The sequence below is a fragment of the Phragmites australis genome, chromosome 20 (genome assembly GCF_958298935.1).
Source record: "Phragmites australis chromosome 20, lpPhrAust1.1, whole genome shotgun sequence".
NCBI lineage: Eukaryota > Viridiplantae > Streptophyta > Magnoliopsida > Poales > Poaceae > Phragmites > Phragmites australis.
This window is the reverse complement of record NC_084940.1, coordinates 12,158,717-12,288,642: the sequence shown is the minus strand read 5'-3', so window position 1 is coordinate 12,288,642 and position 129,926 is coordinate 12,158,717. Positions and strand designations below refer to the sequence as shown.

Below are 129,926 nucleotides of genomic sequence, written 5' to 3'. Positions count from 1 at the left end.
TAACACGAGATTAATAGTAGGAACTTTAATAGCTTTAGACTATCTCTAGCGTATCTTAAATTTTCATCTTTAAAAATACTGTTACAGTATCCCCTACAACTATTACAGTATTATTTATTTTTTTCATCTCCAGTAACTACCTATTTCCTAACACTACTGCTACAGTACTGACACGATAGGCTACACTCGTGCTACAGTATTTCCTCTGTGAACAGTAGTGTCACGATATGTTACACGCGTGCTACAGTATTTTCCTCTATGAACAGTACTGGTACCAAGTCAGCCTCCGTGAACAGTACTGACACGATATGCTAACCTACTGCTACATTATAAACAGTATGCTACAGTGTTGTGTACTGCTACTGTTCTCGGAAAAAATACAGCTGCATACACTCTCCCTCTCCACAACACTGTAGCAGTATTGTGCGATACTGTAGCACCGGATGGGTAGCTACTGGAGCTGATTTTCAGTGCTGCAGTATTGCGGGGTACTGTAGGGAACTGTAGCATTGAATGCCTTAAACATGTGTACTCATCCACTGGATCGGATGTCACATCATCTTTCATAGAGAACATGAGAACTCACAGTGCAGTGAATACGGCCGTTCTTATCAGCTCAGAAAGTCGTCATTCTGCATCGCTTAATAATACAGTTAATATATATTTGATGCCTATTTCTTACGGTTCAGCTTCACACTGATCCTTCTTTTTCTATCTATGATATCACGTGTTCCGGCCGTGCGTGCCGGGAGTCAAATTACGGTTGTGCCACTTATCCCCGTGAGAATCTTCTCTTACCTCTTGCCTCCCTCGCAGTTGTGCGACTCACGAAATGACGTGCCCCGCGCGCGCTGTGCTGTGCTGTCCGGCCTCCCGCCTCCGGCCACTTCACACTCACTCGCGCTCGCGCGCGCGGAGACACACGACTACGGCGACGTAGATGCCGCCGCCGTCGCTCTACGCCTCCGGCCGGCTCATCCCCTCCCGCCCAACACCCACGACGACGGCAAGTACCCCATTCTCCGTCTCTTCCGTCTGCTTGCTTGCGCTCATCTTTTTTGACTTTGAATGGAAGGAGAAGATAAATTGATTTTAGTTGATGTCTTTTTTAACTTTGCAGTTTTATTTCACATAGTTTTTAAATTAATTGTCTTTCTCTTGACAGGCTGCCCGCATTGCTTCATAGTCCCCTCTAGCAGAAAAAAGAGTGAGCAGATAAGAAATTGAGTTCATGATGAATGATGGACAAGCTGCGAAGCTGTAAGCATCAAAAGTTATTAGGAACAAAAAGAACATGCCAATGAAAAGAGATACTGCAAGATGATACAGTTTTGACACTAGAATTAGAAACGAATAACCAAATGCAACATTCAGATGGTAACGAAGTATCTTTGAATTACCTGAACAAATAAAAAATTGTGTAGAGTTCAGTCACAAACTTCACTGATTTACAGTCTAATTTTCTTTCCCTCAGCTAAAATCAGTGTTACCTGAACATGGATACGTGTGTCGGAATCTGACTCAGACTCGGGTGTCCGATTCGGCAAAGAAAATTTGGACACGCGAAATACAACTCGGAATCCGACAAGGGTGTTGGAATCCGACTCGAATTTGGAATGTCCGATTCAGCAAATAAATTTAATCATGGGTGTCCAGATAACACAGGCTAAAATGCTAAACCTTAAAATTGCTTGAATATACTTACGCCATTTTTTTTTATCAAACACTATGCACTTAGTTCAGTCACAAACTTTACTTGATTTACAGTCTAAATTTCTTTCCCTCAACTTTTAGTTTCAATTAAAATATAATTATGAAGCATCAGTGATTCAGTGTGATGCTGAGCAACATCAATCAAGGTACAAGCTTCACTTACAAGGAGAAGAAGCTGATAAAATCACCTAGCCACAATTCTGCAAACCACTTCATGGATACACCATACATCTTCATTTGAAATCCATTGAAACCCAACACGTTAGTAGCAACATAAGTACATAACCGTGCCGACGCCATCGCAGCTGCCCGCGCTGCCGCCCACATCGACGCCGCCCACGCAGCCGCCGGTGTCGACGCCGCCAGCGCAGCCGCTGCTGCCCTCCATACGATGTTGAGTGGAGTGTGGAGGTGGAGCAAGATCCAGACGTGGAGCATGGCGTGGGGAATCGGGAATGAGAGCCAAATGGCGAATGGGCTTGGGCCGTCAGATCGTGGGCAGGAATGGGAATCCGGAGTGGGAATCAGATATGAGATGTACTGATTGTATGCTGGGCCACATCTGCTCACATAGGTTTAATTTATTTGCTCATTATCTAATACACATATATACTAGTATATATACTAAAATTTAGGTGTACATATGTACACCCATGATCTTGAGTAGGCCTGCCCTGCTTTCTTCTAGAACATAGGATTTCTAATCTCTGACCTATGGCGTATTAGGGGACAAGTAACCTTTCATCGGGAACATGAGAGCTCAGTGTACAGTGAATATGGACGTTCTTATCAGCTCAAAAAGTCATCATTCTGCATTGTTTAGTACCACTATATTTAGAATATATTTGATTCCTTTTTCTTAGGCCAACCCCAGCAGTGAAGGTATCCAGTGCTACAGTTGCAGTGTCAAACAGTGACGCTACAGTGCTACGGAGAGAGTACGTGGTCTGTATTTTTGCAGACTACTGTAGCAGCACGTATCACTGTTCACAGAGGCATGTAGCGGATCCGAAAAGAGAAAAAGAGGAGCAGAAGGTAGGAAATGGGTAGCTACTGGAGATGAAAAAATAAAAGATGTTATAATAATAATAGAGGATATTATAATAATATTTTTAAAGATAAAAATTTAAAATAGCTGCTGTCATCTTCACACTGATCCTTCTTTTTCTATCTATCATATCACGTGTTCTGGCCGTGCGTGCCGGGAGTCAAATTACGGTCGTGCCACTTATCCCCGTGAGAATCTTCTCTTATCTCTTCTTGCCAGTTGCCTCCCTCGCGAGTCGCGAAACGACGTGCCCCGCGCGCGCTGCTGTGCTGTCCGGACTCCGGCCACTTCATACTCACTCGCGCGCGCGGAGACACACGACCACAGCGACGTAGATGCCGCCGTCGTCGCTCTACTCCTCCGGCCGGCTCATCCCCTCCCGCCCAACACCCACGACGACGGCAAGTCCCCCAATTCTCCATCTCTTCCGTCTGCTTGCTTGCGCTCATCTTTTCTCCTGCATGGTGCGTGCGCATGATGACAGGTGGGGAGATGGGCCCGGCCGTCGTGCTCGCTGTCCATGAACGGCTGCGCGCCCGGCGCTGGGGACCGCGGCGCGGTGTGCGTGCGCGAGGCTCGGGTGCTGCCGGCCGCGTCGGCGCCGCAGGACGCCGTAGGGCAGCTCAGGGCCGCCGTGGACGCGCTCAGGGCAGACGCGCCGCCGGCCGCGCCCTCCGGCATCATCCGCATCGAGGTAACATGCGTGTCCGTAGCACGGCGAAGTCGCCAGGATTGGCAGCCCAGTTCTTGATCGTGTTCGCAATCTTGCATTGCGCTGAGCGGATTGCAGGTGCCGATCCGGGAGAGATGGGACGCCGTCGAGTGGCTGCACGCCCAGAGCGCGCTGCCCCGCTGCTACTTCTCGGCGCGGGCGCCGTTGCCGGAGAGACCGACCCTCACCGGCAATGGTAACGGCGGTCTGAACGATCAATGGCATCAGCCGGTGAGCATCGCCGGCGTGGGCTCGGCGGTCTTCTTCCGCGGGACCGAGCCCTTCTCCCTCGCCGATTGGCGCGCAATCAAGAGGTAAATTCAATGCTCAAAGATGACGAGGTTCACTTCAAAGTGTACGGTAGCAATGGAGTTTTCAGATCATGGTGTATGGCCATCCTATTCCTATCTCCGAATCGGGTGGTGTCCGGTTGATACTGATGCCATCTTATTGTGTCTGGGATTTTGTATGCCCATGAAGATTTCTTTCAAGGGACTGTCCGCTGGTTCGCGCGTATGGCGCCATCCGTTTCGACGCGACGAGCGATACTTCAGTAGAATGGGAGGACTTCGGCTCATTTTACTTCATTGTTCCTCAAGTAAGTTGATCTGCAATCACCTGAACCTTCCAAACTAAGGGATGGAACGCAATGTACTGAATCATGTGAAGTGTGCCAACGCGCTGTAGGTTGAGTTCAATGAGCTTGAGGGGAGCTCGGTGGTTGCAACGACTATAGCCTGGGATGATTCGCTTTCCTGGACATGGCAAAACGCCGTGAACGAGCTCCAGTCAACGTTGCAGAAGGTGTCCATTTCTTGTTTGTCCAGTCTTTGTCATGTGCAACAGTGGAAGATAGTAACAGTTTGTACTTTGTGCAGATTTCACCTTGTTCTGTAAAAGTGGACAAGTCCAATCTACAAACAACCATCATGAGTCTCAATCATGTCCCAACCAAGGCATCTTGGGATCTTGCAGTTACTAATGCTCTTCAAATGATCAAAAGCAGGCAAAGAGAATTAGTGAAAGTAAAAATTTGTTAACCTTGCTCCCATGCCAAAAGAGAGAATAGAAAAGTATAATTGGCATGATGGGAAGGATCATTGATCATTCTGGTCCGGCAATAAAATCTGAAAATTTTGTCAAGTTTAGCACAACAAAACTATATTTTTACGGAATTAAATTACCATGGTTTATTTTTCCATTTTGTTCACTACATTGTTTTGAGCTTGCCAACAGAAAAAAGTTTGTAGTTACCAATGTTTTCTACAGGTTGTTCTAGCAAGGTGTAGCAGATACATCACTGATACCTGCATTGATCCTGTGGAACTGCTAGCTTGTTTGAAGGTATGCTTTTTTCCCTACCTCATATTGTTTTCAAATCACTTTTATTCCATTAGAAGATCATTCTTTGATTTGACTATACAGATTGAGGGCCAAAATGCATACCAATTCTGCATACAGCCACCGGATGCTCCTGCGTTTGTAGGAAATAGCGTATGTCACCTCTATTCTGGAAACTAAAATTTTTCATCACCGCGTACTTGATTTTTTAAAAATTTATTAGAAATACTTACAATTTATGTTGCGGAGACATTTTGTGTATCAATATTAATAATTGTTTTCTAACTAATGTTACTTTTATGCAAACATTCTGAATAGCCAGAGCAACTCTTTCACCGGAAATACTTGAACATTTCCAGTGAGGCTTTAGCTGGTACACGAGCAAGGGGGAAAACAAGGGCAGATGACTTTCAAATCGGTCTGGATCTGCTTCTAAGGTTCTTTTCCCTTCTTAGAACCCATAACTGTAACATTAACCTGTCTCTGAAGAAGTCATGGTGATATCAACACCTTGTATGAAAATTGAGCAAGAACTAACACAAAAATCTTCTTGCAGTAGCAAAGAGGATATTGAATTTACTATAGTGCGGGACAGCATAAAGAAAAAGCTGGAGGCAAGTTGAGTTCTACACCTAAATTTTACATTTTAGATACGGTGACCCCTGCAGTTTACTAAACCAGTTTCTGTAATCTGTTCTGCAGATGATCTGTGATGAGGTTGTTGTCCATCCCAGCAAGGCTCTTCGGAAACTTCCAAGAGTACAGCACTTGTCAGCCCAATTAGCTGCGAGAATACGGAACGAAGATGATGAGGTAATCTACAGCGGGCCCTTCTTTCTCGGTTCATTTGGATTTGTTTATCTGTGATTGTTGACTGAACCACTCTTCGGATATTGCAATCTTGATTATTTATGTTGGCATTGCAGTTTGACATTCTAAATACTCTTCATCCAAGTCCAGCTGTTTGTGGTTTGCCCACTGAAGAGGCGCGCCAATTTATACGAGATTATGGTATGTTTCAATTTATTCTGGCAACATTCTTAAATTCAAGTTAGCATATAGAATGTGCATTAACAGTCTATTGAATATGAAGTTTATTTTTAAATAAGGATAATGGAGTATTTATGCACAGTGATTTGCAAATGCTAACTTATGATGTCCTTTCAGAAATTTTTGATCGTGGAATGTACGCTGGACCTGTTGGTTGGTTTGGAGGAGCTGAAAGTGAGTTTGCTGTTGGGATTAGGTCAGCACTACTTGGAAAAGTAAGCAAAACTGTGAATGTGTTACAGTTGATGTATGCAATTGGCATCTTAGTTGATTTTTTCAAACTTGTCTTGTTTCGCATAGTTAGAAAACACTGTTTGTTCCAGGGTCACAGCACTCTAGTCTATGCCGGTGCTGGGATTGTTGAAGGTACAAATCCATCTTTTGAATGGGATGAGCTTGATCTCAAAGCTTCTCAGGTACTGTTTTGTCCAACTCATGACAAGCAGTGTGTTGAATGTTATTTGAAATGCTAACACGTTCAATTGTTGATTATTTTCAGTTTGCAAAGTTGTTGCGGTACCAAGAACAACAGATTTGCTACCAAGAGGCTAAAAATACAGGGACAGTCATTTGAACATAGAAGTAGTAAGTCACCATGAATTCAATAATCATCTAGCAAGTATTTGTAGTATACCACCTATTTCATTTGTATAGTAAACTATTGTGCAATTAACTAAGCTTAGAGAATGTTTTTTGAAACGAAAGCTTAGAGAATGTTTGAGCGTACTCCCCAAAACCCGGTTCTTGTCCTCTTTGGCTTGCATTTGATTCCTTTTTCCTTTTTCATGCAAAGCTTAATCCGTCGTAGGTGTCTCACCTTTTAAAGTATATCGCAAACAGTAATTGGATCACTAACTACTTTTTTATGTAGGAATTCGATCAAAATGTTATTAATTAATGCAGCACCTGAACGTCACTTTATTTATGGCACTAATCCTGCTGGTGTGCTGATTATCACAAGCATGTCCTTGAGTCTCAAGCTGTTCTTCTACACTCTTTTTGCAGGGACATTTTGATTTGATTTGAAGATTATACGATATGAAAGACTTTTTTTTTTGTTCTGTAGTCTTGAGATTGTTTACTCAAGTGCTTGCTCAGCAAACTGGATATTTCTGACAATCGAGTGCCTCCTGGAGATGCAACCATCAAATGCTTACTCAAGAAGATAGGCTATTAAAGTTTCGAGACGAAAAAAGATTCAAATAAAGCACGTCGGATAAGTATATGTACGATAATTGTAAGTTGTAACAGCTCATTTAGTGTAGCGAACACGTAAGGAGCATGGTGACAAAGTTGTCGGTTGCAGTCCAGCCCACCGGGGTTCAAACCCCGGTGTCACACCTCCTCCGTAAAAAGATCTCCAAAGAAGATCGGGCAAGAGGGCACTGTTAAAAAAACAGCTCATTTAGTGTAATTGTATATTAACATTATCCTCAATCCTCCAGTCCGTACAGGTGTTCAGTTGCAATATTATTGTAAGACCGAGAACGGTGACTAAAAGGGGAGTGAATATGCGTCTTAATAAATTTTTTTGATGGCTTTCTCCTATATTCACTCAACATACCTTAACAATGAATTTCAACAAAACTCAACAAAGAACACAGCGCAAACTCAATGCTGAAAATGTTGTTCATCCAGAAGTTTCGGGTGCAATCTGAAAGTAATTGAGAAACCAAGCTGAAATGTAACTTAGTTTGCTTGTGATGAGTGATTGACATTGGTATTGATTTGATTTGATGATCTCGGTTTTGCTTAAGCTTTGATATGCTGATTCTGGTGAATCCGGAACTTCCGGTCTGGACTCGAAACTTCCGGTTTCACGGGAAAACCGAAGCCGAGAGCCCTTGTTCGGATTGAACCTGGAACTTTTGAGTACCAGAACTTTCGGGTTGGACCGAAACTTCTAGGTATCCTGGATGAAGTCCGTTTATCCCGTGTTCACGATTCTTTTTGGGAATGTGATTTCAACTGAGAATTTTGATTTTAGACTAACTGGAGTTGGAGTTGAAAAAATGTGTTCAAACTTGAAATCTAAATATTTAACCTTTTTTTTTCACATTCCTGGAACCCACCCCGCCCTCCTTTTCTTAGAATTTGGGTTGGCTCATGTTACCCACCAACACATACAATTTCTTAATTTGGATACAAGTATATTTTCACCCAATATTTTTTATGTAACACGTGCATTGCACATGCTCGATTACTAGTCGTGCAAAAAGGCCTTATCTCTCCTAGGTATTTTTTAAAAAAAAAATGGACATCGCAAACAGTAACTGGATCAGTAAGTACATTTTTCTGTAGGAATTCGACTGCAAGTGTATACTTTGGAAGTCAGGACGGCATTAATTTGGAAAATTATTAGTTAATGCAGCACCTGATTGTCACTTTACAATTAAATAAACAGAACCGTTTTCTGATGATTCTGACATTTGAAACTACCTTTCTTCAAGCTATTTGTATTTATGACATTAATTTTGCTGGTATGTTGGTTACTACAAGCATTCCTTGCCTCTCAAGCTGTTCTTCTACACTCATTTTACAGGGATATTTTGATTTGATTTGAAAATCACAAGGTGAAAGGATATTTAATTTTCTTCTATAAACCTGAAAGGATATATTGTTTTGTACAAGTGCTTTCCCAGAAAGCGAGATATTTCTGATAATCGCGCGCATCTTCGAGATGCAACCATCAACTTGTTGAGTTAATCAAAAAATGATGATTAAAGTTCTGATACTAGAAAAAGTTTTTTTTTCAAAAGGATGGCACCAGAGATACCGATATTATTACAGAGGAAGAGATTTGATCCAGTTTATAAGGAAAATCAAATCCAAAATATTAACAACTGCAAAGTTATTAAGAGGCAACCGGCGAAAAACCCAACAACAGGAATGGCTCGACAACAAAAGCGAAACACAACAAGACACCAGCAAAACAACACATGCAGAGTCCGCCAACAAGTCGTCGTCGCACGATGCGCCCAAGCCGCTCTGACTAGAAAAAGTTTCAGATCAATCTATGTACAATAGTTTTGAGTTGTAACAACCCAGCTAGTTGAAGTGTATATAACTGTGTATAGACATTATCCTGAATCATCCAGTCGATACTGGTTGTTCAGCTTCTTATACAACTGTATTCATGAACATACACAAGTAACACAACTTTGTATGCACAAGCTCCAAACTCTGGCTGTACCTCGACATGCTGTTCATGCGTTGCTGACTCGGCTAGTCTCTCTTCTGGAGCACAGGCAGGCCATAGAACAGCAGAGCCAGCATCAGGAGGTATCCGACAACAACAAGAGCGACTAACCTCGCGTCGTCTCTAGCCAGATATGCTGAGAAGGCCGAGTGAATGGTGAGCACGGCGAAGGCCACCAGTCGGAGCCATGGCGCGCGATCAGGGTCGCCTGCAACAGAGGAGGAAGAAGCAGCAGCTCTTCTGGTATGGTTCTTGGGTTTCTTGGCCATGAATGATAAGATGTGAGTGTGACTACTGTTCTGGAGAGTGGTGGGGAAAGGTAGCTGATTTGCCAGGAAGTTTCCCTGAACAAGTAGCTTTCAGGGCTTCTCTTTCTCGCCACATCAGATTATCAAACTTTTGTTAATCTATGACGAAATCTTGACTCAATGCACACATAAAGTCTAGGGATCTGATACTAACCGGAGTCTTTGAAGGTGACTGTCTGTGAAATCCTTTTTTGTTTCTGAGATCACATTCTGTCAAACTGTTACTCTTCAAAACATATATCAGAAAGCAAACTCTTTAAATGTTTTTTAGATCACAGTCAATGTATTACTTCGTTTTCTATCTAATATATATTAATCAGTAGGTGTCGTGTCCAGCCCAGCAGGGCTACTTAGGGTGTGTTTGGTTGGAGGGTGAAGTTGTATGGGATATGGACATCCATATTTTTTTGAATAAATGATTTAATTTTCTGTTTGGTTGAGATGGATGGAATGAATCAGTTTTCTGTTTGGTTAGTGGGATTAGGTGGATAGAATGTGACAGTTTTCTGTTTGGTTGGTGGGATTAGTATGGATAAGATGATCTATTCATATTTATAGTACATCACATAAGAAGAATATTAGTGAATTTTTTCATATTTTTTTAATTTATTTGATGCATTAAAAATTGCTAAAAGTTACAAAAGTGGGCTTTTTTAGATAATTTTAGTTAAATATTGGTTCATATTTTTTGGATCAAACTAATTAAAACGGGTTGCTAGTGAGCTCTAGTTTGTTCAAAAAACGTTTAGAATTTTTGGATCACTTTTATACTTCAAAATAAAATCGTGAGTTAAATAAAAAAATCTTAACACGTATGTACACAGACGAGCACACGAGTCTGGCTGATTTGGCCGAACCGAGACATCCAGCATCTATGGGAATATTCCCTCATGCCTGGCCGCCTCATCCGCTCTCTTGTGCAATCAAATAGTAAGTGAACGTGGATGACCATATCTCGGATGGCTCCATCCAGCCATCCAAACGGACTCTTATTGGACAGTGCTATCTCCCGCCTGCTAGCAGAGAAGTATCGTTTCCTCCCAGATTGCCCAAACTTTCCTTTTTGGGAAGTTTTTTTTCACGTTTTTTCTTTTTTTGGAAGGTTTTTCAAAAAAACTTTTCTGGCTTAAAAGTTTTAAATTACCGAGAAAAAGTTAATAAAAAAGTTATCAAAAAAAAGTTATCGAGAAAAAAAAATTCTAGGAGTTACATGGGCCACACGTGATGCACGAGTTGAGCTGCTCGCGGACATGATCAGATAAGGAATTCTCCCATTTAGATGGTCAGAAATTACTGTTTACTAACTGTGTCACTGTAATATATCTATTGGTATGTTAGAATTCAAATTATTTGTTTAAAGAAAAATTTAGTAGAAGATAAATTAAGAGTCAGATTAAATTAGAACTACTTAGAGATAAGTTTAATAGAGATAAATTAGGAGTTAAAATAAATTAGAATTGTAATTCTCCTCTAAATATAAGGGCAGCTAGCACATCCTTATAATCAAGTTAAAAATAAGAATTAATCTAATCCCTCACCTAGCAGTCGATGCCGTCTGACTGTACTCTCAGTAGATGTTTATCTTCTAATGATTCAAGACAGTAAGGGCTGCCCTACTATTCTCTTAAAAAAATACTATTACTCTAGAAACTGCTCAAAGGCACCACAGATGAAACATAGCGTTCCAGAGCATGAACAGCTACATAGCTGATTCTATTCTCACAATTTCATAAGCAGAACTGCTAAATGTTTTCGGCTACAGATGGCTAAGGTACATGTGACTCGTAAGTAGGACACATCATTCTGGTCATGGAAAATTCTGCAAATGTCATCTCTATTGCAGAAGCGCGACGTGATCCAGGGACGCAACATGTATCCAAATACAAGGACTTTTTGGTGCATCTACCAAGGTTTCTCTATATTCTGATTAGGTGAAGTGAAACATGACATGTGGTTAGCGCTACTGTCACTTTGTAGCACCTTGTCCAGAGGGAGGATCACCATCAGGATGGGCATAATGCGCAGAAGTTTCTGCGTCCAGTAGGATTTGCCTCAGATGCTTGTCTTCCAGATGTTCCTGCAAACAATAAAGATGTGGAACAATCAGCCATTAGTTTCGCGAAAAACAAGCCAAAAAAGGGAATATAACCTACACTCAAAGGCCAGCGAAATGTAAAGTAATGTGATGACAGGAAGTGCATGTCAAGTCTGAATAAAGCCTGGTGCATGTTTAGCACAATTCGTTTTACGAACACCTTCCAATGATAATTACTTCCGTCAGAGAGATGAGTTTTTGGAACTCAACCCTTGAACATTCTGGTAACTTAGCTACTCCAAAAATATAGGACATCAGTAATTACAGTATGAACAATCAAATGCATAAACAAAATGGATACAGGTTGATTTTCATAAAGCATTTGAGTGCTAATGTTTTGACCCATGGCAGTAATTGGCTAGTGACTATCTGTAATAGAAAATACGAATTGTGCATATGGCTTACTGTGATGTAACCATCTGGTTTGGGGGATAAACAGCATCGGAATTTACACTGGGGTAATTAGGCGATGACCATTGTTCACTCTATTATTCTTTCAACATTGCAAGTATGCAAAATTTTGAACAGAGTTCTTTGGCAAAAGCAGGAAAGAACGTTGCTGCTTTAAGGTTCATCTATTTGTATATCTTGATAATATTATCCTTGTTTGCTAATAAATCAATTAATTAAACTCATGTTTATATAATCAATTCAATCCCCTGGACCCATTTGAGAACTCATACAAAAAGGTTGTTCCGATTTACAAAAAAAGGTTGTCATGATTATCAAGCATGGTAAACTTTGGTGGAAAATTGGTGGGCTTTTGGTTTAGTTACCAGCCTAGAAACCATTTCTTCAATTCACTGAACCACTTGGCACCACTAATTTGCTATAAAAAGTATTGTAGCACCCAACCACCAAGCAGGAACACGTCTGTCTCAAATTCTAAGTCAGTGTTGTGCCAGTTACAAAATTACAATTGGTAATCAGATAAAAACCGGTATGGTGGCCAGTCACCAAGCAGGACCACACTTTTAATTGTTTTTTCGAACCATACAATGCCGGTTACCTCTTGCAAACTGAGCGCTTAAGCATGCCGATGAAGTGCTTTGCCACACAATGAAACTAGTTTTAGCATGCTCTATTCTGCCAAGTGTTAAACTTTTTAAATCCAATGCAAGGGCAACAGAGAACAACAATCATGTTATCCTACATAGCTTGATCATCATCGTCCTCAGGAATGACACGGCAAGGGATAGCAGTATAGTACTGATCTTGGATTTGCAATGCGGCACATTCAACCACTCAACAGGCTCCATTCTTTTCTTTTCCATTGTCTTTTTTTGGAAAGAACCAGAAGATTACCAGCTTATATTGATAAGGAGTAGGAAGCCAAAGTGGCCATTACAAGCGCAAGCGACGGGAGATTGATTGAGATGGCACAACGCCGTGTCATCACTCCAAACAAGGAGAGTAGAGGTGATTACTCAGGAAATAAAAGAACAACCTAACGCTAACATGCTCCATTCTGGTGCTGCCTTCTGGTAAAGGAGCAACTCAACACCGCGGCAACCAAAAGTTCCATTGCAGAAATTGTTGGGGTTTGAGGGGGTTTTCCATTTAAAATTCGAATTTGAAAATGAAGTTAGATTTGAATTTGAGCAAATTCCATGAAAAAAAAAAGAGAAGGAGGAGGTCTCAAACCAATGGGCTGTTTTCAGGCCCGTGAGGCAGAGCAGCCCAGTCGGCTCGGCCATCCACCATAGCCTCACGGGAGGGTTCTAGAGAGGGGAGGCGCCGCCGGGCTCTTGGGAACTGAGGCTCGTCCGCCCTAGCCGGAGTCCGTTCGTGCTCCCGGCGATTTCGGATGGAGACAGCATACGCTCTCCCTTAGCTCGGGTGGATAAGAGCTGGGGTGGCTCCCTTTTTCCGGATCAATCTTTTTCGAGCTCTCTCTCTCTTCTCCTCCTGCTTACTCCTCTCCACCCTCCTCTCCGGCGATCCCTTTCGCCTGTTTCGTGGTTGCGCCCCATCGGCTCCGGTGAGGGTGCTCACGACGCGTTGGTGCACCTCCCATGGTCGTGTGCCCTATCGTCTTGCATCAGCTGGTCCTTGTGGGCTCGGTTGCGGTGCGGTGCGGTGGAGCTTGGCCTCAGGTACGGGGTGTGCATATGCCTTGGTCATGGCGGTGGTGACGCTGCTGTGGTGGAGATCTGTGTCGAGGTATGGGGTGTGCATATGCCTTGGCCGTGGCGGTGGTGACGCTGCTGTGGTGGAGATCTGTGTCGCATCTTCGTGCGCGTTTCTACATGTGGTCTTGCTGAGCGCATTCCGTGTGTGCGATGGTTGAGCCGTGTGTGCAGCTTTCCTGTGGAGCTTGCATCGCGTGCCTGCTCTGCTCGTGGTGACCATGCTCTGGCGTTGGTTGTCTCAGGCTGGTGTTCGACAACAACCTCTCTGGCCAGGAGCTGGACCTCTCTGTTGTAGTATTCCATGCTCCTCAGGTACTAGTTGCAATGTGCCTTGCAGCTAGTACAGCGGTATTGTATCTCCGAGAACACACCCTGTCGACCTCGGCATAAAGGGGGTGTCTCTGTTTTTTGAGATAGCGTTGCTGCTACGCGCCTTGCCTTCAGCTCCTTCGTTGGACAATAAGTCTGTTCCAACAGCTTCTTTTGTTTCCTATCTCGCATGCTATCTCTTGATCTAGGTTAGTACTGAAAAATTTGCATGCTAGTTGACGTGGGAGTGATGCTCTGTGATGGCAGCGGGCTAAGTATAATTCGTGTGACAGTTGTGCACATCTGCTAGGCTATAGTCACTAGTTTATCTGTTCTGTGTCTATCTTTGCGAGCTGTTGTTTCCATTTATCTCTCTGTTCAGCGGTTTTGCTCTGTCTTGGTGGATTCAGTGGTAAGGTACTTGTTGATAGACATAACAGTGTCTTGGTTAGCTCAATCTAACATTTTGTGGTGAAAGTTGTCACACTAATTAGTAAAACTTAGTAAGTGTTGGATGGCCGTTAAGTCGGTAACCCGCACTAAGAGCAATTCTATCATTTTAACACTTGTTGAGCTTATTCATGTGTTAATTCACCTTTTTATGTCGATTGCCTTATATGATATCCTTGTGAACATGAGTAGAATATGTTTTGTCATATTTGCTGTTGAAATGCTCATGTTAGTCCATGTGAGAATGGTTTTTGGCAATCATGTTCTTATTCATATGTTTAAATTTAAAATCAATTTAATCGGAATGTTGCTAAAATGTACTTTGAAACAACAGAAACTACATGACCAACGAGATCCACCAAACACCTTCCAAACCTTGCCACGAAATCCAAAGACTACCTTGAAGAAAACCAGTCTAAACTACAACATAACGGCGCAATCACGCATTCGCTTCTCTGCAACCATAATCTGTTGAAACCCCATTCGAGCGTCTCCGCATCCAAGATCCGTTTCCTTGCGACCAAACGATGGGAGCAAAACTGGGATCTTTACCGAGCACAGCAAGAGAAATTGGTGATCCTGCGGTCGGGTCGAATCGGAGCGACCAAGGGGAGCGAGGCGGAGGAGGGAGAGGCACGGCGAGGGTGAAGTACCTCGAGGCAAGCGCGGTACTTGTGCCAGTGGGCGGCGCAGTCGTCCCGCTGCCACTGCCCCTTGGCGAACTTCTCCGCGTACCACCGGTTGAAGCACTCGTGGTACGCCGCGCGCAGCTCCGAGCACGCTGACGCCGACATCGACGCGGCGGGCGCCGGGGATGGCGTCGAAGACGACGACTTGCTCCGGCCGAACACCATGCTTCCTGGCCCCTTCCCGCCGCCGCCGCTTTCCTCGAGCGTCGAGCCCCCTCTCGCTGTTTCTTTTCGTTTTTACCCGTGATCCTAGTAGCTAAGGCGTATTTCTATGTTACGTAAAACAACTGACAGCTGGTATGTTTATTTTCCGGGAAAAAAATCCGCACATATCTATATCTATATTTTTATATAAAGTACACAAGCTATGATCTTCATCATTCACCTAAGTTAATCATAGTCACAATATAAAATTAGATCATACTCCTCCTAAAAATATTTTTAATCTTTCCACCTACGAAACAAGGAATTAATCCCACTGTTGCTCACAAGATTAAAGGCATATTTATTTTAGCTTGTGATTTAAAAAAATAGATTGTAGATTTTAAAAATGTGGATTCTAAGAAGTTGAGGTTCAAAAGCTAATGATTATTTGGCATCCCAGATTTTAAGTGGGTTGAATATTTACTTTAGTTATCTAATATCATAATACATCTAGTTTTTCTGAGTAAATATTTATATCTATTTAACTATTTTTTATTTTTTATATTTGATTATAATTATATGATAACTGAGCTGTGTGGTGTGTATGTATTTAGCATCTAAGCCTACATAGCTGACAGAAAGGCTTTTCATTTCGTTTTTTCTTTTTTTGTCGTTTCCTCTGTTTTGCCATCTCTCCTATGAATCAATTTAACTATTCATAGCTCCGGCAATATCAGCATTATGCAAAGATACACTTGTCTGCGCACCTAAACAAAGGTATGTATGAAGCTGTTGCTTTGTTTCAACTCCTCTGGCTAATTTTCACACGGCCCCTGTTTATAGTTCAGAACAGCAGAAATCTGACGACGACCAGCATTCATCTCCTTTAATCCGAACCCAATCAATTCATTAACGATTCCACTCAATTTAAAGCAAGTTCATATAAAACCACAACCAGGTAAAATGATACAAACAGCGGTAGGTGCCAGATGGCAAGCCTTGTTGTAGCGCCATGATCACTCTTGAGTGACTTTGCCAGCCGGAGGACTTGCCGCGCCGGCTCATCGGACTCATGCGAGGGCGTCGGGGATGTGGCCGGTGGCGTCAAGGGCCATGGGGATGTGGGCGGCTCACCAATAGACTAGAGGTCGGGGAAAAGTAAAATAACGCTTTGTGGCATTATAATTCGCCCGCGGGGGCAGGAACTCGCGCCTGTTCCTGATAGCCTTCGATTTTTCTTTCTTGAAAAAAAAATTCTCTGCAACTTTCCATTTTGGAAATTTTGATAAACAAACTTTTATATAAAATTTTTGAAAAAAAAATAGCTCAAACTTTTAAGAAAAAAGTTATACACGACTTAGGCTCGTGGGCTACCATGGGCCGTCACGCGTGCTCGTGTGGACCAGCTCTATCACGTGCTAGCGCATGCCCGTGAATCAGATTTTTCGTATTATAATAGTATTAGTAGGTAATTACATAAGACTTATATGGACGCTTCTATTTTACTTCTAGTCATAATTAAAAAAATTGGTGAGAAGCAACTTATAAATTGTGACTAAAAATGGGGTTCGATTTTGTTTAGCTTCAGCTTTTAAAAACAGTTTTTTTAATTCAAAACTAAAATAAACATGTTCTAATTTTTATTATTTTTTTTATATCTAGACGTCTATTATTTATCTTATATCTTACATACCTTTATAGCCGAATTTCTTCTAAATTAATTTATAGGTATAAAATACATGTACAGTTACTTAGTAAGCGACGATACAAGCACCGATGCAAACATTCTGATCCGTTTGAGAAAATTCGTATCATGCAATGGATACGCCCTCTTTTGCAGAATAATTATCTGGTCAGTTTGAGAAAATTCCTAATTGACCGGACAGCTACTCTTGATTTGCAAAAAAGTTTAGACGGACTGATGTGACGATATATTCTTGATCGTGTGTCCTCTTGTGGCCAATCCTACCCATTGATTCCCTTGAGTTGTCCTTTTCTTCGGCCATGCATGCATTAGCAACATGTCAAATATGAGTACGTGTCCATAGAACCCAATTTAAATGCTGCAGATTGATTTTATTGCTTTTATAAAATAATTATTTGAAATGTCATTGCTCGCTTTGATTAGAAAGACTATGGAAAGAAAAAATATTATTGAAAATTTGAAGTTGGTGTAGGGAATAATAAATTCATTAAATTATACATACAAAATTATCTTAGTTTACCCTCTCCTCTCCCGTCAAAATTGGATATAAATTTTTACATATATGCAGTAAAGTACTTGGGAAAATATTCGGTAGGAACCCTTTTTTTTAAGAATCATGAAAACCCCTAACAAAACATGTTTCGAAGTTTTGAAAAATTCTGGAAAAAAACTCATGTGGTGGTGGTGACATACAAGCATATAACGTTTCTAGGCCAAACTCAACTTTGTGTATGAGATATAAAATTGATGAATGGCGAAGAAAGAACGAAGAGGAAGGGAAAAACAATATATTTTTATCTTTTCCTCCCTGAATTTTCAATTCCATATCTCACAAAGGAAGTCGAGTTTGGTCATGAGCTTTTATATGGTTGTATGTTGCCACCACTTCTACATACGTACTTTTTTTTAAGAATATTCCAAAACTCCTAAATATGTTTTTTGGGGATTTTTCACGATTCCGTAGTTTCCACAATTTTTTTAGCTAAAGCACCTATTGCACGGTGCACATAAAACTCAATGGACAAAACAAATGGTGTCCAGTAGGCAGTAGATGCTTATATGTAGTCTTGTGTGCTGGTATTAAAATAGTTGAGACCCAGTAGATGATTTTGTTTAGCCTTGTATACTTACTATCTCCGTTCTAAAATAGATATTATCTTAAATTACGTGTAATTAAATTTTAGACACTTTGACTACTAATATACATAAAATTATTAGGATTTGAAATATTAAAATGATAACAATGAATTTATCATGAAAAATATTTTAATATCATCTAATTTTTATCAACTTTAAAAAAAAATTATTAAAAATAATAATTAAACGTGCTTGTTAAAAATCGTATTGATATCTACACGATAAAGTAAAAAACGGAGACACTAGCATTAAAATAGTGAGACCGAGTAGATGCTTTTGTGTAGTCTCGTGCACAATTAGCACCGGTCATGCTCATTCACTGCTGGGCCGGCACTGACAGGAACGGCCTCATTCACTCTGTCATCACTACTGGCTGGCTGGCTGGCGGCTGGGCCCGTCTGCCCGTCCCGACAGGCTCCCGCTACGCGCCAGTGCGGCGGTTCGCACAGCCATCACTCCTCACCACACGCACGAGCCGGTGAGCCTGCCCGACGCGAATGCCGGCCTACCGTTTCCTTTCCTGCGGCCTCTTCTGCCTGACGCCTGGCCTGCTTCGTCCCGTTGCGTCTCCGGTCAACGTGGTGGGCGCCGGTCCGCGCGTTCGGTGGCGGGCGGGGCTACATATTTTAACGCCACAGGCTGCCCGCTCGCGCACGGCTCCGGCGGCAGTCGAGACCCGAGGCGAGACGAGGCGACACGAGCGAGCGAGGTGGCGCCGCCGGCTGCGCGGGTGCGTCCGCACGTCCATGGCTACAAGCGCGGCGGCGCGGGCCGTGCGGCTCCTGCTCCTTCTCGTCGTGGCTGTGGCGGCCACGGTGGCCGGCGATGATGGCAGCAGCGCTGAGGAGGAGCCACGGGGAGGCGCCGCCGCCGCCGTCGTCCGGTTCTCCTCGGAGGTAGGCTCTCAGTCTCTCACCCACTCGCCTCGCCTAGCATTTCCAGTGTCAGATGAGCCTGTTGCTCGCTGCACCAACCGAAGTTAAACCGGGCATGGCACTGCAAGCTTGTGTCGCGTGATAGAGGAATGTTTGCGTCATGTGCAGCAGTCGCACGGGGACGGTAGTTACACGCGATTGAGACTGATCGAAGTAGACTAGTGACACTGCCGGAGCTTTTTTCATGGGACCAGTGTCTCTGTGAGAAAAGTCTTCTTTCATCCAAACATCCTTATAAGATTCTAATTTATATTGTTATTTTCTAATTTAACAGTTGATACGTGTAATTAAAAGAAAGAGAGAGACACATGACATGCACAAGATAGAATCTTTCTATGAGATCAGATCTCGTAAAATTTCCTTCTGTGCCCTTGTCCCGTAAACTTTGCAGTTCTAAGAGAAATGAACTACTTTGTTGTCCGTCTTGTCTTTATGCCCTCTTGAAATTTCAGAGGATTTCTTAAGGATCTGTACCGATTCCTGTGAAATTTTTGCATTTTGAATATAGCCTTAATTGTTCCCGTGCTTCTCACCTCATTCGGTTGGGACGTAAGGATTATGTAGTAATTTCATTTCATAGATAAATAATGCAAATCATGCATGGCTCTTTTAGGAATCCTCGTTCCAAATAGGTGTTTACCGTCTCTAGCTCTGTTCATCGAGTTGTTATGATGTACATTAATCATTTCAGCATTAAACGTAACCTATTTGATTCAAAGATTGGATAAAGTTTATTCGCTAACACGCCATTACACTGCCTTTTTTTTTGGTAGACATGCCATTACACTACCATTATGAACAAAAAGACCATGGATGCCTAATAAAAATAAGAGACCCTCTGTTTGCCAAAAGATTGTGTGTGTTTTCGACGGACAATAGCCTTTGGATGCCCATCCAACCGTCCAGAGGCCAGAGCAAGCACACTATTGTTCATCTTTTTTCCTCCTCCCTCTCCAATAGAGACCGTGCTCCTTTCTCCTGGCCTTGTCAATGGCGCGCTTCTCTCCCCCCACCCCACCTGCCTCCTCAGTCCCTAGTAGCTCTCCCACCACCGCCTAGTAGCTCTCCCACCACCGCCTCGCCACGCTAACTCGATTTCATCAAGCGTTTCTTGTTAGCAATAAGTCTTGATTTGTATAGATTTTCAGCTAGCAAATTAGGGAGAATAATAGCTAATTAAAACAGTAATAACTGTAGCTATTAGCTGATTAATCTAGGGATTTTCAGCTAGTAGATTAGGGAGAATATTAGCCAATTAAAAGCAGTAATAGCTGTAGTTATTAGCTGATTGATCCAGGCTACATTGTAGTGGTCAGTAGTGTATAAATAGAGAAGAAAACAGAAAAGACAGCAAGCCATTGCAGCGCAAAAAATACAACTGCTAGTGTACGTGTGTCTTGGGTGAGTTCCTGAGCTACCTGTGAAGTTGTAGGCCTTTTAATTAGTATCAGTAGGGTGTCATGGCAGGTGAAGATGGCCCTTCTGCAGCTTCTACTCCTGTGGTACAGCGCGTGGTGAGAGATGTCGGAGGCGCGTACCCGCTGCTCACCAAGGACAACTATGACGAGTGGTCGGTGATAATGGAGGTGATGTTTGAAGCCTGCGGCCTCTGGTAGGCCGTGGACAAGGGCGGCGTGGACAGGGTCGACGACAGGTTGGCAATGAAGGCTATCTTTCGCGCAGTCCCATCGGAGATGGTCACCTCCCTAGCGAAGAAGACGGCAAAGGAGGCCTGGAACGCGATCAAGACGATGCACGTTGGCTCCGAGCGCACTCGCAAGGTGACTGCCCAGAAGGTGAGGAAGGACTACGAGGCGATCTCCTTCAGCGACGGCGAGTCAATCGACGACTTCGCCATGCGCCTCACTAGGATCGTCCACCAGCTGGAGGTACTCGGTGATCCGGTCGACGACACCAAGGTCGTGCCCAAGTACCTATAGGTTGTCCCGCTCAAGTTCGTGCAGATCACGCTCTCCATCGAGACGCTCCTCGACATCTCAACGCTGACGATCGAGAAGGTCACGGGACGGCTCAAGGCGACGGAGGACCACCTCGACCTGTACCAGGTGCTGCCATCGACATTTGATGGCAAGCTGCTGCTCACGGAGGAGCAGTGGCTTGCGTGCCAAAAGGAAAGGCGAGCTAGCGAGGGGGGTCGCGGTCTGCCAAAGGCAACGACAAGAATCGCCGCTCCCGTGGCTCGCGCAAGATTGCCGCCACCCCAAGTGAGGTCAGGCGTAGCTCATGCAGGAGGACGACTACGAGCCTGCGCTACTGATGGCGCAGGTCTACATGCTGAACGACGACACCGCGCCGGCGTCAACAACAATCCACCTCGATGAACTGCGAGTGCAGGCGTTCCTCGGCGAGGCGGACGTCGGTGAACTCCAGGAGGGCTAGTACCTCGACACCGGTGCCACTGGCCACATGACGGGCCGCAGCAACGTCTTCGCCAAACTTGATCACGCGGTATAGGGAACCGTACGGTTTGGCGACGGATTGCTCGTCGAGATCCACGGCTGCGGCACGGTGCTGTTCACCGAGAAGAATGGCGAGCACAAGGCGCTCTCCGACGTCTACTTCATCCCGCGCTTGAAGAACAACATCATCAGCGTCGGCCAACTCGATGAGTGTGGCTCGAAGGTGCTGATCGAGGATGGCGTGCTGCGCATCTAGGATCACCGGCGCCATCTCATCGCCAAGGTGAACCGCGGGCGGAACCAGATCTACATCCTATGCCTCAACGTCGCGCGCCCCATCTGTCTCGCGGTGCAGCACAACAACGACTCGTGGCGCTGGCACGCCCGCTACGGCCACATTAGCTTCGACGCACTGCACCAGCTTGGCCGCCAGGACATGGTGCGTGGTCTTCCGCGGCTAGAACACATGGATCAGCTCTGCGACACCTGCATCATGACGAAGCATCGTCGAGTCTTGTTCCCAGCCAAGGCGAAGTACCGCGCAGAGGGCATCCTAGACCTCGTCCACGACGACCTCTACTGAACCATCACGCCGGCGACGCCAGGCGGGCGCCGCTAGGGATGTCAACGGGGAAATTCCCCGCGGGGAATGGGTAACCATCCCCGCCCCGATTGGGGGAAATTTTCCCCGTCCCCGTCCCCGTCCCCGCTCGCGGGGGAGAAAATTCTCCCATCCCCGTCCCCGCGCGGGGAAATATACCCGACGGGGAACCCGTCCCCGCTACGTTAGCACGATAAAAGGCCTGTTGGCTGACGGGCTTTGGTGGATTGGGCTTTAATTGTGCCGTTTCTTGCATATATGGGCCATGGAGAGTTTAAATATTTCGGGGAATTATCCCCGCGGGGAAACGGGGACGGGGGACAGGGAACCGTCCCCGCCCCCGCCATACCCGACGGGGGAGAATTTTCCCCATTAAACCCCCCGCGGGGGAAAAATTGGCCCCATCCCCGTCCCCTAATAGGGGAATTCCCCGTCGGGGAACGGGGATCGGGGCCCCGTTGACATCCCTAGGCGACGCTATTTTTTGCTGTTGGTAGATGACGCCAGCTGCTACATGTGGTTGGCGCTTCTCACAGCAAAAAAGTGATGCTGCAGCGGCCATCGCTGTTGCGGAGGTGGAGAGTGGGCACAAGCTCCGCGTTCTATGCACGGACAATGGCGACGAGTTCACCTTCGTTGAATTCGCGCGCCACTGTGAGGACCATGGCGTGCAGCAGCTCTTCTCTGCGTCATACACACCGCAGCAAAACGGCGTGGTGGAGAGGAGGAACCAGACCATCTTCGTCACTACACGTGCCCTCCTGAAACAGCGGAAGATGCCCGCTAAATTTTAGAGGGAGGCTGTGACCACGGCTGTCTACCTCCTCAACCGGGCGCCGACGAAGAGTCTTGATGGCGAGACACCATTTGAGGCGTGGCACGGGCGCAAGCCGGCGGTAAGCTACTTGCGTACATTCGAGTGTCTTGGTTATGTAAAGGATACACGACCAGGCCTGCGGAAGCTCGACGACCGCAGCACCTCGATGGTCTTCATCGGCTATGAGGATGGCTCCAAGGTGTATTGCATGCTCGAGCCCCGGACCCGGCGCGTCCACATCTCCCGCGACGTCGTTTTTGACGAGGACGCTAGTTGGGACTGGGAGGCGATGCTGCAAGACGGTGGAATAACAACACCTGACTTCCATGTTGAGGCAGTGGTCAACTACATCCACCCAGGCGCGTTGGCTCCGTCCGCAGGCAACGCAGAAGGCGCTTATCCTGCTGCTCCAGCGCCAACAGGGGCGATCTCGTCGCCCACGCCTGTAGGGGCGTCCTCCGCGGTGGACCCACCCGCAGGTCCGCCCATGGGCTGCACGTCAACAACGCCCGCAGGGGCGTTGGGCCCCCTTGCAGGCGGCGCATCCGTGCCCTTCTCGTTCGCAGGGGCAGGGGCCACACCCACAGGGGCTTCTCCCGTGGCGGCCTCGCTCCTCCGCCAAACGACTCCACCAAGCTGGATGCGTACCACGACTCCTCCCCTCTTCGTTACCGTCGCATCGACGACGTGCTTGGAAGGGGAGAGGCAGCAGGCCTTGCCAATCACGTCGTTGATGGCGAGGGGCTACTGCTGGTCAGCGAGGAGGGAGAGCCACGCTCCTTCGCTAAAGCAGAGCACGATCCAGCATGACAGGCTGTCATGCGCGAGGAGATGGACTCCATCAAGCAGAACGGGACATGGTCGTTGGTGGAGCTTCCTCATGGGCATCGACCTATTGGGCTGAAGTGGGTCTTCAAGCTTAAGAAGAACGAGTCAGGAGCAGTGATCAAGCACAAGGCTCGCCTAGTCGCCAAGGGCTATGTGCAGCAACCGGGCATTGACTTCGATGAGGTATTCGCACCGGAGGCTGAGCCGTGACGGAGGTGGAAGTCACCCAGTACTAAAGGATCATTGGAAGCCTCCGTTGTCTTATCCACACGCGGTCGGACCTCGCTTTCAGCGTGGGGTACATGAGTCGCTTCATGGAGCGGCCTAGGGAGGAACACATGACGGCAGTGAAGAGGATCTTGCGCTATGCGACTGGGACGTTAAGTCTCGGTTGCCACTACGGGAGGATAGCGGAGGCACGGCTTGTCGGGTACACTAACAGTGACCTCGCCGGCGATGTTGACACAAGGAGGAGTACATCCAGCGGTTTGTTCTTCTACGGCAGCAGCTTGGTGAGTTGGCACGCTCTTAAGCAAAAGGTGGTGGCACTCTCGTCCTGTGAGGCGGAGTATGTTGCTGCCACTAACTTAGCCACACAGGCGGTGTGGTTGGCTTGGCTGCTCGGCGACTTCAAGGGGAGGGATGCCGACATCGTCGAGCTGAAGATTTATAACAAGTCAGCCTTAGCACTGATACAAAACCATGTCTTCCATAAACGTAGCAAACACATCGATGTGCGCTACCACTTCATCAGAGAGTGCCGGGAAGATGGGAGGATTAGTGCTGATTTCGTCGGCACTAAGGATCAGCTTGCTGATATTCAAACGAAGGCACTTGGGCGAGACAGATTCTATGAGCTTTATACTAGGATTGGAATGGTCAACATCAATTTCAAATCCACACACAAGGGTTAGGAGGAGATTGTTAGTAATAAACCTTGATGTGTACAAATTTTTAGCTGGTAGATTAGAGAGAATAATAGTCAATTAAAGCAGTAATAGCTGTAGTTATTAACTGATTGACCTAGGAATTTCTAGCTAGCAGATTAGGGAGAATAATAGCCAATTAAAACAGTGATAGCTGTAGTTATTAGCTGATTGACCTTGATCATATTATAGTGATCAGCAGTGTATAAATAAAAAAAATAGAAAAGATAGAACCATTACAGTAAAACAATATATTACTAATATACGTGTGTTTTAAGTGAATTTCTATACAAACTGTGAGGCTCTAGGCCTTTCATTTCTTTGCTTCCTCCGCCTATGTCACAACCCACCACCTATGTCCAGCGACACCCGCCTCGCATCGATGTCCCGTCCGCCACCTCACCATGCCGCATGCCTTGATATGGAATCAGGTGGCGACACAGAAGCCAGTGATCTAATAGTAGGTCAAGGAAAGACAAATAAGGTGAATGAACCTGCGTGTACGACAAGCGAGGACTCAATCCATCACGATCTCCTTATAAGACCGGCGTCGCCGCACTAGTAGTCTAGTATATTGTATTGTCCACCTTTCCATTACACAGAAGACTTCTAGACTTCAGCACGTACCTTGGTCCGTGTTGCACGGATCGATGATACCGACAAATGGAAACACCCAAATCTCGTCGCCGGCTGGCCGGCCGTCCGATCAGAAAAATACAACCAGTTGAGGCAGCACGTGAATGGACACGATCGATGGCCCTTGGTGCCCGTATCCTTCCCCAGGGCCGGCCCTGGAGGGGGGCGAGCGGGGTGGCTGTTCCGAACCCCAAGATCCAGGGGTTATATATATATTGTATATTTGTTCTGTTTTCTGTGCTGATTAGACTGTGCTACGTGCTAACGTCATAAGTTTACAACTCGTTGGGTCCAAAAGTAAACTGAAAAAATTAAGTCTGGGCGAGTGGACGTCTTGCGGCAGGCGGTGTTCAGACTCTGGAGTGTATTGAGGTATGCTATTTTTTTTCATATGATACATGCAATTACTATTTATTTAACATAAAAAAATATAATACTATTGCTTTGAGCCACTGTACTATATAAATATTTTAAAATTTATATTTAACAGAGATTCTATTTTTAATCTTATTTCAGACCACTAAAATATCAGTACCGACCTGTCCTTCCCCGTGCCCATCGATGGTTCTTGAACAAGATCTCGTGGTGCGTGGGATGACATGATCCCAACGAGTACGTGATTCGCGGGCTTTTTCTTTTTATACTCTTTCTCGAAGGTGACGTGCACTCGTTACCGCATGCTTCGTTCCTCAGTCAACGCAGTGGCGCTGGTCCGCAGCCGCGTATATATGCGCCAGTATAGTAGTGGCGTCGCGTGCATCGACCACTGACTCGCAAGGTCAAGGCAGCCGAGTTCCAGGCTCCGATCGAGCCGATCCACCAGCGGCGGGTCGGATCGAGCATGCGGCGGGTGTCCATGGCCCGAGCCGTCGGCGTCGTCGCGCTGCTGGCGGCGGCGGTGGCGCTCGCCTTCGTGTCCCCGGGCGCCGGCGGGGAGGCGAGAGGCGCCGCCGTCCGGCACGTCGTCGCGAAGGTATCCTACGTACTTACCTCCCGCCAGCCATGCGCGCGCGGCATGTTTAGGTGCTGAGCTGCCATGCCCATGCATGCACGTTTAGTTTGTGTCGGGTCGCGTATGGCCTCAAGCTCCGACGGGTCCGGGTTGATGACTATTGCGGCGGCGTTAGCGTATGGGGACACCCGAAGGTTAATTGTTTTGCCTGCAATTGGCTAAGCAATGCAAGGTTTATGCGCCTGTAAATTAGGAGTAATTAATAGCATGGGGTAAACTCGAAGGTTAATCCTTTGGGATGCCGTTAAGTAAGATGCGTGATGATACAGTACCAAGAAGGATGTAGATCTATTTCTATTATTATTTTTTCTTTTTTTCAACAGTAAAATCTATTTTCACGATCTTCTTTAGACGCAGGATCGAACGAGATTGCTTCGTACGTGTCCGCTCCGTGTATGTTTTTGCGAGCGTTTAGACTCAAACACAGGCTAACTCGATTGCTCGCATCGTCCTTGCTAACCGGGCTAGCCTCCGGATGCTATTCTCATCATTTTCGGAGCGAAACCAAATATATGTAGGAGTTTCAACAGATAACTCTAATTAATAAACAAGTCGAATGCATTAGCTATGTCCCATTTGGGAAACACGGCCATTGTGTTAGTCTTGTGAAGAGAAATGACATGGTTGTAACTTGTAAGCCGTGCTCGATCTGGAGGTTGCAACTCCATCTTTCTTTTCACTCTTTACTTTGTCTGACTGAGCTTCGACCATTACTTTGTAAGTAACACAAAAGCAAACAACTCTAAATGCAGGATGTTAGTAAGTTGAGTACTTAGTTACAAATAGATAAAAATACCACTTTAATGCTGCATAACTAGATATATTTGATTTTTTATATCGGTAGATATCTTACAACTTATTATAGGTCTAAACTTGATCAGTCGCCGTCAAAAATCATGTACAAACGGTAAACTCTGAACTATCTTCAGCCCCGCCGTCTGATCCTAATCACGCCACGCAGGGGGCGAATGTTAAAGCAGCAGCAGCAGCAGCAGCTCCTCCTCTCCGCGCGCCGGCGGCGCCGGCGGCGGCTGTGGCGGGATCGCCGGGCCAGTTCCGTGGGCAGGCGCGGCTCCCGCGCTTTGCCTCGCCGCGCCGCTACGACCTCCGCCTCCGGCCCGACCTCGTCGCCCTCACCTTCACGGGCACCGCCGCCGTCGCCGTCGCCGTCTCCGCGCCCACCCGCTTCCTCGTCCTCAACGCCGCCTACCTCTCCGTCGACCGCGTCTCCATCCGCTTCCGGGTATGCAAGCGCCAACCGAAACTGTACTGGGAAAAAGCTAAAAGAAGTTCGCCTTTGCGGCTATTCCTGGCGCTAAAATCTCACCTTGGTTGCTGCACCGCCCGTTCTTGCAGGATTTGGCCCCCAATGAGGTGGCTTTTTTCGAGGACGACGAGATCCTGGTGCTCGGGTTCGCGAAGGTGCTGCCGCTTGGCGAGGGCGTGCTCAGTATGAAGTTCAACGGCACGCTCAACGACCAGATGAGGGGCTTCTACAGGAGGTATGGGTTTCCTATGATCCTGAAACTCATTTATTTCTGGCATTTCCACTGGCCGATGTTGAAATGGAGAAATGACAGAGTTCTGGCCTTTGTTCGATATTTGGCCTTTCCATGGTATGTTGTGATCCTTTGTATTTTGCAGCGTAAACTCCAAAAATCGTGACCATCTTTAGTAATCATGACATTGTGGGGGAGAAGTGAACAAAATTTGACCTGCTATTTTATCCCAGACTTCTACCAACATCCGTGGTCTCTGATCAGAGCCATTTATGCACTTGCTATGTTATTCCGAAAGAAAGCATGTAGCTGGGGAAGCTGTCCTGAAACTGAGTTATTAATTAGGAGTTATTTTGACAATTTGCGTGTTTGATTTGTATGGGTTTCATTCCTGGCATTTATTCTTTCTAATGCTATTTGATTGCAGTAAGTATCAGTACAAGGGGAAGATGAAGAACATGGCGGTGACACAGTTTGAGTCTGTGGATGCTCGGCGGTGCTTCCCATGCTGGGATGAGCCTGCATTCAAGGTGATTTATGATTACCGAATGAAATATTCAGCAATCAGGTTTTGCTCCTTCTGGCGTTTTATCTACTGCGGTTTTGTTCACTGAGCGATATTTTTAGCGCAGTCATAAGAGTACATATATAGGAGCAAATTCTACTTCTTCAAGCCATTGCTTTATGTTCCTCTTACGTACATGCACCTGAAATATCAAAGCGGTCAGATCTATTTTCTAAATTTCCTTTTTTGCTTTTCCTATTTATCAGGCTAAGTTCAAGCTAACGCTTGATGTACCATCCGAGCTGGTAGCACTGTCCAACATGCCAGTAGCTAACCAAACAGTTGCTGGTCCTATCAAGACTATCCGTTATGAGGAATCACCTCTTATGTCAACTTATTTAGTGGCGATAGTTGTTGGCTTGTTTGATTATATAGAGGGTGTAACATCAGAAGGTATCAACTCCATTTTTCTACCATTACTTCAACATCTTCCATTCAGAGTGTTGAAATCATTTTTCATTTTCTCTTTCCATTTTCTTAATCTTGTTTAACTGCATAAAGGCACCAAAGTTCGTGTGTACACTCAAGTTGGTAAGAGTAATCAAGGGAAGTTTGCACTAGATGTTGGAGTGAAGTCATTGCATCTCTATAAAGAGTAAGATCAACCTTACACTTGCTTGTAAACAAGGTTGTAGAGAACCATACTAAAAGTTTATGACTAGCCTGTCTACCCATGGTTGCTATAGGATCGAACCACTGACAGAATGTTCATTTTTCCACTTTTTAGTTACTTTGGCACTCCTTATCCACTCCCCAAGTTGGATATGGTTGCTATCCCTGATTTTGCTGCCGGAGCCATGGAGAACTATGGCCTTGTTACTTTCCGGGAAGTTGCTTTGCTTTTTGATGAGCAGTCTTCATCAGAATCCAGCAAACAGAATGTACCTTTCGTAACTTACTGAGTTGTTTGGTTGCATTATTTTCCACTATCTAGGTTTTGCTTGTTACATAATGATGAGTTACTGTCATACTCAATTGATTCTTTAAGAGAGTCTGATCGTATTTTGATGTCTATAATTAAATACAGTTTACTTGATGATGGATTAATTTCATAGTTAGATTTCTCAATTTTGTATGATAGTATACTGGCTGTGGAGTTGGCCTTTTAATGATCTCAACATTTATGTGTGTTAGATTGCAATTACTGTGGCACATGAACTGGCTCATCAGTGGTTTGGTAATCTTGTAACCATGGAATGGTGGACTCACTTGTGGCTGAACGAAGGCTTTGCTACATGGGTAATCAATTAATAATATAAAATTTCGAAAATTTCAGTTATCAGGTTACCATTATATGTTGAATGAATAGACTATTTTTAACAGATGAGTCATTTAGCCGTAGATTCTTTTTTTCCACAATGGAATATATGGGCACAGTTCCTTGATGACACAACTGCTGGTCTCAATTTGGATTCACTTGCGGAGTCTCATCCTATCGAGGTAACCTGCTTTGACTATTTACTATGAGCTATGGCCCTGGTCCAGTGATTGGAAAATTGTTTTACTCCATATGTTATACTTGTTCATTGCTTTGTATACAACTATAGACATCGTATGTTTTAAGTTTGACAACAGTCTTATGATATACGCTGTTCCCTAGATTGCAGTAGAGTATATGAATATATTGTGGAGTACAATTGTTGACAATGAAAATAACGATGATGCAAAATATGATAGACTCTCTGACATGTCTCCCGCTAAGCCAATTTGTCCGCCGAAGTACCACGCCTTTTTCCTTTCCCTTTTAGTTAGAATTTTGGGAACGGAGAACCGAGCAATAACTCAGTTGGTAGAGCCTCCAGTTGAGACTTGAGAGGCTGCCTACCCAGGCTCGAACCTAGGTGCTCGCAGGTCATGTGAGTACCTTCATAAAGGGTTTGGTACTCCCCTCTCTTAAGATAAAGCTAGGGGGACGTCTTCTCCCTGTGGTCGAGTTTTTTTTAGAATTTTGGGAACAAATCCCAGCCTTTATTTATTTATTTTTGGATCGGGAACAAATCACATTCCCTGGAATTGGAACTCAGGGATGAGGGGATCACAGACCTCTGCCAACCAATAATCGATCCCGGTCTCACTCTTGAGATGTCTATGGGGTAGAAATTGAAGCGTAAACTTTTCTGCAGATTCTTTTAGTTTAAAACTAAGGGATCAATTTCAGGAATCATCTCCACGACTTAACTGTTGGTGTTGACTTTTTCACTTGTCTAGATACTGACTTGTGATTCATTTTGCTTACTGTATATCTTTTCCTCAGGTTGAAATACATCGTGCCAGTGAAGTTGATGAAATTTTTGATGCCATAAGCTATGATAAGGGTGCTTCTATTATTCGCATGCTACAAAATTACCTTGGTGCAGAGCGTTTTCAGGTTTGGAATGGCTCTCATTGAAACTCTATCCGAGTCTTGTCATTCTTCAATGCCTTGAGTCGGCATCTTCTGCTTATTTTGCTCTTTAAAAGTGTATGAAATCACCCTGAACCCTTTACTTCTGTTCTGATATCAATCAGCAACAGTCTTATCTCATTTTTACCTCATCATTTAGTTGCCACACCGGACGAATCTGTGGTTAATCCAATACAGTGTGTGAATGATCTTGAACCGTATTAATTAATACTCTTGTTGTTTCAAAAAGTGATGTTTTATAGAGGGAATCTTTATCCTTTATAAGTTACCAGATATGCTAGTCAAAACTTAGGGTGTTATCATGCCCAAGTTTAATGCATAATCAGTTGTGCAGAACCAATCAATTGGTTTATTACCATGTTATTGAAGAACGGGTAACTGGGATAACTAGATCGCCCCGTCTTGCAGGTTGTGATCTTTACTTTGTTTATTTCTTTGCTTGCCGATTACACCATAAGGCTCTCTTTATATAGAGACCCAAATCTAAACCTATTCCGAATCCAACAACTCTAATCCTATTCTGAATCCAACTCTAATCCTATTCCGAAATATATTGGCTTACAAATAGAATAGGACTCTAACAGTTCTGAAATTAATTATTCCGAATCCTACAAGGAAACTAATTATGCCGAAACCTAATAGGAAACTAATTCTTTTCTTCCCTAATTACTTTTCTACGCCCATATCATTTCCCTCCTTGTCATGAAATAGTTCGTCCTCGAGCTGAAGTTCTTGTGCCTAAGAATCAACCATTATCATTGTATTCGTATGCAACCATATTCTCTTCTAATTCCAGAAAATAAACTCCCTTCATTGAACATTGACGTAGATGATCTTTAGAAAATGGCTCAGGACAATTGAAGCATAACCCCTTTGCGCGGCGATTAGCCATCTCATGTGTAGTTAGGCGGATGCGATGTCCAACAGCGGAGGTGGAAGAAGGAACTGTAGGAATTTGAGAGGATTGACGACCTTATTGCCTTTCATGATGGACTACTGGAGATATGTGCAGACTTGTTGCTGCTGCTGGGCAAGAACTGCCTTGAGAAGGGTTTTTAGACTCGTCGCAAATGTGTTGTTCACATGCACGTGCCAAACACATGGCTTCCTCAAGATCAGATGGATTCTGAAGCTCAACATCGGTGCTAAGAGGTTTTCAAGTCTCACGGTGAATAAGTTGACTTGTTGCTTGGGCACAAGGGATGGAGTAACTTGAGAAAGAAGGGCCAAAAACTTCTTCTGATATGCATGCACTGAATCCGTGTTCCTGAGGGTAGCCAACTCACCCAAAGGATTGCTGCGAATTGGAGGACCGAAGCGCATGTTGACGTAATGCTAAAAAAACGGACCACTTAACTGTGCCATGATCACGTTCAAACTGCATATACTCCCTCCGTTTCGCAATGTTTGTCCATGGCCTCGGGAGTATCTGTCTCAAATTGTTTGTCCATTGCGGTAACCAAGGATGCTTTATAGTTCATTTTATTGCTATACCCTTGAGTGCATGCATACATTCACTCCAACGCTAGTGAGTTACTTGCTTTCATCCTTGCATAGGAGTAGCATGGTCATCTCACTGCATTTTTTACTCGATTTCAGTAGTCCTTGGTTTGTACGCAATGGTGGGCATAGACAAACATTGCGAACGGAGGAAGTACCATTGTTGAGCATCGCCAGTCGTATGATAAGAAGCTAGCCATACCTTGTCATTCTCCGGTGTCCATTGCCCATGAAAGAATTACTCACAACGGTTCAACCAAGGCTTGATCTTCCTCTCCATTGAAATTGGGAAAATAAGCTTATGAAAGCAAGGAGCGCACCGATCATCATCTGAGCTTGCTGATTTGCCCTCGAAAGGACCCGAGATGGCTGAAGAAGTCAAACCTGAGGTGCTGAAATTCTTCTCCCATGCATCCTAACGACCCTCGATTGCTTCAACTTTCGTCAAAAGTTTCTCCATCATCGTGCCGAGAAGTTCTATGGTGTAGGTGTCGTCACCCATGATGAGGAGTGCAGGCCGGATGTGTGATCAACAATGGCGCAAAGCGGTGGTGGAGCGACGGCAGCAGATGGCGTGAGATAGAGTAGCGGCTACTGCATGGGAAAATAGAACGGTGACGGCGGCGGCAGTGGCGATGTGGGGAGTAGCGGCGATGGCGTGGTGCAGCAGTAGGGCGGCGGCGGCGTGGTGCAGCAGGAGGGCGGCGGCGGCGTGGTGCAGCAGGAGGGCAGCATGGGAGATAGCCGTAGGAACATGACTCGTGATACCAAATATTAAAGAACGGGTAACTGAGATAACTAGATCGCCTCGTCTTACGGGCTCCGATCTTTACTTTGTTTATTTCTTTTCTTGCCGATTACACCATAAGACTCTCTTTATATAGAGACCCAAACCTAAACCTATTCTGAATCCAACTCTAATCCTATTCCAAATCCAACTCTAAATCTATTCTGAATATATTGACTTACAGATAAAATAGGACTCAGTCCTGAAATTAATTATTCCGAATCCTACAAGGAAACTAATTATGCCAAAACCTAATAGGAAACTAATTCTTTTCTTGCCTAATTACTTTTTTGCGCCTATATCACATGTAGACTTATTGGTCACATAGACTAAATGTGGATGATTGGTAGATGAAAAATATGTAATTGGGAAGTTGGCTCATCAATGCCAATAATCCATGGATTAGGAACTCACAGAAAGGAGTCTTCATGTCCCATTATCAAGGATCTCATTAAAAGAAAAAACACCGTCTGGGAGCTTTACCAGGACTCACATGAAAAAAGGACATGTTTACTAGGCCATTGTATTCTTGTTGTGTTATTGTAGTGTGCATAAGGCTAAAAGCCTAAACTGTCACTTACAGAAAGCAGTGCTGAGTAAACTATAGCTGTCTTTGGCTCCTCTTTTCTTTGCAAGGAGCTGTCTTTTACTTTTCTATAGGTCAGATTATGTATATCTCCGTTGTCTAAAAAAATATTTAATCTAACTTTTATTTTTAACTGATATTTACATCATGTAGCGAAGACTGATTTTTTCCTGCCTTTTGCTGTCTAATTTTCTTTGCTTTTACTCTCTGGTTCCTTGTATAGTTCTCCTAATGCATCCTCTTGTGCTAATTTGTGAAAAAAAATTCTACTCTTTCAGAAAGCGTTGGCTTCATATATAAGAAAGTATGCCTACTCAAATGCTAAAACTGAGGACCTGTGGGCTGTTCTTGAAGAGAAAACTGGTGAACCTGTCAAGAATTTGATGACTACATGGACAAAGCAACAAGGATATCCTGTTATTAATGCAAAGCTTAAAGGGAATTACCTGGAACTTGAACAGGTTTTTATAAAACACTGTCCTTATGTACTCTTTGCATTCATCTACATGTGAACTACTGAATTGAGTATGTAAAGACATGATGTCTTGTTTTAATCGGAAACTGTAACATCTAAGTTTGTTACATAGATCTGCATATTCCAGCTCTATGTTCTTTTTCGTTAAGAAGTTGCTATTTCTTTTATTGCAGACACAGTTTTTGTTAGATGGATCCTCTGGTCCTGGCATGTGGATTGTCCCTATAACTTCAGTCTGCGGTTCATATGATATGCAGAAAAAAATTCTACTGAAAGGCAAAAGTGATAAGCTGTATATAAGAGACATTGCTTCACAGTGTGGTAACCGAGAGAAGGGTGGAAACTTTTGGATTAAGTTCAATATTAATCAAACAGGATTTTATAGAGTTCAATACGATGATAAACTTGCGGCTGCACTTCAAAATGCATTGCAGACCAAGAAGCTCTCTTTAATGGATAAAATTGGTAAGCACAACATGTTATACTGTTAAACTTTCTTATCGCTTATTTGTGATAAGTATCATAACATTAGCATTGCAGGCATTGTGGAAGACTCGCATGCCTTATGTATGGCCTCCAAGCAAACATTGACATCGTTGCTACGTTTACTGTATGCTTATCGTGGGGAGGCTGATTATGGTGTTCTTTCACACATAAATACTGTATGTAACTCTTGTATGTCCAATTTTTCCATGATATTAAATTTTTTATTTGAAGTTGATTGTCTATGCCATTTCCTTTTGCATGACAGGTAAGTTTAAGTGTTGCAAAAATATCGGTTGATGCATCTCCTGGCTTGACTGGTGACATCAAACAACTTTTGATCAAGCTTCTTCTGCCACCTGCTGTGTATGCCAAACATTGTCTTACATTGCCTTTTTCTGAGTCACTTAAATTGTCATTGTCCTGAGAGTCATCTTGTTTCTGTTTGTGCATGTTTGCTTAAACATGCCTTGTTATGCAGCCATGCATGCGCAGTTACATGCAGTCTTTCAGTACTACAGTTTGTTTGCTATGACCGTTCCTCTGTTTCCCCCGCTTTGACCGCATGACAAGTGTCCTTGTTCACTATTTTTTCAGAAAATTAGGCTGGGACCCCAAGGATAGTGAGAGCCACCTGGATGCGTTGCTTAGACCAGTGCTCTTGGTTGCTCTTGTCAAACTTGGGCATGACAAGACTATAAATGAGGGAGTAAGGCGTTTCCGTATCTTCGTACATGATCGCAAGACTTCCCTTCTTCCTCCAGATACCAGAAAGGTCCTACGTTTTTTCCTTACTTTACATGATGCTCATGCGTTTTATTTACCTCATCTGTATGTCTTGCATTGTTGTACAGGCCGCATACCTCGCTGTGATGCAGAATGTTACTAATTCAAACAGATCTGCTTATAATGATCTTCTGAAAGTCTACAGAGAATCAGATGAAGCAGAGGAAAAGGGACGTGTCTTAGGTATGTGGCTTTTCAGCCATCTTAAATTAACAAACCTTGCTGACGAGTTTGGTTGCTCTGAATACTTTGTCTCCTTGTTCTAGGTGCATTGTGTTCTTGCAAGGATAAGAATATTGTTCTTGAGTCACTGAATTTCCTTTTTACCAATGAGGTAGACCTTTTCTTTTTGGTTTCTCCACGATTCCAGTAGAAGCTCAATCGAATGAGCTTGTACTCCTATGCTGACTAATGTAAGTTGCAATCAGGTCTCATTCGTCTCTATTGCTTGTCAGGTTCGCAATCAAGATGCATATTATGTGCTTCAAGGTATTGGCGTTGAGACACGTGAAACCGCTTGGGTGTGGCTGAAGGTAAAACCACTTGGATAGATACTGAAAGGCAGAAGCTCTCTAGTTTGTATCAGTTCCAACTGTAAGTTGAGACTTTAGGAGCTGTTCCAAATATGGGATTCCCGTTGGAACTTTGGACGAAAAGAAATATCTGCCCTTTGACGTCTCTTTTTGTACCATAATTTTTGAACTTCTTGCTCTCCAAACAGGCCCTAGGATGTTGTGGTCAATGGATGCATCACAGTGGAATATTTGCAAAGGAACTTGTTTGCTGCTCCATCTTTAGGCAGTTCTGCTGTAGCTCATTTTATGAATTACACCAACTTTCCTTCACCAACACCTTTAAAATTTCCTCAAATAAAAAGGGAAAAAATGTCACCTTGGAGAATGACTAATTTTTTCATGTAAGTACGAGTAGACCATGAGATATTTGAAAGCATGCTGCTTACACGACCCTCATTCTATGTGGATGCAGGGCAACTGGGATCCTATCTCAAAGAAATTCGGGGACGCACAAGTAGGAGGTTTTATCAGATATGTCGTCACATTGGTAAGTTTAGCGCCACCCTCCATTTTTGAAATTCTGTGTGCTTGTTATTCTCATCAATGAATCAAGCTCCATTGTTTCTGTTCATCAGTTCACTTCCAACGAGAAGGCAACAGAGTTCTCCCGCTTCTTCGCCACCCGCAAGAAGCCCGAATTCGAGAGGACGCTGAAGCAGAGCCTTGAGAACGTCCGGATCAGGGCGAGGTGGATCCAGGGCATCAGGAGTGAGCCCAGGCTCGCTCAAACGGTGCAAGAGCTGCTGCACAGCCCCTGATCTGCCCCCCTTTGCGTTGCAGTTTTGGCTGGTAATAAGATGCCGGCAGATGGCATGTATTTGCACTTTCTCATTTGTAAAAGTTGTCTCTTGTAGCGTTCCCTGTGTCATGCAATTGTAATCTATTTGGTTCCATTTTTTAGCCCAAGCATGTAGCGGAGATCGAGTGTCTATCTTGAAAAGCATAGAGATTCTAAAAGAAAAAAAAAGTAAAGAATAGTTTGTATTTACCCCCCAGAAGAGGGTTTTTCATCGCTCCAGTTGAAAGTTTGTTTGGATAGATGGAATTTGGATCAAAGTGCTTAGGATTTTGTAAAAGTTTACTGATGCAATCCCGTTGAGTCTGCTCCGCAAACATTTGCAGATTTAGATGCTAACACTATGGCTGGTCTTTAAGATATAATTTTTATGACAAATCTGTTGATGCTTTTTTGTTTGGTAAATGTTGATTGGTTAACTACTAGTAGTAGTCAACTTCAGAAAACTCGAGACACGTCCTCTGAGAAGAACAGCTTCCACCAAAGTTTTCTGCATCAATACTTTGCATCTTTTCCAGGTAGTTTTCATCATATTAAATATAAATTCACATAAATATAAATATTTATTCATCTCAATGCCATGTTATGGTAATCTTGCTATCATCATTTTAAGTCACAGACAAAAACATAAAAAAATCTGAAAGTCCTAGGCGAAAAAAGAAGAAGATATGACCCAGTATATATCTCTTCACGATAGTCGTACCCTCAATACTACTGCTTCCACAGAGTGTGCAGCTTCTAGTATCTGCGACCTAAGATATGATTTATGATAACAATACCGATGATATCTCTATTTGGCCTACATTATTTGTTCTGCCAATGTTAGTAGCCAACGCGTGAAAATTTTCTTCGGTGCATCTTCGGGGAAAAATGGTTTTTAACCAAGATATTTTGTAGCAGCATTTGACACCTCTTCCATTTGGTTTCCAGTTTATTGACAACTTTTCCAATCATTCATATCTTACCAAAACAAATTCATAAAACTCTCCCGACAAGGAGAAGGACAACAAATTTTGTAAAAAAAAAAATCCAATCCTATTAAGGAAATTCTTAAAAATCCAAAAGAGAAGGAATTTCTTCCCAAAAGTCCTCAACAGATAAGTGCGTCTCCAATAATACATACCAGCTAGATATAAGGAATGTCACGTTAGATTTTTGTCTACGTAGAGGAAATAATTAATCAAGAGAGAGAAAATGTAGCTACTAATTAGCAGACAACTTACTTTTGTAGACAATCTATTGAAGAAATTGATTATTTTAATATCTACTAGTGACATATATAACTCTTATAGACATCAGCTATGTGTATTGTTAGTTAGAGATGTTGTAACGTACTTGGTAAAATTCTGAACAAATAAAGAAGCCGATATCACCCTTCCAATTCCATTCCAATGGAGGATTCAATTCCAATTCAATTCAAAGTAAATTCTTACCATCTTTCAAATGGAGGATCCAATTCCAATTCCAATTCCAATAGGCAGCCCAAGTTAATAAAGTAAATTCTTACCACCTTTCAAATGGAGGATCCAATTCCAATTCCAATTCCAATAGGCAGCCCAAGTTAATAAAGTAAATTCTTACCACCTTTCAAATGGAGGATCCAATTCCAATTCCAATTCCAATAGGCAGGGAGGATTGACGAGTACTTAGCTCGCGAATTGGCTTGTACGGCACCCCAAACCGAAGCGTCCGAGGCGCGTCGGGTCTCTCTCGCCCCCCCCCCCTTCCCCTCCCCGCTCTGCACTCCACCGCCCTCCCTCTCCGGCATCCGCTCCCCGCGTCCTCCAACCTCGCCGCCGCCCGTCTCTCTTGGCTAAGGCGAGTTCTCGTCATTTCCCCTCCTACTGGCGCGGTGGGTTGCATTGTCCCGTCGGACCGCGCCGCCGCGTTTGTTTGCTGGCGCGCCAGATTCGGAGTTGGGGTTCTAGGGTCTCGTTGCGGCTATTTGGGGAGTTTTGTGTCGATTCGGTTGACATTTGGCCCTGTTTCGATCTGGATTTTGTAGGGTTTGGACCCCGACACGATGGTGGGGGTCGGGCTGGAGACGCCGGCGCCTACCGCGGCGGCGGCTGGGCTCGCAGCGCGCGGGGTGAGGCCGAGGAGGGTCTCCGCCAAGCGGTCGTGGCCGCCGGGATGCGGCCGCTTCCCACCGCCCGCGCCGGTCCCCGCGATCGCGGCAGGCGATGGAGAGAAGGGCGCCGATGGCTGCGGCGTCTTCGGCGGAGGCCTCGATGGCAGAGCGGATGAGGCGGTCGCCCCTGTCACCCCCGCCGCCGTTTCACATGTGGCGCAGAACGGCGCCCTGCCTCAGCAGGTGCCGGATAAGGTGGAGCAGGCGGTCGACTCCGCGGTCGTTTTACCTGCAGCACAGAACGGCGCCCTGCCTCAGCAGGGGCCGGATAAGGTGGAGCAGGCGGTCGCCCCCGCCACCGTTTTACCTGCAGCACAGAACGGCGCCCTGCCTCGGCAGGGGCCAGATAAGGTGGAGCAGGCGGTCGCCCCCGCTGCTGTTTTACCTGCAGCACAGAACAGCGCCCTGCCTCCGCAGGGGCCGGATAAGGTGGAGGAGACAGTTGCCCCCGCCACCGTTTTACCTGCAGCGCAGATCGGCGCCCTACCTCAGCAGGGGCCGGATAAGGTGGAGGAAGCGGTCGCCCCCGCCGCCGTTTTACCTGCAGCGCAGAACTGTGCCCCTCCTCAGCAGGGGCAAAATAAGGTGGAGGAGACTGTTGCTCCTGCCGCTGTTTCGCCTGTGCCATGCAACGGCACCCTCCCGCATGCCCTGCTTCAGCTGCGGCCGGAGAGGGTTGGGGAGGAGGGAGGCAGATGGGAGAATGATGAGGCACGATTGCTGGGTTACGTGGGTGTACCATCGTTGGATGGTCAGGAGGAGAACAGGGTGATGGAAGTGGTGGCGCCAACGGTTGCAGTACCGGAGAGTTGCGGCGTTGTTCGTGCTGGTAATTCTGTGCAGAACGGTGGTGAGGGAGCTGGTTTGTTGGTGGGGGAGGAGGAGGGAGGTGGCTGCAGCGGTGATGTGGTGAGGGACGAGGTTGCTGGTGATGCGGGTGGCAGGGAGATGGGAAACTGGGCAGGTGATGGTGAGTTAGAGAGGAAGGAGGATGGCATAGAAGGAAGTAGAACTAAGAGATGGTTGATGTCCGCGTTGAATCCACCGCCCAAGAGGAGGGCGGTCTCAGCTGTACGCAAATTTCCACCTGGCTGTGGGAGGGCTGCTGTTACCACCAAAGGCAGTGGAGTTTTGGAGGTCTCACCCATACGCACATTTCCTTCTGGCTTTGGGAGGGCTGCTGTTACCACCAAAAGCAATGGAGTTTTAGAGGTCTCACCCATACGTACATTTCCTCCTGGCGGTGGGAGGTCTGCTGTTACTACAGCAGGCAGTGGAGATGAGGAGGGGTTGCTGTTAGAAACCACACCTGTCACCAATGGTGATGCCTTGGCCTCCATTCCAGCTTCAGGAGGGTCTGCTTCTCCGGTGTTAGCACTAGGGACTTCTAATGTGAAAGTGGAAGGCAAGACAATGGTGGATGAAGGATCTAGCAAGGCACACAAAAGGGTCCAAGAATCTCAAGTCACTAGTGATGTTGTTTCAGCTGATTTTGTCGGAACCAAACAAGACAGCGACCAGCCACAAAATGTTGCTACAAAAGCAATACCTAGGAATGGTTTTGATGAGAAGATGAAGGGGAAACTCTCACCATGTGAAGGGAAGCAAGTAGCAGGAGTACTGGTGGATGATAAGATGAAAAACAAACTTGAAGGAAGCTTGCAGAAGGGTACTCTTAGGACACCTTTGAGTGATCCCATTGATGCAAGGACAAAGGGCAAGAGATTGGAGAGTGACAAGATGAATGTGGCATTACTAGATAATGCAGGGGCCTCTGTAGAGGGAAAGATGCGAAGTAAAACTTTGAGCAATAAAAAAGAATTGGTGCGCTCAAATGTCAATACAAAGCAGGATATGTTTGCTCGTAAGCTGAAGGGTGATGGCATTTTGCATAGGTCTGCCGGGTTGTCTAAGTTTGGAAAACATGCTGCAACCAATCAGATTGAAGAAAATGATGATATGGACCTTGTCCCTGACCAACTAATTGTACAAGCATTGATGGCTCCTGACAAATGCCCTTGGACACAAGGAAGGAAGTCTTTTGTTAGTGTTTCTAAGTCTCTTCCTCCTAGGAACAAGTTGAAGGGAAAAAATGCTACTCCGAAAAAACAACTGCCAAAAAAAGTAGCCCCTTGTGAATTGATTAACGATGAGACAATAGAGGACAATGAAGATTCTTACATGGACAATGATGGCAACTCTAGGGCACTAGTTGTTTACGAAGAAAAGCAAGAGATATGTGTCACCGTCCCACCCTCTGTTCCGTCTGGGTCGCACCACAGGCAACCTGGGGACCATGATGTAGATGCTCGGAGCAAAGTTAGGAAGTTGCTCCAATTGTTCCAGGCGACATGTCGAAAGCTTATGCAAGTTGAGGAACAAGGTTTACGCAATGTCGGAAGGATTGACCTCGAAGCTGCTAATGCTCTAAAGAAAGATCCTATCTATACAAAGCTTGGGCCTATTGTGGGGAATATTCCCGGTGTTGAGATTGGCGATGAATTTCATTTTAGAGTTGAGTTGTCCATAATTGGTCTCCATCGCCCATATCAAGGAGGTATCGACACTTCTAAGGTGAATGGTGTTCCCATTGCAATAAGCATCGTTGCTTCTGGAGGCTATCCTGATGAACTTTCTAGCTCAGATGTACTGATATACACTGGCTCTGGAGGAAAGGCTGCCGGCAAAAAGGAAGCAGAAGATCAAAAGCTTGAGCGTGGTAATCTCGCCTTAAAGAATTGCATAGAAACCGTGACCCCGGTCCGAGTAATTCATGGGTTCAAAGGTCAAAGTAGAGGTGAAGTTAGTCATTCTAAAGGCAAGCAAACCTCAACATATACTTACGATGGGTTGTACATGGTCGTGGATTGTTGGCAGGAAGGCCCAAAAGGCTCAATGGTCTTCAAGTACAAGTTACAGAGGATCCCCGGACAACCAGAATTAGCCCTACATACAGTCAAGGCGACAAGGAAGTCCAAAGTCCGCGAAGGTCTTTGTTTGCCTGATATATCTCAAGGAAGCGAGAGTATACCCATATGTGTCATCAACACAATTGATGACATGAGGCCAGCACCATTTAAATACATCACCAAAGTCATATATCCACCTTGGTATGAAAAAGAACCGCCAACAGGTTGCGACTGCACAAACGGCTGCTCAGACTCTATCAAATGTGCTTGTGCAGTGAAGAATGGAGGAGAAATCCCATTCAATTTCAATGGTGCAATTGTTGAGGCCAAGCCTCTCATATATGAGTGTGGCCCATCATGCAGGTATGGCTCTGCAGACACTTAACTGATCCAAATAACTATCAACTTGACAAACTATTTATTTCTGCTATTTAGTTTTGTTAATTTTTTTAAGTTGCCATATTTAAATTTCGAATCAGGTTTTTTTTTATATTCTATTGAAGCTTCTGTGTGATGCCACATTAAGGCTGATGGTTGGTTTTAGATCAAGATGATAGTGAGACACCTTGTGAAACATTAGGAACAGCAGAAGAGTTTTGTGGCATATGAAAAATTGGCTTACAAAGTTAGTTGTTCTCCTGATGTTATTAGATTTTGACAGCAAACATATTGATGCAAATCAGACAATTAGCTTAAACTGAATCAATAATCCAGCTTTATAACCAAATGCTAACCTTACAGGTGCCCGCCAACATGCCACAATAGGGTGAGTCAGCATGGTGTCAAAATTCCACTAGAAATATTCAAGACGGGTAAGACAGGTTGGGGTGTAAGATCCCTCAGTTCTATCCCTTCAGGCAGTTTCATATGCGAGTACACTGGTGAGCTCTTGCAAGATAAAGAAGCTGAAAAGACACAGAATGATGAGTATCTATTTGATATTGGTAGTAACTACCATGATGAAAAGCTTTGGGAGGGGCTAAAATCAGTGACAGGTTTGCAATCTTCTACTCTGTCCTCCAAGACAATGGAAGGCTTCACAATAGATGCAGCTGAGTGCGGTAATGTGGGAAGATTCATCAACCACAGCTGTTCGCCAAACCTCTATGCGCAAAATGTTCTCTGGGACCATGATGACATGAGGATGCCACACGTTATGTTTTTCGCTGTTGAGAATATCCCACCACTACAGGAGCTGACCTACCATTATAATTATATGGTAGGCCAAGTCCTTGACAAGAACGGCGAGGAGAAGGTTAAACATTGCTACTGTGGTTCCTCTGAGTGCTGCGGCAGGCTCTACTAAGATATTGCATACTGCTGTTAGATTTTTACCTGGAGAACAGTTCTGCCATGCCATTACTCGTCATTTTATTATTCTGTTCTTGCAGTTGTCAACATTGTAATGTTTACTTGTTACATGTTAATGTCCCATAGATAAAAATGTGACCGAGTTTTGAAGAGATCGAGCTGCGTTTGCTCGGTTTCATCTTGTAGAAAGCATTCCGGCCCATTGTACTGGGTTTTATACTTTTAATGAAGTTTGCATGGAGCTGCTTTTGTGATGTTTTTTTTTTCATTTGGCAGAATGAAGCATTTCTGGTTCTACACACTTTGTCTGTTGGAATATTCAATAAGATGACTCTGGATGGTAGAAATGTACAATGATCGGTGGTATTAGCATGTTGTAGTCTTTTTCATAGAACTGATGGAATATGGCGACGAAAAATGGTGAATCGGCCTGGGAAATTACGAAAACGGTATTATTGGTGGCAGGGGCGGATGCAGGGGGAGCAACTCGAGGTCGCGCGTCCCTCTTCAAGTTAATCTCGTCCCCGTCGCACGTCCCTCCCTCAGCCCAGATGCTCGTAGCACCACGGGTCCGCCGCCCAGCCGCTCGCTGGCGTCGTCGGTGTGGGTCTCCGACGAGCTACACACCCTACAGACTGGAAGTTCCACACAAAGAAAGTTCCAAAAGAAGAAAATGTTCCATCAATGGAGTGAGAAAATTCATTTCCCAGAAAGGGAAGTTCCAGCACTTGATTGGAGAAGTTCCACTGGTAAATCGAAGAAGTTCCAAAGTTACAGCACTTGATTGGAGTGGCTCCACAAGCAAACGGAAAAAGCCATCTCGTTTTGAACATCCCAAGCACCTTGTTCCTCGCCGAATCTGGACGACTGTGGCACGAGGGAAAGAACAGAGCGGCTATGGTGGCCGAGGGAGCGCGCGGCAGAGCAGAGAGGGAGGACAGCGGGGGGTGCAAAGAAGGGAGAAGGCGGTGGCGGGCTGGCACGAGAAGCCGCATGGGGAGACATGTCACGGACTCTGGCTGCCATGTGGGCCCAGCCGTCATTCTCTCGCTGCTGGGTGGGCCAAGCCACCTGAGAGAGGTCACTACAAAAGAGGCAAAAGGCTTGGACCAAAGGCATTGAAGAACATGCAACAGACTTATCTTCCTCCTCTAGTCTCCATCTTCCTCCTCTGTCTAGTCCAATCCATTTCCAAATCTCTGTGCTCTCTCCCCATCTCTTGCTACATCTCCTGCTCTAGAATCCATTTTCCTCTTCATTTGTATTCCCCACTGCACTGGTGAACTCATTTGAGTTGCTACACAACTTCGGTTGGATTGTATTTACGCACTGTGTGTTTATTTGAGTGTTTTGGTGTTTGATCCGGGTGTTGATCGAGTGGGGATCATGAAGCCGAGAATTTGTGTTTATATCTTCTTCGTCAAGAAACTCTTCAATTTAAATATTTTTAATTTACTACTATTGTCGTTTCTCACCCTTTTGATCTTCACATCAAATTCATTTTGAACTCTTCTAACAATTTTTTTAATATACCTTACATTTCACTTTTATTATGTAAAAAAATACCTAAGTGAAATAAGAATAGTCATCAATAATAACCAAACCATATTTGTTACCGCCAATAATTATGTAGGCGATCGGTCCAAACAAATTCATGTGAAGAAGCTTCAATGGTCTTGTGGTCGTCATCACATTCTTGACGGAGTGAGGAGCTCCAACTTACTTGCCCGCTTGATATGTACTACAAATTCTATCTTTCTTAAAAAAAAACGTTTGTTAGTCCTAGAATGTACTGTTTCTTTAGAAGTTTAGACAAATTTCTCATACCAACATAGGCTAGCCGGTGGTGCTATAGCCAACCCATGCTAGAATTAGTAATCAAGCAAGTCTTAGACCTCACTTTATCCGTTGAAAAATCAATGAGATAAAATTTATCCTTCAACCGACCGGTGAAAACTATTGAAAAGTCTTTCCTTCTAGAGACTGTCACACCCTCATTAATAAAGAGATAATTATAATTTCACAAAGTTATAATACAAACAATAAATTATAGCTAAGAGATTTAACTAACAAGACATTTGAGATAGAATAATCATTAAAAATAGCAATTTTACCTAGACCGATTACCTCTCCTTTTCCATCATCTCTAAAGACAATATTTTTCATGTTATCCTCCATTTTCTTCAAATGAGAAAAACATGCACCTCTCCGATCATATGATTGGTACATCCACTATTGAGCATCTAACTTGATTCACTAGAGGAATATGCCTACAAAACAAGTTAAGCTTTTTGTTTTAGGTGCCTAAATTTGTTTGAGTCCTTTTACGTTAGTCACAAGCACTTTTGGCATCCCCACACTCCTTTTGACAACTTGATCCTTTGTGTGGGCACCAACATATAAAGCAACCACTTTACCACAGTAGTTTCTCTTCAAAACATAAGACGCATAAAAGGTTGCTTGAGGTGCATGGCCTTTGGGTTGCTTGACCTGTGTTGTGTGAGCACGTGGTTTTACATTTTTCTTGACGAACTTAAGGCACTCCTTGCTATTTATCATCACATGCTCATTTAGCTTGCTTGTATGCATATCAAAATCAAGACATCTCTTTTGCTTGTTATCCTTGAACTCAATGATCTTGTATAGTATATCTTTAGATTTGTATGTCTTGATACACCCATACTTAACCAAGATGTTTAGCATCTCATTTTCCTTTTGCAATGCTTTCAAAGATTGAACATTAGTAGAACAAGTATTTATATCAATATTTTAATAACATGAGCAACCATTACTAATGGAAGCATTAGAGAGTAAGGTTGCATCATTAGAGATGGAAGTACTATTCTTAAGAGTATCAAATTACACTTTAAGAGTTTTATGAGATTCATTCACACATTTGAAATCATCTTAAAGTGTAACATTACTACTCTCAAGACTAGTAACGAATTCATTGGCCAAGCTTAATTGCTTGGTCAACTCCTCAACCTTCTCCCTCTCTTTAACAAGTAGCTCCTCTAGTTCAAGGTTTCTCTCCTTTTTAAGGATAAGAAAGTCTTCTTATTTCTCAAGAATCTCCTCTTAACTCTATATTGTTTCCATTAGTTCTTTCATTTTAGACATAGCATCTTCACTAAGACCTTTAAATATGCTTTCACAACCACTATCACTATCACTATCTAGAAGCTTGGATTGTGATTTTACCTTGCGCCCTTTAGCCATGAGACACTTAGGAGTGTCGTACTCATGTCACCAAAAAGTGACTTTGTTGGTGTAGAAGAGCAAATGACGATGGTGGCGACTCCATCATCGGAGTCAGAGTCGAAGTTGGAATCCCACTCTTCGCCATGTGAGCTTGATCCGAGTATTTTTTCTTGTGGGTCTTGTACTTATCCTTCTTGAAGGGTTTATTCTTCTGTTCTTCCTTATCCTTACTCCTCCTCTTGTTAGGAAACTCGGCGATGAAGTGGCCAACTTCGTTATAGCAAGTTCTCTTGGATGTTCTTTTTTTTGGTATCTCTCTCTTGTATTTACTATAGCCATCCTTCTTCATAAATTTTTTAAACTTTCTCACAAAGAAGGCTATTTCTTCATTTTCTGAGCTCTCATCTTCACTCGAGCTTGATTCTTCAACTTGCTTGCTTTTGCTTGTCTTGAATGCTACTTCCTTGTTCTTGGAGGTGGAGTTTTTTTTAACAAGATTCTTGACTTCATTTGCTTCCTCCTTCATGAGCTCATGAGCAAGGATTCTTCCAAGCACATCGCTTGGTGTGAGCCTCTTATAATCTCTTCTTTTTCGGATAAGAGTCACCAAGGTGAGGTTTTTTTGGCGTGAAAGCTCTTAGCAATCTTCTCACCACCTTGTGATCATCTAGCTCTTCACATCTAAGCACTCTAATTTTATTCACCAATACCATCATACGATCATACATTGCTTGAGGGTTTCATCATCATCCATCACAAATCTTCCCAATTTGCCATCAAGCAACTCTATCTTGGACTCTCTCACGCTTGTGGTGCCTTCATGTGCGATTTGGAGTGTGTCCTATATTGTTTTGGCCTCCTTAAGCCCGTCCACCTTATTGAACTCATCGGGGATCAAGGCACCAAGCAATACACTTGCGGCTTGTGCATTACGGTGGATGCTTGCTCTTGTTCGGGAGTGAGCTCCTCATCTTCATTCGGCAAACCACAACCTACGCAAACACTTTTCCAAATACTTGGATGAAGAGAAATTAAATGTAATTTCATTTTGTATTTTCAAGCGACATAATATATAACATCAAAATATGGTGCACGCCCGGATGGCCCGGATGCCCAATTCCTGCTGTCTATGCGCGCCACCTGTTCGATGTGTGTCCTGTGATTGGTGTGGATGTCTATGCGGTGAACGAGTTGAGTGTGGTTTTTGTTTCATAGAGTGGACGGCGTTGTACACGACTCAGCTGACGCAGAAGGCGAAGAAGTTCCATGACGACGTCGTGAGGCTCGTGCAGATCGGTCCGCTGGTGAAGCAGGTAACACCGTAACATGCATTGTGGATTTCGTGAATTGTTTCCATGCATGTTCTGAAGATTAGAAGTGTTATGATATGTTGTGTAAACTTAAAGTTCAGATTGTTTTGCTGGATGAAGAGGGTCAAGTACTAGGCAGCAGGCGCCTCAAGTTGGGGGAAACCATTGAAACTAGGAAGAAATGTCATTTTCCAAACCATCTAATTGAGATTTGTGAGGCAAAAAAATCAGCAGAAAGGTTAGTTTCGTACACGCCCTAGTATAGTCATGAAGCTTCTATCAAGTCTGTGCCTCTGTGGGCTTGTGCCTCATGAGAATCCACGACTCATTTTTGTGAATTATGGAGTAATGTGCAGGTAACATTTTTCTTTGCTATCTCTCTGAGCGTATGCTATTTCTGCATTGATCGATATGCAGGTGTAGAACATATTTCAGAGGAACGTATGGGACTGGGTGCAATGAGTAAATCTCAAAAAAAATTTAGTTCACAAAGAATTCATGGTACCTGTATTAGTGTTACACAACACGTAGCTACATTCCTCCGCTTCCTTCACATTGCGATGCGAACCTTGTTTATTTCCATAATTTGTAGATCTTGACGAGATTACATCAGAAGTCACTGCTAGTTCTGGCAAGCTAGAGACTAGCAAGGTTGAAGTGGTGCCTGCTGGCAGCTCTGGGAGCCATATGGGAACAGACTCAGGTTTCAAAGGTTTGTGTGTGTGTCTACATGTCTACATAGGCTATCTGTACTTTGTAGGTACAATGATTTCTAAGTTTATTTTGAGGCTTATATAGTCATATGAAATGTGCACTCTTTGTAGAATGGAATGCCTTATACACCACCCAACTAACTCAAAAGGCAAAGAAGTACCATGATGGTGCTATAAGGATCATGCAAGTTGGTTCACACTCAGGGTAGGTCAGGCACTGGTGCCTAATACTTAATTTGTATGCTTATAATATCAAAATTGAGAGAAAAAATCCTCACAAACATTGACATAATGAAGTTGCTATTGCTAAGTTTGTGTCCAACAGTTTTACCAGAGGATGATGTTGCCTGTTAGATGTATGTAATAAAATCTTGGCATGTTGTGGTAGCGAAAAATCTTACTGTTGTATTAACTTCATGTTTAGATTGTTTTGCTAGATGAAGAGGGTGAAGTGCTTGGCAGCAGATATCTCAAATCAGTTGAATCTGTTGAAACTGGGACGAAATGCCAGCTGCCTAACTATCTCATTGAAGTTTGTGAGCTCCGAAATCAAAAGAACGGTTAGTCATATGAATGCCCGAGCGTTGTCATTTTGTATCCAACATGTAGCTTACAAGACCGTGCACTTGTGCAAGTAGGAACCTCTCTTTTTGTTCTATGACATGCACATGCTTTTTACTGCTGCATTATTTGATACCCATGTGTAGAGCCTAAACACTCTTCTGAGGAGGCTTTGAGTCGGACAAGACTGAAAATGTATAAAATACAAGTGACAAAACGAGTGAAAAAAGTAAATCTCCAAAGTTTGTTAGTCCATTTAAGTTCCAAGGTACTTGCTTGCAAAGTTACACAATAAATAATTGTATTTTCCTGCTTACCGCATTTTGAATTACAGCGATTGATTTGTCTTCACAATCTGCAGATGTTCAGAAGAGTAACTGGGGAAGCACTACATGCTCCAATAGGCCACAGATTGGCAAAACAACCTACAGTGACTTGGATGGACCAGTAAATTTCAATGGTAGCTGAGCTTAATGTTAAGACCAGTTAGTTACATCTCGTGCTTCTCATATAGCTTCATATAATGCAACTACTACTTGTTCCCAGTACTTTCGGGTCTTCGAGGGGGTAATTCAGACTGCGATGTCAATAAAAGGGCAGACTGTGGCAAATCAACATTTGATATCATGGATGACCCACTTAAATTTAATGGTACTTGGGATTAATTTTAGCATAATTCTATTTTCCATCCTCTTAGTATGTTTTTTGGTAGCAATGTTGCTTTTGCAGATATCGAGAGGGGTACATCAACCAGCTCGATTTGGCCTGAGGTTGTTGGCAAATCAAGTTCTAGCAGAGTTGGTGACCCACTACAATTTCATGGTACCAAGGATTAATGTTTCAAGCTTACATCTATTTAGTTCTACTTCATACTTCTGATATATTCTAATGCAGTGGTACCCATGTTTCTCCACAAATTGTAGATCTTCAGGATGGTACATCAGGATGCCCCACTAGTTTTATCAGGAGAGAGGTTGGCAAAACAACTTTTGGCAACATGGATGATTCTTTGCGGACTGGTTTGTACACCTTTACTCATTTCTAGCTCGAGTATTTGTTGCATGGTTTCTCTTGTGTAAGAAAATCAGGACAAACAATAGATACACAGGTGTTATGGACCCTATGCTTGATGCTAAGAGTAGCGGAGTGGTCAAGCAGACTGGCAGAGTTGTTTTTATGGTTTGGACTACCCAAGGATCATTAACAAGCACCTTAAACATGACGGTCCAATAAACATTGTTATATACTGTTTCTAAGGCTATCAGTTTGTTTGTAAAATAAGTTAGTTGTCTCAATACATCTAAATTTGAAAAATAAAATCAAAAGACTGTTCGACTAAAAACTTCAAATTAATATTCAGCTATGCTAAATTGTGAAATGTTGGTTTTGTTCTCAAGACTAATATTCAGATATGCTAATTCTTCCAGTAGCTTCATAGTATGGGCTTTAAATTAGCTTGCTACATGTTTCTATTAGCAGTTTATGTTTTAAGACATTCTTTATGGACAAATATTGTATTGCACCGTGAAGCAATTGTTGCTGAATTGTATTAGCTAATATGGAAAATTGGTTGTTCCATATTACTGAGAATTCCTTATTGGGTTGCATAGGTAAATACTAAATAGTTAATCTAGAGGTGTTTTACACGCTACAGGAAATATTTAATGTTTCTGTTTTCATTTTTCTTTTCCACGATTCTCATTTCACTTTACTTCTTACTTACCACCAGGATGCTGGCAATCTGAAGATCATAATATAAGTACATTAAGTTTCTGTTGTATGCTGCTATAGGAATCATGTATGAAGTAGAATACTCATTTTAGCGGTACTCATTTTTCCCTAGAAGGTGTCAGTTGGTGATCCTTGTGGTGACCAACTTAGATGACATGTACAACTAACCTTACCTATTTAGATTCATGTACTTAATAATAACAAAATATCATCTTTATCTTTAGCATCCCAAATACTGTCCATCATGAAGCCCCCATCAGAAGTCAAAATTTCCCAAAGTGCTTCATGTGGACAAACACGTTCATTGGCATCTTCTAAGTCAAGGATAGCTCTTGATGCGACTCATAGAAAGAACCCAGAGGTCGATGATTCAAATAGCACTTTTGATCGTAGTGGGAACTCTGGATTATCTCACTTTGCTACCCAATTTCGTACATCAGTACAATCTTGCTTGAACTTAGGAACTCTACAGCCAAGGAACTTAGTAAGGAATCAATGGAATGAATCGTCGGGGAACGGTCATCCAACTTATGATCATCAGAACATAATGTAAGATTTTGTTTGTTTAATATTTATATCCTAGAATATTGCCTTCTGGATTGAATAACCAATAAATAGTTTACTCCAATGATGCTTTTTAGGAGACCAGCAACTTTATGTTCAGGATTTGGCCATGGGGGATATCCTAGCATCTGACATGTCCATTGCAAAAGAGCAGAGACCAGAACCAGATTCAAGCAATCATCATACTGGAAGTTCTAGTGGTACAGAAAGCTGCATCAATTAGTTCCTGTACTACTTTGTAACAGACCTGTACATTTGCAATTTGTAAAGCCATTGAGGAAATGGTAAATATTGCTTATGTTTATCCATATTTGACAGATACTATGCCAGTTATGAATGTTACCACCAACCCAGGCTTGCAAGAAAACAAAAGTGGAATAGCAGAACAGGTATGCATTTTCCTGTGGAACAAGAAGAACCTTTGTGAATTTCAGACAGTAATAGCTTCATGAGCAACAACTTCCTGGCTTATACGACTGTCCACAGATGTGGGTTCTTTCTACGAGATCAGAGCACGGAATTACTAGTGTCTAGTTTTACACTCTCTGCCACTAGATATAGGTCACCTTTTGACATTTCAGTCTTCAATGCAATGTTTTCATAATTGTTTTTAAAAATTATATGCTAGGAAAGTAATACAAGTTTTAATTTATGAAATTATTTTCCATGAAAAATCTAATGGTATTGTTCTAATTTAGTCAATCTACACGGTTTTACATATATTTGAGCCAAAATTTCATTGACTACACATATCCATATGACGACTGTGAGGAACCGTCCAAATAGTATTCTAATTAATCATCAGGAGGATCATTATTCATAATCACAACCTCGACGATTAACCAGAATACCATTCCGGTAGTCCCGGCACGTGTTTTGTGCCCAGGATCGGAACACATGCCTTCCAACTCAAATATCACAACACAGTTTAATAGAGAGCAAATAATTAAACTGGATTACCATTATTAAACATGCAACTGCTTCCATAATTTACAACAAAAGAGGAACAACAACAACTATGCAGCGGAAGAAAAACCTATACAACAAAAGAGTATAGAGCCGTATGCCCTTAGGCTCCATACCAAAAGCGCCGGAGTTCGGAGTAGAAGGTGCTACTCCTGCCCGCCACCCTGATCGGCAGGCACAAAGTAGCCGAACACTGCCTCTTCCTCGCCAACCTGCGGACCTGAAAACAACTTAAGGGCAGCACCCCTTAGTACGAAGGTACTAGCAAGTCTTACACAGTATGAGTATATATATTCTCGACTCCAAGGATCATGCATTTAAAGCTGTAGCAAGGATTAAGACATGTTTAAGTTCATTAAGCGGTAAGCAACCTAGACTCTAGGTGTAAGCAACTGACTTAACCAACCACCTACTCAAACCCTGCCAACCAACTGATCAGAACAGATATATGAACAACAAGTGTATAAAAGCAAACCATTCCCACCAAACCACCAACCACATACCGACCAAACCACCCCAATCCAACCATGCCACAACCCACATCGAAACTCTACGACCAAAACATGGTCGCTCGGTGGAGATAAGCGATAGCGATGCTCATGACCGAGAGCGCGGCAGTTCGAACTGGTTATACACCCTGCAGGGGGATACTCCTGGACCCACACGACACAGGGACCATACGGCTTGTGCCACCCGCTAAGATGCACACAATGGGGTACCCGTGACAACCTTTCCCAACCAGGCCCAACCATGTGGATCAACCATAGCTCGGCGAGGCGGTATTAGAACTACTCCCCGAGCAAACTAATACCGCTAAAAGCCCGGACTCAAACCGGACTCACACCGTCTATGACGAGGCCCACATGACCACGTCTGCGAAGGTAATCAGCTCGCCTACCATTATATCAGCATGTGGTGAGTAAGGTATGTGCTAAAGCCGACTACACCGATGATCGGTGCTTAACCGGTGCAAGCGGTCTACGGTGTCCGGGTTCCCTCCCCGAACTGCCTGAGGACTCCTCGTGAGCAGATGACACCCCTAACACCGCCCATACCTCGTCTCAACTCACCACTCACCAAACCGACTCATCATCAACACAACCATAAGTGTGAACAAGTAATAAGTCCTAGGCTCGCGACAACGGTGGACGCCGTCGTCGACTTCTACCGGAAAGCCTAAGTACCACTAAGCATAGCGAACTAAAATTAGACCTCGATGACACCACTAGGCTCCTAGGAACAACACATGACACGTGACCGAAATGGGATAATGTATCGGCATAGGTTCTACCCAACTCAGTACCCGACACATGCAATGTATACATAAGCGTAGATAACATATTAAATTTTCAAGTAGACACGGTGCAATATGAACGATGCTTGCCTTGCTGCCCTGGATCAGAAAGGTGGGACGCCTCACGATCGCCCACGGCCTCCGGGATCGACGGATCGGCGTTCACTATAGAGAGCAACGCGTGCAATGTAATGAGCATGTATGAAATGCGACCATATAAGAAAAATATGCTCCACAATACATGACAATACTTTTCCCAGATCACACTATCCAAACCAGAATTTTCCAAGTGATCTCATAAAGTTTGGAGTTCGTACGAATTAACTACGAATTTTACAAGCTATCAGCTATCAGGAAAGCCTGATAAACCGTGCTCGGGGTGCCCGGGATGAACAGTACTCGCGGGGTACTCGGGATAAACAGTACCCGGAGTGCTCGGTGAACAGTACCCGGGGTGCTAGGTGAACAGTACCCAGGGATGAACAGTACTCGGGTGCTCGGTGAACAGTACCCGGGGTGAACAGTGCTCGGGGTGAACAGTAACCGAGAGTGCTCGGGTGCTCGGGGTGAACAGTACCCCCGGATGCTCGATGAACAATGCTCGGGTGAACAGTATCCCCGGGTGCTCGGGTGAACAGTACTTGGGCGCTACAGTAGTCAGCCTCGTGCAGCTCCAGAATAGCAGCTATTACGAAGGGAAAAACTAGGCTAAACTAACCTGGGAGTCTCTCTAAATCAAAGGTAAAAATACCTAGAAGGGTGTACAGGGTCTAGACTTTGCTCAACCGTCTAGCAACATGATTCCTAACTCAAATCCACATAAATCCTCATTTGTTTCCCAGACTGAAGAACTTTGCAACCCTAGTTCCAGATTCAAGATCTATCTAACCAAAAATGAGCATACTTGCCATGGGAGCCTAGCAGACTCACCCAAGGTCCTTTGCTGAGATTGGTGACCGCCAGTTGAAGGAGGAAACGACGAAAATGGCTTGGAGAAGAGAGAAAAAACTGTTGTTTCCTTGCTTCACCCAAAGAACACCAAACAAGTTCAGAACCAGCTCGAATTCCTTCGGGGAAACTGAAAATGAATTGGATGGACGAGTAGTCCTTGAGCTGGTGGTCACGTGAGTACCACATACGTACCTTGATCTTGCTCCCAGAGGTAGGGATCCAAAGGGGAAAAAGGAAGCCTAAGAGAGAGAGTGAGAGAGCCAACTCCAACTTGCTTCCTCAAAAAGCCTTATCTGGTGGAGTGGGTGAGTAGTACGTATGAGCAAGTTTCTTTTTAGGGGGAGAGAGAGTGTTGTTGCCCACCTATAGAGAGATATTTTCCACCCAAGTGGGCCCCATTTAACTAGAGGAAAGTCCAGACTTGCTTCTAGCTCCTTTATTTCTCTTAGTTTTCCTTCTCCCACCTCATTGATTCAAAGTGAGGTGCTCCAGTGACGCAAACTGGAACATGAAGCTGAAATTGCATGTTTTAGGATTAAAACACACAATTACGGATTTCAGGATGTGACAACGACCATCATTTAGTGTCTGAAGGAATACATCTTACTTTGCTAGTCATTTGATTTGATTATTTGTGGATTTGCAGCTAAGCACATAGAACATAACAGTGGACGGGAATTGTGATGGCCTCCCGTCTATTTCTACATACAACCTGACATGTAAAGACCCCAAGATTCAGGAATTAATAGATGATCGCCCTTCGTTTGACCTTGGCTTCTAAGTGGAAGGTATGGCCCTGTTTTATACTCAATGATACCATTATATAACAGGATCTGAGCTGTTTGCATTATGGCTTCTGCAAAGTTAAGTTTATTTTAAGTTGTCCTATTTTTTTCCTTGGTTTGAATTTTGATTGACTCGTTGAATTGTTCAGAGGGTGTACAATGTTGGCTGTATGCTAGTCAGTGATACATACCACGAGGTAGCTGTAGTCTATGCTATTTTGTTCATGCCATCCATACAACATACTATATATGAACTTGTCGAGCTCTCCCAATTTTGTCTCGATTCTCTAAGGTCCTCTTTATTTGACTTTTAAATAATAGTTGCATTATTCTCACAGGGAATGCCTTAATACAAAATATAAAATTTGAGCATCTATCGTGTGACACATTTTGAGGTAAATGTTGAAGCAAGGTCAGATTTTTGAAAAATGATTGGACCTCTACTTTCATGTCACATTCGGTTTTATGATCAAACCGAATGTAAAAAAATGTATTCTAGGATCAAGTTGCATACATATAGGTTCTGTGGATCAGCTAGAGCTTATAGAAAATTGGTTTATAGCTTATGGATTGTTAAAAGTTGGCTAGTAGAAAGCTATAGGCTGTTTGTATCTCTAGATTATAAGCTGGCTTATTGTTGGTTTTAGGTGTTAATTATCTATAGTACCCTTACCTTTATTGTTGACATGCAAACACGTGTGGGTGAGGAGGGTAAAGGGCAAAAGGGTCTTTTTAATATGCATTAGCTGAAATAAGCTAACTCTCCCCAGCTTATGAGATTATAGAAAGCTGGGTTGTTGGATTATTATAAGCTGGAAAAAAAGCTAGGTTGTTTGTATCAGCTAGAGCTTTTAAAAGCAGCTTTCTATAAGCTCTAGCTGATCCAAACAGGCTTATAGTGACGTCATAAGTGAATAACAGAAACAATATCCTTAACTTAAACGTACATTCGCTCTTACAAAAGAAACTAGCGATGCAGTGAAACTAAACGTAGTTTTCAACCTTCTAGGCGATTCCATAGGCAATCGACAGAGAATACACCCTAAATGCACTATCCTTTGTGAAGTCCTCAAAATCTTCCTCGACTTAGTAATATTGTTTGGGTATAGCGAATGTAAGTACATGGAATAATCAGCAAGTGTGGAGAAGTATGACATATGGGCCAATAACAAGAATGATTTAACTCAGGGATTTATTTGCATAAATGCTATTTTAGTAGTAAAACGGTTATAAAAGCAATATGTTTACTATGTGAAAGATCTTTTAAAATTTGAGCCAAAGTTCCAACCACCTTGGTACACAATTGAGGTTCCAACCACCTCTAACCAAAATTGAAACTGAATCACAGTTTTCACCACTTTGATCCACCAGAACTAACCAAAAACCATCCAAACCGTGCAACTAATCATGTGAGGAGTCCATGCCGCCCATGATCGTGAGCACGACTGATATATCAGTTTTTACTCTGCAGAGGTCGTATACTTTACCCACAAGTCATGATTTTCATTATACCCATGTTAATCAAACACTTACACACTTCCGAGATGTGCGACCAGGAAACCACTACAAAGCTTTTCCTTCGCCTCTTGTAACACGTGTCAACTTGTTAAGGTTTCACCGTCGTAACAGTACACCTTCCACTTCAGAAGCCCCCTCTTGCGCCCTGCGGATTCAGGAAGTACACTCTTGCATCCCCGTACCACCAAATGATCTTCACCATACTGAGAGGATAAGGGATTACTCGGCTAGGCTCATTCCATACCAGGCTTGTGGTTGTACTATTTTCATGGATAGTCGCTCAACGAACCGGTCCTTAATAAGGTATGGGTAAGTTCGCCATCATCTAACACAGGGTAATAAACAAATATCCGGCAAAGCCAACAATCTTGTTTGGAACACATCCACAAGCCAACCAACATGCCAAACTTGCATAGACTCTAAATTCCATGTCTAAGCATTTTTACCAAAATTATCATCATGATTCGCATTATTAAATGAAAACATCATTTGCCTATTCTACCCATGAGTAAGCAACATTAAGCAAGATCTACCCATAAAACTATAATCAAAACTATGACTACAAGGAATATTGGGGAAATGCTAGTAAACCCTAACCATGGGATATCATAATTGACCAGCATGCAAGTTGTAAAACAAAACTTTGTAAAAGTAGGCATAATATGTTTAAGGACACTTGTCTTCTCCGCTAAGTTGCTCGAAATCCACAGAGTCTTGGTCTTGGATATTCTCGAGTGGCTCCAGGACGGGATTGTCTACATGCGGAGAGAACAACACACTAAGAATAAGCACTAAACAAAGCTAACACAACAAACAAACACTAAGGCTGGCTACGACACGATTTTAGGAAGATTTAGGAACAAAAATCACCCAAATCAGAGCAATGACACGAAAACTATGACTAAACGAATTTTTAAATGGCTACAAACGGTGAAAACTATTTTTCTGAAATTAAACCTAATTTTTAAAAGGCCTAAAACATTGATTTATAATTTTCTAGAATTATTTTATAGCATAAAACTAAATAAAACAATTTATAGAATTTGTTTGCATTTTTCTAAAAATAAAAATAATTTTAAATGCAACAAAACATATTAAAAGCATTTGTTTTAATAAATAAAACATATTTAAAACATTATAAGAATTAATCTATATTTTTTAAACCATTTTCTAAAATAAAAAATTTATTCTAACATTTTTGCAAAAATAAATTTCACTGGAAAAACATTAAATATCATTTTTAGAAACAAAAACAGAACTAAAAGCATTTATCTAAACTATTTTTTATTTTCTGGAATTTTTTCTAAACATAAAACATAATTTTTGGAATATTCTATTTTCACGAATTATTTTTCTAGAAAAGACCTACTTAATGTGTCGACTGATGTCACTATGCTAACTCAGCGTGCTGACTCGGTTTGGACAAGTTGACTGGACCACTAAAAGTACATCTAGCGCTTATATGTTTTTTGGTAATTAATGACAATATCTATGGACTAACTATGTGTTGAGAATTGTTTGTAGTATGTTCTATAGTTGATGCATGAAAGATTGAGCATGGATTCTTTATGGAAAGCCATGTAGTTGAGACATATGCATCAAGATGTATAAATGATGAAGCATGTATTCGTTGAGAATTACCATGAGTTCAAAGAATTGCATCAAAGTTATTGAGATATTAGTGATGCTCATAAGAGGAAAGAAAAACTTATAGAAGATTGACGATAAGCATAAAGGGTAAGTTACTTGTGGAGATCAGTAACTAAAGGTATAAAGTTGTCAATTAAGTTTTATGGACTAACTCATATATTTTATATTTAAGAGTGGGTTGGGGTTAGGATCCTATAAGAAGATATAAGTTGAATTGAAATCATATATAACAAGAGTGAAAAATAAGATTAGACTCTATATATGATAAATTGAATTTATTGAAGATGTCGGATATAAAATGATTTTCTATGGCAACACGGTGAAAGGCAAGCAAGACTCGGCTATGATGGACTATCCGTGGTGAAGGGTAAGCAAATGGCTTGGCGCCGAGGACCAATGCGGTAGTGAAAAGCGAGTGAAGGCTTTGTATCAATGGACCGTGTGAGACCATGTAAAGCTATGAATGATTCGCATCAATCATATAAAGAATCAAAAAGAGATGAAGTGAAGATTATATGGAAGTTGGCAACTCTCAAGGTTTGAAAGAAAGAAACGGTATTTGAAGGTATTCAAAGGCTAAAATTGGTTCAAACAAGTTTTACATTTGAATTTGAGTATAGCATGCCACACTATTAAGAGGGATGCAACGTAGAGTTAATTGTCGTGTCTCAGTGCTCAAGAGTTTCTAACTAAATCCAAGTGAGAGTTCTTTTTAGAAATCTGGTGTGGAAAGTGTTCGTATTAGGTTTCAAAGTATTCCTAGTTTGATCAAATGTGTTTAGGATCAGGAATTTAGTTGGGATGTGTAGCCCTCTGAATAAGCTTTCTATAGAGTCCAAAATCGTTGAAATCGGACTTCGGAATCAAAAGTTATCGTTGTTTTTCAAGGGTTAGTTCTGTTAAATTCGGATACTCCAGGTTAGCCGGAGACTTCAGGTTTAGCTTCAGGATGGGTGGTCTGTTAGGGCCTTTTTGGTTTACCCAGATACTCCGGGTTCCAGATGCTCCTAGTGAGGTTCTAAGTTTGGGTCTTGGTTTGGGCATTTTTAGTTTACTCGTAGACTCCAGGTCAGTAAAAAAAGTGTTGTAACGACTAGTTTTTAGGGGTTGGGTATTTATACCCCTCACCTCATCCTTTGGTTGCTGCTGGTGCTCCACACGAAATACTCAAAGCCAAAAGAACTCCCCCTACTCCATTTTAGTGTGTGATTTGAGAAGAGAAGTGAGTTGGGTTGAGAGATTGGAAGATTGAGTGTAAGTGAGCGTAAATCCCATCTTGAGCACTTGAGTTCATGGGCAAGAAGTTCGTGAAACATTTGTTACTCTTGGAGGTGAAACCTCCTAGATGGTTAGGTGTTGCACGACGAGCTTCCATGCTTGTGGTGAGCTGCGGGAAAGTTTGTGAAGGTCTATCTCGTCTCCGCAAGTGAAGAGATAAAGCTAGTGGATCGAGGAAAGTGGTTGAAAGAGAACTAACTCTTTGAAGCTTCCTCAACAGAGATGTAGGATTCATGGTGGTGAATCTGAACTTCGGGAAACAAATCTTTATATCTCCACTTCGGCTTGTTGTTCTTGTGTTCTTGCTCAATATTTATGCATTTTGCTCAATCTACTTGTTCGTGTGTATTTGATTTTAGGTTTTTCGTGGATCTACTTGAAATCATCTCTTGGAACACATGACTTCATTTGGTTTGAGCTAGAACTCTTTAGCCATAGTTTAATTTCAGTTTGAGCATATTCTATACAGAATCCGGAGGTTCCGGATTTAACCTGGAGACTCCAGATATTGTACAATATGCTCTCAACCCGGATACTCTGGGTTGACCCGGACACTCCAGTGAACAGTATTTTTAGGGTTTTTTAATTAATATTTTCTTGCATATCTTTTGCTAGATTTGAGTAATCTTTGTCACCCTAAGATTGTAACCTTCACATTTATTTAGGTGATTATGCACTAGTTGAGCCTAGCATATTTAGGATTTTCACTTCTGAAAAATCTGTTAGTTTATTTTCCGTTGTAAGTTTAGGACAATAGTAAAAGGGGACAATTTTTTTTGTAAAAACGTCTATTCACCTCCCTTTAGGCGATATTATTATCCTTTCAACTGCCACGTAGGACAAAAACGCTAATGAGGCATGCTGATAAGGACTAGCTAGCTGACTAGGCACGAATCTATTTAAATCTACGACGTTCGCTTAGGATCGGACGGCCATAATGCATCGCGCGAAAAGGGTAAGTTATGATCTAATCTAAACCGTGCAAATGAAATCCGACGGTGAGGGGTTGGATCTACCTTAGCTCTGGCTCGGGACGATCGTTAGCGACGGGTCTTCACGGCGGCGCACGGTCGGAGGAGGGTGGAGACGACGTTGCACGACCCGGTCTTTTAATTGCTCTTCAAAATAAATTTGTTAGTCACAATAATATAATTGTCATTAGTCACCGAAATATTTACCACTTACCTAGGGGCCTAGATGCTACAAGGACGGAGACGACATTGCACGGCCCGATCTTCCACGGTGAGTGGTGGAAGGCGATATGGAGGCGTCGGCGATCCTGTTTGAGAGGTCACAGGGCGATGGAGCGGCTCGGAAAGACCTGGCGATAGCGGCCTCCATGGGCGGAGCTTGAAACTCGGTGTAGCGACATTTGGGCAGCGATTTGGCAGCGCGAAAGTGTGGAAACAACCGAGAGGGATGAAAGGATGCTCAAGGAGGGGTTCTGAGGGTTTTTATAGATGATGGGGGAAGGTCTATAGATGATGGGGGAAGGTCTGTGGCTGGCTAGGTCTTAAACGCGGTGGCTCCAAATCTGCATCGGTTTCAAAGTCTGAGCTCGGGTTCTCTGCGCAATTGACGTCCTTCTTCAATCTGTGGTCGTCAGTTACCAATTGTGCGTTCAATCGACGGTTCAATGCGTTGATTTGGGTGTGGGCTTAGCCGGATTCAAATGGGGGTGCAGTAAAGGAAGGGGAAAAATTAGGAGGTGGGAGATGATTCCAATGGTTGGGGCCTACTTGGCAGTGAGAGAGAGGAAGAGGGGGAAAATTGGGCTGTCACATTTCAGTTTCCAAGTTACCACAAACCACATTAAGTCGATCTAACATTTTGTGAAGGCATGAGCCAAACATGACCTATGGGTGCAACCATATTTGTCCTTGTAACGAAAACAATTCTTTCACGGTGCCGCATCTAGAAGTTCTTCCCCCCTTCATCACGGTGAAAATGAAAAGGATCCCTTCATGTCCTTGTCGTGGACCGGCAACTGCTGAGTTGAGCCACTGATCAGTATGCGTACGTCTGAATAGGAAGCAACTGAGCATGTAGCTCACGCAAGACGATGATTACTTTGTCCAATTCACTCGAGACCTACTCGTGGAAAGTTTCAGGGACAAATGTATCCGCCTCTGGAAACTGTTTGTTCCTGTGGTTCAACGAAAATGTCTATGTGCGGAAACTGTTAATTCCATTGGTTTCTGAAGATGGCATCTCAATTGTTTTTCGCTTTGCTTTTTATCCAGGGTTTGCTAGGATTGTTTCCCCGTTCAAATCCCGGTCATTCACAGCTGCTGCTGGAGCACGCATGATGTGACGGAGCACACGAATTGGTGGCGAAACAGCCGGCAGGGCAAAGGATTATTTCTTCATCGATGGGCAGGATTAGGCAAAGGCGGCGGCGGTTTCGCCGAAGAAAATGCGAGTTAGGCCGGTAAAGTGAGGGGATCTTGCCTTGCGTGTGTGCTCGAGATAGCACCGTACACTTCTCTTTTTCCTCTTTTTTCTTTGGTAATTGATTGGTTGCTTTTGCGGTTCTGCCTTTGCTTCACACCATCTTGTGTTGCTTCGGTGTAAAGGAAATTCTTAGGTGCTAATTTATCGGGAGCATAAATTAGATCAGTCTAGAAAGAATTATGTAACTTTATATATAAGGTTCTATGATTGTAGAAGGAATTTTGATCCTTAAAATCTTGAATCTATTCATTTTTAAACTGTATAGGGTGAAAAAAAAAAGACGTTCATCCTACCTAATCTCATAGGTTCCTTTTGGAAACATGCTTCTCGGTAGAGTTAGTCAAATGGATTAGCACGAGACATGTAAATTTTGGTATGATCCTAGCTCGATCCAATTTTAATCGGGTCGGCACTTATACCTAGACTGAGATCGAGTGCCGGTACAGACTGGCCCGGCTAAGCACCATTCCGTCTTGTCGTTGTCACCAGGGGCGACGCCAGGTTCATGACCATGGTGCACATGCACCGGGGTCCTTCAAAAATTGCAATACTATTTTGTGGTGCATCAGCCAGGAGACACGTGACCCCACCGCCCTGCAGGCTGCAGCACTCTCACCTCAGCTGCAGCCAGGAGGGTCAGCAAATTGGAGCGGAAACAAAACAAACGGACAGGTTCGCTTTGATTCCTGCCGAAAGAGACTCTCAGGAAGGAAGGAACCCACGAGACGGCACGGATTCTCTGCACCTTCTCCCAGACTGCCTCGTTCAGAAAACGCCTCAGGAAAACAGCGATCAAAATCCCACTGAAAATGAGATGACGCGAGAGAAAAATCTGGGAGAGGAGGAAGAACAGTAGCCCAAAAAGAGAGAGAGGAAATTCAGTCATGAAACAATGGCGCTGCCAGTGAAGGTGAGCAGTGCATGGACGGCTGCACGTGCATTTTTGACCTCTGTTCACTTCTTCATCCAGCGTGTAAAGATTAAAGAACAGTATTACTACTGATCCAACGAAAGGGAGAGGGCGAAAAAAAATATCATTTCACTTGGCGGTTTCTTCCGCCGTTACTCTTTGCGTTCACGTCGTTATCCGGAAGAGCAACAAGGGGAAGCGAGGAGGGAGGAAAGATCCCTCCTTTTGCTCCTCGCTCCCGTCTCCTCCTCCTCCGCAGTGGGATACGCATACGCCTCTAGATTCAGTCAGCGGTGATGTTCCAGTGGAATCGGCATCGAGCTGTCGAGGTTTCTGGCGTCCAAGAACTCATCTTCGTCCTGTAGGTTCGCGCCTCCTGCGGTCTTACTGGTCCAGGTTCCAGGTAAGATCCTTCGTCTGAACTTCTTTTTTTTCTCTTGTGACGTCGAGAACGGATGAACCCCTCTGGTTTCCTCTGTGATGATCTGATCTACAGCTGCGTCTAGCCAAATTCTGAAGTTAAGGAAGCGTCTGATTTGGGACAGATCCGATTCCTCTGATTCGTTTGCTGCCCCAAATCGGGGAGCCAGTCGAGAAATTGCACAATCTTTGTTTCTTTTGTCCTTCTTTCTTTCCTTTTCCTTTTCTTTCTTTTTCCTTTTTGCTTCTGGAGGTTTCCACTCGGAAATTGGCAATTGCTTGATTGGTTATGGACATATCGTGTAGTTCAACGTTCCTTGCATGTCTGCGGATCATGTCTTCTTTCTCTTTTTTTCTTGTCTGAAAGAAAGTTGTCTTCTACTTATTGAGCTTATTTAAGTTCCTTGTAGCATCTAGACTCCTTTGATGCTAAAAAGCAATTATTGATGGACAGAGTGATAAGTCTATCAGACAACAATTAACATTTGTGGACAGTCTAAGTTGTGATGCGATCCAAATTTGGAGAAATTCTCTGTCCTTATTGTTGTTCTCATTATGGAACAAGTGTCTACTGGATTGATGCCAAGCAATTTTGTGATGGGCAGGTTGTTAGCATGTGAGAGTGATGGCGGCTGCTGAAGCGAGAGCTGCTTGGCAACGCGCTGCTAACCGCTGCTTGGTTCAGGAGGATGCGAAGAGAGCTCCGAAACTGTCATGCTGTCCGCCGTCCCTGCAACCGCATGAGACGAGCGGTGGAAATCCTACGAACCCACAAGATCTCCATATCCCTAATTTTATCCCTATAAACTGGAATCTGATGAACTCCAATCTGCCCATGGATACCCAGTGGTGGCTTCAGTTGCAGCCGAACTACGGGTGCCAGATGGCTCTTGCCAGGGAGCACCTGAATTATATGAATGGAGAAGCTGGTGAGAAGAAAATGGAAGGCGCAGTGCCAGTGTCTAAACTTGAGAATATCGAAGCTAAGAAGATTGAGGATCCTTTTGAGTTTTCGTGGAACGTTTCGACAACTTTTATGAAGCAATCATCCGAAACATGTTTGGAAGAGTTGAAGACTCTTGGTGGCTATACTCCGACGAGTCTTAAGTGCAAAGGAAATGCCAACAACTGTGTTCACGAGGGTAAAGAGTTTATGGAGTTCAAAACTTTTGATCCTTTGTTTCCAAAGAAACTGCAAAATGAATACTGTGAGATGCATGCACCTTGGGAAGAAAGCAGGAAGTCTCAGCCATGGTGGCAAGTAGCTGATGCTGATGGTTTGGCTTCCCTTGTTGCCGACAGAGTAATGCAAAACATTGTGAACAATGATCTGCCAAGACCCACTCAGACAGTACGGGCTCGTGGAGCTAAATTAGACAGCCCTGGAAACAAGGATGATTATGGGCAGCTATTGCCTTCTGCTGGTAAAGAGCCGGATCCTGTACATGACACTATAGTGTGCAGCTACAGTGTTTCAAGCACCAACGAGACAAATTCGTCTGATGGGGGAGGTTGGCAACAGCATCTAGGAAATAATATGCCTGGGTAAGTGTTTTTCAGTTATATTGTTTCACAACCAGTCAATCACCAAAACTTACAATGAGCTGTCTTCCTCTTTTTGTCGTTTTATGTAGTTTTCCCTACTACAAAGTAAAAGCTTAAATGAACCATCATTTCCATATATTGCATTTGAGAGAGACTAGTTAGTGAGGCTGAATATGAAGAGTATACTTCTCTCCTAATCCTCCGGTTCAATACAAAGTTCGATTCAGTTTTATTTGTTTACAATAAAAAGTAATATTCGGAGTCACATTTTGTATTTTATTTGAAATTTGATTTTGATGTGATCTGGGTATCATATGATCAGATGGTAAACATCCTTTGTATCCTCCATCTAGACCTCTTTCTTTTCCCAGCACTTGGAAACATTAGATGTCTTCTATTTGTCAAAGCCTTTTCCAGCTCCCACCAATGCATTAATATCATCACATTTGACTGCAGGGGTGAACAGGAATCTTATAGTTCCTCTGATAGTTCTCCAGGAAGCAAGCCAACATATCAGAATGCCTCTGAAAGGGCCAAGCTGCTAGACGCTCTCCGCCACTCACAAACACGTGCTAGGGAAGCCGAGATGGCTGCCAAGAAAGCCTATGACGAGAAGGACCATGTCATCATGCTTTTGTTCCGTCAGGCATCACACCTCTTCGTTTGCAAGCAGTGGCTGAAAATGCTGCAGTTGGAGAACATATGCCTCCAGCTCAGGTTCAAAGAGCATCACATAGCAACCATGTTCCCAGAACTTATTCCCTGGATGACGGTGAAGGAAAAGGTGGCACCAGGGCAAGAGCGGAAAGATGTGACGAGGAAAAAAGGCAGGAGGCCGAACAGGAAAGGCGGCCTCCGCAAGGCCGTCGTGTTTGCAGCTGGTGTAGGTATCGTTGGCGCTGGATTGCTTCTTGGCTGGACTCTCGGGTGGCTGCTGCCCAAGCTGTAAGTTCCATCATCTTCAAAGACGGCAAAGTTGACGAGATAAGTATCTCCTGTGTGCGCTAAAATGAATAGCTGATATATAAGCTCCAAGTGTATGCTTCATGAAGCAGGAGAGTGAAATTGCCAGATTCTTAGGACACATTCATTCTAGTCTGTTGATTTGGTTTGGAAGCCGTGGTGATCATTGCTCGATACCTTCTTTTGGCTCCTGTCCTGTATATATAGGAAGGATTCGGTGCACATATTGCCAGAAACTGGGCACTTCTGTAGGTTCCATGGCACTTCGTTTGAGTGTTGTACATAGGGGTCAGTGGTGGTCTGGTGGAACATGAAATCAGTCGACTTCAACAATGTATGCACTAGTACTGTAAATCTGTAGCTTTTATTTGCTTAATCTAGTAGGAATTTGTACTAATCAGCTTGCTGCCTACTGGTAGCGTATACTCATCACAGATTTGCATGTATCTTATTTCACCTGGTGAGTATGTGCTAAAATCATTTATTCATTCTGTGCATACGGTTTTTATGTTTTTTTTAGAGACCCCTAGGAGGGATTATGATTTTATCTGAAGAAGAAAACTGGCACCTAAATTCAAGCCGAAGAAGGCTCAAACCTGGGTGGTGGAAGTATACAGCGATGTTTTTGGATGTTGATCCACGTGAATGTTAGCACTTAGTTGGAAATCTCAATACATGAGAAATATAGGGACGGCACCAGGGCCACCAACTGAAAAGTAGCTGCGGGATGAAACATCAGCAGTGTTCAAATAAAACGTGACCTGTTTTTAGAGCAGTGAGAATTTGAACGGACTTTTTTGAACATTATTTGAACTCGTAGAACTCCCCAACTGCTTAACGTCTTGGAACATATTGATCAGTAAAGCATTGTCAGGTACAACATGGAAAGAACCTAGCACAACAGCAGCGAAAAAAGTACAGTCATCACGCTGCATAGCAAGGCTAAGTGTGATCTTGGAAGTTGCATTCTCCGCCACTACGCGATGTTAGAAGAGTGTCGCTGCTCATGGATAGTTTACTTGTCCAAGCCCCGGCTACCAAATGTGCACAAATGGCTCCCAAGTTCTGAGATCACATCCACCAGACCTCCATATCCGGCTACAGCTGCTATCTGCACAAGGGTCGTGATTGTGAACAGATCGCACAGCACCAGGTTGAGGAGAACAAAACCAAGAAGTAAGTTCAAATGAGGATCGAAAAGGAGATAGTTACATACCCCGGATGAATGGATAGAGACAGAGAACGCCGACTGGGGAGCACACTTTATTTGCGAAAGAACAGTCCCATTGATTGTGAAACGAGAGAGCACAGGTTCAGCACCAACTGCTAAAATCTGAACGGATGCAAATGAATGAAAAAGGCAAAATGAAGGCACAGTTAGCATGCTTTCTGGATCACAAGAGTCAAGAAATAATGGATGCTGCTACATTGTTTATCTGTTTCCCACCTATCATAAACTTCTGGCAGATCTCTAGTAAAAAGAGGACATATGAAAACCATGTTATTCTTTAGACAGAATATGGACTTGCTTAGCTAAAGTGTTACAGCTTAATTCCTATCCCTATCGAAATGTAAGGTGTTTTTCTAAATGATGTCTACAATCAATTTCCAGATCCACACAAATTTATAACTGCATCAAACTTTGATTTTGCAGTCAAACAGATAATGAAAGCTTGGAAATGGGCACTATACCGTTATTAAATCATGCACTGGTGGGAACTATCAAACACCCTAATCGAATGAGATGCAAGGAAAAAGTAATTAAATAGGTGGATAAGTGATTAACTACAACCATAAAGCTTGGTAAAGTCACTAAAAATGATATGATCTATCTAAATATGTTTTACTCTCCAATAGCGATCAGTTTACTAGTTTGCTAGACACTAGTTTAGTCAGGATGTAAATGGAAAGCACTCACTTGGTTCTTGTCAAACAACAAGTCTTGAACAGGAGCATGACAATCCAAATTAAAGACGCATTCATTTGAAAGAAGACTCCAAACTGATACGCCACTAGATGTGCCACAAGCCTGAAGACAGTACAAATGAGAATAAAGAAAATGTAGATAAACAGCATATGATGCCAAGAAAACTAATTATGACCAACTACTTCATGGATATCAGTTTAGAGGTTCATTATACCAGCCAACTTTCACTTGCATCAATAGCAACGCAACTGACCCATGAGCTCTTAAATGCCTTGTTCTTTACTGGATGTATAACCTGAGTACACTTCCCACCTCTGCAATCTGCAATGTCCAAAAGCGAATGAACAGGCATGGCCACAGAAATTTCAGGCACCCATAGCCTTTAAAAGGCACCAGACACTTTTAATTGTACGGTAAAATGGGTAAACCAACATTTTGCATGCTATGAGCCTATGACAAATAATAATGCCTAAAATATTGTGTGCTATGAGTCTATGGCCAAAAATAATACAGAAAATAAAGAAAGCAACACATAATCAGAAGGAACAGAGATAGCTATAGGCCTATAGCTTGTTGGGCACGGTTTGTTTTCCCTTTATATGTCATGAATAGGTAAATATTTTTTCAATATATTGTTCAGCCATTTCTTAACATTGTTCTGCCATCTGAATTTGCACATGCTCTTCAAATAGAGTCCGGATTCAAGAAGAACATCAAAATACATGCGAACCACAAGACATAAGAAAAAGAACGCCATTTGGAAATCATCACTCACCCCAGATACGGGCAGTCCCATCCTCTGATCCAGTTACCACCTGAAAGAAAAAAGAACAGGGCGCTTAGTAACAGATGGTACATAATGCAGGCAAGATCTACATGAAATAATGGAATAGTAACATAACCAAAGAACCTGGCGGTTTGCCTCACGAACTGCAATGCTGTGCAAATAGTCAGTATGCCCCTTGAATGTCATTTTACATTTACCACTCTCCTGAGAGAAGCAGCCATGATAAAGATTACTGTCAGATACCTCCTCAAGCATATAGAACATTATAATCATCCAAGCTTGCAACACTACTGACTCTCAAGCAGAACCACAGTTCCTTTTAAGTGGTTCAAGACTCCTATATGTAGCATTTACCTCAAGAAAATACATACCACATCCCAGCAGTAAGCACATGCATCACCCGCTGCTGCAAAAATAGATCCTTCCTGTTTCGAAGAATGATGACAACAAATAAGATATATAGAAATTGAACCAAGCAATATGCACGAGGAACAAACATTAAAGACTATCATGCATCCTGGAACAATGTAAAGTTATGGAAAATTTCAGTTATTAACCTGCTTGTTAATTGCAATGGCATTGTTTTCAGGTATTGGAGAGCGAGCACCCCAAGGACCTCTACAAAATTGCAAGCAACAGCAATGAAAACATGGCAAACGGGAGGATCAGAGCAGTTCTCCTGAAAAGGCTATACACTGAATGGTCTATGAGATGTGCAAGTCTTTCATAGAATCTTACTCGTGTTGAGGGTTGACCAAGTCAAGTGCTGGTTCTAGATGATCCCCTGGAGAGAAAAAAGCAAAATAGAGTAAAAGAATAAAATAACTGAAACATAGAAGACAACATAGAGTGCTTTTGGTACATTTTCACACATATGCTTTGTTATGTTTTTTGAGCAGCAGATGCTTTGTTTCACTCAGTACTTATACAACTAAAATTGATTAAGCACTGAAAAAAATCAACTTGTGCATCGGTGCAGGGGGGTACACTTGCATAAAAGATTTGAATGCATTTTCATAGAGGAAGTGAGTAGCAATTATCGAGCATTATTACATAAATCATGTTCCCCAGTAGCATGATTGCAAATAATATTCAACTGCTGGCTCAATCCCACAATGCAAGGTGAGATTACGCATAAAGCCTACACCTTTGTCAAATATTTATGTTTTTTCTTTGCACGTGTGTGCTTTAACAACAACTGAATCCCCTAGCTAAGCGCATGTCCAAGAAATCGAAAAAACCGAGCCGAAGAATGGAAGCTCCCTGTACAGCACCTTGCAGGGAGAGCGGCACAAGGCAGCTCTGCATCTCGTGCCACCTCCAGCCCCGGATGCGGCCGTCGTCCCCGCAGCTGGCACAACCAACCGAAGAATCACGTCGCCATTAGCCCATTACCATCTCCAACCAAAAAAACGAACATTGCCACAGAGAATAGAAGAAGCGGCAGTCAAGCAGTCGGTCAGTCACCTGAAGAGCAGCGGCTGCTGCGGATCGGGGTAGAACCTGACGTCGTAAGCGGGGCCTCTGTGCGCCTGCACGATGCAGACGGGGTCTACCAGCGCGGCGGCGTCCGGCTGCGAAGCGGACCGAGAACAGTTCAGGCACCGGCCGGCCGTCTCCGGGAAGCGGTTCTTGCCTCGGAATGGAACGGGGGACGGGGGGGGGGGGTGGAGAGGGGCAGACCTGGGAGGGGGTTGCGGTTGCGGAGGAGATGCAGGATGAGAGGGAGAAGGAGGCGAGGGAGCCGTCGCTGGAGGCGGCGGCGAGGAGGACGTCGGGGTCCGGTTCATCGCTGTGGTCGAAGAAGACGGCGCGGAAGAGGGTGCGGCAGGAGAGGTCGCGCCCCCGCAGTATGCCCCGCCGGTACGCCGCCTCGTCCCACCCGCGTGCGTCCATCGCCGGATGCGCCTGCGCCGTCGCCGCCGACATGGTCACCTCCTCGCGGATCTTGCTGCTGCGCGCTGCGCTGCTGCTAACGGAGGAGTGAAGGCAAGTCGGCTGGGCCTGGGCTGCTTTCAGCCAGGATTCTGCTCGATCCCGGCCCACCCAACTGCACTCCATCTACTAGACTACCAATGCGAATAGTAATGGACCTTTCTAAAAAAAAGTAATGGAACTGTGTACCATTACAATATACCAGACTACCTGGAGTCAATCTAGGATATATTAATTAATATAAAGAAATAAAAAAATATATAGGATAATAAAAAAATTTATATACATGAAATTCATAATATGATCATATAATTTTAGAAGAAAAAGAATAACAAGTATATAGACGAGCACTGGGGAAACCACGATGAGGGAGAGGGTGCACAGGCACCCCTCTTATCCAAATACAATTGATAATAGCTATAATAAATAGTGATTTACTGTAGCAATGATGAACAGTAAAGACGCATGCACCCCTAGTGCATGTGCTGACTTTGTCCGTGTGGACAGGAGGGTGAAAGGCACATGCACTCCTTGCAAATGAGGAGGATCAAGATAGTGACTGTTGTGTGAGAGAATAAAAATAATTCTCACATAGTATATTGGTGTAAAGATAGTGCGATAGATGTGATCTCTGTAGTAGATAGTGGTGAAGGCTACGTGTAGGCAGCGGCATACCCTCTCCAGAAAGCCAACATTGTAAGCAAAGTGTGAGACGGTGCACCCTCTCTAGATATCCGACAATGTAGGTAAAGTGCGGGAGGCATCACACTCTGGAGAAACCCGACAGTGAATACATGAATGATAAATATTGAACATTTAGATATGAAAGACAAATAATAATATATTGAATGTATTTTTAAAAAGATAATCATGATTCAATTTTACAATGATGATCATTTATTCAACTCGGGTGGACAGTGAAGATCAATCGAATCTATCACAACTCATGCACTTTATAAGAATATAGATTTGATACCCAATCTTATTACAGCTTCAGAGCATAGTGAATTGGTGATATAGAATAATACACTGTCAAGCACAATAATTTCAGTATCAAAATGCCACATTTGGTATTTTTACATGCCTCTGATCAAGCAACAAACCACAACCGACATGATGAAATATAGTATAGCTTACAAACAGTCAGCTCTTACAGCTCCAGAGCGTGTACAAAAGACCGCTCGGTGTATACATTGGGAAGCGTATATTGATCTAGTTATAGCTCATGTTAATGTTTTCGCAGCTAGTGGAGGCAGAATCTCCTCCAGGCTATTTAGTCTTCACTTGCTGTCAGATCCCTTCTTCGGATGGATAGCTTCGACAATAGCTTCGATCTCTTCCTTTGCACGCTCGAAGACATTCGGACCTTTAACTTTGTCAACTGGTGTGTCCTCGCTTATGTCATTGCTTGTCCCGTGAGTTTCATTTGTATGGGTCTTTATTTTGTGCAGGTTCCCCTCCTTGTCTTCCTTATGCGATTCTGCATGCATTCAGATTCAGAGAGCGATGCACCAAACAACATAAAGTTCTGAATAGAAGTGCTATTAGTACTGCTGATTTAAAAATTACCCCAAGCATGACAAATAGTTATACAAACTTTAAATTAAGAAATTTGATAAATTTCTAAACTAATATTTATACTCCGTTCCTGTTTTTGCCTTTGCATCCAGAAAAGCAGTGCTTCCTTAAGCAGTGAAGCACTGCTATGTTTGAAAGAATATCCATGACATGCATGATCTGCAGTAAATTTTAAAGTTTTGGCAATGACAACCATTATGAATTCGATATGCACAAAAGGCCCTTTCTACAACTTAAATAAAGGCTGCACACTAATATTCTCGGCCTCACTTTTAGTAGTTTTGTGATCTCTCTGCAAACACTCGTTGAACAGATAACAGACCTACTCTTTCGCAACAAGGTGAAAGAATTAAGACAGATGCAAGACATGTTTTTTCATCAATATAAAGAAAGGGACTGAAAATGCTGTAAAAATGAAGCAGGAAGCCAAACTTCACATTTGCAAATGATTTAATGTAAAATCATTGTCTTTCGTCATGAATCACATAATGATGTGCGAATAATATCAAGAAATGACAAGCTGAATCTTGTGCAATTATCTTGACCACAACGCCTATTAAGGAAGGTTCAAGCTGTAGTAGCTGGCAGCTGGCTAGCTGGGCCAAAAGGTTTTCCTGTGACTACCTTCGATGGCCTTGGGTAGGAACTAGGAAGGATCAGCCATTCTATTGGGAAGTAGCTTAAAGTGTACTTAGCTTGAATTGGTATAGATGAACAATGCGCAGGGTTCAAGTATACCACTGTGAAAAGCGCTAAGATGTGAATTGTTTCTCTGTAACACTACTGTTCTTTCGTTCTTCTTATCCTCCAATTTTTTCCCTTCCCTTTTCTATACTCAAAATCGGAGAATTAAAGGTGAAATATGATTAGCTTAGGTAAATACCATCCTTCTTTGAGGGACTGGAATGGTGCTCCATCTTAGTATGAACAGCTCCAGCTAGAGCCTCGATCTCTTCCTTTGCTCGCTCAAGCAGATTGGGACCCTTCACCTTGTCCACAGATGTATTCTTGGTTATATCGTTGCTTGTTCCATGAGTCTCCTTGTCATGAACGTTGTCTTTGTTCATGACACTTCCCATTCACAGCAGAGTACTTCCTCCTCTGCACTCCACTGTTCCTGAAAACACAAGAACTTTCAGCACATCAGAAAACACAAGGCAAAACTTGGGACCTTCACTTAGAGAAGGGACGCACAAAGACACACAGCATAAGCATTTGACTCTTCCAGATTCACTTAGAGAAGGGACACACAAAGACCACAGAGTAAGCATTCAACTCTTCGTACGATTCATTGTAACAGAAGAAAATGGCGAGTGGCCAGCTTGCATCGCATGAAACTATATAGTACACCTCCAAGATGTTTCTAACTAATACTAAACTGAGAGTGCTGACCAAGACGATCTATGTGGTAGTTAACAGACACCAAATTAGCAGCCATTACTCTAGCAAAATGCACAAAACTGACATGATTACCTCCTCGTGTCCACTACAGATTGCCTGGGGAACAGGCCAGTGGTCTGGTTGTGGGGAGGATATTCAAGAATCTGCTAGGGTGCACAACCACGAGTATCATTTTTCAGTGAATTTGGGAACTCCAGCCCATGTTACGGATTGCCATTTTCCCACTTGTGTAGCATAAACTGATGTAACGATCTGTCACGGACGGCAAGGACGCTATTCGTCCATTCAATAATCCGATAGTTTGTTCTATATTGTGAACCGAAGCATGACCGCTGCTAAGAACGAACTATCCCTAACATCGACCTACGCTATGTCGCTATCCCAAGATTCATTGGTGTTCATTCAGGCGAACACCACGTCTCCGATTGCTCCTCACGTCGTCGATGCCAACTAATACAGAAAGGGTTAATAATATAAGGGGAGAGAGAGAGAGAGAGAGAGAGAGAGAGAGAGCGGCAGGGGCTGGGGTAGGGGGAGGCGGACGTGCCTGTGGCTGGCCGTCGTCGCCGGCGAGGCGATCCGGTGAAGTCGATCGCCTACGGCAGGGGCGGAGATGCGGATTCGGAACCGCGCACGATGGGAAGGGGAAGGGACAGAGAACGAAGCGACGGTATATTCCTCTATCTAGGCCGACCCAGACCAGCCCATACCGGCCCAGCCCGGCCCGGCCGTACCGACCATTTGAGTGCCTTTCACCGACATGTGGGACCAAAATACTTCTGCCCTATCTGTCATTGAACGTACACCTTTCATGAGGCAAGTACGGAAAGTTTTGGACCTTTCTCTGCCACCGAACGCGCCCGGGAATCCGAAGGGCCCACTTGCCAGCGTCCCTCCCTCCGCCCCGCGACAAGCGGCCGCTGACCAGGGACCACTCGCCGTCTCCGAATCGTCCGCCGGCCGCCGCTGTCTCCCGCCGTCGCCGCCGATGCCCGGCGCCGGCGCCGGCGCCGGCGCGATTGCCTCTGCCCTCCTGCGCGCCCACGTCCCGCTCATGCCGCCGCCGCGCGCGTTCCCCTGCCTCGCGGCGGCGCGCCTCCCTTTCCTCCGCGCCCGGGCGGCCACAGCATCGTTCCCGTTCCAGTCCTCGTCCTCACCGCGCCTTCCCCTCCTCCCTCGCCTCTGCTCCGGTGCGTCACGTGTGTAAGAACTGTACGAAACTGCCGCCCGCGCGGCCGCGCTGCAGCTATTCGACGTAATGCCCCTCGTTGTTTGTTTGTTTCCTCCAGCGCGCTCCTTCTGTGGCGTTGCTTGTGCTTCTCCTGGCGGCGCGGGGTCGGACCCGGCGGCGGAGCAGCGGCCGCAAGAGTCGGAGCTCATCTTCCTCGGCACGGGCACCAGCGAGGGCATCCCGCGCGTCAGCTGCCTCACCCACCCCACCAAGACCTGCCCCGTATGCCATTGCCCTCCGTCTCCATCTCCGTTTCACCACCAACAATGTTGCATGATTCACGCCGTGCTTTTTGTTTCAAAATGCTGTTTACTTCTTCGTCCTGTCCTGCATTCAGGTTTGCACCAAGGCGTCCAAGCCGGAGAACCGGAACAGGCGGCGCAACACCTCCATCCTCCTGCGCCATGCCACTTCCTCGGGCACCGCCAACATCCTCGTCGACGCGGGCAAGTACGCGCAATGGCTGCACTATAAGCCGTACCTCTCGCTTCATATCTTTTCCAATCTGATTCATAAGCTCATGATTTGTTTCCTCTTTCAGGTTCTTCTACCACTCGGCGCTCCAGTGGTTCCCCACGTTTGGGTACTGTCCCTGAGCTGCACGAATGTTCAGTGTTTGTTTCTGTGAAAGTTGGTCATGCTAAGTGTCTACCAATGATCATCAGGTTGAGGACGATTGATGCTGTCATTATTACCCATTCTCATGCTGATGCCATTGGAGGTTGTAACCTTTGCCAACCTTTTTGAGTCCTGTTGGTTTAACTTAAAGCAAAAGTGTTTGTATTAATCAGGAAGATAATCTTTGTTCCCTTTTTTATCTTGTCCTTGCCCAAAAAAGAGAGAGAAAGAGATAACTGCTCCTCTGATGCAGGACTTGATTGCCTTCGTGATTGGACGAACAATGTCCAGCCATCGATCCCAATATATGTGGTGGATCGTGATTATGAGGTTGCGATAACCTTTTTTTTTTTTCCGGTCTTTCTACTACTGCCAATCTGCCATGGATGCATTGGAGAATTTTAAAGATTACATGTAGAACTGTGAACTGTCCTATCTGTGTTGACCTGTCATCATAAAACAGTACCTCATGTCGAGTGAACTATCAACTAAATGATTATTGCCTTTTTTAGTTTTTTTTCTCATTTTCGTCCTGATCGTAAAAAACTGGTTCATATTTTCTTTCACTCTTTCCCTGCATTTGCTTGTCTGTTCCAGGTGATGAAGATGACCCACTATTATTTGATTGACACAAGTGTTGTTATACCTGGAGCTGCAGTTTCAGCATTGCAATTCAACATTATAAAAGAGGAACCATTTATGGTTCATAATCTTGAGGTTTGTAATCTGAATGATGAGTAGCAAAAGTAAGAAGTAAAAGTAATACCGCATACTATTAGCGGTAACTAGTGATTTTTTTGTTTTACTATCACAGTCATTTTTTCCTGTCAACTAGGGGAATGCCGTATGGGGCCACAATTATAAATTTACTCTTATACGCTTGTTTTGGTCAACTATCATTGCAATAGATTCACTTAATTAATTGAGAATATGTTAGTAATAGGTCAAGTAGAAGCCCCGTAATTTGAGTAAATTGGATTAGAATGACTGCCCAGAGCAAAGTGGGAAGCTTGCCACAAGTTTTAATTAATCTATGATGAAGTTATCGTTTATTCTTTAAGTTAACTGTCTAAGTGCCCATTTAATTTGCTTTTCACTATATCAGTGTATGCCAAGCGCATTCTTGCCACATAACAGATTGAAATGCTTAATTTATATTTCTGAAGGTATGATTTCTTCATTTCAGGTGATTCCTTTGCCTGTTTGGCATGGTCAGGGTTACCGCTCTCTTGGTTTTCGTTTTGGTGACATATGCTACATAAGGTAATTTGAGTCCATTTCAAGGCTAATTTTGTTACAATGAATTGTGTTGATGTGTAAGGCCTCTTTTCTGAATTGCTCTTATGTCTGCAGTGATGTTAGTGATATACCGAAAGAAACCTACGAGCTTCTGGAAAACTGTGAACTTCTTATATTGGTATTGTTTCTTTTGTTTATTTCTAATTGTTAAATCATGAAATATTTGATTGACCGGAAAGTTGTAAACTCTTTACGTTGTTAGCTTTCCTTATTAACTTGCTTCTCGTGCCATCGTTCATAAGTCTTGACTAAAAATTGGATTTAAGTTTGCTTGTATGATAACTTTGTACAGGATGCTCTAAGACCTGATCGTTCTTCTTCAACACACTTTGGGCTACCAAGGGTTAGTTCTACAGTTGTACTGTAACAGCTCTTAGATTCTTATGGTTTTACTGTATTCCTTTTTGATATATTCTTCAACTGTGCAGGCCCTCGATGAAGTTAGAAAAATCAAACCAAAGAAAACATTGTTTACTGGTAGGACCTGTTTGAATAATCATGTACATGTTTTATTGTGAATATAGAGAATTTCATCAAACGAGCTTTCAGATTTCGACTCTACTGCGTTTTCGTTTCACTGTGGGTGTACAAAACACAACCCTCTCCTGAACAGATTGCTCAGTTTGCTATAGAAAAGCTTGCATGATTGTTTTGTAGAAAATTTACCTGCCTTTTATTTAGGTTTTAAGTGGGTGGGATTTCATTTCAAAAAGGAAAGGAAAATGGTCAAGGTAGTTGAACTAATGAACTATCTAACTATTTTGATCTTTTTAACAAATTCTTCAATAATTTGATGACCGTATGTATGCCACAGCAAGAATGTAGAGGAAGTCCTACATGCATAATTTTAAGTCACGTCGAGGTTATTATATTTTTTATCATTATTTGATATTAATTACAATACTTATGAAAGAAAATACTAAATATTTACACCCATCACCCTTTAGAACTTACTGAAGTCAGAAAGGGGCTATTGCCCCCATTTTCTCCAGCATCGAAAGTATGAGAAACTCAAGTGATATTCCTTTCTTGTTTGTGGACATGGAATCCTATAGTGTTTAATTTGATCAGATTGTATTTACATGTCTGATGTCTCATCTTTTATTGTTTACACTTTACATTATGTTGCTATTGATAAGTTGAACTGAATGATATCTTCAGGAATGATGCATTTAATGGACCATGAGAAGGTAAACAATGATCTTGCCAGGCTGATGGAAACAGAGGGTCTTGACATCCAGCTTAGCTATGATGGTCTCAGGATACCTGTAAGGCTTTAGAATTATTATTCTTCCGAACACACGCAATGTTCTTTCTTTTATGTGCTGCTAGTTGATGTTTACAGAGTTTCTTTAGTTCCACTTCAGTAAAATGATGATTACCAAATGTAATCTGTTGAACTCGGATGCATTGAGCCTTTCCTTTTCGTTCTTTCCCCTCAAAAGAGGAAACTTATGTAAGCAAAGTTACACCATCTCATTTCCCAACGGAATAAAGTCAGATTACTGATTTTTATGAATCGATATTTCTTTTCTTTTGCGATTTGCACTCTGCCATTGATTTTTTTTATTTTTTTATTTTTTTGTGTGGATATGTAGTATTGTAAAACAAGCTCAAACTTTCCTGTAAGATCAGGGAGCATACAAGGGAGCAGTTCTTGAGAGCTTGTTTCTCGAAATCCACGTAAACAAGAAAAAGAAGAAAGAGAGGTCAATCAACCATTTAGTCTGCAATATCATATTAGACAAATGATTACTGGGTACAGATGAAACTCCAAGCTTGTCTTCCTTCGATGATTCATTCTGGATCCCACAAAAAATTAGTAATTTCTTTCCTGGGTCACACATAATAAAAACTAATGTCGATGAACCAATCAGATTCCAGCTGCTCGTCCCAGCCTTTCCCTTAAGATCTTCACTCCCATGTATCTGAGCATGAAATATGACAGCGATTAAGTCTCTAAAGTTAGAATTTATTTTGGTAGAGAAACAAGTTTCATCTATGTGAGGTACCTGCCCATCATCATGACAGTAGCTTGAGGGTTGGTCCCTGGTGACTTAGAAAATATTGAGCCATCAACTACACGGAGACCTGAGACTCCGAGTACCCGGTAATGCTGGTCAACCACCTTCCCTACATGGCACCCACCATGATAGTGCCAGATGGTGATTACTGTGTCCTTACAAAATTGCTCCAGGGATTCTGTGTCATTTGTATGCTTGGGTATCAAGTTTACATTAGCCTGCACGCTCATATTGAGCACCCTTTCCATTGAAAATCCAGCAACATTAGCTGCCAGTTCAGAGAAAAGGTTTGTCTTCAGTATCCTTTCAATGGTCTTGATACCATAGACACAACGATTGAGATCCTCTGGATGACTGAAGTAGTTGAAGGTAACTGCTGGGTTGTTCCTGACATCAGTGTCTGTAAGGACCAGATGACCTGTGGACCGCGGGCCATCAATCTTCTCAAGGATAAAACCACCTTGGAATACCTCTTTGGGCAGATTTAGTTTGGTATGAGCGTATTTCTGGGCTGCTTCCAGGGTTCTTTGCTTCGGAGGAATTGTAGACAACTGTCCGATCTGTATTTGCAGGGATGTAGTGTGGTAGTGCATTATACCAACAATACCAAAGAGGCAATAAATTTCACATAATCATGAAAGCTGTGGTATCAGTTATAATTGCATTGCAAGAGTTCAGCCCATATACAAAATTGAAATTTTCTTTCCTTTGTTTTGCTCCAAGCTGAAATCCTAACGCATAAAAAATCTAAAGATAAAACATGACTTAATCATTGCTTACAACTACTATTTCTTAAAATTTATGATAACATTTATATGCATATCCATTGGCAATTAGTGAATGGTTCTAGCTTCTAAGTTATGTTCTTAATGTAGCAAAATACGAATTGCTATATGGAGTTCAGAATTTTTGCCTAGTTGATATGCATGCTTTAGCTCAAAGAAGCAGGTTTCCTAATTGCGTGTCGAATTAGTCCCAAACTATCTGTTCTACTCGTCTACTCTATGAACAAAAAGCATCAAACAGTGCAATACGAAGATTGTGGAAAATTTGCATAAGTTGGTACTTTTAAGCAAGTGATTGACGCCATACCTCAGCGGACATGATTCCGTGATGGCAGTGGACACTCTCTGATGACTGACCAAAACCGCTGCTAGCCTCAATGAACACACCGGCTTCAGTTATTCCGACAGTTTCAATCAGCGATTGCCGAGGAGGGCTTTTTGTGGGTATGAAGATGGAGTTCATGGGGTTGTCAGCCATCCCTTTACCCACATATTTGTTATGGAGAACAACTGGAATGTTATGATTCTTGAGGTCATTCTTGGGTCCAATCCCACTGAGTAGCAGCAACTGTGGGCTGCCAATCGCACCAGCAGATATAATTATTTCACTATCTCTGTTATTGTTTAGAAATGCCTGGTGAAGTCTCCCATTCTCATCAGCGAATTGGACTCCGATAGCCCTTGGCTTCAGTCGTCCTGCATCAGAAATGATGTTTCTGAAAAAGGTACGTATTTACTGTAGTTTCTACTCTTTTTATTCCAAGTATTTCAGTAAGGCTACTACTTTGTAACACTACATAACTCATGAAGGTTGGATAGATATATACATGGGTAATGATTACCTTGTCGCGAGTTAAACACTATCTTGTGCACACTAGCATGAAGCAGCACCCTTAGGTTGTTAGGATCTCCAGATGCAAGTAAGTCGGCAGCTGTGTGGCGGTACCCGGTCTCGTCAAAGATGGTGCCACCAACTTTTGTCCCAGAAATATGATCATAGGTATATCCATTGAAAGGGGATACACCTGCTTGTATCAGTCCATCCCGTAATGCAGCCTGCCAAGGTGCGATCTTAGGCCACTGGACAATCTTCTCCTCAACCCAAGGGAAGGACTTATTCACTAGGTCTTCATCCCAGCCTACCTCCTGCACAAAGCTGTTGGTACAAGAGCACAAGGTATATAAGTTATAGTAAGTGAATTACCAACAGGAATATTGGCATGCCAGATTTTTTTTTAAAAAGTATTGCACCTAGTGATTATTGAAGTTTACTAATTTATATCCATGAAAATAAATAAATAAATGTTATATCTTGGTAGGTTGATCTTGGTCCAAGTTGTAGATGGCCTGAGCTCTACTGGGGCGTGGTTTATATCTCAGTCTGTCCAGTCAACACAGTTACCATAGCCCATAGCATCAAAGGAGCAATTATGGTCCCATGTGATGTTGTTTTTCTGCCTCTTTTAAGTCTAGGCTATTGCAGTAGTATATAGCTGTATGACTCTGACAAGAAACACGAGGTAGACTTTATACGGTTTTATTATGTGAGAACCATAGCATGTGTTGCAGGCGGGCTAGTTGTGCTTCTATGCAGTATCAAAGCTGAAACACTTTAACGTCCACTAATTAAGTGTCTGATTGTTTCTATTTAAGTTATCATGTTATCCACCTAACACTCTTTTGTATGCTATTTCTCACAAATAAAAACTTTAAAAGTGCAGCTGCTTTTAGGGTTAGAACTATCCTGTGATGGCGCCGAAAACTAGAACATGTCCAACCAGATTACCAGAAACATGATGTCCCAGGGGACGAAAACATCTAGTCAAGTGCAGTGTTGAGTATGTGGTCTGCTGGTAATGCAGGAGATACTACATTGCAAGGCTGGGTGCCTGTTTTAATCTGGTCATTTAGCTGTTTTAGGATTTATTTGATTTGCTTTTGGTAGCTTCCCTTCTGTGTGATTAAGGCATTGAAGTTGATGCAAGTGGCTTTAGGCTATCCAGAGGGTACTATCCACCGGAAATTTTTCATTACGGGTGATTGAAGGCTATTGAGGAAAGTGATTTATAGATGGGTGTTTACGTGTTCATGCTGAATATTTCAGCAGACTGCCAAAGTGCAGAGAGTGAGCATTAGCAGAACATAGTGCCAGGATGCCAGCAGCCAAGCAGGCCTTACCATTTATTTTCTCTTGGCGCTAGCACTCTCTATCTACCCTAGAACTGACATTACTGCCGTGAAAGTGACTGGTCAGTGTGCTGCTTGCTGCATATTCATCTTAAAGGAGGGGAGTACCGAACCCTAGCTGACCAGTAAACTCGCCTAAAACCGTTCTGATGGAGGTACACATTTTTTGCTAAGCCTCTCAACTACCAACCGAGTGATTCATGATGACAATGACATAATATACTACTTAAGCTAACTTGATTTTGGTTTCAACCTGTGCGATTTGCTCTCTTGTTTGTGCGAGTATGTTTGTATGCGAAACTAATGCCTCCCATTGTGAACGCTGGCAGTAAAAAAAGTGGATTCATTTGGGTAAAAATCTCCTTGTTTGTCATGCACGGAGGGAGTTATCACACCCAGCATAAACAATGATGGTGCAGAATATATCATGCATCCAACGCATTGCATACCTTGAGCTGGCCCGGCTGTAGAAGCCGGCATTGATGCAGGTGCCGCCACCCAACACCCTCGCCCGGGCATTGATGACGCCGTCGGTGGAGACGAAGACCTGAGCCGGTGAGTCCGGCGCCATATTCATCAGCCCAATGTGGAAGTTCTCCATGTACGAGATGTTGCGGTTGCCATACGGAGACCCTCCCCTCTCCAGCAGCAGCACCTTGTACTTCAGAGACAGCGTCGCTGCCAGGGGGCAGCCGGCAGTGCCCCCGCCGACGATGATGTAGTCGTACGCCCCCGGCCGCGCCGTGGGGAAGCTACTGGCCTTCTGGAGGGGAGGTAGGTTCCTTAAGGTGAACTGCTTCTTGCCTGTAAGGACGAGCGTTACACACTGTCGACATTACCTGAAACTGTGCCTGCTTTGTTCTGCTGTAAGTTTGCTAATTTATCTTATGTCTGCCTATTGAGTCTAACAAAATATTAGTTTTTGATCTAATTGAGCTTACGTGCACCCTGACATCAGGCTCTGACATTATACCAACCAAGATGGGATAACAAGTACATATCTTTTACACCCCTTTCTTTTGCTTTCTTCTTCCTAACCGTTTCTTTATTCAGTATTTAAATATTTGAATATCAGATGGTCAGCCACTTCAGCATTCTCAAACGACAGCAGAGTAAACAAATTCAGGTGACAACAAAAACGCGGCAACTAAAATGTCAGAAGATGAAAGTCACACGTATAAGAGAGTGATTCTGAGGAATTCGGGAGGAAAAAAGAAAGCAAAATCTGGGAAATGTAACTGCAGCATTGCTAAGAGAATGATCTTTCAGTATAGCAGCTTCTCCATTGGCAAAACCTCTGCTGCTCAAAGCCATTGAACCTCGGGATAATCTGAAGAAGAAGAAGGGCGCACCTTGGGAAAACCCGAAGAAGCAGAGGCACGCCAAGACCTTGAACAAGAACACCGCTCTCCTGCTCAAAGCCGCCATTGAACCCTGAGAAGCACCTGCCGAGCAGGTCAGTGGCTCTACCTGTCTGCTTCCTCTACCTTCCGCTCCCCGCCTCTCGAGCTTGCTCGCCGCGTTCGAGCTGGTTTATGTAGACGGCGGCAATGGAGGACTGAAGGCAACGAAGTGTTGAGCCTGCATTGAAGAGAGCTCACCAACTGCAATAAGGACCATTAAATGCAGAGGGAGCACTGGCCTTGTACAACCAGGATTTATGGAGTTCATCAACCAACCAACCAACCATCACAAAGCTGCGGCGGGCGAAGGTGGCCGCCACCCCTCATTTACAAGAATGATAGGCAGCTCTCTCTCTCTTCCTATTTCTTTATTGTTTTCCGGTACCTGTGTTTTTACCAATTGGTTGAGCCAACGCAGTATAGTAATTTACATTTGTTGGCTTCATCATTTTTTAAATGGATGTACAATCTTGTCTGTAGCTGCTGCCATCCATGAACGGCAGTTGCAGAAAATGTGTGGTGCTATTTTCAACACCGGTTGTAGAAAATGCGTCCCTGCCATCTGAAAGCATCATTTGCAGGAAATATGTGCTGGCAAATCTCATGGAAGTTTGCGTTCATGGAGCATGGTTCAAATCTTGATTATGTGCTTCGAGCTCTGCTACTTATATTCGTATTTCATTTGATTCATGCAGGCTAGTCTCTGTTGTAGAAGCTAACCGTAGGAAAGTTTAATATGGTACGCTTCACAACGTTATTATCAGTATGATGCAAACTAGTCTCCTTTTTATTTTAGCGAAACATTACTGTTAGTATGATGCAATTTGCATGAAAACAAGAATAGGAAGTTAAATGATGACAGTCTAAGCTTGAATTGACCAATCATGCCATCTCTCTTGTCCTACCAGGAGTGTAGGGATTTATGTTGCTATCTTTATAAGTACCACTAATGTATTGATGATCATACCAAAGACAATTAGTGGCATTGAAATCTGCATGCTTCATTTGGTTAGGGAGTAAGAACTAAGAAGCGTTTGCTTAAGATTTGTCAGGCTCAACAAATACAGGTGTTGGGCTTTTTCTTGTTCATTGAACAGTTCACACTTTTGAGTTTTGAGTACTAGAAAACATAATTAGAATTACATATATATGGGACATAATTCAATAGACCGAAACCCCTCGGTGCCTCCTTGTGGAGCGACGTGAGGGGCAATTATCCCAGCCGCCAAGCCCCCGTCGGCGACAGCGGTGGCGGCCTCTCCTCCCTTCCTCCCCCCCCCCCCTCTCCCCTCCCCTTCCTTTTTGAGGTGGTCTCCGGTGTTCTTTTGGCACGGCGCCTGTTGATCCAATCAGTGGCTGTTGGGATCTAGCTGGCTACAGGCTAGCTCCGCACTTGGCGTTCTTGCAGTGCTTCGGCTGGCTGGATCTGATCGTACTAGACTTAGTTCACCCTTCCCCGTGGTCTCGGCGGCTACCAGGGCCTGATCCAGCGATATGGCCAGTGTTGGTGGTGCCACCGTTGTGGTCTGCTCGTGGTGTCGTTTGCTACGTTGTTCGTGGTGCCGTCTGTTGTGGTGTTGCTCGTGGTGCTGCTTGCCATCATGGTGCAGGTGGTGCCGCCCGCCATGCTACTCGTCGTGCTGCTCGTTGTGGTGTCGCCATGCTATGCGTGGTGTCATCGTGCTACTCATGGTGCCCGTCGTGCTGCTCCCTCGTCAGGGGGTGGTCTGTCGCTCCGGTTCCTCCGGCGAGGTGCCCTGTCCATCACCATCGGCTGCCGTTCTTGCCGCTCTGATGCTAGCCCGGTGGTCCAGCCTGATGTATGCTGGCGTGTGGGTGTACGTGTGACCGCGTTCTATTGCTACTGTGCTGCTGGGCTCCTCCCCTTTGTTGATCTGTCTCTTCCCTCGGATCCGACGTGTGGGGAGTTCAGCGGTTGGTGGTGGCCCAGGGGGGACGCGCGTGGGGCGATGACTTCGGGTGGCTTGGTTGCTCGGTGGGTGGGGTTTTGGGGCTCTGGGCGAAAACCTAAGCTGGCTTCCTGCCGGTGCCGCTGCCGCTGACATCTTTTGGCATCGCTTTCCTCCTTGGAGGAGGCATCTTGGTGCCTCACTACTCCCCAAGGGACTTCCTGGGTGAAAACCCAAGTTCGGTCTTCCGGATGGGCAACAGCGGCTGTCGGAGGATGAACTCCTGTCGCAGGGATCTCGAGAGACCCCTTTTTAAAGATTCGGCCGGGGGGATGATCCTGAACGAGTTCGTCGGAGAAATAAATGGAAGTGGAAATAAATGCAACGGCCGGTGGTGGGGGATGATCGATCTAGTGCAAAGAGAAATAAATGCACCGGAGTGTAGACAGGTTCGGACCGCACGGGGGCGTAATACCCTACTCCTGTGTGGATGCAATATCCTTCCTTGAAGGGAATCCTTCAAGGATGTATCTGGTTACAAGGGTGTATTGTCTAAGAGAGCTTGAGGCTCCCTTGCTCTAGCTCTACTCGAGCTTGCTTGTGGTGTTCTTCGGATGCTTCAGGGGAGCTTCAGGGGCGATAGCTTCTTTTTTTGGAGAGATAGCTTCATTTATCTTGATCTAGGTTGATCCTTTCCTTTTATACACTCGCCAACCACGACTTACCCCAAATGGGAAAGAGGGGGCGCAAGTTCCAAGACGCCACGGAGAAAGGCGTCATCATTCCCTCTGGGCGAAGCGACAGGGGCGGTGGAAAAACGTAGCGCGCATCCGACCACCCGTCACTGTGGACGTCCTGGCGCCGTTGAGAGGGCCCACCGGGCGGCTACAGAGGCACCTGGCGCGCCCACCCTGTCTTGTTCTTCTACCAGGGCAGGGTGGCAGGCGGAACGCTTTGATCCTGGCAACGTTATCCCGAGATACCCCGGATGATACGGGACGGGACCCGTGCAGTTAATGGACCCACGCCCCTCTGCCAAAGCATGGCAGGGACTGACACTGCGGCGTGGGCAGTTGGGAATGTCAGGATGTCAGGCCGCGCATGCCCATTAAATGCGGCTTCGGACCTTTGACTGGTTGACACCTCGCCGACGGGTCCTTCCGGGTCGTCGGGGCGTCGGGTGATCTTGCGCGAACCTTCAGGGAACCGGGTGCTCGGGGGCTGCCACGTGCAGCCCCGAGCACTCTCTCCCGAGCCCTTCTGCAGAACCTTCGAGGAACCGAGTGCTCGGGGGCTGCCACGTGCAGCCCCGAGCACTCTCTCCCGAGCACTTCCGTAGAACCTTCGGGGAACCGAGTGCTCGGGGGCTGCCACGTGCAGCCCCGAGCACTCTCTCCCGAGCACTTGGCTGTTCGGCCCATCGGGGGACTATGGTACTCGGGGGCGAGCGGGCACCTCCCCGAGCACTTTTTTCCCGGTACTTAGACTCTGCGGGTCATCGGGGAACTGGGGTGCTCGGGAACCAGAGGCTGTGGCCCCGAGCACCTTCTCCCGGAACTTAGATTTTCCTCATCCTGCAGGGGGACCTCACGAGATGGTGACACGTGGCGGACGGCCGGCCTGTTCTCGGGACTCAGGGACCCCCGGTTCCTGATACACCGACAGTAGCCCCCGGACCCATTGGTAGGTGATGGCACGGAGACTGCGGATGGGCCCTTCGTCGCGGTCGAGGCCGAGGTTGGCGTGGACGCCACATGGCAGGCTTTCGAGAGGTGGCCTTTTTAGACCCGGGCCTTGGGTACGACCCAGCAGGGAGACGAGTAGACGTGTGTCCACACAACTCCCGAAGGGTATGACGACCGTACGGGCGGCACGCGCGGCCACCGCGCAGATCGAGGAAAATACGCCTGGCAGCCGCTGACGCCGCACGATCGGCGGGAGATTCGCCTGGCGGTTGCGTCGATCGAGGGGGTGTTTCGCCGAGCGAAGCGTTGGGCGGCAACATTTGAACTTTGAGATATAAAACAGGGAGGGGATCGATCCGTCCCCCTCTTTACGCCTTCCTGCACTCTTGCTCTTGCCTCCTCCGTGCTCCGAAGCCCTTAGAAAATTTTCAGGCGACCGGAGCGCTTCTCCTTCTCTCTCTCCACCACCAAAGCACCTCCACTCCTGCCAAGAGTCGGAGGAGGCCGTCGCGACAAGGCTCCGGACAGCATTCTACCGGAGTCTCGTCTGAGGAACGAAGAGGCGGCGGCCAAGATTAGGAAGTTGTTGGTGCCCGAGGGGCAAGAGGGAGCCGTGGTGGTGACGCCGGCGACAACCGTTCCCGGGCGGATTGTTCTCTTCACCTCTTTCGTGGCGGCGGGGTTGGTGCCGCCGTTCTCTACCTTCTTCCTCCAAGTTCTTGAGACCTACGGCATCCAGCTGGTGCACCTGAGCCCCAACTCCGTCGTGGTGTTGGTGGTCTTCGCGCACCTCTGCGAGATGTTCGTGGGGGTGGCGCCTTCAGCGACGCTTCTACGACACTTCTTCGTCTTGCGGCCGGCGTGGAAGAAGAGAGGGCACTCCACGGCGGATGTCGCGGGGTGCTGCAGCCTTCAGCTAAGAGATGGCCTGGGGGAGCACTACATCCCCCAGTTACTGCGCAGCAAGTGGGAGGAATGGCGACGGGCTGGTTCTTCGTCAACGTCGACCCCCACGAGCGTCTTGATCTACCAGAAGCGGCGGCGGAACCTCGGAGGTCGACGTGGGAGGTGCCGCCGCCAGAGGACGCGAGGTTGGAGCCGGTGTTTGAGCGCATCCGGCTCCTGCGCGACTCCGGGCTGACCTCGGTCATGGTGGTGGTGGACTTCCTGCGCCGTCGCCTGGCGCCCCTGCGGGAGCGGGCCCGGCCGTGCTGGTTCTACACCGGGCCTGAGGACATCACTCGGACCCAAATCGGCGCAAGCTGGGACCTGGGCCCGGCGGAGCTGAGGGGCATGACCCGAGTGATCACCGGAGTGGACGACATGAGCCGGGTGGAACTCCCGGGGCCGGAGATGGCGCTCTGCGCCAATCCCGATCGGGTGGCGATCATGGCGCAGCTGCCGGAGTTCGATGCCCAGGGGCTCGTGGACCGGCCGAGGAGCCGGAGCCCCGAGGCCTCCGAGCTCCCTGGGTTGGACGAGTTGCTCTACGAGGAGGTTACGAACAGCTCGGCGAGGGCTGGCGACGGGGCCGTTGCGGGCAGCAGCCGCCGCACCAGAGAGGAGGGCACCACCGACACTGCAGTGGTGGTGGCGTCGGGGGATCGGGGGAAGCGCCCCCGAGTCTTCATCTCGGTGTCGGCAGCGGCGGCGTTCCCGGTCCTGGAGCCGCGACTCGTGCGGATGGGGCCTGGCCCGGCGCCCGAGAGCCGCGCGACAGCCGCGTTGAGCCCCCAGCGGAAGAGGCGACGGGAGGACTCCGGGCCGGCGCCGTCGGACCCGGACTTCAGGCTCCCGGCGGCCAAATGGCAGTATCAGGGGACGACGACCGGGTAAGTTTCCTTCTTCGCTCTTTCTTGGGCGCTCCTTGCCCGAACTGAGCTTCAATTTTAATCTTCGTCTATCTCCCGCAGGTCGACCGCGGGCGCCACCGCGATTGAAGGGGTGCAGGCACCGAGGCCAGAGCCAAGCCCACCGGCCGCGTCGACGCAGCGACGGCGGGGGCGCCAACAGCCGTGGCGGCCACGGGGAGGACGGCGGAAGCGGCGGCCGAGAGGAGGACGGAGCAGTCGCCCGAGCCCTCGGCGCCGGCGGAACCTACCCCGGGCATGCAGAGCCCGGGGCGGATGATGGTGGAGACAGCGGCCTTGCCGGGGCCGGCGGACACGGCGGCCAAGGCGGGAATGCGGCCGCCGCCCGAGTCTTCGGCACCGGTGGAACCTACCCCGGGCAGGCAGAGCCCGGGGCGGATGGTGGTGTGGTATCCTATGGAGACCTCGGACCCCCCGGAGGCGATCTGAGGGGAGGCCGACGCTCCACCGGCGCCCGGCCAGCCCGCCGACCCCTTCCTGGTCGCGATCGAAGGCGTCCAGGTGGCGGTCGGGCGACTGTGCGCGGCAATGGACGCGAAGGAGGGGCAGCTCGAAGCTGAGCGCGCCCGACTGACTTCGGAGAGGGCGCAGCTCGCAAGCGCCCAGGAGGAGGCCCGCGCGGCGACCGCGCGGGAGCAGAAACTCCTAGAAGATACCCGCGCGGAGGTCGCGCGGAAACAAGAGATTTTGAAGGCCGCGCGGGCGGAAGCCGCACAGGAGCGAGAAGACGTCGCCCGCCTGGCTGAGGCATCGAGGCAGCAGGCTGCCGAGGCCCTTGCCAGGATGGGGCAGGCGCAGGAGAAGGAGGCAGCGGTCGCAGTCCGCGAGAAGGCGGCGGAGGAGGGCGAGGCCGAACAGACGCGCGCCGACCTCCAACGCCGGGAAGACGACCTCTGGAAGATCAGAGAAGATATCTGCCGTTGGGAGGAGGACATCTCCCTTCGGGAGGTGGACAATGAGATCACGGCGGCGGATCTAGGTGCCTGGGAGGACTCGTTGGCCCACCAAGAGGACGTGCTGGCCCGTCGGGAGGGGGAGCTGACCCGTCTGGAGGGGGAGCTGACCCGTCGGGAGGGGGAGCTGACCCGTCGAGAGGGGGAGGCTGCCGCGGCGGTAGCGGCCGCCGCCACCAGGGAGGAGGAGAACGCGAAACACGAGGCGGGGCTAACCGCCCGTGAGCGCACCTTGTCCGAGCTGGTGGCGCAGACGAAGCAAGCTGCCAGCTCCGCAACCGACGGCGGTTCTTCTGGCCCGGCCGGGGACCAGGGACTTGAGGCGCAGCTGCGGGCTGCGAAGGAGAAGCTCGAGACCGCGTTCGTCTCGCGGGTCAACCTGCAGCAGATGTTGGAGGATATACTCCGGCGGATGCGGCGGGCCGTGGAGAAGGGCGGTCTCGGGCGACTCGTCGAAGACCAGAAGAGTGACAGCCCCGCACGACAAGTCCTAGGGCTTCAGCAGGTCTGCGAGCGCCTCGAGGCCCTGCCCTGGGCCGTCCAGGAACTCGCCGCCCGGGAGGGACGCGGCTTGGCCCACGCGGTGGCCGAGCACATCCTGGCCTGCTACCGAAGCAGAGACCCGAACTTCCCGCTGGAGCCGGCGCGGGAAGGAGTGGTTGAAGCCGAGGGAGAGGCTGCCCGGGAAGCGGTTCAGAGTACCGCTGCCGAAGTGGCGGCCGGTTTTAGGCGGGAAGTGCCGCCGCCGCTAGCCCCCGGGGATGACCCAGATGACTCGGACACCGCCTCCGCTGCCGACTAGGCTTTTTGTAGTCGTTTCTTTTTCTTTTGTTGTTGTCTTGGACGGATGTAAATATGGGAGTGATCCCTCAGAAATGCTTGTATTTGCCTTGTGAATATAATGACAGCTTTTCTTTGGGCTCGCAACTCCAGTGTTCTTGAGTACTTAGTGTTCCTTCCGATGTTTTGCCTTGAAGCCTCGGGGAGTACTCAGTCGGACTGTTCCCGATCTTTCCATCCCCGAGAACGAAGTTGTCCCGATCGTTGCTCTTGGCACGTTCAGCCCTCGAGCCCTCGCGAGTCCGCATCGTCTAAGTCAAAAGACAAAGACACGAAGTTCCTTGCTCGGGAGATGGATCGATCCAGCACGGAACACGCCGTGACCGGTGAATACTTTTTCACCTCGCGACCACTCAGTCAGTAGACGGGAGACGCGTGCGGGCGAAAATGTGACCAAGAGTCCCCGTGGTCCGGTGATGCCCAGGCTTAAGATGGACCGGTCCGAGCACTGACAGCCCGCCCCTGAGGCCTGGGCTCCGGACTACTCGAGCAGCTCAAGCGATAGGATTACCCAGGGCACCCAAGGACTCGGTAGTGCTCGGGGTCCTTAAAAGCGGACCGAACACCACGACCACCACGAAGGGCTTCGGTCGGACATTACCGTATGCGCGGTACACTTTTCTACAAACCGCTCTGTCGTTCCAGGAAAAAGTAGACACATGGTAGGGTTTTATGCGCGAGGAGATCATCTCACCGAGCAGATTAAAATGCGAGGGCCCCCGAGGATGACTCGGGAACATAAAATTATTGAACGCAATTTTGTCTGAATTTAACCACTCACCGGACAGCTGTCGGCCTTCCGGCCAACCGATCCAGGAGGGGTGTATGCTTCCGAGCTCGGGGTGCCCGGGGACTTGGTTCCTTCAGCCGGAGTGCCCGAGCGTCCAGGGGCACATGAGGCTCCCAGGGTCGGGTGATCTCGACCACTCATGCCTAAGTGGTAGGACCACCCGAGGACCCTTGGGGTCGACCAGCGACCGGGGCATTGAAGCCCTCGCGGTCGAGCTGCTCTTGATTGTCGGCCTGTGACTTAAGAGAGAATAGGGAATTTCTTTGCCTAGTGCGCTCTGTCAGTGCGGTACTTGTTATAGACTGCTCTTGTTTTCGACCCGAGACCTCTTGAATACTCAAATCGGCGAATCGAGAGCAGATAGAGGCATAACCCAGAGGTCCTATGGTTCGGTGGCGCCCGGGTATGACAGACCAGATCGAGCACCGACAGCCCGTCCCGGGGGCCTAAGCTCCGGACTACTCGAGCAGCTCGAGCGATAGGATTACCCAGAGCGCCCCGGAACTCGGTAGTGCCCGGGAGCCTGCCACGACACCGAACACCACAGCCTACCATGCCGGACGTAAGTCAGTGACAACTGCCCGCATGCATACCGATTGGGATTCTTTTATCAGCAGGGAAAATAAGAGAGCGAACTTTTTCTCGCACAATCGAGCATCTCACCAGACAGATTAAACACACGAAATCCAGAAAAATGAATTTGACATAGCGACTGCATATTGAGATATTGAATTTACAAATTTTACAAGGTTGGGCGACGGTAACTTACCCAATGGGTGGTAGCCCCCGGTCAACTTGGGCGGGGAAAAGCCCCCGGCCTGGTTGACCTGAGCCGCGAGCATGGCCGTCTACGGGTAGAACCAACGCAGGTGCTCGATGTTCCATGGGTTCGGGAGCGGCTGCCCATCCTCTGCCGCCAACCTGAAAGAACCTTCTCGCGGGACCCCGATCACGGTGAAGGGACCTTCCCACATAGGGGACAGCTTATTCTTTCCTTCGCGCGACTGGACGCGTCGGAGAACTAGGTCCCCCACCTCGAGAGATCGGGCCCGGACATGGCGCAGATGATATCGCCGCAGACTCTGCTGGTACCGAGCCGCTCGGACGGCGGCACGCTGCCAGCGCTCTTCCAGGTAGTCAACGTCGTCGCGCCTTTGCTGCTCCTGCTCACCCTCAGAATATGCATGCACCCGAGGGGAGCCTAGAGTGAGCTCGGAGGGGAGGACCGCCTCAGCGCCGTAGACGAGGAAGAACGGAGTCTCCCCGGTGGCGCGGCTTGGCGTGGTCCGATTAGCCCATAGCACGGCGGGCAGCTCGTCCACCCATCCCTTCCCGTGCTTGGCGAGCACGTTATAGGTCCGGGTTTTGAGGCCCTTTAGTATCTCCGCGTTGGCGTGCTCGACTTGCCCGTTACTCCGAGGATGAGCGACGGAGGCGAAGCAGAGCTTGATGCCGAGGTCTTCGCAATAGTCCCCGAACAGGGCACTCGTGAACTGGGTGCCGTTGTCGGTGATGATCCGGTTCGGGACGCCAAAGCGACTGGTGATGCCGCGGATAAACTGGAGCGCCGTGTTTTTGGTCACTTTGATGACTGGGACCGCCTCCGGCCACTTGGTGAACTTGTCGATGGCGACATATAGGTACGCATAGCCCCCGATTGCTCGGGGGAATGGACCCAGAATGTCCAACCCCCAGACCGCGAAAGGCCATGACAGGGGGATGGTATGAAGAGCCTGAGCTGGCTGGTGAATCTACTTTGCATGGAACTGGCACGCCCTGCAGCGCCGAACCAGCTCGGAAGCATCCTGGAGAGCTGTAGGCCAGTAGAAACCTTGCCGGAAGGCCTTCCCGACCAGCGTGCGGAACGATGAATGGCCACCGCACTCGCCCTCGTGGATCTCAGCGAGAAGATCGCCGCCTTCTGCCCGGGAGATGCATTTCAGGAGGACACCTCCTGCGCTACGCCGGTAGAGATCCCCATCTACTACGGCATAGCGTCTGGACTGCCGAGCAACTCTTTTGGCAGATGCCTCATCCCCAGGAATGAACTTTTCCTTCAAGTACCCTCGGATGTCAGACATCCACGAGGCATCTTGAGAACATTCGTCGAGTGCAGCGCACTCGCCGGACGGCGGCGCCCTGACGGGGCTTCCCACTGAGGGCACCGCCGGGGTCCCCTGAATTGAGTTCGAGGTTTCCCCTTCGTCCTGTTCGGCAGGCAGGACGGAAGGCCGTGCGAGTCTTTCTTCAAAGACTCCGGCAGGGACGCGCGCACGGGAGGAGGCCAGGCGGGAGAGCTCGTCGGCCAGAATGTTGTCGCGGCGAGGGATGTGCCGCAACTCCAGGCCATCTCCAGCTTCCTGACCGCAGCCACGTACGCCGCCATTTGAGGATCCGTGCATTGGTACTCCTTGGATACCTGGTTGACCACCAGTTGGGAGTCCCTTTTGACCAGGAGGCGACGAATCCTGAGCCCCACCGCAGCCCGGAGGCCGGCGATGAGACCTTCATATTCTGCCATGTTGTTGGACGCGCGGAACTGCAACTGCACGACGTACCGGAGCTCTTCACCCGTTGGGGAGGTGAGAACCACTCCGGCCCCTGCGCCTTTCAGCGAGAGGGAGCCGTCGAAGTGCATGACACAGTACCCGGGGGCGTCGTGCTCGGGATAGGCAGAGATCTCTTCTGGAACGATGTTGGGGACGGGTGTCCACTCTGCCACGAAGTCGGAGAGCGCCTGGCTTTTGATCGCCTGGCGACTGACAAAGTGCAGGTCGAATTCCGCCAACTCCACTGCCCACTTGACAACACGCCCGGTGCCTTCCCGGTTCCAGAGAATGGGTCCCAGTGGATACGTGGTAACCACCGAGACCTTGTGCGCCTGGAAGTAGTGGCGCAGCTTCCGGGAAGCGACGAGCACGGCGTAGAGCAGCTTCTGAGCCTGGGGATATCTTGTCTTGGCTTCCTGGAGGACTTCACTAACGAAGTACATCGGTCGCTGTACCCGGCGGGCCCGGATGGCGGCTTTACCCGGGGGGCTACTGCAGCCCCCAGGCTCGGCGGCATGGTCGGGGCTGGCCGGATACTCGGGCCGACTCCCTGATCGGGAGGAGCAGTGTGCTCGGGCTCAACCCCTCGCTCAGGGGGAGCTGCGAGGACGGGTGAGTGCTCGGGCTCGACCCCTCGCTCAGGGGGAGCCGCGAGGACGGGTGAGCGCTCAGGGGCCACTGGGAGCTGGGACCCAGCACCTGGCCCCACGCACTCGTCACGCTCCACCACCAGCACCATGCTCACGACCTGAGGAGTGGCCGAAACGTAGAGCAGTAGGGGCTCACCTTCGGAGGGAGCCACCAGCACAGGTGGCGAGGTGAGGTACTTCTTCAGATCACGGAAGGCCTGCTCGGCCTCCGGCGTCCAGTCGAAACGACCGGTCTTCTTCAGAAGCTTGAAGAGGGGGAGCCCTCGCTCCCCGAGCTTGGAGATGAAGCGCCCGAGGGCCGCCATGCAGCCGGCGAGACGCTGGACCTCTTTGAGTCGAGCCGGGGGTCGCATCTGCTCGATGGCCCGGATCTTCTCTGGATTGGCCTCGATTCCTCGGCCAGAAACCAAGAACCGAGGAGCTTGCCCGCCGGCACCCCGAAGACACACTTCTCGGGGTTGAGCTTGAGGCGGGTAGTGCGGAGACTGTTGAAAGTCTCGGCAAGGTCCTCGAGTAGGGTGGCGCGGTCTCGGGTTTTGACCACGAGATCGTCGATGTAAGCCTCGATGTTGCGGCCAACCTGTGAATCAAGGGTAATACTAATAGCGCGCTGGAAAGAGGATCCAGCGTTGCGCAGGCCAAAAGGCATTGACATATAGCAATAAGTCCCCACCGGAGTGGTAAAAGCAGTTTTTTCCTCGTCCCCTACGGCCATGCGAATCTGGTGATATCCAGAGTTTGCATCTAAAAAGCATAAAAGATCGCATCCCGCAGTTGCATCTACAATTTGATCAATGCGAGGTAAGGGGAAGGGATCTTTAGGGCAAGCCTTATTTAAGTCGGTGTAGTCCACGCACATGCGGAGCTTGCCGTTGGCCTTCGGGACGATGACTGGGTTTGCCAGCCAGTCGGGGTGGAGGACTTCTCGGATAAATCCAGCGTCGAGGAGCTTGCTGACCTGCTCTCGGATAAACTCCTGGCGCTCAGGCGCCTGCCGCCGGACCTTCTACTTCACCGGGCGGGCGTCCGGGTGCACCGCCAAGTGATGCTCGATCACCTCCCTAGGGATCCCGGGCATGTCGGACGGTTGCCAGGCAAACACGTCTGCGTTAGCCCGGAGGAAGGCGACGAGCGCGCTTTCCTATTTGCTGCCCAGGTCACCGCCGATCCGGACGACCTGGGTAGCGCCTTCGCCCACCACGACCTTCTTCGTCGGAACAGAGGCGTCGGCGGCGAGTCGGGGTTTGGATGAAGAAGGTCCCGGGCCCCCTGTACAGCCTTCGACCTCGGCCTGTGCTGAAACCAGAGCCATGTATGACTGCTCAGCGCAGGAGACAGCGCCGCCGGAGTCGGCGATCACGGAGATGGGGCCCGCGGGGCCCGGCATCTTAACCGTGAGATATGCGTAGTGCACGGCCATCATGAACTTGGCGAGCGCCGGACGCCCGAGGATGGCGTTGTAGGGGAGGGGGAGCTCCGCGACGTCGAAGAGGACGCATTCCGTGCGGAAGTTGTCCCGACTCCCGAAGGTCACGGGCAGCTCGACCTGCCCGAGGGGCAGGGAGTGCCCGGGGGTCACTTCGCAGAAGGGGAGCGACGGCCTTAGGCGCCTGGAGGACACCTGCAGCTTCTCAAAGGCCTCCTTGGAGAGGAGGTTGAGGCCTGCACCACCGTCGATCAGCACTCTGCCGACCTTAACATTGCAGACAGTGGGGGACACCACCAGGGGTAGTCGCCCCACGGCTGCAGTACTCGCGGGGTGATCGGTCATGCTGAACGTGATCGGGGCGTCCGACCACCTTAGGGGCCTAGCGGCCTCCTCGCTCGGGGTTGCCGAGCACACCTTGCGTCGCATGACCTTGATGCCACGGCGCGAGGAAGGCGTGTAGGCGCCTCCGTCGATGAAGGCGACGGCATGCTCGGGCTCCTGGAAACCGAGCTCGGCATTGTCGGGGGCGACCTCAGTATCGCCTCCCCCGCGGGACTCGTCGCGCTCCCTCTGGCGCTGCTCGACGAGTCCTTTGACCGTACGACACTCCGTGAGGTCGTGCCATCTGGTCTGGTGTATGGGGCACCATTTGCCTGGCTCGGGCCCCGTGGGAGCGGGGACCCTCGCTGGAGCAGGAGCCCGGCCGGGGGCCGGGGCTCTTGCGGGAGCCGGTGCCCTAGCTGGTGGCGGGGCCCTTGTGGGCACGGGGGCCCGAGGAGGGGCCCTGGCAGGGGTCCTTGCGGGTGCGGGCCGTCTGTCGGCGCCTGCCCGGCGCTCTTGCCGGCGGTCGGGCTCTTGAGCCGGCCTATGGGGGGGCCCTGGGCCGGCTCGATAGGAGCGGCCTCGCGCTTCCTTCTCTTCTTCTTTTTCCGTTTGTCGGAGCGGGAAGAACTTGGCTGGTCGGCGGCGGGGCGGGGAGCATACCACGCCCTGGCCTCCGCAGCCTTGGCGCACTTATCGGCCAGTGCGAAGAGCTCCGCAGTGGTCTCGATCTCGTGCGTACCTAGCTTTTCGAGCATCCGCTCGTCGCGGACGCCCTGCCGGAAAGCGACGATAACAGCGTGGGGGGCCACCCGCCGGATGGTGTTGCGGACCTGGCTGAAACGCTGTATAAAGTGCCGCAGCGTCTCCCCCTCCTGTTGCTTGATGGCGTGGAGGTCGCACTCCAAGCCGGGGCGCGTGAATGTGCCTTGAAAGTTGGCCACAAACTGGTGGCAGAGGTCATCCCAGGAGCTAATAGACCCCGGGGGTAAGTTCATAAGCCAGGAACGGGCAGAGCCCCTCAAGGAAACATGAAAATAATTTGCCATCACCTTTTCGCTGCATCCGGCCGCTTGAACGGCCGTAGTATAGATCTGGAGGAACTCGACGGGGTCGATGGACCCGTCGTACTTCTCCGGCAGCTCGGGGCGGAACTTGAAGGGCCACTTGACCCGACGAAACTCAGCGGTAAAAGCACGGCAACCGGTGCCGTACCCCGCGGCGCGGGCGGGTGCCCTGTGTGGCGAATGCCGGCGAGCCGGGGATTCCCGGTGATCGTGGGCCGGGAAAGAGGAAGCCTGGTCCTCTGCCTCGGCCTCCTGCCGGGTTTCCCGCTGGCGCTCGAGAGTGACACGGGCGTCCTCGTGGCCCCTCCGCTCGTTAAGACGCAAGCGGAGGTCCCGGGCTTCAGACACGGCCAGGGGGGCGGCACTCCGCCTGGAGACCCCCGGCCCGTGCGGACGTTGCCCGTTGAGGAGCCAGTTCTGGCGGCGCCATGCTGGGTGGTGGTGCGTGGACTCCTGGCCAGCACCTGGCGGCGAGCAGTGCCGACCAAGGCGACGACATCTTGGATCCACCGGCCTTCCGGAGTGTTCGGCGTGGCCTGGACGGGCGGGTGCCTGAGGAGAGCATGCGCTGCAAGCAGCGCGCTCCCCGGGCTGGCCTCGCTAAAGGCGAGTCTGCGCCGAAGCGGCACCCGGCGCTGTCCAGAGGCGGACCTGGCTGCCGGGGTCTCGACCTCCTGCTGGGGGTAGGAGAGTGCATCAGCGGCGGCGGCGGCCCTGCTGGGCCCAGCACCTTGGTCCCCTTGGGAGGGAAAAACCGCGCGCGTGGATAGTGGCTGCTGCTGGAACGCAGCAGCGACTAGGGCCTCTTGGGCGTCGGGCAGCACTCCGTCACTGGAAGTGGAGCCGGAACGCTGGAGACGGTGCCCACCGGCCATCTTTTCCTATGGAAGAAAGCAAACGAACAAATTCAGGGATATTCTCCCCTACCTGGTGCGCCAGCTGTCGGAGGATGAACTCCTGTTGCAAGGATCCCGAGAGACCCCTTTTTAAAGATTCGGCCGGGGGGATGATCCTGAACGAGTTCGTCGGAGAAATAAATGGAAGTGGAAATAAATGCAACGGCCGGTGATGGGGGATGATCGACCTAGTGCAAAGAGAAATAAATGCACCGGAGTTTAGATAGGTTCGGACCGCACGGGGGCGTAATACCCTACTCCTGTGTGGATGCAATATCCTTCCTTGAAGGGAATCCTTCAAGGATGTATCTGGTTACAAGGGTGTATTGTCTAAGAGAGCTTGAGGCTCCCTTGCTCTAGCTCTACTCGAGCTTGCTTGTGGTGTTCTTCGGATGCTTCAGGGGAGCTTCAGGGGCGATAGCTTCTTTTTTTTGGAGAGATAGCTTCATTTATCTTGATCCAGGTTGATCCTTTCATTTTATACACTCGCCGACCACGACTTACCCCAAATGGGAAAGAGGGGGCGCAAGTTCCAAGACGCCACGGAGAAAGGCGTCATCATTCCCTCTGGGCGAAGCAATAGGGGCGGTAGAAAAACGTAGCGCGCATCCGACCACCCGTCACTGTGGACGTCCTGGCGCCGTTGAGAGGGCCCACCGGGTGGCCACAGAGGCACCCGGCGCTCCCACCCTGTCTTGTTCTTCTGCCAGGGCAGGGTGGCAGGCGGAACGCTTTGATCCTGGCAACGTTATCCCGAGATACCCCGGATGATACGGGACAGGACCCGTGCAGTTAATGGACTCACGCCCCTCTGCCAAAGCATGGCAGGGACTGACACTGCGGCGTGGACAGTTGGGAATGTTAGGATGTCAGGCCGCGCATGCCCATTAAATGCGGCTTCGGACCTTTGACTGGTTGACACCTCGCCGACGGGTCCTTCCGGGTCGTCGGGGCGTCGGGTGATCTTGCGCGAACCTTCGGGGAACCGGGTGCTCGGGGGCTGCCACGTGCAGCCCCGAGCACTCTCTCCCGAGCCATTCTGCAGAACCTTCGGGGAACCGAGTGCTCGGGGGCTGCCACTTGCAGCCCCGAGCACTCTCTCCCGAGCACTTCCGTAGAACCTTCGGGGAACCGAGTGCTCTGGGGCTACCACGTGCAGCCCCGAGCACTCTCTCCCGAGCACTTGGCTGTTCGGCCCATCGGGGGACTATGGTACTCGGGGGCGAGCGGGCACCTCCCCGAGCACTTTCTTCCCGGTACTTGGACTCTGCGGGTCATCGGGGAACTGGGGTGCTCGGGAACCAGAGGCTGTGGCCCCGAGCATCTTCTCCCGGAACTTAGATTTTCCTCATCATGCAGGGGGACCTCGCGGGATGGTGACACGTGGCGGACGGCCGGCCTGTTCTCGGGACTCAGGGACCCCCGGTTCCTGATACACCGACAGCGGCGTCTTAGATGTTGCGTCCTCCCTGGAGGCGTCGCCTTGGAGCCACTCGGCATGGAGGTCCACCACCATGTTAGGGTGGCCGATGGTTTGGGTTCTGCGTCGGTCAGTTCGGCGGCGACTTTGACCACACTAGATGCCTCAGAAGTTTAGTTGTGATCCACTGTAGGAAGTCAGAGCTGCTGTGCTGCTAGAGCGGCGAGCTTGGCAATGATGACCTGCAGCAGGATCTGTCTTCTTGAGCTAGGTTTAGGTGGTGTGCGAGCTGTTTTTTGTTTAGTTGTCTTCGTCGCTATGTTGTTTCGGGGTTTTTGCCGGTTTTCCTTCTAATTAACCGTGCAGCTGTTTGGTTTTCGGGCTCGATTTTTCTCATAAACTGAGTTAATTCGCTTCTTTTATGATAAAATCAGCAGAGCTTGTACCGTCTAAAGTTGAACAATATCTATCTCCATCATCAACTGCCGGTGTCTATTTCGCAGCTAACAATTTGTGCACAGGAAATGAGTGTTCACTAAAGTATTAGAGCTATTTGAACCATGGAATGTTTGAATCTGAATATCTATTCACTTCGGTTGAATGAGAATATACTACAGTTTTAACTACAAATTCTGGAACAATGTTTTTATAAAACATGAGTACAAATGTAATTCAATGTAGGAAACCATATATTTTAGATGTTCACGAATCTCATAAGCCATGATTGATAACAAATTGACATTTGACAACATATATATTGTGACAAGCGATTATTGCTATTAATGTGAACTAATCATTTCTTTCTACTTCCATTATATAACTAAGTGACCATTGACGGGTAGGGGTACTTCAGACCCACAAAAGCAACCAAATAAAAAAGACAACAAATACAATGAAATGAGCTCTAGTTTTCTTCCATGTGACATAATATTGTGATAAACAGTAGCACCTTTAACATATGGAAGGTGAAACATGTATTGAAGGAATTAGGTGAGAGATAAGAGAAAAGAAAAGAATAGATTAGATTACAAAGAGGTATTTCTGCATATGCAGATACTGATATTATCTGCATCTGCAAATTCGCCACGATTTTACATAACACGTCTTATCCATATAGGGGATCAGATATCTCCATATTCATATCCATTTGTCAGCACGATGCAGATATCTCTTACAACATTTCTATTTTACCGGATATGAATATCGGATAATATGGATTAAGGCTATCATTCACCACCCTAAAAGTATAATCTCGAGCATATCGGTGATCAGACTTTGAAAATTGGACGGCATGAATTCTAACGCGTCAAATAAATAAGAACGGAGGAGTACCAGGTTAGTAGGGTAAATACTATGTTGTGCAGTCTGCATCATCGTATGGTTCCTCATCCACGCGCCCAGTCACAAGTAGCAAGAAGTCTCGGCGTGTACGTGTTTTACGGGCAGTTTGGCCTGCGCGCGCCAAGGGAGTGTACCATACGAGACATGTGAAGCGACCCGGCAGGCAGGCAAGCAGAATGGTCGCTCGCCACGCGGTTTACATTCAGGCTGCCGGCGAGTTTGGTGAAAAGAGAGATGGCGTTGGCGATCTTTCATCTCACACAAACGAAAACTGACAGGAGAACTTGACCTGCAAATATAACCTTTGCCCGGCGGTTTGCTGGTGGCCGTTTGGTTCCCAGGCGTCTGGGAAACCTGTGAACCGTGCCCGAATCGCGTAAAAGTCCGGTGTAATTTTGGCCTATTTCGACCGATTTGGTTATAGCCTGGAGCTGAAACCTGCCTTGAATTGCTATCCATCCATGCATCCATGAATTGTTACCGCCGGTGTTTCGAACGCTGATGCAAGCTCCTACTGAAAATGACCGGTCGACGCAAGAGGACGATGCCAAGGATCTGCCCATCATCCAGACGCTCCATCACCCTGGAACCCCGATGCTGATGCCGTGGCAGGTAGCACCATTGAGACAGTAGATTTCGCCCATCGAAACGCTGGCCCTCTTGTTTCAGAACCCAGCCGTCGCTTGAATACCGCCAGTTGGACTGGCTCGCACATTGGCACCGGCGTTCCTTAACTCGTGTGGGGTAAATCGCAACTCCCTCCCTGCCAAGAAATTTTATTGCGTAAAGGTTACGCAAACTGATTTGTATAACCAACCACTATATTAGGAGTTGTGAAAAATTTCGATAAAAATATGACAGTGTAGAGCATGCTATCATCTCCCGCGTCATAAAATTTGAACTCAAATAGCAACTTGTATATGGAGAAACAAAAGGCGAAAAAATTCATAGGGACCGTGGACCCTGAACAGAGAAAGTTCTAGTCTCTTGTGAGGAGCTCGCAACCCATCGGCCGCGACTCCGATCGAACGCAAGAGCATGCACTGCCATGTGTACCACGTTGATCTTATGAGTCTGACATGGACAGTTGCCGACGCGCTGGCCTCGGCCCCTTTGGTAGCTAGGTCTCCTAGGCGAGAGCTAGCTGTGTCACGCCGTGCCCCTTCAATGAGCGGGGCAAGAAGGCCACATGGGGGGCAGTTCGAGCCGTGTGCCCCAGCGCTGGCAGTTTGCGCCCGCTGTTCATGCTTGTCCTCGAGCCTGCCACGTTGTCTTGAGACCATCCTAACTGTATTCTTTTTATTTCATTCCTTTCTCAATTCTTTTTTATTCTCGTTCCTTTTATTTTTTTCCATCTTTAACAGTTTTCTTTTGAAAAGAATTTGTGAAAGAAAATGAGAGAAAATCCCGTTTTAAAGGGAATGATCTTAAGAATCTCTTCGTGACGTAAATTGTGAAGGAAAATCATTGAAACGTTAAATAAAACAAAAATCCCTTCGTAAAGAAATTCTGGACAAAATCGGTTAGGGATAATCTTAGCATGCTGATGGAGAACTGACTCATAGTTCCTTTCATCTATCTTTTTATCTATAGGGTACATATTAAGCTACTGTTAAGCCTAAGTTGACGAGGAACGTAGTTGTTGCAATAGCAACGTCAAGCGTGCTACTACAACGCTTTTTGAAGTGCGCAAGTGGCTAACAAAGGTATCCTTAACGCCCACCGAGCTACGGAGAGATGTCACAATCCTGCTGAACTTGTGTTAGTGGGACTAAAACTGTTCATGATAGTCTCATAATGACATGCCGTTGAACTATACCCACCGGTTTGTCCTGCCTCTCCATTAATCTGGAACGCTTAGAATGTCTTAGATTGATCAGTTCGCGCCCAAGTGGCCATGGACCACGCGGTGGTACGTCTCATGGTCCTTGGCCATGAGCCGGTGAACTCACTGGCTAGTTTGTTGTGCTTGTGCATGGGAGGAAGGTGTAACCGTGTGGTAGAGGAGAAGGCCGCCGATGAGCACTTGAGCAGTACAAACGTCGGTCAGCTCATGGCCAAGTAGCCACGCCATGAGTAATGAGTTTGAATTGCACAATTTTTCCGTACGTGATGATAATAAGTAAGGTGTCAGGTGTCCGTGTACCGCGCGCACATAAGAAATCAAGTAAAAGATCACATATTCGAACTATGGATGAAATGTTACTGTTTCTAGTCACGAAAAAAATGTCCTCATTTTGAGTAGCTTCGAATTAGGTTTTCTGAAAAATTGTTTATTGATACACATGTATATATTGAAATTAAACATTTAGAAATGGTATGAGTAGATTTGACTCATAAAATAGATCATAATATTCGATAAACATATTGCGATATATATATATTATTAATAGCCAACATAGTATGTTTTGAACCTATCGAATCCAAAACAACAATCTTGATCGGTGTACGCAACTCAATATGGTACTAGGGTCAGAGGTCTCGAGTTCGAGTCTTAGAGAGCGCAATAAAATAGAAGATTATAATTAACTCATATTTCCATGTTAGAAGTGCTAAAATATAAATGAATTGCCAATCTTTCTTTATAAGTTTAGTTTGGGAAGGGCAAGAGTATGATGGGTACATTTTGGTTTGGTAAAGATTCAACTGGAACCATTTGGCAGCAAAAGGGTGACGCAACTCTCATTGTATCAATAGAAGTAGAAGGTAATGAAATATTTTTGAAAACCCCGTAGAAAATAGAAATACTTGTGAAAAAGACAAGTTTTTGGAAAATAAATCAACCCATAAAAAAATACCAAAACTGCCACTGAATAACCACATTAAATTTGAACGGAACATATTTGCTATAGTGACTGATTGCGCATCGGCGTACCAAGCTAATTATCTCATGCGAAACCTTAATTTTGTTTAGATAGGACGGAGTTTGGACCACGGTGTGAAGTACACATGCTTATTTCATTTGATCATACTGTACTCAGTACCCAATATTTGAAATAAGCTCTTTTAGAAAAAAATCAAGCAAATAAATACAAACAAACCATATATATCACTAGTCAGGAATATATGTGATAATTTTTTATCATCACCCTAGATAGTTCCACCTAAAGGGAACACTTCTCTATAGACACAGAGTTCTTTTTACACTATTATGACTATACCAGATATAGGAAGTAACTTAGAACTACTACATGAGTTTCTTCTATAGGATACATAGCATAAAAACTCGTCTTATTTCCACAAGCATAGCTTACAAATGATTTTCTCTTTCGAGAACCCCAAATACTTACACACACGAAGGATTACCTTACAACAACAGTTGCACAAATCCTTCATTCAATATAACTATTTTACAAGATGGGCTTAATACTAGGAGTGAGAGAGAGTGTGCTTCTCGCTCTTCTCTGGATGCTGCTCGATGTTTGGTGGCTAGTGTCTGGTGGTGTCGTCTCTTTTGCTGCCTGAAGCCTCCTTTTATAGTCGCGAGAGGAGCTCCTTTTCTTCTTTATTTAATCTGATCTAGATACTTAGATAGTGGCTTAGAATCTCAAGGTACAGAATATATTCTCTACCGATAGAATGTGAAACCACATGAAACCGTCTGTTGATTGTCTTCTTTTAATGACGGAACGCGCACTTTGACCCTTACAGAACATGTGAACATACATTCTTCTAAGCATGTGAGTATGTAGACTTTCTTTTGTCTTTTACTTATGCATGGGTCTTCCACACCTAAATTATTGATATCACCTTATCAATATCATATACCTTTGAAGGACAATATTCTCGACATCTTTCATCTTTTTAATGGATATGTCTCTTTATATAGTTTTATCTTTTTAAGATATATTCTTTATTTTGGATTTTACCTATGTCTGGCAATATCTATAATGTCTTCATCTGAGAATAGGATTTCAAATCTTTCATCCATAATGTCCAGCAATATAAGTTTTCATATCTGGACAAGGTTCTGCTTTGAGAACATACCATCTTTGAAAATCCCTTGGTCTTCTAATTTATCTATATAAGACGAGTTTTTATGCTATGTATTTTATAGGAGAAACCTCTTCGATAGTTCTAAGGTAATCCTTACATCTGTTATAGACATAATAGGGTAAGAAAAACTATGTCCATAGAGAAGTGTTCTCTTTGGATGGAACTACCTGACGTGATGATAAAAATTTATCACATATATTTATGACTAGGAACATCTAGGGAAATCTTGCTACTCTTGAAATAAGCTAGCGATAAAAATGATGAGTACCAAGCATAATATTTATGACTATTGTGCAATTAGTTGAATAGTTGGTTTTGCTAACCTACAAATATCTTGAATAATATCACTTAATACTACTGAACCAAGAAAGTTCGTTTTCAATATTAAATATTATAGTAATATTGTTACGGTTTAAAATAGTATTTTAATAATACTAAATTAAGTTTTTACTGTTTATACGGTGTGCAAACAATACTAAATAGTATCTGAATAATACTAAATAGTAATTCTATAATATAAAATTGCACGCGGGAAGTTGACAAGTTATCGAAGTATATTATAATATTATATCTTTACATCGTCATACGTAAGTGATAAATATTAGTAGTCATTCTGTTAATTAGTGAATAGTAACTCAAATTTAAATAGTAAAAAATATATTTTTATATTTGGATAATGTTCTGCTTTGAGAGAAAAAGTACGCATCAGTAACCGGAAATCCAGCCTGATGCCCAGGCGTGCACTCTTGCTATCGCTTGTAAGTAAGGTTTGACTTACCATTTGAGGCTCGGTTATCAAGCCCAATTGGTAACCGAAAATGTATAGTTATCGTGATAACTGCTCAAAATTCGGTTAAAATTTGTATAAAATTTATTTGCTAAAATTTGAAATATGGTAAAAAATTTGTTAGAATCGCTTATCGGTATCCGGTCGAATTGGATCGGTTACCGAGCGATTTTCTTGATTTATCGAGTGGTTTTCTCAAATTTTTAGTATTGTTGGTAACCGTTCGGTTTTCTCGATTTATCGAGTGGTTTTCTCGATTTTCAGTGAAGTTCAACAAAAAAAACCAAAAAATTAGCTCAATCTTGTAAAATCAATAACTAATTCATCTTAGCTTCAAATCAAGTGAAGCAAATTTTATTTGTTTTCCTTTAACATGATCTACATGATAAAAGTATTTACACTTATAAAACAGTTGAAAATTTTCTGTGAGAAAATGTATTTGTTAAACCAAGTTAAATGCATAGTTTACTCTTTGCTAATCCAAAAATCATGAAACTAATTTTGTTAGTCTTCTTGCATGGTCCTATGTCTTTTAAAAATACATGAACTCATGAATTAGTTATTGTAACATGCAGGATTGTGTAAATGTGTTGCGACTAGATTAATTCATAACTGACCCATCACACCTCTAAAATTAATGAAACTACTTTTATTAGTTTATTTATACTATGATTTATGTAGGAAAAAAATAGTAGACATGAAAAAGTTAATTATAGTGTTGTTTCTTAACATATTCACTTTATGCTTGTGAACTTTGTAAAAATCATAGAGAAATTAATAAAACTCTAAATGAAGTGAAATCAATTTTAAAGATCCTTTTAAGATACGTCATACACAAGAAAAATATGTGTTTGCATGTTAAGATTTTCCTTAATATGAGTTAATAACTGAGCCGCACGCTTTAACTTTTTTTCATTTTTTTAAACTTCCTTCCTATAGAATATGATGCAAATGACATTATTTTTGAATTTTTTTTTCACAGAAGGTCTTAGAATTGTCTCTAGTTTTTTTAGAATTTTGTTTGGTTTTTTTGAATTTTTTGAATTCAAATTCGATTACCGTTTGGTTTTTAAAATCGGACCAGAACGGTAAACACGATAACTGCGAAATTTAACCGGTTACGGATGATAAATTGAACCCTGCTTGTACGAGCAAGATATGTGCATAGTACTCAGTACCTGTTTAAAAAAGAACCAGCTCGTACAAGGGTTATGTTATTTAACTTACCAATCTATCAAATGGATTTATTGCATCAATTACTGCATTAGCTAGATATTGCAATGTACATCTGTTATTTTTTCAAAGGGACTAGCTAGGTGTACCTTGTTTTGATGTGATAGGTCATTTACCAAAGAGATTTGTAGGTCGCCAAAGAAAATGGCAAGACGCTAGATGCCCAGTTGGCATTTGGTTTGACAACAAGATGGTATCATAATTTCAAATTAAAAAGGTCATCTTAGTTGAGTTTGTGTGGGTTGAGTGTAGTGTGTATAATAAATGTGCCCCACTTGTACACTCAAAAAAATAAAATGTCCATCTCAGCTGCCACACAGGATCCATGGTGACAAACCAAGAGCCTTACCCCTTGTCACCTTTTTTATTTCATAATATGGTCTTTTCTGACAAATAATTCGACAATTGGTACTTCAGAAATCGCCAAAAGATTTGGTAATAAGCCCATGTCGTCACCTCATTTATCAATAGTAATCTATTTCTATAACACTCCAAAATGCAACAATTTTATATGTTAAAAAGACATCGCATATTTACTTCTTAAAACTGCTTGGAATGCTCCGTCTTCGTTTTTTTCCTTAAAACAAAAAAGAACTGGGCACGGTCAAGTTGGCTCTATACAGGCCCAAAGCCCAATAACACGAAACACACAATGTACAGGCCCAAAGCCCAATAACACAGCCCCAATGACCGCCACCCCGCCTCCTCCGGCGCCGCCGCGCATCCTCCTCGCCGGCGACGCCAGCGGCCGCCTCCACCAGCTCTTCAAGCGCGTCAACTCGGTACTCCCGCTCGCCCCGCTCTTCCCCCGACTCTCTCCTCAACGGTGCCGCCGGTCCGTGACTCTGCGCGCCCGTGCACGCAGGTGAACCAGTCGACGGGGCCGTTCCACGCGCTGCTCTGCGTGGGGCAGTTCTTCTCGCCCGAGGGCGACGCCTACGGGGACGTCGCGGACTACCTCGAGGGGCGCGCCGCCGTGCCTGTCCCGACCTACTTCACCGGCGACTACGGCCCCGCCGCGCCGCGGCTGCTGTCGAAGGCAGCCGCTGATGCGCGGGGGTTCGCCCCGGCGGCATCGAGGTTTGCCGCAACCTCTTCTGGCTCAGGGGCAGCAACCGCTTCACCCTCAACGGTGTGTTCTCGAGCTAGTCTACTGCTAAATTAATTTCATTAATCAGTGCCAAGAGATTTGTTACCCAAGTGCCCATTAGTTAAAATTTGGCATGGAGCACTGTAGTGGTCATCAAAATGTTGCACTGCACTAAATGTAAGCGAGTGCTGCTTGCCTGCCTCTCCCAAGTTCAAATTGTTAAAACCTATTCGTTTGCTACATTCTTAAAGCTAATACAAAATTTCATTGAACATTTGTGTAGCAATGCCTGAAAGGCTGACTGTGAGCTGATTTTTAGCATTTCCATGTATCATTGCTTCCATTTTATTTTAGGCTTGTCGGTGGTTTATTTGTTGGGGAAGAAGGGACCAGGAGGGCCCGGCTGCTACAGCCAGGATGATGTCGATGCCTTGTGGGCTCTTGCAGAAGAGCCCAGGATCATCGATTTGTTCTTGACATATCCTTTTTTTCATTATATTGTTCCTTCCAGTGCCTGCTAGTATTAATATCGAGCCGTTTTGATTTAGCATCTATTCTGGATGCATCAAGGTTGCACGCTGGTTTCCCCTGACTATAATGTGATCGCACTAACGAATGGCCAACTGGAGTGGTGAACGGAGCTGACACATCCAATGTGCCTAATCAGGTTTTGGATCCTCATGGCTATGATCCTGTTGTTGCTGAACTGGTTGCCGAGATTAAGCCAAGGTATGGTTTCTGACTTCAAATAAGAAGATTTTGTTGAGAAGGTCACCTTAAAGCATTGAGACGGAATTTGTATGTGCTGATTTGTATAATGATATTACTTTGACACTGAGTTACTGATTTCTAAAGTGCTAAGCTAACCAGTTCGGTGGTTTACGTATTGTATAGCAGAAGACATACACCAAATTTGTGACATTGTTTGTTTCATGCAGATATCATATTGCCGCTACTAAAGGTGTATTTTATTCAAGGGAGCCATATGTCAATGATTCTGCTGCGCATGTTACCCGTTTTATTGGACTTGCTAATGTCGGAAACAAAGAGAAGCAGGTATATGTAAATATAAAGCCTTTTTGCTTCATATTTATACTGCCTTTTGTCCTCTATTGTAATTTGTATGTTATGGTTCAAGGCTTTCCGTGTGCCAGCTTGCCTTCTGGGTTTTAAGAATAACACTCAGTCTTTCTTGTCAATACACATCCTGAAGCACTATTTACTTTTGAGTTATATTATTACCTACTGCAGAAAAGGCTGCTTCAAATGTGCTGCATTGCTGATATATTGCAATTAATTAGTAATTTATGTCATTAATTGGATACTCCTTATTGCGCATACTTTTCAGAAATTTAATCATGCGATTTCTCCTACTCCAGCATCTACAATGTCCAGTGCTGATATCCATGCCAGGCCTCCAAATGCTACTTTATCACCGTATGTTGCTCCAGCAAAATCAGTCCCTATTGAAGAAGCTCCAAAACGTCCAGCTGAGAATACTGATGTGCAATATTGGCGTTATGACGTCAAGCCACAAAGGCAAGGGGAAGCAGATGGGGGTAGATTGTGTTTCAAATTTACATCCTCAGGGTCCTGCCCGCGAGGGAGGAAATGCAACTTTAGGCATGATGAGGAGGCAATGAAGCATTATAAGAGAAATGTCTGTTTTGATTTTCTAAACAAGGGGAAATGCGAGAGGGGTCCAGAGTGTAAGTTTGCTCACAGCCTTTCAGGGGAGGCTGCTGTAAGAGATGAAAGACCTCGCAGGTGAGAAAATTAGTCCAAATCTCTGTATCTGTCTGCCTGTCTGACTCTGTTCGTCATGCCTTTATGCTGGAATTTTTCTCATTCTATATTTGTCAACTCCAGTGAACGAAGACGTGTGGAGAGCAGTTGCTGGTTCTGCTTGTCAAGTCCAGATGTTGAGTCACATCTTGTCATTAATATCGGTCGGAGAAGGTTACTACTGTGCACTTGCAAAGGGGCCACTTGTTCCAAATCATGTTCTAATGATACCCGTTGAATACTGCCCCAGTACATTAATGATGCCTCCGGAAGCAGAGGCCGAACTTGGGAGGTATAAGAATGCTCTGGGTAAGTACTTTGAGGAGCAAGGAAAGACAGCTGTTTACTTCGAGTGGGTTTCACAGCACTCACGCCATGCAAACCTTCAGGTAAGGATACTTTTCGCCTGTTATGAAACATATATCTGTGCAGAATCTTTGTGTCATGTTTATGCTACATGGTAATCCACCAATTTTTTTGCATAGGCTGTTCCAGTACCACTGTCTAAAGCAGACGCGGTTAAAAAGATATTTCATCTAGCATCAAAGAGACTGGGATTTGAATTCTCTGTGGTGAATCCAGGTGACAGGTGAGGCTTTATGTATTTTCCCCCCTTTTTTTCGTTGGTTGACTAAACTAGAGGAAAGACATGATTAACAATACTTCATTGCATTCACCAGGTCATGCTCTTAATTACGAAATAGTAAAAATATTTTTCACTTTTCTGAAACATTTCACATATTGCTCTTCGCACATAATTGATGATTTATGCTTGTGCATTGTTTATTATGTCATGCTGATGCATTTTTGTGATACATGATGTTGCTTCTTAAGAGTTAAAACAGTCTTTATTATCGGCTTTTACAATGTTTACAAGAGTGCAAAACCCTCATTCATTGAAGTGTGTTGAAGTCTGTTTTTAATTCTTTGATGGTGATTTGGTCAGACTGAAACTAGGTGTAAATAGCAACAGCTGCAACGGAACTAGCTTTGAAATTTGTAACTAGTTCAAAGGGTAGTTTTGTGGGAAAACTATGTTTCTCTAGTTTTTTTTTTTGTGAAGTTATATTAATTCAATTTTGTTACCTTTGAGGTTTTGACCAACAGTAAGATGTATTCAACTTCTGTTAGCATTGAACTCCGATTTGTTTTTACAGATGGTGATGCTAAACTAGCAAGGGAATCATTGATGTCTCAGTCCGAAAGCAAATCAAGCCTGTTTTACATTGAGCTCCCGGAAGGCATAATACTCTTGCATATGGTTGACAGTAATGAGAAGTTCCCTGCCCAGTTTGGACGCGAGGTATATGATCCATCGTTCGTCCTTTTTTTAGCTTGAAAGGACAAACTTGTTCAAATTGGAAAGAAACTAGTGAAACTGCAATAAACTAAACGGTTGGCTGTCTTCTTGTCATGTCGACAGGTTTTAGCGAGATTGCTAAGCATGGCAGATCGTGCAGATTGGGGGAACTGCAAGCTCTCCAAGGAAGAAGAAATTCAGATGGTGCATGATTTTAAACGAGGTTTCTGCGACTTTGATCCTGCGGAGTGAAGAACATGCTTTGTTCATGTTTGCGAGGAGTGCTCCTTACCGAGTTTCTAATGGAAACTAGCATGTGTTGTATAACTTATCGCAAATCTGCATTTTTGTAGTGTAGCATTGGAGTCACAATTGTATGCCTGAAAAATGGACATTATATGAATGAGTCCCAGAATGTAACATTTTTCTGTGCTGCGGTTTCTATTCACATAGAGCATGCGTGCTCCTTTGGGCCTTTGTGGTGCTAACCATGATGCTCGACGCGGTGCATGTTCACAACGGCTGCAGGAGCAAGCACGGCCATGGTGGCTTGCTTCTAGCCATGTGGAGATTCACCGTTCTACAGGATTAGGTGGGGATGGACAGAATCGGTCGCAGATGGCGGAGCGTCGGCGTCCGGCGGCTGCAGTGAAGTAGCTTCGGTGCCGGGCGTGAAGATATCGGCGGTTACACTTGACAGACGGGTTCCATCAAAAGGTGCCAGCGGTGCTCAAGAGGAATTGTATCGAAGAAACTCAATGGAGAGGAGGAATCGCCGAGGCGGTCTTAGCGGTTGGGGAAGGGGAAGGCGATGGATAGGCCCAGGTGTTCGGCGTCGTCTTCTTGGACAAGAATAGCGGTTGGTTGAGAATGGAAGCTCACCACAACGGCGGCGACGAGGTGCCCGATGCCATCGACGCCAGAGAAGATGGTCTTGGTCAAGCTTGCACAGGATGGGGCGGATGCCATCGACACCAGAGAAGATGACCGAGCTCCCGAGGCACAGGAAGGGGTTTCCTGGCGTAGGGCTCCTGACCCAAAATCATCAGACTACTGACGGTGAATGACCCGATCCTCCGTCATCAGGCCCTGTGTAAAACTGAATGATTTTAGTATGCGGAGTTAGTCCGTTATGTAAGAATGTAAAGAGGGAGGAAACCACATACCCTGAAGCCAAAGACCGAAGTGTTGCGTAGGTTCACCAAGATGAAGAATACGGTGATGACCCACATCCAGTCACGGTAGACTGTTGCGGAGATATGCAGGGTATACGCGATCATCCATCCGCACGTGAAGAAGCAGAACATCATGGCACCTGTACGCTCAGACTCTCTCGAGACGTGCAGAGCGGTGGTCTGAACTGAGTGAAAGGATACGATTGCATGGTGAGCATAACTCACCACAAAAAAGCCAGACACCATCTCTGCCACCATGCCTACCACAGCTCGAGGCGGAAGGGGTGTAGCCGAAGACATGGGCCTGCATGCAATCGAAATTAGCAGGTTCAATGTGAGGAGTTCACTTCAGGCAGTAGTCAATTCTGAAAGCACTATAGGTTGGTACCTGTGCAAGAGGAAAGTCGTCCAGAGAGGTATTGCTGCAAAGTACCCCAGACGAGTCGTGCTCTGGGGGATGGTGAGGGCATCTGCTACCTGTTTCATCCAGTCCCTGAGAACCTCCCTCCTTTCTTTCACTTCAGTTGCCGCACCGGCGGTGAAGAACCTCCTCCTCAGTTCGGTGCTAGTGCCGCTCGGGGAAGTATGATTGATCTGTTGCGCTGCCTCAAGGTCGTAGTTCTCTGTAAATGAATTCTCCACCGTGAGAATGAAGAGGTTATAATCGATTGCAAAGAAACCAAAACAAGAAACACAGATTAATTTGGAAGGTTATTTACCGCCACAGGGAAAGATAGCGTCTGTCTCTGTCCTGCGCGGAGCCGAATCAGCGGCGGGAGGCGAACCAGCGACGACGTACTGCAGGAACTTCAAGCCAAGGTTCTTCACCATCTTCACTGCACTCGCGTCACCGGTCGTCCAGACTCGCGAACTTCCGTCCTTCCCATTCGGCGGTCCTCCCAGATCCAGCGGGAGATCACCCCTCGGGCTGCCTCCTGCAGGGGCAGGTGCCTTGAGAGTCCATGGGTGGAAACCCTCCAGATGGTGGGCGCGCACCGGGGATGACGCCCGCTGGATGCCCACGCCGGCCTGGGCAGGTGTCGCGCCTCCTTCCGCGACGCGTGAGAGTGGCTGCAAACTGTAGCACCAGGCATAGCCGGAAGCATCCTCCTCTGCACAACAATTTCATCTCCGTACGTTACACAGGAGAAGAACAGACTGGGAATAATGTGACTGCAAGCAAGCGAAATTGATCTCGACTCGACGTCGACGCTTACCGGAATGGGGAAGGAAGGGGAGGGAGTCATATGAGTGGGTAGAGGTAGTAGTAGTCGTCAAGGCTCCGCGGGAGTAAGCACCGGCCGGTCTGAGCGACCCGCCGCCCGGAGTCGGAGAAGGCTCCTCGTGCAGCATTCCCCATGCCTTCTTCATGAGGTCTCCGATCCGGCTGACCATCGCCGATTCTCCTGTTCCCGATTCGGCTTCCCACCTTCTCTCCTCCGGGCGTACGGACACACCTCACCTCTACCTCCTCTTCCCTCTCTTCTGCACGCCGTCCCTCTCCTTGTCCTCCCTCCCTCTCCGCCTCCGCCTCCGTCTCCGCCTCCCTGAAAACGAGACGAGCGAGGTCTCTCTCCACGTGCTCACGTCTTTTATAGTGATCTCTGGCTCGGATAGGATGGGATGGGTTCGGCTTCTGGGAATGTGTTGTGCGGTCCAGCTGGCAATGGAATGGAACCAAGGGAAGGGCCAAACGCCTAAACCCATAAACCTAGGACGCATCCTCTACCATTGCTCTTTAAAGTTACCAGAACGTACAGTAAAAATGAGTCTGGATGAACAGTTTCCTGACATATTTTACTGCAGTACTCTACTGTAGCTGGATACTGTAGCAATTTTACTGTTCTGAGAGCTACTGTAGCAGTTAATATGATGCCTCCGTTCCAAATCTAATGGTTAAAAAAACTAATGTCACGGTACTGTTCATCCTCTGACTTTGCTTTTACAAAGTCAGAGGATACGAGTCCATAAACCTAACGGGCCGCCGCTAGACCGCCACCCTTCTCCGATCCCACTCCGGCGACGCTTCTTCGTCGTCCGTCCTCGTATGGTCCTCCACCACCGCCTTCTCGTCTTCGGACCGCGTGCCGTTCATGGTGGGCTCGACTGGAGCGCCTTCATCCTCTTACTAAAATTGGTAATATTTATCCTTTTGCTTTGTGGTTAAATCGCCTCATGTCTAATCACCAGCATGCTTCCATGTTCTGCTTGCGATGTTTCAATATCCTATTATGCTCATAACCATTCATCTAGTTTTAATGTGTTTCAATCAGGGTTCACAAAATTATCCGTAATTGCTTGGTTATCGTGTATACCGGCCGATTCGGTCCGTATTCCATTCATAAATTGATCGGTTTTCGGTTAAGTTCAAATTCAAAATTCAAAAAATTTAATAAAATTCGATCGGTTTCTACCGAATTACTGCGGTTACTGCAGTTTTCACGGTAATCGCCGGGGGCGGTTTTCGGAGGTCAACTGCATTGTAAACCCTGGTTTCAATATGCCGTCACAGTACAAGAATTTATTCTGGATGAATCAGCCGAAATTACGCGCAGCCGAAATTACCTGCATCCAATATTTGTCACTTTCAGTCATCAGGCCCATTGCAAGCACCTTTCTCTTAACCTTCTTTCTGTGTGCAAATGCTGCTGGCAGAGCTCCATTCATTCACTCCAGCTGTGAAGAACAGGAGTTACTTATAGCTGCTCTCTTTGCTTCTTTACTGCGGCGAGGCCTCTTCCTGAATTCTTATCAGGTACTTCGACAATCCATCATACTTGCTATCTACGTTTCGTCTCTGCTATATATTGCTTTTGCTTTCTCACACAATCGCACAAAAATATTGTTCTTGATGTTGATTTGGAGGTTGTTTCCAGCAGGCTCCACGATTCAACCTAACACACCGATGATTGTCATGTTTCAATGTGCGTCACCAGCAGCCCTGCTGCCATGTTCTTGTTGATTGAGCGGTATGGATGCAAATTTCATTTTGAGTTTCTTTTCTTGATATTATTGCCAAAAACAAAATATTCTCATTGTGCACGTATAGGGTACAGACAGATTTGGAACTCGATGCTGCAAATATTGATGTCCCTTAGTTTTGCACAAGTGCTACTTATTTTTTACTTGATTTATAAATATGTTCCATGTCATGATAAGGGGTGATGTTTGGTATCACAAATACCCTTTTTGCTTGCAGTGCAAAGTGCAAACATGCAGTATTTCCCCCTTCTTAAGCGCATACAGGATATGAAATGTCTTTCTCTTCTAGCTTGCTTTACTTAAGTATAAATTTGATTGTACATTAATCGGTCATTGGATAAGTTACTACTTAGTTATAGATATGCATAGGGTTTCAAACGGTTATATTTCAATTACTTATAGACATATGAAAAGAATTAAATACCCACATATAAGTCAAAGCATGTCTCTTCTATACATAACCAACATCATTATCCTCAAGTAAACTAAACATTAGACATAAGATGAGGTTGTGCTAGAAATGATTAAATTGACAATGCATCATCACTATTGCATATAACTCCATCAACTGTAACAAAAAAATTAAGCCAAATTCACAAGTCCAGAGTAAGTAGGTATAACCTTTCAAATTAATAAATATAATCATGTGTGCTGTATTATTATAAGTGGAGGTAGCAAAAAATAACAAGTTAAAGTTATAGCAACAACCATCATGCTCACTTAACTTTATCGATAATGAAAACAAGACATGCACACATCGGCGCAACAACACCTAGGGTTCTTCTTTAAAATCGGCAAGGGCAACAGCGTTAACGATAGTCCCCATGACGGTTCCTCCTCAATTCCTCACTGCAACCTTGCCGCAACTTTGCTGCGATCTCGCTTGCCCGTGGAAGAAAACGCTGCTGCTGTCCTGCACGTCCACGGCAAGGGCAGCAAGGGATTGACGGCTGCAGGGGCCAAGTAGGGGCGGCTAGGGTTCCTTGGCAGGGAGAAAATAGAGGGCATGGGATGGCCGCAAGGGAGAAAGAAAAAGGATGCTGAGCTAAAACAGATTCGGACTCAGGAAAGTAGGCAGCATTAATAAATAGAATTCGTTTTTTTTTTCCTTTTTCTCTTAAACTTCAAAAAATCATAGCTCCACAATCCAAACTCCAAATAGGACGTATGAGTAGTAAAACGGATTCATTTCGCCGAGCTCTACGCATGCACGATCTCCTATCATCCATTTGAGTGACGGATCCAAAATGTCAACTTTTTGCTCCCTATTTATCTACCTGGTCAACCTCTTTTTTTTACGTATTCTTAAGTAGAAAGCAACTTTTCTCCTTCGTACTTCTTCCACAATTTGGAAACCAAAAGCGATAGAACCGGAAAGTGACAGTTTAACTTCCTGGGAATTACAGATGTCGCCGAGTATCTCCTATGGTGTTGGTGTTTCTGTTGAGTTGCAGATGCCTCTCCCTCTCCCCTGGGGGTCTGAGTCACCGCTTTATATAGAGCTGATATGCCATCTTCTATTCAGCCGTAGTCGATAGGAAATCCTTCATCTTGTGTACCATGACAAAGCAGATGAATCTAACTTGGATACTAGTAGTTCTCGAGTTGAGCAACTAATCGAGATCTTTTTAGTATATGTCTTCTAGATTTTCGGGTGTATCAGTTACCGCAGATTCTGTTCCATAGTATCTGGAGTTGTTATATATGCGCACGGTATATCCTGACCATATACAGTATACTCCTTATGCGTATATATCCCATAGTTAGATATTCGATAGATTTATATGGGAGTTTGAAGAGATGCGTGGTGCTATGAACCATGTGGATTTGATTAGAAGAGTAAGTCATCTACAATTTGTTTCATGATACGAGGAAAGAAACACACTCCTTGTTGCTGGTTGCTGCACAGAAACACACATTGTATAGGTGAAGGAAATCGAGCAAGAAGCTTCTGGTGAGCATGGCATGACAGCACAAGAAGATCTCAAGCAGACAAACTGCTGTTGATTTATCAAAAAGACTTAAAGATTTAAGGGCAGGGAATCATGGTAACTACATCATCATGCGCTGGCAAGACGAGGGCAAGAGCAACAAGGACGCTGCACACTCCTCAAGCCACTAGCCACCGCTGGGAGTCGTGGGGCTTCCGTGACCACGGGCTGGTGGCGTTCGTCGCCACCCAGGTCTCCACCGCTGTCATCCACTCCCGTGAGTACCGGGCCGTTCTTCTTTTCCCTCTGTTTTCTGTACAGAAGTTAGTGATGACCTCTCAAAATTATTTTTCTTTTGTAGTAGTAATCAAAGAAGTGGCTGATTAGTAAGTGATTTCAATTTTTTGCATTTTGGTCAGGTCTATTTGCATATGCCTGCGCTAAGTGTATACCCTGCTCCTTAGAAGTTGCAGATGCATGTTAGAGAGATTGCTACTATAAAACGTTTTAAGAATGTCCAGAGTATTGTTCAATGCTGTAGGTTTGCTGATTAGGTAGAATTTTCACCTAATATATATATGTTCCTAACTAGATTTTACATGACAAAGAAATTTACATAAACCTCATGTTGTTGGCCTGACTTGCTCAACTAGATAGTTTGTGGGTATATTTATCAGTGCTCAACTAGATAATTTTTGCTAAAAGTGAATGTGTAACTGGCCTCTGTTGTTAGCTAGATAATTTTTATCTTCACTTAGTTGTATGCATCTTTAATTTGGGTATTTGAGAACCTTGTCCATATTCCTAGAATCCTGACATGCTGCTTAACTAAATTAGTAAAACATGTTTTTGACTTTTTTTTAATTGGCTCCGGCATGCTGCAGGATCATCATTCTCGAGTGATAAATAAGTACTGTTGACATTGCTATGAATTAGAGATTAATAGAGAATAATGTGTTTGGAGAAAGGAAAGAGCATCACAACCTGAAAAAAGAGCGTTGGAGGAGTTTCCTCAACCTGAAAAAAAATATGTAGTACTGATGTAAATTTACCTGAGTTCAGATGAGATCGTTGATCGGGCTTTGTCAATCTACAAATGGTTTACATATCTTCTTGCATTAGTTTTTTGATAGGCAAAGTAGCTTGATAAGTGTACTGTTGAAACTAAGTCAGATTTGTCGGAGATTGCAGGATGCTTTACATATGCTCTTGAATTAGGTGTATTGCTATGTATTTGCAGCTTTTTGTTTGAACAAAAGAGAAGCAAGGATGAGTGAAGCATAGTCCTGTCAGTATGCAAGTTCAACTGGTATTTGGCTATTATGGTTGTATTTGATGTACCATGGTAACAACTCATAAGAATTGGAATCAACGTACGTGCTACGAGTTGAATAGATTTTTTTTTATTACATTTCGACACAGACCATTTCTTTATATGAATTTATTATTCCGTGATAACATACCGACACTTAACTAAGTAGATGTGTTATGTACTTATGTGTCACTTGGACCCTTTGCAACTGCTGCCAGCTGATTCAATACTCCCTCGCTGAGGGCTCCGATGCGCTACTGGATGCATCAGTTCTATTCGTGTGTGTAGCCAGCATGATCAAGAATAGGAAATGAGTTGTGAACAAGTTGAAGTTATACAGCACGAGATTCACATCAATTTGCGTGAAAAACAAATGACTCCATTATGCATCATGCTTGCTATGGCCTCTAATGGACAAAAAACATTCTAGAAATTCTCAAGTTAGTTAATTGTCTTGTCAATCCTGGCATGGTTAATTATTTCGCATCAGTGTTAGTTTATTAACATGCGCAAAATATCTCTACTTTCACGAGTAAGCAAAATCATCGTTCATACAAGAAATCATGTAGAATCTGAAAAGATATACCATAACAATTTAGGTATATTTAAGATGACTTAAATCTAGAAAAAACTAGAAAGAGGTTAGGTTTAGTAGAGGGGTGTGAGTGGTGGTTGATCTAGACTATTAGATCTTAGGTCTAATGGTTCAAGATATGACTATTAGATCATATAAGGACCTGCAAATTTTAAGTCACCTTAGAGGACGCGTGGAAAATCACAATATTGGGTTGTCACCGAGGATATAGGTCTTTGCAAAGGTTCCGCACTTTAGGCGAAATGTAGTTTCAAACGTATAACTATCGCACAACTATTGAATCATCTTTACGTTTATCAACTTTCTATCAACAAGATTTCCTATATTTTCAATTCTAAATTTATATGTTGAACAAATGTAGCTTCAACTGAAAATTAGGGATAAGCGTGAAGTGATCTGTGAGTATCCGTGGGTTCACACTAGTTCAACTTAATTAACTAAATAAGTAGTTAGTTAATTAAGTTCGAACTAGAGTGGATCCATGGATCACTCCATGCCTATCTCTACTGAAAATCTCTCGTGCAGTAGTTACGCATAGTCGCGAATCCGCCGAACTCCTTTGGATGGAGAAGCTGCATGCTCAATTCTAGCATAGAAATGAATAACTTTTTATTTTCTCTTTTTGCATGATGATTTCAACCAAACTAATAATTAAAAAAATCAACATGTGAAATACAAAAGCTCACTGCGTGCCAAGTTGAGTTTACCTCCTTGAATCTAACATGCGAATCTGACAAAACCAGTTTACCTGCTTGAGTTTGTTTTAACTAAAAGGTTAATTGATGCAGTAGAAAAAATAGAAAATAGTAGTATTAATAAACAAGCCTGTGCAAGCGCATGCGTCGACGGCTAGTTTGTACTAACCACGGTATCCAAGCAACGTATTTTTGAAACGATCCAAGCAACATATTATATGGGTAATAGATGCATTAGTAATTCAGGGATTTCTTGTGCAAAACGAAATAGAGCTAGTTTTCATTCCAGGTGTTAAAACTTTCTTTTTTCTTGAGGCAAAGTGTTAAGACTTTATAATGTTCAAAACACGCACAGAGAGTTTTCCAAGTCTTAAAGCTACATAAACAAGGTTTCAAACAAATCTCCAGATGAGCCAAGCGCTTAAGGTACATAGTGTTTGGTTAGATGTGTCAATTCGTGCACTGGATGATCCTGGATAGAGGGACATCCTTGTGTTTGGTTGCATGCATTGTACCAATTGATCTAGGATGGAAGGATCTCACTTTAGGTAGTGTTTTGTTGGTTGTACGAAGTTGAATGGATGAGATTGTCCTAGATGGACGTGATGATTCTAGATGAGATGATACAAGTAGCATGTTCGGTTACATGTATGGAATGATACATTAGAGTGTTTGATTGGATGTATATGATGCACTATATGAATGTGTTTAGTTGCTAAAAAGATAATCACTATATCTATTTATAACTTAATTTCTTTTTAATATGATGATTTTATAATTATAATTATCAACAAATTATTCTAATTAGTGCTAATATTTACTAATTACAATTAATTATAACTTAATAGATCACTATTTATTGCTAATTACCCACAATAATACTTAATTATGACTAATAACATCTAACTGCAACTAATGCATAACTAATTATTCTTAATTCTCACTAATAATCACTAATCATCACTAAGTACATGTAATTACATGAAATGACAGGTCGTTCGGTCAATTTTCCTATATGAGATGGTTTAACATCTTGATAGAACATTCCTAGAATCTGTAGCACCTTATCATTGAGGAGTTGATACTATTCATCTAACTAAACACATACTATAATATATTCAATATTATCCCATACATATACTGTAGGAACGAGAATGTCGACTAGAGGGGGTGAATAGGCGCCTCAACAAATTTCTTTCAAAATAGATAGTTTTTTCCTATTTCTCACCCAACGCACCTCAAAACCCTCAAGCGAAAGCAAAAGAATTAAAGAGACAAAGCAAGAAGACTACTTCCATGGCAACATGACTCCACATATGGAATATTAACCATAGGTTCCATTCAGGATCATTCCATGCGTCTTTGTGCACAAAAACTCGCAACTTCCAAAGAAACTAGATAAGATGAACACCGGACAAGGTTATCCTCCAAGATGATAGTCTAGTGGTAAGGGGATTCAAGACCCGCTCAAATACATGAGTATGTGAGTATTTAAGCCACTAGCATCAAGAAAAACAACCCTGCAAAGGTGAAATATTGCAGCTCAAAGAAAAAGATCACCGGGCAAGAAACCTCTCCAAGTTGATGATCTAGAGGCAAGGGTACTCAAGATCCATAAGTATACACTCGTATATGAGTTTTTATGCCTCTAGTAACAAGAAGAATGATCTCACAAGGTGCTGAAATTTCAGCCTAAAAATCAAAATGAAAATCAAAACCGAAAATAAAAAAACTTGCAAACTTGCAAGGGAACCAATAGAGGGAAACTAGAAGGAGGAGAATTCAAGCATATGCAAAAACATAAACTTAATTACTCAAAGAGATCAGCCCTATTTTAGGCGGATTACAAAGATTTATCTCTCAAAACTCTCACCTAGTACATAGGCTAAGCACTCATCCTTCTCTCCTCTAAAACCCTAGCTCTAAGGCTCTCAAATGAGTAGCACAAGGGGGCTCAAGTGGCTGGTTCAAAGCTCTCTCTAGTCCTACCTCTCTATTTATAGGTCTAGAAAATTTGGCCCTTAAGTTTTCTAGCTTTTCCCCAAAATACTCCTCTCTTGTAGTGCACTCCTACCTACCACCGAGGGTATTTTGGTCTATTTTCTTCTCCATTCATCGGACGGCCGCGGCGCCTTCACGACGTAGCTTCGCCTCGACACAAGCTTCGCGATGGTGCCACATACTCCTCCAGTCCTCCCACGGTTTTGAGGCCAAACCGCGAAACCGCCTGCACGCTTCTCAAAGCGTGACTCACCATCTTGCTTACACCTTAAGCAAGCGCTTCGATGTCGACGCGTGTACTCTGTCATGTGATCTTGACCACCGGCAAGTCTCTCCCGCTCTCGATCCTTCGGGCCGCCTTGTCACTTGCACCGGTATCTCTTCCGCTTGATTTTGTCAACACACCGTCTCCATCCGTCTTCAATGCTTTGCTTGACCTCCACGTGTTCAGCTAGGATCATCCTTGACTCCGCCTGGCCTCTTTGATCGTCTGGCACCAAACACTCTGTTTAGCCCCGATCATCCCGCCGTCGACCGCCAAGTTGCATCCATCACCTGCACACCATGAGACAAGCAAACACATATCTCCAACTCCAATTCCAATTAGTCCATAATCATTATGCTCAAATGAAATCTCAAATCAATTCAAATCACATCAAAACTCATTCAAAACCGAAGATCATCAAACCAAATAAATGACAATATCAATCACTCATCACAAGAAAACCAAAGCATATTTAAACTTGGTTTCTCATATACACTGTATAGGCAACCAAACGTACCCATAAGATACGGTTCCATCGGGTGAAAACAGCCGAACCACGCCATCCCGGCGGCTTGCGATCACCTCGATACGTGGTTGTGACCGTTCTTTTGCACACGTACGTGGCGGATCGATTTTAATCGTGTCACTGTTGCTCACCAAGTTCGTACAGTACGTAGCTACATGGGTACCGTGTGCCATTTTTTTGAGAGGGTGTTCCAGCTGATTGATTGGGCAGCTTATAATGAACAGAATATTAGTTAAATCAAATAATAATGTTACATGAAAATCATGTCATGAAATGATTTAGGAGGAGGGCAAAGCAAATTCATAGCTCCAACCAGACAAAATACTGTGTCAGCTAGTATTAAACCATTCAGTACAATCAACCAAACAAAAAGCTAGTATTATACCATACACGCAACCAAATATAATGCTCTACCATTCCATCTAAGACCATCCTATTCAAGTGAACCACCTCATTCATATTCCACTTAGTACAATGAACATAATACAACCTAAGTTCTCACCTTCTTTCAGATGTAAAGATTTTGCATCCTGACCAGTTTGGTTTGCCAGTTGAAACACTCTTGTTGTGCTTAGGGCATGTACAATGCTACACGAAAGTTATCTTATAGATCGTCTCATACAATACTACGTAGGATTTTAGTGATGTGAGAGAAAGGGAGGTTGAAAGATGTCGCTGTGAGACAACGGTCTCGTAAGATAAAATTTAGGCTTACAAGACTATTTCTACACCATCATACGAGTTGTTATTACCATACAACTCATAACATTTATTCAGTCCATATATAAATTAAGAAGTTGTTGAAATATACAATTACTACGAAACACTAAAAAGATAACTCATTGTATTTAAATCGTCTTAAAATTCCGTGTCAATATATGACGGTGTCATTGTATGCTTCCCGTAATCCTGTAACAGTTTGGATCCCGGGATCATGCATCAGGAATAAGTGGGTTTTCCTTCCAAAAGAGGCATGCGAATACAGCCGATACAAGGCCAAATGCTAGCACAATTGCTACTATTTGAAGCCAATGTTTAAGGTGTATCGCAATGGGAATGCCACCTGCTGCGCCCACCAATGTCATTGTTGCTAGATAAAGAATGAAAAGCCTCGTATCTGGGCATGACTCCAGGGTTGCTCGGGGGTTCTCGCTTACACCTGCTGAGCATGGTGGCTTCAAGCACAAGTTCCTCACCGCCTTATACTGTTCCCGGTTGTCGAAATAGGCGGCCATGCCGCCATGGTACCAGCAGTACTTGGAGAAGTCGACATGCTGCTGGGTGTTGCCGGCTTTTGTGACGACCACAGTGGGACAAAACTCTCGGCATATGCAGCACCGGCGGTCATCGTGGAAGTAACGCATGCGGACGGCGCAGGTAACGCACACCTCTCGGTGGCCGCATCGGCCGACCGCCACCCACTCCGGCGGTTCCATGCACACGGCGCAGCAGCTGGCTCCGGCGTCGATGTCGATGACGTGGCTGCTGCGGGCGTCGGGTTGCCCCATTCTTAGCCAAGTGGAGATCGACGGGGAGCAAAAAACAATGCGTTGAAGTATCAGCGGAGAGGGGGTGAATCGAGTGGTGAATTCTGGGCGCCCAAGACCAGTTTTGTTTTATAGACGCGTACGTACGTGGAGGGCGGGCTCACTCGGTACGGACTCGGACTCGGACTCGGACTCGGAGCCGCACGCGTAAGTGTCGTAGTCGGATCGCGGTACGTCTACGACTTCGAGCGCCTCCAAATCGCAAGGTCTGGCTGAGGGGCGCCTCCAACTCCACCGCTACCTGCTCTGCCTCCGCGGCGGCGGCGGCGGCGGCGTTTGCGCGCGATCGAACGCCCTGAACCCCGCCGCCACGTACTTCCGATGCGGCCACCACCATCAGCAGGAGCCGCGCTTCCCGCCCTCCTCCTCCGCCTGTGAACAAAATCCTGCCTTGCTGCTGCCCCGCGCTCGCCGAGGCGCAGCGCGCTCGAGAGGGTGGAGGCGGCGGTGCTGGCGAGGAAGAAGCGCGCGGGGCAGAGAAGGCTTCCTCACGCGTGTCAAGTCGGACGATGGGCAGAGAGTTCGTAGCATGATCGCAGGAGGAAATTGCAAGAGGAGGAGGCAACAAGGAAACGGAAAATTGAGCACTTTGTCCAAACAGCCCATGGAGCAGCTCCCGCAGCCGCAGGAAGAATCATTCAATCGTTGCCTAAGCGTGGAGAAACTGCAGGAGTTTGTGGCAATTTGGACGACGACGATGTGGCAGATGAAAGGAAGACTTGATGCAAGGCCTCCAGACGGAACATGGAAGCCAGTCCAAAACCGGCCGACTTGGTGAAGTCATACAGTTACCAAAACAGATTATCGGATAAGAACTGGCAGGCTCGGTAAAGCTCCAGCTCACCAATATTTTGTTGAGCAGCTTGGATCTAGCAATGTCAATTGGATGAACGAAAATAGTGGATCTGGCTGCCTTAATTATGATATTATTACGTCGCTGCTACAGAAATAGAGAAAGCAGATAGAATATTTTAGACGGTTTTCTAAGATCCGTCACTAACAAAGTACCCAGAGACAGTGGTTAAAATAGACGTATCTGTAACATTATCGGCCGTCTCAGTATGCCAGAAGTTACAGATGAAAAACCGTCTGTGATAAGACACAGACGGATATTAAGAAAAACCACATGTAATATGTCATAAAACATAGACGGACATTAAGAAAAACCGTCTGTGATATGAAGACATAGGCAGATATTAAAAAAATCGTCTATGATGTGAAGACACAGACGAATATTAAGAAAAACTGTATGTGATGTGAAGACACAGACGAACAATAATAAAAACTATTTATGATATGTCATAAGACACATACGTATATTAAAAAAAAACCGTATGTGAGTGTTATAAGACACAGATAGACATTAAGAAAATTCATATGTTATTTGATTAAGAAAAACTATCTGTGATGTGTCATAAGACATAGATGGATATTAAGAAAAATCGTCTATGACAGTAGGATAAATATTTTATGAATTTCCAAATTGTGTCAAACGAAGAAAAAATTATATAAAAATTGTAGCTCTTGACAAGACCTACATCTTTACAGTTTATAACATTTTCATTTGAAGTCATTTAGATGCCCTAATAATTCTCCAAAGTTTCGAACAACAAGAATAAAAAATATAAAATATCCTATTACTATCATCAATAATGTACATATGAGATGGCAAGGAGTCTACATGAGGCTAAAGGTCACAGGTTCGATGCTCACAAACCACACCCTCACATATTACGTGCAAAAATTATGTGACTTGTGTGATGACATGTCATGGGTCGTGTGATGATCGGCTTGAGTGCGAAAAGATTTTTTTATTTTTTCTAGATCCAAAATCCTATTTTTCTGAAAATTATATAACAGACAGACATTAAAAAAAACCGTTTGTGATGTGTCATAAAATACAAATAAATATTAACAAAAACCGTGTAGTTATGTTACAAACGGAGTGTTACCCATATATGACAAGTTCGATATCACAGACACTTTTGCATAGACAGAAATCAAACTCGCCTGTGATAAGATTTAACAACCGTATGTGATAGTCTGTTCTGAGATAGTGTATGGAGTGAAGGCAGACACTTGTCAGCTCTCAGATCGCTCACAGCTCACTCAAACACGCCGGTGTCGTCGCTCCGAAGAAGTTCAGAGTCTTACCGGGTGTGCTACAGTAACTGAAGAATTGCTCAGCGAGAGGGAGCTTTTTTTTTTTTTTTTGCGCTGCTTAAAGTGCAGCAGCCTTTTCTGTTTTCTTATCCTTTTATTCACCAAATTCAATAGATCGTGCAGGTCCATGATGGAGTATTTCTCGTGCCATCCCACGAGATCCGGTTGTGCCCACACTGGAGGCGCATCAGCCCGCAAAAACGCGGTCAATGCTCAACGTGCAGACCTAAGAGACGCTCTAACTGAAAACTCCGAACTATCTGACTTCTAACGGACGAAAACAGCTAACCAACTAACTAAAACTATGACTTAAGGCCTTTATTGTTTTGGATGGTAAAAGCTGAATTCAGGTCACAATTTATAAGCTAAAATAAATAGTTAGATTGTAAAAACTGAATTATGATTATAATCTGTATGCTGAAACAAACAGCTAGATTGTTACAATCTGAAGGCTGGATTGGATTGTAACAATCCAGCAATCCACCTTTCACCAGCTTTTACGATCTACAATCCAGATTCTTACAATCCAGCTTTTTACAATTCACAATCTACAGTTAAAACAAATAGACCTTTAGTAACTGATTACATAACATACCTCCCCCTAATCTAGTTGCTATTGACATCTTTAACTCCAATTCTTGCTCGTAATTCCTAGAACTTCACCCGCCCGAGCGGTTTATTCAGGACATCTGCAAGCTGATCCTTGGTGTTGATCTCCTTGACGATAAATTTTCCATCCTCGATATTCTCCCGAATGAAACGTTCGAGTTTCAATATGCTTACTCCGATCATGAAAGACTGAACTTTTGCATAGCTTGATGGCCGACTTATTGTCCACATGAATGATGATTTCTTTAGCCTCTTCTCCCATCAGATCACTGAACAATCTCCTGAGCCATAACCCTTGACAAGCTGTTGTTGAAGTTGCAATATATTTAGCCTCACAAGAGGAGAGAGCAACAACTCTTTGCTTTTGGGATTGCCAAGTGACTGGTCTTGAATCGAGCATAAACAACACTCTAGTGGTACTCTTCCTATTATCGAGATCTCCTGCTATATCCGAGTCATTGTAGCACGTCAGCTTCAGTTTTCCTTCCTGCCTCTCATAGCTACAACCAAAGTTAAAGTGCCTGCTATGTATCGCAACAAATGCTTCACTGCTGACAAATGTCCAGTTGTGGGTGCTTCCATGAAGCGACTTACATATCCAACAGCAAAAGTGATGTTAGGTCGTGTATGCGCCAAGTATCTTAAGCTGCCCACAGTACTTCTGTATGCAGTAGGATCAATGGAAGGGCTGGAAATTTGCTTACTCAATTTGAGTCTTCCTTCCAATGGAGCTTGAACTGGATTGCAATCCTTCACGCCTACTCGGTCTAGAATCTTCTTAGCATAGCTAGCTTGGCAAATGGAGATGCATCCGGGCTTCTGCTTCACTTCTATGCCCAAGTAATAGCAGAGAGTACCCAAATCACTCATCATGAAATTTCTCTTCATCTCTTCCTTGAATTTGGCTATCTCACGACCACATGCGCCTGTGACGATCAAATCGTCCACATAGACACCCAGCAGAAGCAGTTCCTTGTTTCTTCCTCACGTGTACATGGCATGCTCGGATGAATTCTTCTGGAAACCAAGTGACAACAACGTTTTGTCCAACTTGGCATTCTAGGCCCTGAGCTCTAGTAGAAGTCCATATAACGCTTTCTTCAACCTCAGTACCTTGTGTTCTTCACCTTCGCGCACAAATCCTGGAGGCTAGACAACAAACACTTCCTCCTCAAGATCCCCATTGAGGAATACTGACTTCACATCGAGGTGGTGGACCTCCCAACTCATCTGTGCGGCTATTCCCAGCATGAGCCGCACTGAGTCAAGACGAGCCACCGGTGCCAACACTTCATCGAAGTCGACTCCTTCCTTATGCACATAGCCTTTTGCCATGAGTCGAGCTTTGTGCTTCGCCACACTGTCGTCAGCGTTCTTTTTCACCTTGAACACCGACTTCAATCCAATCGGATGGTGCCCAGATGGCAATTCAGTGAGGTACCAAGTGCGATTTTCTTCAATCGAAGTCATCTCCTCTAGCATCACTCGCCTCCAGCATTGATGCAGCTTAGCTTCCCCAAATGAAACTGGTTCCTCAGTCATCTCCCCAAGCAGCTTAGAGCTCTGGTTGTATGGTGTGAAACCACACGGCGAGGCCAAACCGAGTATGTTGTCGATGTCCCTCAATCGGAGAGGCACATCGTCATGGTCAGCATTGAGCTCTCCTTCTGGATCCATGCTCGGAGTGTTCGGCATTGGCGGTGATGTTGGTGCCGACGTTCTGTACACAGGTGTTGGCGAGATCGATGCAGCTGTTGAGGGGGCTGATGCTGATGGCGCTGGAGAGCCCGACACATCGATGTGTGTTGGATACTCCATGGTGAACACCTCTCAATCCTTGCTGACGCTAGTTGTGTTGTCAGTCGTTGTGTCGTCCGTGCTCTAGTTCCAGCACATTCCTTCATCAAATATCACATCCCTGGTGATATGAACTTTGCGCGCCACCGGATCAAAGACACGGTAGGCTTTGCACCTGTCTTCTTAGCCGGTGAACACCATGGGATTGCTCCTATCGTCGAGCTTCTTCAAGTGTGGTTTTGTGTTCTTCACATGCGCAATTGCCCTAAAAGTGCAAAGATAGTTCACATCTGGCTTGCGTCCCCACCATGCTTCATACAGTGTGATGCCATTCAAGCTCTTTGTCGGTGACCTATTGAGTATGTGAATTGCGGTGGTCACTGTCTCCCCCCAAAATGTGCCTGGCATACCTTTGGCCTTCAAGAGACAGCGTGCCATGCCGAGGATCATCTGGTTGTATCTCTTGACCACTTCGTTCTGCTACGGAGTGTCTTGACCACTTTGTTCTGCTACGGAGTGTATGGTGTGGTGAGCTACCTCCTTACATTGTGGCCTACGCAGTACTCGTCGAACTCCATCGACGTGAATTTTCCACCCTGATCAGTGCGGAGGGTGCGAAGTTGTCTCCCGGATTCTAGTTTGGCAGTGGCATGGAAACGCTTGATGGCGGCCGTCACTTCGTCCTTGTTGTGCAGGAGCTGGATCCACATATACCTGCTATGGTCATCGACCAACAGTAGGAAGTGGGGCTTCCCTCCATGTGTCGTCGGTGAAATTGGCCTGCACAGGTCTCTATGGACCAAGTCGAACTGGTGTTCAGCCCGGTACTTCATCTTCTCTGAGAACGGAGTCTGCCTTTGCTTCTCTGTGAGACACATTGGGCAGATCTGTTCGCCATGGTCGATGTCAGGCAGTCCTCTCACCATGCAGTGCTTCAACATGGCATAGAGTGAATTGTAGCTCAAGTGTTGAAACGCGCATGCCAGCATTGTGCAGTGTCGACCAGGTGCGCCGTCATGCAGCTTGATGCCTCGCTCTGTAGCGTCAGGATGTAGAGGCTGTTTGACATGCGAGTCACCCATGCAAGAGGTTTGCGACGCTTGTCCTTGATGCTCATCATGCCGTCCTCGATCAAGACTTGGCACCCCGTCTCATCGACTTGCCTAAGACTAATCAGGTTACTTTGAAGGCACGGGATGTAGTACACGGCCGTCAGGAGCCACCACCGTCCACGAGGCCTGTGAATAGGATGGCACCCCTCCCGAGGATGTCCACTGTGGATCCATCCCAAAACGGACGTTCCCGGTGATGCCTGAGTTGAGCTCGGTGAAGGCATTCTTGTTACCGGTCATATGGTTGGATGCCCTGGTGTCCAGATACTAGCACGCATCAGCTGCATTACCTTCCTTGAC

General features: G+C 45.4%; 9 protein-coding genes, 1 long non-coding RNA gene and 2 pseudogenes across 13 annotated transcripts; 8 read left to right on the top strand and 4 right to left on the bottom strand.

Annotated features, from left to right (window-relative positions):
* The first annotated feature begins 2,980 nt into the window (after positions 1-2,980).
* Positions 2,981-7,390, top strand: LOC133901945 (isochorismate synthase 2, chloroplastic-like). Its single transcript, XM_062343500.1, has 16 exons — positions 2,981-3,162; positions 3,246-3,455; positions 3,552-3,787; positions 3,954-4,071; positions 4,161-4,277; positions 4,352-4,498; positions 4,743-4,817; positions 4,899-4,967; positions 5,133-5,251; positions 5,371-5,428; positions 5,517-5,627; positions 5,741-5,825; positions 5,982-6,079; positions 6,188-6,280; positions 6,364-6,449; positions 6,870-7,390. Exons 1-15 carry the CDS (start codon positions 3,097-3,099, stop codon positions 6,436-6,438), a joined length of 1,677 nt encoding a protein of 558 aa, XP_062199484.1. The 5' UTR covers positions 2,981-3,096; the 3' UTR covers positions 6,439-6,449; positions 6,870-7,390.
* A 3,658-nt stretch (positions 7,391-11,048) lies between these two features.
* On the bottom strand, positions 11,049-15,281 carry LOC133901846 (uncharacterized protein At4g33100-like). Its single transcript, XM_062343378.1, has 2 exons — positions 15,011-15,281; positions 11,049-11,448 (listed from the first exon to the last, which is right to left on the bottom strand). The coding sequence occupies exons 1-2, from the start codon at positions 15,209-15,211 to the stop codon at positions 11,338-11,340; spliced, it is 312 nt and encodes a 103-aa protein (XP_062199362.1). The 5' UTR covers positions 15,212-15,281; the 3' UTR covers positions 11,049-11,337.
* Positions 15,282-18,628: 3,347 nt separating this feature from the next.
* On the top strand, positions 18,629-36,885 carry LOC133901364 (aminopeptidase M1-C-like). The gene is made up of 20 exons (XM_062342720.1): positions 18,629-18,928; positions 27,169-27,450; positions 27,564-27,709; positions 28,134-28,236; positions 28,478-28,664; positions 28,773-28,866; positions 28,999-29,152; positions 29,406-29,510; positions 29,595-29,711; positions 30,526-30,639; positions 33,827-34,009; positions 34,197-34,488; positions 34,564-34,685; positions 34,775-34,872; positions 35,104-35,281; positions 35,361-35,475; positions 35,559-35,626; positions 35,748-35,825; positions 36,280-36,354; positions 36,443-36,885. The coding sequence occupies exons 1-20, from the start codon at positions 18,779-18,781 to the stop codon at positions 36,623-36,625; spliced, it is 2,844 nt and encodes a 947-aa protein (XP_062198704.1). The 5' UTR covers positions 18,629-18,778; the 3' UTR covers positions 36,626-36,885.
* A 1,363-nt stretch (positions 36,886-38,248) lies between these two features.
* Positions 38,249-43,268, top strand: LOC133901313 (uncharacterized). Of its 2 annotated transcripts, XM_062342625.1 has the most exons (3): positions 38,249-38,481; positions 38,669-42,066; positions 42,445-43,268. In XM_062342625.1, exons 2-3 carry the CDS (start codon positions 38,687-38,689, stop codon positions 43,007-43,009), a joined length of 3,945 nt encoding a protein of 1,314 aa, XP_062198609.1. In that variant the 5' UTR covers positions 38,249-38,481; positions 38,669-38,686; the 3' UTR covers positions 43,010-43,268. The 2 variants fall into 2 exon arrangements, with proteins under 2 accessions (XP_062198609.1, XP_062198608.1); XM_062342624.1 differs by having other exon boundaries at positions 38,249-42,066.
* Positions 43,269-47,315: 4,047 nt separating this feature from the next.
* On the top strand, positions 47,316-51,083 carry LOC133901464 (uncharacterized; annotated as a pseudogene).
* An 11,707-nt stretch (positions 51,084-62,790) lies between these two features.
* Positions 62,791-66,316, top strand: LOC133901291 (uncharacterized). Its single transcript, XM_062342599.1, has 3 exons — positions 62,791-63,303; positions 63,926-64,865; positions 65,322-66,316. The coding sequence occupies exons 2-3, from the start codon at positions 63,946-63,948 to the stop codon at positions 65,812-65,814; spliced, it is 1,413 nt and encodes a 470-aa protein (XP_062198583.1). The 5' UTR covers positions 62,791-63,303; positions 63,926-63,945; the 3' UTR covers positions 65,815-66,316.
* A 290-nt stretch (positions 66,317-66,606) lies between these two features.
* Positions 66,607-70,520, bottom strand: LOC133901292 (THO complex subunit 6-like). The gene is made up of 12 exons (XM_062342600.1): positions 70,226-70,520; positions 70,010-70,116; positions 69,817-69,893; positions 69,281-69,326; positions 69,100-69,160; positions 68,914-68,967; positions 68,666-68,746; positions 68,531-68,570; positions 67,970-68,076; positions 67,747-67,857; positions 67,045-67,161; positions 66,607-66,939 (listed from the first exon to the last, which is right to left on the bottom strand). Exons 1-12 carry the CDS (start codon positions 70,469-70,471, stop codon positions 66,844-66,846), a joined length of 1,143 nt encoding a protein of 380 aa, XP_062198584.1. The 5' UTR covers positions 70,472-70,520; the 3' UTR covers positions 66,607-66,843.
* A 958-nt stretch (positions 70,521-71,478) lies between these two features.
* Positions 71,479-74,123, bottom strand: LOC133902204 (uncharacterized). Of its 2 annotated transcripts, none has more exons than XM_062343800.1 (3): positions 74,004-74,123; positions 72,939-73,172; positions 71,479-71,957 (listed from the first exon to the last, which is right to left on the bottom strand). In XM_062343800.1, exons 2-3 carry the CDS (start codon positions 73,132-73,134, stop codon positions 71,758-71,760), a joined length of 396 nt encoding a protein of 131 aa, XP_062199784.1. In that variant the 5' UTR covers positions 73,135-73,172; positions 74,004-74,123; the 3' UTR covers positions 71,479-71,757. The 2 variants fall into 2 exon arrangements, with proteins under 2 accessions (XP_062199784.1, XP_062199785.1); XM_062343801.1 differs by having other exon boundaries at positions 72,939-73,166; positions 74,004-74,113.
* Positions 74,124-74,257: 134 nt separating this feature from the next.
* Positions 74,258-78,125, top strand: LOC133901552 (putative hydrolase C777.06c). Its single transcript, XM_062342896.1, has 12 exons — positions 74,258-74,646; positions 74,746-74,909; positions 75,025-75,137; positions 75,229-75,270; positions 75,353-75,408; positions 75,559-75,635; positions 75,903-76,022; positions 76,492-76,568; positions 76,659-76,722; positions 76,897-76,947; positions 77,033-77,081; positions 77,766-78,125. The coding sequence occupies exons 1-12, from the start codon at positions 74,268-74,270 to the stop codon at positions 77,882-77,884; spliced, it is 1,311 nt and encodes a 436-aa protein (XP_062198880.1). The 5' UTR covers positions 74,258-74,267; the 3' UTR covers positions 77,885-78,125.
* A 189-nt stretch (positions 78,126-78,314) lies between these two features.
* LOC133901551 (protein HOTHEAD-like) lies at positions 78,315-83,090 on the bottom strand. The gene is made up of 6 exons (XM_062342895.1): positions 82,953-83,090; positions 82,050-82,404; positions 80,256-80,569; positions 79,721-80,109; positions 78,617-79,188; positions 78,315-78,532 (listed from the first exon to the last, which is right to left on the bottom strand). The coding sequence occupies exons 1-6, from the start codon at positions 83,026-83,028 to the stop codon at positions 78,478-78,480; spliced, it is 1,761 nt and encodes a 586-aa protein (XP_062198879.1). The 5' UTR covers positions 83,029-83,090; the 3' UTR covers positions 78,315-78,477.
* LOC133901553 (uncharacterized) lies at positions 80,000-83,280 on the top strand. 2 transcript variants are annotated; one of them, XR_009906731.1, is made up of 4 exons: positions 80,000-80,138; positions 81,930-82,593; positions 82,676-83,056; positions 83,142-83,280. It is a non-coding gene; the product is annotated as an uncharacterized LOC133901553 (long non-coding RNA). The 2 variants fall into 2 exon arrangements; XR_009906730.1 differs by lacking the exon at positions 80,000-80,138 and having other exon boundaries at positions 82,336-82,466; positions 82,559-82,593.
* A 24,033-nt stretch (positions 83,281-107,313) lies between these two features.
* LOC133901246 (zinc finger CCCH domain-containing protein 59-like) lies at positions 107,314-111,360 on the top strand (annotated as a pseudogene).
* Positions 111,361-129,926: the final 18,566 nt, after the last annotated feature.

Bases quoted from the DNA above. Each gene is read 5' to 3' on its own strand.
- LOC133901292 (XM_062342600.1), bottom strand. From the start codon at position 70,471: ATGTCGGCGGCGACGGCGCAGGCGCATCCGGCGATGGACGCACGCGGG. The intron at 69,894-70,009 runs GTGACTGACCGA...TGGTTGTGCCAG, and splicing joins CAGCAGCCGCTGCTCTTCAG to CTGCGGGGACGACGGCCGCA. The intron at 68,077-68,530 runs GTGAGTGATGAT...TGGACATTGCAG, and splicing joins TGGGACTGCCCGTATCTGGG to ATTGCAGAGGTGGGAAGTGT.
- LOC133901846 (XM_062343378.1), bottom strand. From the start codon at position 15,211: ATGGTGTTCGGCCGGAGCAAGTCGTCGTCTTCGACGCCATCCCCGGCG. The intron at 11,449-15,010 runs GTACTTCACCCT...TATTGTTTGCAG, and splicing joins AGTACCGCGCTTGCCTCGAG to GAACATCTGGAAGACAAGCA.
- LOC133901364 (XM_062342720.1), top strand. From the start codon at position 18,779: ATGGCTACAAGCGCGGCGGCGCGGGCCGTGCGGCTCCTGCTCCTTCTC. The intron at 27,710-28,133 runs GTATGGGTTTCC...ATTTGATTGCAG, and splicing joins ATGAGGGGCTTCTACAGGAG to TAAGTATCAGTACAAGGGGA. The intron at 36,355-36,442 runs GTAAGTTTAGCG...TCTGTTCATCAG, and splicing joins TCAGATATGTCGTCACATTG to TTCACTTCCAACGAGAAGGC.
- LOC133901291 (XM_062342599.1), top strand. From the start codon at position 63,946: ATGGCGGCTGCTGAAGCGAGAGCTGCTTGGCAACGCGCTGCTAACCGC. The intron at 64,866-65,321 runs GTAAGTGTTTTT...ATTTGACTGCAG, and splicing joins CTAGGAAATAATATGCCTGG to GGGTGAACAGGAATCTTATA.
- LOC133901313 (XM_062342625.1), top strand. From the start codon at position 38,687: ATGGTGGGGGTCGGGCTGGAGACGCCGGCGCCTACCGCGGCGGCGGCT. The intron at 42,067-42,444 runs GTATGGCTCTGC...CTAACCTTACAG, and splicing joins GAGTGTGGCCCATCATGCAG to GTGCCCGCCAACATGCCACA.
- LOC133902204 (XM_062343800.1), bottom strand. From the start codon at position 73,134: ATGGGAAGTGTCATGAACAAAGACAACGTTCATGACAAGGAGACTCAT. The intron at 71,958-72,938 runs GTATTTACCTAA...GAATGCATGCAG, and splicing joins CAGTCCCTCAAAGAAGGATG to AATCGCATAAGGAAGACAAG.
- LOC133901945 (XM_062343500.1), top strand. From the start codon at position 3,097: ATGCCGCCGTCGTCGCTCTACTCCTCCGGCCGGCTCATCCCCTCCCGC. The intron at 4,499-4,742 runs GTAAAAATTTGT...TGTTTTCTACAG, and splicing joins GGCAAAGAGAATTAGTGAAA to GTTGTTCTAGCAAGGTGTAG. The intron at 5,628-5,740 runs GTAATCTACAGC...TTGGCATTGCAG, and splicing joins TACGGAACGAAGATGATGAG to TTTGACATTCTAAATACTCT.
- LOC133901552 (XM_062342896.1), top strand. From the start codon at position 74,268: ATGAGGCAAGTACGGAAAGTTTTGGACCTTTCTCTGCCACCGAACGCG. The intron at 74,910-75,024 runs GTATGCCATTGC...TCCTGCATTCAG, and splicing joins ACCCCACCAAGACCTGCCCC to GTTTGCACCAAGGCGTCCAA. The intron at 76,948-77,032 runs GTTAGTTCTACA...TCAACTGTGCAG, and splicing joins CACACTTTGGGCTACCAAGG to GCCCTCGATGAAGTTAGAAA.
- LOC133901551 (XM_062342895.1), bottom strand. From the start codon at position 83,028: ATGGCGGCTTTGAGCAGGAGAGCGGTGTTCTTGTTCAAGGTCTTGGCG. The intron at 79,189-79,720 runs GTATGGCGTCAA...CTGCAAATACAG, and splicing joins ACGGAATCATGTCCGCTGAG to ATCGGACAGTTGTCTACAAT. The intron at 78,533-78,616 runs GTACCTCACATA...TTTCATGCTCAG, and splicing joins ACTGTCATGATGATGGGCAG to ATACATGGGAGTGAAGATCT.